The 144,179-nt window shown below is 43.5% G+C and overlaps 2 protein-coding genes across 2 annotated transcripts; both read right to left on the minus strand.

Moving 5' to 3' along the window:
* Positions 1-10,372: 10,372 nt before the first annotated feature.
* Positions 10,373-18,518, minus strand: si:ch211-251b21.1 (uncharacterized protein LOC571720 homolog). Its single transcript, XM_039010402.1, has 10 exons — positions 18,263-18,518; positions 17,173-17,253; positions 15,724-15,755; positions 15,011-15,190; positions 14,556-14,782; positions 14,071-14,168; positions 12,188-12,405; positions 11,732-11,951; positions 11,201-11,448; positions 10,373-10,909 (listed from the first exon to the last, which is right to left on the minus strand). Exons 2-10 carry the CDS (start codon positions 17,234-17,236, stop codon positions 10,811-10,813), a joined length of 1,386 nt encoding a protein of 461 aa, XP_038866330.1. The 5' UTR covers positions 17,237-17,253; positions 18,263-18,518; the 3' UTR covers positions 10,373-10,810.
* A 5,901-nt stretch (positions 18,519-24,419) lies between these two features.
* Positions 24,420-99,943, minus strand: LOC120060878 (1-phosphatidylinositol 4,5-bisphosphate phosphodiesterase eta-2-like). The gene is made up of 22 exons (XM_039010286.1): positions 99,733-99,943; positions 88,956-89,102; positions 85,417-85,660; positions 84,342-84,471; positions 74,401-74,571; positions 66,879-66,972; positions 65,967-66,170; positions 63,683-63,803; positions 62,141-62,312; positions 59,709-59,816; positions 55,304-55,456; positions 54,278-54,376; positions 47,598-47,698; positions 45,305-45,397; positions 44,889-45,067; positions 44,350-44,457; positions 43,981-44,105; positions 43,689-43,773; positions 42,977-43,123; positions 39,424-39,503; positions 34,373-35,615; positions 24,420-26,005 (listed from the first exon to the last, which is right to left on the minus strand). Exons 1-22 carry the CDS (start codon positions 99,941-99,943, stop codon positions 24,420-24,422), a joined length of 5,601 nt encoding a protein of 1,866 aa, XP_038866214.1.
* Between the last annotated feature and the right edge of the window lie 44,236 nt (positions 99,944-144,179).

A 144,179-nucleotide genomic window follows, 5' to 3' on the forward strand; every position in this document is an offset into this window, starting at 1 on the left:
AGAGTGCAGGTTAACTGCAGTTATTCTGTAATTACTGCGCTCAAAATACCAATCGACTGCAGTTACTGCACTTTTACTGCAGTTTCAAAACTGCAATCTTTTATCGAACATTGGCTTGCGAATAACTTTTTATTTTTTGTGTTGACAACAACTGTAAAGTTTAGTCATGGTGTGGTGCTCAGTACCTGGATGTGCAAACTAGAAGCAAACATAGGCTGTGGTAGGGTAACATTTCATCAGTTACCTTACTAAGAAGAAGTCGGGCAGACGTAACATAGCTAAATTAGCTAGCGAACTCCATTTGTTTACCTAAACCAAAATCTAGCCAGCTTTCATAATACACTGGTTAGACATTCCAAAGCAAATCAATATAATTAGCCATCTGCTATCTAGCGACTTGATTTGCAACTTTGCATGCTAACATTAGCTACATTAGATTACGTTAGCTACAGCCTACCAGACCATATCTAACCATTAGCTAGCGAATTTAACTGCAGATGATAACATAGATGGCCTATGTGTTGTATTTACAGAGTCCAATCCCATCAACATCTGCAGCGGCATCAACATCATGCTCAGCACCAGGAACTAGTGTAAGTCACCTTTGCTAAATCTTTCCATGACTCCATGACAAATAAATATATTGGAGCTCGGCATAAACATGGTCTGTGTTTTGTTGTCATAGTTGGTATGTTTATAAGTAGGCTACAAATTCTACTGTAGTTCTTTGTATTATGGAGGCTTAGTTGATTGTTTATGCAAAGCTTGAAGTCTAAATTGGAGAAAAGCAGAGTTATTACACTGAACAAAAATATAAACGCAACATGTAAAGTGTTGGTCCCATGTTTCATGAGCTGAAATAAAAGATCCCAGAAATGTGTTTATATCCCTGTTAGTGAACATTTCTCCTTTGCCAAGATAATCAATCCACATGATAGGTATGGCATATCAATAAGCTAATTAAACATCATCATTACACAGTTGCACCTTGTGCTGGGGGCAATAAAAGGCCACTCTAAAATGTGCCGTTTTGTCACACAACACAATGCCATAGATGTCTCAAATGTAGAGGGAGCGTGCAATAGGCATGCTAACTGCATGAATGTCCACCAGAGCGGTTGCCACAGAATTGAATGTTAATTTATTTCTCTACCATAAGCCAACCGTCTAACTGGCCTCACAACCGCAGACCACTTGTGACCATGCCAGCCCAGGACCTCCACATCTGGCTTCTTCACCTGCGGGATCATCTGAGGCCACCCGGACAGATAATATAACTGTAGGTTTGCACAACCAAAGAATTTGGCAGACAGCATGTATGGTGTCGTGTGGGCGAGCGGTTTGCTGATGTCAACTTTGTGAACAAAGTGCCACATGGTGGCGGTTGGGTTATGGTATGGGCAGGCATAAACTAAGGACAACAAACACAATTTGATTTTATTGATGACAACTTGAATGCACAGAGATACCGTGACGAGATCCTGGGGCTCATCGTCATGTCATTCATCCGCCGTCATCACCTCATGTTTCAGCATGATAATGCCCGGCCCCATGTCACAAGGATCTGTACACAATTCCTGGAAGCTGAAACAACTGTTTTTGTGACAAAACGAGATGGAAACACATTGAACTTGAGATTTTTATTCGGTACAGTACATGAACACTTTATTTTTGTGTGGACTACGTCATTACTCTGATTTTTACCTGCGCCAAGTCCGTTTGGTGGGAAAATGTGCATATTTTCTTTACGCGGATTTTAGAAGAACTTAGCTAATGTAGCAAATAAGTAGACATCGCTTGTATGTCTACTTAAGATTTTAGAAGAATTTAGCTAATGTAGCAAATAAGTAGACATCGCTTGTATGTCTACTCGATTTTAGAAGAACTTAGCTAATGTAGCAAATAAGTAGACATCGCTTGTATTCAAGAAAAAAATTATTTGCTCTGGAGACTGAGGTGAGTTTACACAGCAGTGTGCAGGAACAGTTGACATACAGTGTATACGGAAAGTATTCAGACCCCTTGACTTTTCCCAATTGTTTTTACATTACAGCCTTTTTTTATATATATACTTTGTTTTTATTGAGGAACACAAAGCAAGTACAAATAAAGTAAAGTAAAATAACAAAAAAGATCTGGCAGTTACAGTGCACGTCATACCTTCATCATATTAGTTACATTGACATCTTTGAATTAGACCATTTTCAAGTATGAAACTAATTTTTCCCAGTATTCCTGACCTCTCCTCTTTGTGTTCTTAAAGCAAAGGTCATCCGCTCCATGTGGTGTATTTCTTTAGCAATGTCTATCCATTGTGTCACTGTGGGAGGGTCTTTTTGTAGCCATTTCCTAGTGACAGCCTTTTTACTGGCTGCCAGTAGGACCTTCAAGAGGTACTTTTCTCTATTGTGTACGTTATCAGGTATTTCACCCAAGTACAAAGAAATGAATGTTTGTTTTATGTCAAATCCCATTATTTTTCCAATGTTAGATATTATTTCTCCCCAGTAAGTTTTGATTGCGGGGCAGGTCCAAAAGATATGAGAGTGATCCACCCTCAATAGACAGCATTCTCTCCATCAAGGGTGTAGGGAGCCAGTCTGTTTTGATTTCAGTTGAGGTGTTATGAAGAAACGGATAACATTCTTCCAACAGAATTCTCTCCATGACCTTGAGTTGGTGGAGCTTTGTTGAGTCTCTAATATGTTCAACCATGTTTCATCAGTTATTTCAATGTTACGTTCCTCCTCCCATTTCTTTTTAATATCGTTTGTAGAATGTTTCTTTGGGGATTGAATACCCAAGTAGAGATTTTAAATAGTTTTTTTGTTACTCCCCAAGTTGTATGCGTTAATGAATACTTGGATACATTTTTGAGGTGCTCGAGGGTCAATCACTTTTATCTCCCTTAAGAAATAGTGTCGAACTTGTAGGTATCTGTAAAAATCTTGTTTATCCAAGCCATGTTTTTTTTTACTTAGGTCCTGGAAGTTATCTAGGTCCCCATTTTTTATAATTGTACTGAATGATGTGATGCCTTTCTGCATCCACTGTTTAAATCAGCTGTCCTGAGTTGCAGGGATGAAGCTGGGGTCGTATGCAGGCCAACTCAGCAGTTTGATCTCTCTGTCTAAATGATTTTGCTTAACTACCCTAAACCATGTCTTTAGAGAGAAATTCATCCACTGATTTTGTCTACTGTATATTTCTATTGGCATGTCCTTATTTCCCAAAAACTGACTGTATGGGTATCTATGTCAAAGTAGTCTGTCTGGGTGTCTCTGTATGGGTATCTCTGTCAAAGTAGTCTCCATGTCTTTCCATTTGGATTCGTATTCTGAATTGCACCAACACACCAGAGGTCTCATTGGGCTGACACATAATAATCTTTTAGGTTTGGTAAGGCCATACCCCCACAGTTGTTTGGTAATTGTAATGTTGTATATCTAATTCTTGGTCTCTTACTGTTCCAGATAAACCTTGATATCCATTTATCCCTAAACTGTTTAGGCGGGATTTCTATGGGCAGTGATTGGAACAAATACAGTAACCTCGGCAGGATGTCATTTTGTTTGTTTCAATTCTACGACTAAGATCTAAGGGAAGTGAATTCCACCTGTCTAGGTCATCATATTGTCTTGTTGATGTGATCGTAATTCATGCAATAAAGTTTGGGTGTATCTTTTGGTAGGTACACTCCAAGATATTTAATGGATGAAGAGGTCCAGGTGAAGTTATACCTACTCTTCAGCTCTTCCTGTGGGGTATAATTATATACTAGGGCTTGGGTCTTGTGTACGTTAAGCACATACCCTGAATATGTTCCAAATGTTTGTAAAACATCCATCAATCTAGGTACGCTTGAGCCTGGGTCTTTAAGGAATAACAGAACATCATCAGCATACATGCATATCTTATGTTCACTGCCTCTTATTGTTATTCCCTCTAAGGTTGTGTCCTGTCTTATTGTCATTCCCTCTAAAGTTGGGTCCTGTCTTATTGCCTGCGCTAATGGTTCGAGGTACAAGGAGAAGAGCGTGGGTGAAAGATTACCGCCTTGTCTTGCCCCTCGCTCTAATTTTATCATTCGTGACAAATGTCCATTTATCTTTATTCTAGCAGTCAGATATGTATACAGTGATTTGATGCACTGTATCACTTCTTTGTTGAAACCAAATATTTCCATAACTTGGAATAGGTAATCCCATCCCACTGAATCAAATGCTTTTTCTGCATCTAGACTGATTAATATTGCACTTGTCTAATTCTGAGTAATGTGGTCCATGACATGTAATGTTCTCCTTATATTGTCCTGGGTCTGTTCTATTTCGTATGAAACCAGTTTGATCTCCGTCAATCAATTCTGGGATTATGTTCTCCATTCTTTTGGCTATTATTGATGCATATATAGTTTATAATCCGTGTTAAGAATTGCATTAGATCTATATGAACTGCATTCCTTCTTATCTTTACCCTCTTTTGGGATTACAGATATGATGGCCTCTCTCCATGACGGTGGGAGACCCCCCTCCCGCAGAGTCCAGTTAAAACAGGCCTTAAGTAGAGGTGTTAGTTGTTCTCTGAAGGTCTTGAACCATTCTGAAGGGAAGCCATCAGGGCCTGGAGACTTGTTTACTTTTAGTTGAGATATTGCTTTATTAATTTCTTCGGTGGATATTTCTGAAGTAAGTCTGTCATTTTGCTCTGTCCCAATTGAGGGGAGATCAAGTGAGTTCAAAAAATGCTCTATTGTCTGTGGATCTGCCTTCTCTGGTTGCTTGTACAGATTTGTGTAATATGATTCAAATGCATTCTGTATTTCATCTAATTTGCATGTGATCTTCTTTGTTTTGGGGGTCTTTTATTTTGAAAATGGTATTCTGTGATTGTTGTTTCCTGAGTCTCCATGCTAGTAATTTGGTTGCCTTTGAACCTGCTTCATAATATCGTTGTTTCAGGAACCTGAGCTTTAACTCTACTTCTTCTCTATAAATCTGGTCAATTTCCTGTTTTACCTTTTGAATCTCTCGTAATATAAGAGGGTCTTTGTATTGACTATGAGATCGTTCTAAGTTTCTTAGTGTTTCTGTGCTTTAATCTTTTTCTTGAGAGATGATGTGGCTATGATCTTTCCTCTAATAACCGCCTTAGCTGCATCCCACAATGTAGCAGGAGATACTTCCCCATTATCGTTATTCTCCAGATAGATGTTCAATTCTGTCTTTATTGATTCCATGAATGCTGGATCATTCAGCATGATTGTATTAAGTCTCCATATAGTAATTCTTGGTTTGCTATCAAGGTGTAGAGTAAGGTAAACTCAATTAAGTAGCTCTGCCCGATCCTACAATCCTTAAGCCTGTGTCTATCTGCATTGTACATAAAAAAGTAGTCTAACCTGGAGTATTAGACTACTTTGGATGTCACGCCATACATCAAGCAGTCCTAGATCCTGCAATATCCTATTGATATTTTAAGCAACTAGACTCATTTTCCTATTTTGATTTGTGCTGTCCAATTTTGTGTTTAAAATCGTGTTAAAATCCACCCCACAGATAAGAGTGCCAGAGGTTTCTGTGGCAATTAAATCAAACACCTTCCCGTAGAAGACCATGTCACTCCCTGGGGGTGCGTATACATTAAATAATGTAACTTCCTTGTTATACAGTTTACATTTAACAAGTATAAATATACCCTCATTGTCTTTTATTTCTGACAAACTCAAAATTAACTGAATTTGGGATCAAGATTGCAACTCCCCTTCTACCCATTTTGTAAGAAGAAAAAAACTATTCCTGTATCCCATTTTCTTGAGTTTCTCGTGTTCAGGTGTGGATAAGTGAGTTTCCTGACAGAATAGTATGTCAACTCTCCTGTTTCATCTTTGCTATTACCTTACTTCTCTTGATGGTACTCTCCAGTCCATTTACATTGAGACAACCTTCAAGCTGCATACTGGATCCTATTCCAACTAAACTACTGAAAGAGCTGCTTCATGTGCTTGGCCCTCCTATGTTGAACATAATAAACGGCTCTCTATCCACCGGATGTGTACCAAACTCACTAAAAGTGGCAGTAATAAAGCCTCTCTTGAAAAAGCCAAACCTTGACCCAGAAAATATAAAAAACTAATCGGCCTATATCGAATCTTCCATTCCTCTCAAAAATTTTAGAAAAAGCTGTTGCGCAGCAACTCACTGCCTTCCTGAAGACAAACAATGTATACGAAATGCTTCAGTCTGGTTTTAGACCCCATCATAGCACTGAGACTGCACTTGTGAAGGTGGTAATGACCTTTTAATGGCGTCAGACCGAGGCTCTGCATCTGTCCTCGTGCTACTAGGCCTTAGTGCTGCCTTTGATACCATCGATCACCACATTCTTTTGGAGAGACTGGAAACCCAAATTGGTCTACACGGACAAGTTCTGGCCTGGTTTAGATCTTATCTGTCGGAAAGATATCAGTTTGTCTCTGTGAATGGTTTGTCCTCTGACAAATCAACTGTACATTTCGGTGTTCCTCAAGGTTCCGTTTTAGGACCACTATTGTTTTCACTATATATTTTACCTCTTGGGGATGTCATTCGAAAACATAATGTTAACTTTCACTGCTATGCGGATGACACACAGCTGTACATTTCAATGAAACATGGTGAAGCCCCAAAATTGCCCTCGCTAGAAGCCTGTGTTTCAGACATAAGGAAGTGGATGGCTGAAAACTTTCTACTTTTAAACTCGGACAAAACAGAGATGCTTGTTCTAGGTCCCAAGAAACAAAGAGATCTTCTGTTAAATCTGACAATTAATCTTGATGGTTGTAAAGTCGTCTCAAATAAAACTGTGAAGGACCTCGGCGTTACTCTGGACCCTGATCTCTCTTTTGACGAACATATCAAGACTGTTTCAAGGACAGCTTTTTTCCATCTACGTAACATTGCAAAAATCAGAAATTTTCTGTGCAAAAATGATGCAGAAAAATTAATCCATGCATTTGTTACTTCTAGGTTAGACTACTGCAATGCTCTACTTTCCGGCTACCCGGATAAAGCACTAAATAAACTTCAGTTAGTGCTAAATACGGCTGCTAGAATCCTGACTAGAACCAAGACATTTGATCATATTACTCCAGTGCTAGCTTCCCTACACTGGCTTCCTGTTAAGGCAAGGGCTGATTTCAAGGTTTTACTGTTAACCTATAAAGCGTTACATGGGCTTGCTCCTACCTATCTTTCCGAGTTGGTCCTGCCGTACATACCTACACGTACGCTACGGTCACAAGACGCAGGCCTCCTAATTGTCCCTAGATTTTCTAAGCAAACAGCTGGAGGCAGGGCTCTCCTATAGATCTCCATTTTTATGGAATGGTCTGCCTACCCATGTGAGAGACGCAGACTCGGTCTCAACCTTTAAGTCTTTACTGAAGACTTATCTCTTCAGTAGGTCATATGATTGAGTGTAGTCTGGCCCAGGAGTGTGAAGGTGAACGGAAAGGCTCTGGAGCAACGAACCGCCCTTGCTGTCTCTGCCTGGCCGGTTCCCCTCTCTCCACTGGGATTCTCTGCCTCTAACCCTATTACAGGGGCTGAGTCACTGACTTACTGGTGCTCTTTCATGCCGTCCCTAGGAGGGGTGCGTCACTTGAGTGGGTTGAGTTACTGACGTGATCTTCCTGTCTGGGTTGGCGCCCCCCCTTGGTTTGTGCTGTGGTGGAGTTCTTTGTGGGCTATACTCGGCCTTGTCTCAGGATGGTAAGTTGGTGGTTGAAGATATCCCTCTAGTGGTGCGGGGGCTGTGCTTTGGCAAAGTGGGTGGGGTTATATCCTTCCTGTTAGGCCCTGTCCGGGGGTAACATCGGATGGGGCCACAGTGTCTCCTGACCCCTCCTGTCTCAGCCTCCAGTATTTATGCTGCAGTAGTTTGTGTCGGGGGGCTAGGGTCAGTTGGTTATATCTGGAGTACTTCTCCTGTCCTATCCAGTGTCCTGTGCGAATTTAAGTATGCTCTCTAATTCTCTCCTTCTCTCTTTCTTTCTCTCTCTTGGAGGACCTGAGCCCTAGGACCATGCGTCAGGACGACCGGGCATGATGACTCCTTGTTGTCCCCAGTCCACCTGGCCATGCTGCTGTTCCAGTTTCAACTGTTCTGCCTGCGGTTATGGAACCCTGACCTGTCCACCGGACGTGCTACCTGTCCCAGACCTGCTGTTTTCAACTCTTAATGATCGGCTATGAAAAGCCAACTGACATTTATTCCTGATTATTATTTGACCATGCTGGTCATTTATGAACATTTTGAACATCTTGGCCATGTTCTGTTATAATCTCCACCCGGCACAGCCAGAAGAGGACTGGCCACCCCTCATAGCCTGATTCCTCTCTAGGTTTCTTCTTAGGTTTTGGCCTTTCTAGGGAGTTTTTCCCAGCCACCGTGCTTCTACACCTGCATTGCTTGCTGTTTGGGGTTTTAGGCTGGGTTTCTGTACAGCACTTCGAGATATTAGTTGATGTATGAAGGGCTATATAAAATAAACTTGAAACTTGAGACTTATGACCTTAAATTCCCGATGATGGCATCGATATCAATAGAAATATCTGTGATAGGAGAAAACTGATGGATCAACAACATTATAGTTACTCCACAATACTAACCTAAATGACAGAGTGAAAAGAAGGAAGCTTGTACAGATTAAAAAATATTCCAAAACATGCATCCTGTTTGCAACAAGGCACTAAAGTAATACAGAAAAAAATGTGGCAAAGCAATTCATTTTTGTCCTGAATACGAAGTGTTATGTTTGGGGCAAATCCAACACAAAACACCACTGAGACAGCAGTGGGGTCAAACTGTAGAACCAAGTTCCTACATTTGAATATAAAAATGGATTTTATCAAACAAAACTATGCTACATTTTATCTCTGGGACCCTCAGGAGGACAGATTAGAGCAAGATTACTGAATGTAAGTACATTATTTACCTTCAGAGGTGAATGTATCAAACCAGTTGCTGTAATAAAAGTGTTTTGTTGTGCACTATCCTCAAATAATAGCATGGTATTTTTTTTGCTGTAATAGCTACTGTAAATTGGACACTGCATTAGATAAACAAGAATGTAAGCTTTCTGCCCATATAAGACAATTCTATGTCCCAGATGGTAGGCTGTTTACAACGTCATTCTAGTCACATTATTGAATATTGACCAAGAACTGTCCATAGAGGTTAATTGCATTGTTGGTTAAGGGCTTGTACTTAACATTTCATGGTAAGGTCTACCTGTTGTATTCGCATGTGACAAATACAGTTTGATTTGAAATTCACCTTCCAGCAGGACAGTAACCTAAAACACCAGGCCAAAAGTACACTGGAGAGGCTTACCAAGACGACATTGAATGTTCCTGAGTGGCCTAGTTACAGTTTGGACTTAAATTGGCTTGAGAATCTATGGCAAGACTTGACAATGTCTGACTAGTAATGATCAACAACCGACTTGACAGCTTGAAGAAGTCTTTAAAGAATAATGTGCAAATATTGAACAATCCATGTGTGCAAAGCTCCTAAAGTAATTTTGTAGTCATTACTCAAACCGATAGAGTCACTGTGACAATTTGTTTTCTGAGGTCTTGGCTGATTTCTTTAGATTTTCCCATGATGTCAAGCAAAGGGGCACTGAGTTTGAAGGTAGGCCTTGAAATACATCCACAGGTACACCTCCAATTGACTCAAATGATATCAATGAGCCTATCAGAAGCTTCTAAAGCCATGACATCATTTTCTGGAATTTTCCAAGCTGTTTAAAGGCACAGTCAACTTAGTGTATGTTAACTTCTGACCCACTGGAATTGTGATACAGTGAATTATAAGTGAAATAATCTGTCTGTGAAAAATTACTTGTCATGCACAAAGTAGATGCCAAAACTAATTTGTTGACAAGACATTTGTGGAGTGGTTGAAAAACAAGTTTTTGTTTTTCAAACAAAATGACTCCACCCTAAGTGTATGTAAACTTCCGACTTCAACTGTATTTGCTAGAATCTCCTTTGGCAGCGATTTACAGCTGTGAGTCTTTCTGGGTAAGTCTCTTAAGTAACTGTACTCAGATATATTAAGTACAATGGGTTTCCTGAAAAGTTTTGACTAATGACAGCACATTGGGGTTTACAGTGTATGCATTGCAGCGCCATCTTACTTCCATCTTGCTTCGCGAGACAACACGCCAAGGGGGATGGAGAATGAGCCCATTCGTGGAATTTGGTAGATCTTATTTGACCCCACAATGCAACAAAAAAATTTACTGATCAGTTATCACAATAACTACCTCTAACCCACAGTGCCTGTTCACTCCCCCCACTCCTGGACAGCAACCATTTTACGAATCCATAAAAAATCTATTGTATTTATTTCTATCCATCCATCCAAAACACATGAGAGAGCTTAGGTGTGAAACTTAACAAAACTAACAAAAAATCTATGCATTTGGGACGTCTAGGGATTTAATTTGGTTAAAGTAAAACATATAGAACGGTTAATGAAACAACTCATAAGCCACCAGATTTAGTAGCACATGAGATATTTTGGCAGTACATAACAAAAAAAACAATTGAAAATACAGTTGCCAAAAGAATTTATCTGGAGGTTAGTTGCAAAGCCTGTATCAACTTAATATATATAAAATACAAACTGTTAGTAGTCTATTTCTACTAGGATACGGAAGATACTGCTGCTCCCAAGGACAGGTCCAGGGTCCCTCACACATGGTTAATATGCGTATCAAACTATATGGTGCTTTTCGGAGCCAATCAGTAAAACAGATCCTTTACGCTTTGCTCTTCTCTGACGTCTCTGTGCCTGCATTCGCCCTGCCCGATCTGAAACGTTGACTCAGCTCTGCCGACAATACTGAGCAGCAGGATTTCTTTGAGGAGAGAAAAAGGAGACAGAAGAAAGGATAGGAGAGAAGAAGAAATGTGAGTAGTAGGGGGAATTATAGGAAGATAAATCATTCTCTACTAATATTCTGACATTTCACATTCTTAAAATAAAGTGGTGATCCTAATTGACCTAAGACAGGGAATTTGTACTGGGATTAAATGTCAGCAATTGTGAAAGACTGAGTTTAAATGTATTTGGCTAAGGTGTATTTGGCATCCAACTTCACCTGTATATATTTTTTAAGTCCATTCAATATCCCCTCATGTTCCCTTACCTTCTGGTCCTTGGCTTGGTTGCGGGCCTTGGAGGCAAGCTCCAGGAGGGCAATGAGGAGGCCCAGGCCACACCCCAGGGCCAGCAGCATGAAGAGGCCCCTCAGGAGGTGGGCCTGGAGGGCCTGTGGGGCTTGGCCCCCCTCTGGCATACAGCTATTGGCCCACCACTTACTCTGCAGGTACGCCAATTCCCCAGACTCACTCAGCTGCAGTATGGCCACCGTTATGTTCTTCATCATAGGGGAGCCTGGCAGGGAATGAGAGGGAGGGAGGATACAGAGGGAAGGAGGAGGGAGATGGAGGGACAGCAAGTGAGAAAGGGGAGTTATTTTTTGTCTTGAGAGAGAAGGGTGTCAGTGTGTATGTGTTTGGGTGCATATCAAGTAATGCACTGAATTTTGAATACTTCAGATATTCATCACCACAGCAGACCACCCATAAAAACACATAGACAATGTTCCCAATGTTGCCTATTGATATATCAGGCCCATCTATGTGGTGTACTGTGGATCCAGCTGCTCGGGGCTCACCTAGGGGTGCTGCAATGCTGTACCCTCTCATGGCAATGAGTTCACTGCTGCGGACCAGGTTGCAGTAGCGAGCCACAGCCAGGTCCAGAGACGCTACCTCGCCAATGAAGGCGTAGTTGCCTTCCTGGGCACGTCGATTGCCCTCTTCCACAGAAGGCACACAACTCTTCTTCCTCTCCATGTGCTGGAAGATGCGTCGGTAGGTGGGGTTGTTGGAGTTCTAGAAATGGGAGCGAAAAGGGAATCTTAGAAATGCAAAGTTGGTCAGATGATTTTCGGCCATAGTTGTTGAGACATTAGCGATTCTAGTTGTAGGTGTACGTTTTTATCCGAAACTCACTATGGAAGGAAATGTAAAGAAATATGTGCAGGTACAGACAATTTAGCATTTTTGTACATCGATTGACGTTTACTAATTAATATATTTGTGCGGTTTCTTTTTAAAGCGACACGTACTTTGAAGAAATTGAACGTGGAGCCGCCTTCCACTGTTCCATAGTCAATGACGTCCTGTCTGGCCAGCTCATCGAAGTTCATCACCGAGCCGTGTTTGGTGTCCGAGCGTAGCATGGTGTTGAAGTTGCTGAAGTAGCAGGCCAGGAGCACCACCGCAAACACCCACCAGATGGCGCTGATAATGCGGCCAGACAGGCCTTTAGGGTGTGGGCCAGCACCTGAGAACGCAAACCATAGAGAACGCAAACTTCATACTCCTACCCGTATACGGGTTGGAAATTGCAGATCTGGACACTATGCCACTTTATGTTTATATACCCTACATTACTCATCTCATATGTATATACTGTACTCTATACCATCTACTGCATCTTGCCTATGCCGTTCTGTACCATCACTCATTCATATATCTTTATGTACATATTCTTTATCCCTTTACACTTGTGTGTATTAGGTAGTAGTTGTGGAATTGTTAGGTTAGATTACTCGTTGGTTATTACTGCATTGTCGGTACACTCGCATTAACATCTGCTAACCATGTGTATGTGACAAATATTTTTTTTTTAAAGCGCCTAAATTAGAACACAGTGGCTGTACAGTAACATGCTATGCATGACGTCAGAGCTCAGGGTCTCCGCTTCACAGATCCGAATGTTTTTTTGTATGTTTTAGTATTTTCTCGTTAATACCTGCGTTCTGTTTTGTATGATGTAACAATGTAAATTGTTGATCTGTATTTTGAATAAAAAAAAAATAAAAATAAATTGTTTTAAAAAGTTCTGAATGGGTTTTGTCTGACAGCGGTTCTGAACTTGAGCACCGGGCGCGACAAGAAGTTGCCCCCACCTCTCCAGCTAACTGCTAACTGGGTAACTTATGCAATTTGTTTGTTGTCTGAGTGAGGAAAATGCTGTACATTACGAGGACTCTATGTATTTTGAAAGATGAGAAGTTGAGGATTATTATAAATACCGCTTTGAAGTCATACAAGCAAGCCAAACACCCGAGTCCAAATGTGCACATCACATTCCCATATCATAAAACTCATGTAAAATACGGTTTATTTTTTAAATACTTGTTATATATTGGTTTTTGATCACAACAGAATCACAGCAAAAGATATATACATTTACCCCCCTCCCAAACTGAAAATAAAATAATTAACCTAAACAGGCCAACAATCAGCATTTCATAAAACAATATAATTGGTACTATGGTACAAGTAATTGTTGACCCGAATAAATAATAGTCATACAAAAATAATACTAATAATAAAAAAATTCAACAAACAAAAAAGCAAAAGCAAGGTATTGTAACGACCCTGGGTTTATAAGCGCGGAAATCGACTATACCGCATGAGCATGCTTTTGCGGCACAGTCGGTAGCGCGCCGGACCTCGGGCTAGAAGGTCGAGGGTTCGAGACCTGCCCCCTGCTGTTTCATTACAGTATCGTTTGGTGTTGGCTTGGGCATGTATCTGAAGTGTTATTGTTTTCATGTATTTACTTGTTTTTTGTTAAATCTCATTTGCATGTTGGCATCCCTACCTTGCGTTTTCATCGTCTTTGCGTGTATTACACACACACGCACACTCACATACATGTACCCATTCACACACACACACGTGTCCATCCACACCCGTCCACTTAATACATGTTAATTTTATCTCCTGTTAGCGCCTATAAATATTTCATAATATAATGTTAGTCTTCGTATTTTTTATAATTTAGCTAGTCATGTTGCAATAGAACAAGCTTTCAAATTATGCCCACCTGACCCAGATTGCGATTTATTAAGGACCGTTTTCTATATTTGTGTAAAGGAGGGGATGCAGGGCTATGTTAAAATTTTAGTCCGGGCGATTTGGCTCATAGCTGTGTTACCTTGCAGTGTCAGGGCTCCGGTGATGTACCAGAAGCTGTGCAGGAGGGTGAAACTGTGTTCGTCTGTCTCGGGGTCAGCCCACTCACAGGGGCTTATCCTAAGGGGGTGAAGTGAGCATTGAGATGTCTTTCTTTACAGAACTTCATTCTCTGGACAGTGGCCAAACCAGATTCTTAGAAGGATGAAATAGCAGTGTAGTTTCTACTTCCATTGACGTACTCTATTATCAACCACCCCTATCTCCCACGCTAGAGTTGTACACTGGACATCCTGTAGCCTATATGTTTCACAGCATTACGCATTATTTGTATGTTGACATCTTTGTATGCAAAGATTCTAACTTCTACGTATTTTTACTTAGTCTCGTTGACTTTAATGGATGACTGACAGACTTAAGTGGAAGTTAGGATTCTAGGGTTTATGACTAGGGTTTATAGCTAGGGGCTAGATTAGGAATGGGGGCGAGTGGATGATGATATCTCACCTGGCCACCAGATAAATGCAGAGGCCAGTCACCAGGAAGGCCACGAGGACACCCACCCACATCTCCGTGGAGAAGGGGAAGAGGAAGCTGACGAAGTGGCTCTCCTCGGAGCCCAGGTCCCTGCTCAGGATGAAGCCAACACCGATCTGCATGAAGGGAGTGCTCATCTCCACCGAGAGCTCCCTGGTTGCAGTGAGGGTCAGATCGGCGACCGCCAGGTCGGCCTCCTGATAAATAGGAGCAGACAAGAGCAGACACACACATCACACAGTGACACACACACATGAGCAGGAACACACAGACACAGGGACAAACAAACAGGAATAGGGACCCACGCACACAAGTGTGAGTGAGTATAGCCATGCACGGCCTACTGAACACAAGTCTGAATGACTTAACCAATCTCCCAGCGTAGCGTATACCACCACCTGCTACTTTCTGTCCAGGTCACTCACCCCTCGGACCACCTCCCCGATCATCCCGAGCCAGTTTCCGCTCTCGTCCTGTCGCCCGTATTTGCCGTCCTTCACCAGGTGCACTTCATACTTGAAGCCCAACTTCTTAGCGATCTCCGCAAGCAGGTCAATGCAATACCCCTCCAGCTCAGACCCTTGGGTCATGGTGTATGGCTCTTGCTGGTGGGAGAGAATCCGACAAGTGGATCATAAGTTAAAACATGCATTCCATCATAGAGTTACATTAAAGTGGCACACCGGTCTCCTTTTCACCACATTTAACTTCTGATTGACTTAACAAAAGGCACATCTCAATAGGAGGTCCGTGTATGTCATGACATATCAGAATCATGTGGCCTATGGAATCACAGCCATGGAATCTAATCTGATTGTTCAAAAGAACAATAATTGGGCAAAATATCAGAATTGGGCACTTTATGTTGTTTTTCCTGTTTACACATTTGGTGGAAAATCTGATAGGTATCAGATATTTCATCACATCGGAATTGGGCTGCATGTGTAAAAGAAGCCACAGTGTCATTCGAACAGGTGTGCCCAAATAAATGCATTGGATCAGAAGAGTCATTATGATAAATATGAATTTGAAATATAAAAATGAATGTTAGCCATATGTCTGATGATATGCATAACAAACAATTTACAGTATGATAATATGAATGTGATAAGTATTAGTATGATGTGTAATACCTTACCAATATAGTGGTGATGGATAACGCTGCAGGCCCTGGAACAACAAAAACCAAACACGTCAATGTATACACACTGCTCTTTAGTCTGTCTGTGTAATGAAATATAATGTGAGGGATTAATAGGATTCAACGTTAATCCCTTCCCTTGCATTGGTTCATTTGCTTTGTCTGGTTGAAAACTAGTAGAAGTTGCTTCTTGAGGGCTTCTAATGTAAGCGTATCATCATACCATGTTATGCTCTGTCCTCTCTTCCAACTTCAGGAGTTAAGACCCAAGAGCCAGGATAGAGAAGAATGGCTGTATTGTACTGCAGCTTTCTAACGAGACACTTTTCTCTCCAATGATAAGGAGTCCATTTTGGGGGCAATGTAGGGGGACATTAATGGGGTACAACAGGACTGTTTTGAACCTCCTGTGGTGAGACTAAAGTGGGCTCCTACCCACCCCGCTCTTCCCTAAAGGCATGTTCTGGATCCAACAACCCCTCCATCAAACGTCTCCAGCAGAAGAAGCAAACAGTCCCCCCTTCCAATCCCCCTCCATTATGCATGACACTGAAAATAGTTTTCCTTGCCGTAGACTGACTGTGACCAATGCCATTTCAGCATGTCCGTCTCAAGAACTAACAAGCCCTGCCAGGGTTAGAGGCGGGGAAGCGGAGGTGCTGGGGCGCAATCGCTCCACATACAGTGGTGGGCCCAGTCGAGGGTGCTCCCTCGGTATCGTATGGTGTCAGTGGCATACTGACACACATCAACAGTAATTTGTAAAAGACCTTTGGCATCGACCTACAAGCCCACTGAGATGTCTGTCATTTCACGGGCCTGCCCCGAGCCATTGTCTGCAAGCTCAATTGATTTATCACACTCTTTTGTTGGCCGTGGCAGGCATCCTCTCGGACGGCTCGTGAGAAATGATCTGATGAGGCCCCGGGGTTTGTTAGGGCTCCAGCCGTCCAGCCTCGGTCAATGGGCAGAGTCAGATGTCGAGACACTAACCATTTTAGGGCACCCTCCCATAGGCTAGGGCATGCTGGGATGCTGGAGGAATTTCAAAGGCTGACCTCCAGGCTGGTTTTATTAAGGCAGCACTGGAGAGCCATTGCCTGCCACAGCTTGGTGGCTCAGTATGTTTTCTAAATGTATTTTCAACCCTTATTCCCCAAATTCCTATAGATAACCTAAGATACTTCAGAGGTGTCTTGACCACTTATACATTATACCACAAGGGGTCAGTGTAATAAAAGGTTATGGGTAATGAGTACCCTCGACCATAGCAGGGAAGAAGTAATACTGGGAGATTAAGGTAGAAATTGCCCTCAAACACAGATCTGTGATCAGATTACCCAACCCCAAATCCTAACCGTACCATTAGGAGGATTATGAAATATTTGAACCTGGACCAGTGGCAGCATTCCTTGGAAACCTTATGATATATATGTATGTATTTACCAGCAGTGCAACACCCAGGTAGCAGTGCCACGGCACACACGACCAATCCAATCAACGCTTTCATGTTGTCACCTTCTGAACCTGAGAATTATAAGAGGTGACAACTCATTTTCAATGACCAAGGTGACCTTACATTTGTATTTATTTTTGATGATTAGATGCTCATGGATTTCAGTTTATATTGACCTCAATATGAGTGTTCAACATTGTAAGCTATGGGTCAAATTCAACAAAATTACTACAAACTGATAATTATTGTAGAAATAATAATAATATAAATGCAGAGGTATTTTTCTATAATTTGAGGGCAGTAATTCTGGCTATACTATACCTTATAGTGCTCTTGTTAATGTGAAATGATTCCTGCTACACTGTAACATGTATTATAATGACTCATTATTACATGTTTCTAAAACTGTACTCAAGGTTACTCCAGGTCAGGGTTAGGGCTAATGTTAAAGTACAGTGTACTAATAATAGAGTACTTGTTAACCTAATTACACGAGTACACAGTAATAAGGGCACTGTAGTGTAAAGTGTTATAGTACTTCCCTGCACAAAAAAACGAGAAAAGCATATTAACCTTTCACTTAAAAATACAAATATATATATTGGCTCAGGGGATAACAATGAGATTTTATGTATAATTTTTTAACAAATGTGCTAGCACTATGTGCTAACCAAGGACAATGCTTTCCAAATGGTGGGTTGAGACTGACGGACCATGCCTACAGACTGGGTTATAGCTCAACACATAGTTTAGTCTATTTGGTTAGTCACAAGGTTCAAATTCAACTTTATTTCTTATAAAAACATTGGAAATCCTTAACCAGAATTTCACATTGCAATTCAAATGTGGGGTTTATAATGCAAATGTGGGGGTTATAATGTAAATGTGGGGGTTATAATGCAAAGAAACTATAACAAACCATGCCTCGTGGCACATGCATACGTTCATTAATATATCACAAATGGAAGAGAAAAAAAATTCAAAATGCTATTAGGAACAACATCAATAAGATGCTGCCATCAAAATTCGCTGTAAAAGTGAATAGCACTGTCTGAATGATAACCAATAAGGTTTCCTTACCTTAGATAGTCCGTCTTAGTAAAGAAGCAACTCTGGTGGAGTGGAAGGACGCAAACAAAGTAGTTAATGGAGAGGGAGGGATGGTTGTGTGCAGTGCAAGAGGGTCAGATATCACACCCACACCAACCCGAAATTATAAAGGGGTTGGACAGTAGATGTGGAGGACTCTAAAGCATGTGGGCTGCGTCCCAATAATCTAATCTCCTTTCTCCCGAAGTGTGCACTTGTTCACTTCCCTTGGTGCACAATAGCAGCTATAGAGGGATGGACATTTTTTGTTTTTGTCAAGTTAAGTAAGAGAGCCCCCAACCTCTCATCCCCCCCACCTAAAAAAAGGAGAAGAAAAAATAAGTTCCTAGTAGCCAATGGAGAAAGGGGAGTTGGGTGCAGTAGCACAACCATACAACGCAGGAGATTTTGGTGGTTTGAATTGAAGAGGGCAGTCCATAAGCGTAGACTAAGGATATCAAGGATCTGGGAGGATTCTATATGGAGGAATGGTCTATGATCCCTCCCGATGTGTTCGCTTTCAGCTAGTCAACTTCCTTACAACATAATATGGGGAGTCGCACTCGCGACTTCGGTTGAAGAATATAAAATCACGCCTGACAAGGCCAATGAAATCCACACCTCGCTGGAATCCCTGCCTTCCTCAGGTGATAAGCATGAGGCTCGGATGAATTCCTTCAATTATTCCGCTCTTTACCTCAGTGTGAACAGGAATGATTCCCGCTACTAAAACAAACAAATGGAACATGAGACTGTCTTACGTTGTGCCGACTAAAGTTTCCCCTCTGGACGATGTGGAGTTTGTATGGTTCTCATAGTTTCCTAATCACAAACAATTAGTTATTCTTCAGATTGTTTGGCCTGGCTTTAGTAATGATTAAGATGGCAAAAGATGCGACCTAGATGACGAAGGCTAAGCCGGGTTCGGGTTCGGGCCTGTGCCCAAATGTTGTCTTGTATGTCTCGGTGCATGCTCTGCCGTGCCCTCGTTCAAATCAGTTTGTGTGCAGGACTAGGGGACGGCTGGCACTGAGCCCATACTAGTCCACACGCAGGTTCTCTTGACAATCGTGTAGCATTTTTTAGGTGGCTTGGTGTTTCCTATAGTGACTTCCTCTCCCGGGTGGCCGTACCTCGGCTGTATTGGAGTTGTGGGAAGCGGAGATGGATTGGATCTTTGGTCGAATCAAATGTCTTGTCTGCCTGGGCGTGGTGTGTGCAGTGGCTGCCCAAGCTCAATCCGGCTCCTGTGCACTCTATCGTTGGTTACGGGATGCTACTCGAAGAGAGAGGGCCGACAGGTTCAATAGGTACCCGCCCGCCGCTTGTCTCAGTCAAGCACTGCTTTACTCTCTTCCCAGACTTGTCGATGAAGGGTCTGGTCCCACCTCGTTGATACGGTCCTATATAGACCTTTGAGACCATGCTGGCTAACAAGCGCTGCATAGCGTGCTAGTCAGGTTAGCTAATTCACCAAGGCGAGTTAGCTACTACTAGCTATTCTTGCCTCCCCAAGGTGGAGTTGCTTGGGTAACTCTTGTTTCATATACATAGCGTTAAGTCGCTTGGTTATTCTAAACGGACTGTGCTGCGGTCAGAGTCTAGCTAGCCTAACTTAGACTAAAGAGCCTCCTGACTAATGTCGGCTAGTATGCATAACTTCCGTTCAATGAAGCTTACTAGCGTTCCCCCGGCGTTATGGCAACCCCCTTTCCTATTTTCAATTCCCGGAGTTGGAGGGAGTGGAGAAAGCGGGACTTGCATTCACCTCCGATGAGGAAGCTGCGCCCGTGCACACCCCCGGAGTGAGGGGCCTTAGCACGGGTCTGAGCGAACAGTGCGCCGCTCCACAAACAAATTACTGTGACGACAGTGCCCTCACATTTTATTATGGCAAACAGGGTACTACAGCAACCATTTCCGAAGCCCTCTGTGCCTATTAAGGGGCCGGGCTATACAGTCTCACAGAAGAACAACATGTGTTGGAAGCTTGTGTAACCCGTGTGAAATGGCTAGCTAGTTAGCGGGGTGCGCGCTAATAGCGTTTCAATCGGTGACGTCACTGGCTCTGAGACCTTGAAGTAGTTGTTTCCCTTGCTCTGCAAGGGTCGCGGCTTGGAAGGAACAATACGGATGGAAGTCGTATTGTTGATGCATCGCGCAGCCTAAGCCGGTCGCTTCAGATGTCTGTCAGGCCTACCGGCCATGGCCCAGGGATGGCGTTATGGACAGTGGTGCGGAGCGCACTGCATATCAATTACCCGGAGCTCCTAATGGTGTATCTGGCTCTCAGGCGTTTCCCCCAGTTTTTGTCGGGCTGGCTTGTGCGGGTCAGAACCGACAATATGTCAGTGGTGGCGTGCATCAAAAGACGGGGAGAGGAATTTTGTCAGGGCTGACATAGATCTTTACCCATCGCGAGAAAATGCGTATTGAAAAAAAGGCCCCCGTTTGAACCACTGGAGTCTGTGGATCTGAAGATCCTCCGTTATAAAACCTCCTTGCTAGTGGCTTTGGTCTCGACTAAAGGTGTTGGGGACATCTATGCGTTATCCGTACACCCTTCCTGTTCTCAGTTCGCCCCGGGCGACTCTAAGGTGACGTTGTGTCCAAATGCGGCCTTTGCCCCGAATGTCATGGCTACATCCTAGAAGTCCTCAGCGTTTGAGTCATTTCCCTTTTCGCCTCTCCCTTTTGCTTCTGAAGAGCAACAGAGGTTACATGCCCTGTGTCCGTGGCGAGCTTGGCACACGTACATTGACCGGACCTAGGTTAAGCATTTATCTGACCAGCTTTTGTCTGTTTTGCTATTCTAGCTCGCGACAGGGTGCTCTCTGCAGCGTAATTTGGTATCCATTGGGGTCACCTTGGGTTATGATTCTATTTCCCCATTTTATGTTGTACCGAAGTTGACTGAGTGAAAGGGAATGTAACGTTATGACTAACACACTAGCAGCTTACAGTGATGCACATCAAGATGGCAAGGCTTGTTTTGTCAGGTTACATAAGAGAGCCCCTAACTAATCATCCCCCTTCCCTCTCAAAAAATACAAATAAAATATAAAAAGAAGTTCCTGGCTAACCAAAGGAACAGACACAGTTCCTGGGAGCCAGGGGGATGAGTCATGAAATGAGGAGCAGAATTTTGACCCTGACGAATCCTTTGGGAATCATCAGGAGGAGAGTTGGAACCAGAGGGAAGATAATGTGGTCACTGAAAACAAGCGTCCTATTCTTGAAGCTAACTCTAAAGGAGCTTATTGGCAAAAGAACAGTGCTGGAGAGAGAGAGAGAACTGTTTATAGAACAATCCTTTTGAGGAAGTGGCCAGAGTTAGTGCACAAGGCAGAAAAAACGATTTAAAAACAGGGGACTATGATATTTATAATTAGTTGATTTTGTCCTAGAAGTTCATTGAGCCACATGAAGGTTCAACCTGTTTATTTTTGTATTGGCTGCATTGTTACTTTAAGTTAATCCCCATGATACCATCGAAGAGGGACTTGACTCCACTATTCAATAAATCAGAGAAATACTTATTTGGTACCCAAGCAAAAGACACCCCCTGTTCAAATTAACTAAAGAGACGAACACATTGCAATTAACTCATCTTTTCAATGTTGTATACTTTGGAGGAGTGCCTAGATCTCTGGCAACATAATGTTAATTCATACAGAGTTCAGTCTTAAAAACGTTATTTACTTAATTCCATAAATCTCAATTTCTTCCAGAGAAGTTGTGAGCTTGGAGTCATGTGGGGCTGGAGTTTGATGGGGTAAGAAAAGCATTCAAGCTCCTGTGACAACATCATTCCCTCAGTTCAGTAGTGACTCAATAGAGCTCCAGATTTTGGTTGGAGGGCTGAGCCATGGCCAATCGACTGGATAAATAGGGTTTGAAGAGGGGAGTCGAAATGCTCTCGGAATCCTAATGAAGCTGTCTTTTGTATGTGTGACAGCAGGGCACAGTCTGTGGCGCTAAAAGGAGCATGTCGCGCTTCAGAACCCTCTCCCAGTACAGAATAAGAGGCCTGGCTATAGCCAACAGCTTCACCAGAGGTGGCCGTCATCTTGGCAACCCCAGACTCAAAAACACTGTTGGCAGACCGTTGATTGATAGGTCAGTACAGGGAAAATATAAACAAGGCTTTAACGGTCTTACCGGTTTTAATCATCATTACCCGTTTTTGTCACGATGCAGGCTTTATAGAGCAGTCATAAAGCATTCATAAGCACTACACAAATGCTTGCCAAAATGAGTTATAAGCGATGTCATACATAAAGGGTTATATAAAATACCCTTACATCTGGTGCTTTGCCAAGCATGGCAAGTTCCTGGAAGACTTTTGAAGCCACTATATCTAGGCCTTATGAGGGGTTTATGAGGGCTTTAAGCCTTAAAAGTTGTAGTTTACTAAAAGTGTGACCACAACAAAATCTTGGGTGGCAAATGTAACGGAAAGCATGTTCTTCTGTTTTCTTTTCTTGGCTGAGCATGTATTGTGGCCAGAGACATTGTTCTGCAACATTTCTCCCCATCAGGGAGTCTTGTGAACTACGCCAATGAGGTTGGGAGAGGTGATGGCTGGTCAATACAACCCAGCCAGGCAGTCCATAATTAGGGCAGCTAGGGGAGCCGCCGTGCCAAGACCGAGTGCTTTTACATGTCAACTTCTGTAAAGATCATTTCATCTGGCTGCCCATTTTGTTCCAAGATAAATCTTTGGTCCGAACATTGAGACAAGAGTCCAATGTCTGAACAAGAGTCCAATCCGACTGAATAAAGAAAAAAAGAAATATGCTTGTGTAATATACAGAAGAGATATTTATTCAGTTCATAATGACATCTGGTTTTTACTTCAAAAATGATGGTTCCTAAAAGGTTGCAGGGAACTGGCATGGCAGTACAAACGGTACAGTACAAACGTGCGTGGAAACAGGGTCACTCCTATCTGGTCGAATATCTACAATGAGAGTGTGACCAATCACATCATTCAACAGCCTGAACACAGAAATAAAAGTCAAAATATCAGGTCCCATTTAACTTTTTTTTTGTATAATAAAATAAGAGACATATGATACTGTGCTTAAAATACATGCAGTCAAATAAAAAATAGGATAACATTTTAGGATAACATAGGATAACAAAAACCTTGCTAAATCATGGGCAGCTCACTCAAATCACACTTCACTGTACGCACAGAATAAAAAAAAGTTGGGTTAAAAAGACATGTTTTGGATTTTGTTGTTATTGTCATTTTACTTATTTTGTTGTTTTTAGTAAAGATTCTGCATGGGCCCTTGGCTAAACAACCTTGAAGAAAATCCGTCATCTACATTATCTGCAATATAATACACTAATAGCTGTTTTTAAAATATTGCTTGCACATGGCTGGGCTACTGGTGATATATAATGAGTTAACAGTTTATTATTCAATCTTAAGGTTTAAAAGTACAGTATATATCATTCAATTTCAAGTTTAAAAAAGGTTTTCTAATCAGACTCTTGTAGGCCGTTATTGTAAATAAGAATTTGTTCTTAGCTGACATGCCTAGTTAAATAAAGTTTAAATAAAAAATAAAAAAATAAAATAAAAAACTCCACTAATGGTTGTCTATTGCTACTTTGGGATCAGCTCAACTCACAATGAATACTCAAAACGTGGAAGTCACTGAACAGTCAAGCATATAAAAACTATTGTAGAGATTTGTTTTTCCAATTACATTTCAGTATTCCTAATTTGGTGCAAACAAATGACTGTATTGGTAAAGGACGCTTTCATAAGACAGCTCACCACTGTTTCTATTATTTGTGTGTACGTGTGGTCACTTTGTTGGAAAAATTACTTGCACATCCTTTGTGACCAGCTTGGCGTATAGTTGTTCAAAGTTTATAGGTGAGTTACTGAGCAGTGAAAATAAAACATTGACCAGAGTAAAACTGTGCTTGTGACTGTATCTGGAAGTTTCTGGAAGAAGTAGCATTATTCAGGGCTTGATTAAACCCATTTAAAAATGCATCCTGTCAATATATACAGAATTCCCTTTCTTTATAAATGACAATTTCCCCTTCCTAGAAAGCTGGATGGAATTCTAAATTAGTTTTGCTTCAGTGTCTCTCACGGTCCGGTCCAAAATAAATCTGATTCTCAGAGCTTGAGCATGAAAAAGACCTCATTGTTGTCAGAGTTCGGGGAGGTCTGGGACTGTGTCTGGGACTGTCTGTTGGGGGGCGGCCCCGGGGGGCTGAGCTGGCTTAACAGGTCCAAGCTAGTGCAGGGGCTCTGGGCTACGCAGCACGCCCCCTCCGGGTTACCCCGCTCTTCAATAGGGCTACCGCCTCCGAAAATGCTAATGCTAATGGCGCCGGCAGCTAGGTGGGGCTGGTTGAGACCTTGCAGCCTCTTCCTTTCCTGGGCCTCCTTGGCCCTGTTGGCGATGTAGCGCACCCTGCTCTGACTCCGGGAGGACATTCTCCGTAGTGGGGGTTCCTCCTGAGCCTCCTCCGGGGACTCCTGCTGTGCCTGGGTGGCGAAGTCACGTGCCGTCAGGGGCTCCACATCCGTCAGCCTCCTCAGCTGCTCTGTCAGGTCGCTTGGCGGCCGGGGCCTCTGGAGACCTCGTCGAGGATCGTTCCTGGAGGGCCTGACGATGAAGCTGCGGCTGATGCTGCGGTACTTGCTGTCAAAATTGCAAGCGATGTCATCCGAAGTCAAGTCCCCCAGGCTCTTGGACATAGAGGCTCCGGTATCCAGGGGGCTGGCAGCTGCAGCAGAGGGCTTCTTGGCTGGGGAGGAGGACTGCTTCAGCCCTTCCATATAGAGGCGGCTCCAGGTGTGCCTCCTCTGGGTAATTCTACTGGGTGAGTCCACTGGAGGCTCCCTGGGGGCTCCGAGGGGTCTGGGCTGCAGCTCGTCCTCTGGCTCCCCCGGGTGGCCCTGCCGGAGGTTGGGGTTGGACTTGCTCTTGCTGACCCGCAGCGTGTCAAAAGAGGTGATGGCCGAGCGTGGCCTGGTGACCCAGGAGGGTGGGTCCTGGAAGGTGTTGTCAGATGGGGAGGGCCCGCTGTTCAGGCAGGTGAGGCTCTTCCTGGCCAGGTTGGGCAGGGACAGATCAATGACGGTGTCGTTGGACGAGATACTGGAGGACGAGGACACGCTGTCTCGGTGGTTGCCCGGCTCAGGCTCCAGCTTGCTCCACAGCCGGTCATTCAGGGTGGCGTCTGTGCACACCTCCGGCACGGCAGATGCCTGCTGCTGCCCCCCAGCCGCCGACCGCACGTAGCCCTCGCTTTTGGTCCTTCTGACGGGCGTGCGTGCCGGGTTGCCGCCGAACATCGTTCTCAGGACCTGGACTTTCTGAGGGCTGGAGACAGAGTGGTCGGCGAGAAGAGCAGGAGACTCTGCCCTTGTCTCAGTCTTGCGCTCGGCATCGTCCTTTGTGTGGTCTGTCGGAGTATACAGTGCTTCCGTTCGGCTTGGAGCGTGCTCCATGGGTGACGAGGCGCCGTTGTCGACCCGGGGGTCTCTGCAGGACTGTGAGGGGGTCAGGTCTTTGGGGTCCGGTCTCTTCCCCGGGACGGGTACGACAGGGGCTGAGGTGGTCCTGTGAAGGACAGGGGGTATTTTGCTGACCCCCCTTCCCTTGACGGGACTCTCCTCCCCCCTACCGTTGACGGGACTGTCCGCTTCACTATTAGAAGCAGGGGATGGAGTGGTGGTGGTTATTGCTGTGGCTGGAGGGAGGGGCAGAAGTGGGGAGTGACGTGTTGATGAGTGGTCTGCTGGAGTAGAAGCGGAGCGAGTGAGATGTCTGTCACCCAGTTCTTCAGCGATTGGCCTGAATAGTGAAAGAGGGGGAGCTGGTCTCTGCCCTGTGGAATGGTCTGGAGAGGGAGAAGAGAAGAATCAGATCAGTAACTACAGGACGACATTTGTCAAAATGGTTACTACCAGTAGCATACTTATAGTATCGTTATGTGAGCCTTATGATGCATACAGTATATGGGTGATTCTACAGAAGTGGTGCAAATTGCAGTCCCACCCCAAAATAACTATTTAGAAAAAAAACAGTTAGGTCTCCAAACTTAGGACAGTTACAGTACCAGTCAAAAGTTTAGACACACCCACGCATTACAGGGTTTTTCTTTATTTTCTACATTGTAGAATAATAGTTAGGACATCAACACTATGAAATAACATATATGGAATCATGTGGTAACCAAACAAGTGTTAAACAAATTAAAATATATTTTATATTTGAGATTCTTCAAAGTAGCCACTCTTTGCCACAGCTTTGCACACTCTTGGCATTCTCTCAACAAGCTTCATGAGGTAGTCACCTGGAATGCATTTCAATTAACAGGTGTGCCAATAAACAGGTGTGAATTTCTTTCCTTCTTAATGCATTTGAGCCAATCAGTTGTGTTGTGACAAGGTAGGGGTGGAATACATAAGATATCCCTATTTGGTAAAAGACCAAGTCCATATTATGGCAAGAACAGCTCAAATAAGCAAAGAGAAACGACAGTTCATCATTACTTTAAGACATGAAGATCAGTCAATCTGGAAAATGTCAAGAACTTTTCAAGTTTCTTCAAGTGCAGTCGCAAAAACCATGAAGTGCTATGATGAAACTGGCTCTCATGAGGACCGCCACAGGAAAGGAAGACCCAGAGGATAAGTTCATTAGTTACTAGCCTCAGATTGGAGCCCAAATAAATGCTTCACAGAGCTCAAGTAAGAGACACATCTCAACATCAACTGTTCAGAGGAGACTGCGTGAATCAGGCCTTCATGGTCGAATTCCTGCAAAGAAACCACTACTAAAGGACACCAATAAGAAGAAGAGACTTGCTTGGGCCAAGAAACACGAGCAATGGACATTAGACTGGTGGAAATCTGTCCTTTGGTCTGATGAGTCCAAATTTGAGATTTTTGGTTCCAACCGCAGTGTATTTGTGAGACGCAGAGTAGGTGAACGGATGCTCTCCACATGTGTGGTTCCCACCATGAAGGAGGAGGTGTGATGGTGCTTTGCTGGTGACACTGTCAGTGATTTATTTAGAAATCAAGGCATACTTAACCAACATGGCTACCACAGCATTCTGCAGCGATGCGCCATCTCATCTGGTTTGCGCTTAGTGGGACTTTCGTTTGTTTTTCAACAGGACAATGACCCAACACACCTTCAGGCTGTGTACGGGCTATTTGACCAAGCAGGAGAGTGATGGAGTGCTGCATCAGATGACCTGGCCTCCACAATCACCCAACCTCAACCCAATTGAGATGGTTTGGGATGAGTTGGACCGCAGAGTGAAGGAAAAGCAGCCAACAAGTGCTCCGCATATCTGGGAACTCCTTCAAGACTGTTGAAAAAGCATTCCAGGTGAAGCTGATTGAGAGCATGCCAAGAGTGTGCAAAGCTGTCATCAAGGCAAAGGATGGCTACTTTGAAGAATCTAAAATATATTTTGATTTGTTTAAACCGAAATGTTCACAACAGAAACAATTGACACTATAGAGATATATTAAAGGTCTCATCATTGTATCCGTGCCATTATGGCATCTGTGAAAGCACATGCAGTGCCATTGATGCGATCTCCATTTTAACGTTGCATGCGCCATGCTCTATCAACTGAGTTACAGCCGACCAACATGTGAGTAGTAGATAAGTGCACACTTCAGGAACAAGTGTAGAGTATTGAGATGCATCGCCAGCAGAGGGGCTCCCACCCTCCAAGAGCACAAATACTGAAATCTATTTGGCCAAAACATTGATGTCTACAATGTGCTATACTGTACTGTAATGTGCTCTACTGTACAGTACGCAAGCTTACTCTACTTGAATTCCTTACAATTGAAGGGGCCCATGGACTCTTGATTTAGTGGTATTGGTCTACTGTACTCTACTGTGCTCTACTGTACTGGTAAAAAAAAATCTGTAATAGAAGGTTAATCAAAATGATCACTACTATGTTTTGGTAGTGACACATTTAGTGGGGTGGTAAGGAATTCAGGTAAATATTTAAAATATGCAATACAAATATGCAAGTGTGTGAGTAGTATATATGTCTACCTGACATATGCTGGAAGATAAGTGTGCTGAAAGTTTGTTAAAAATAGGATACAAGTGTATTTTTTTCTTACCCATACACAAGATTATAAACTGGGTGGTTTGGCATCTGGGTGCTGATTGGCTGAAAGCCATGGTATATCAGACAATGTACCACGGGTATGACACAATCTACCTGTTTACCTTTATATTTATGTTGGTAACCGGTTCTAAAAGCAAAAAGGCACCTTGGACGTTTGTGGTATTGCCAATATACCACTGCTAAGGGTAAGAACAGCCGTTAGACGTGGTATATTTGCCATATACCACAAACCCCTAGGTACCTTATTGCTATTAGAAACTGGTTACCAAAGTAATTACAACAGTAAAAAAAATGGTGGTCATAAAGCCAAATCAGCAGTCAGGGCTCAAACCACCCAGTTAATCATTGGCCAATATACCATACCTCCTCAAGCCTTATTGCTTAAATGTAATGCTTCACACTAAACATAACTGCCATTCAACATATGCATACGATTGATGGATAGATGCCTAAATGACCAATATTCAACATGATGAATTGCGTGCATACACTGATGACCAGGATGGTTTTGACTTGAAAAAAGAACAATACGGTGGAATGGGAATCACCAGCAGGGTAGTTGTGATTAGGATGATCATTCATACAGTGAGACTCCATGTGTCCACATCCATATGCACCAAACACAGTTAAATACTCCCAAGTCGTTCTCGTGAAATCTATGTGCATATCTCAAGCTGTTGATGAAATGTAATTCCATTAAAGGAGTAGTTTACTATTTTACAGCTTGATGTTAGATGGTTTCTCACCCTGAAAGTAGTCTATGGGCCAGGAAAAACTGTAATCCATGGTACAGCCATTACAAACTTCAGCTAACTTTAGCCACCGCTAGCTACAAATCAATGGAAATGAAAGGGCATGTGAGCATATACAATTTTTTAAAATAAACTCCATATTTGGTGTAATGTTACTTAAAGGTGATTTGGCCAATAACAAACACAACATGCCCCCATCACTTCCATTGATTTTTAGCTAGCGGTGGCTAAAGTTAGCTGAAGTTTGTAATGGCTGTTTAAAGAAAACTCAACCACGGATTACAATTTCTCCTAGCCCATAGACTACTTTCACAGTATGGAACCATCTAACATCAAATTGTAAAATAGCGAACTAGTCCTTTAAAGCTATCTGTGACTGACTACCCTGCCCTGAGTCATATTCATTAGTGCATAACCCCACCCAGCAGTCTGTTTGGTGCTTAGTGAATACGACCCTGACCTTAAACACGTCACGGTGCTAACGGGGCAGTGTGAGTGAGTGAGTGAAGGGAGTGAAGGGAGTGAAGGAGGATTATGAAGACAGGCAAGGCACAGTGAGTGAGTAGAAAATAGTGGGTGAGCGTGCAGACATTCAAGGGTTCTCTTTACCTGGCTTTGGTCATCCCCTCAATTCTGCACTAGGAACAGAGAGAGCGTGCAAGAAGGAAAAAATAGGTTTAGCACAACTGGAGGAAAATAGGAAATAAGAGGGAGGACAGTACAGAGGAGAGTGCTTAAGGAAGACAACATACAATGCATTCGGAAAGTATTCAGACCTTGACTTTTTCCACATTTTGTGGACTGCCTTATTCTAAAACTAATTAAATAGTTTTTTTCCCTCATCAATCTACACACAATATCCCATAATGACCAAGCAAAAACAGGTTTTTATATTGTTTTGCAAAAAAATGAATAACTGAAATATTGCATTTACATAGGTATTCAGACCCTTTACTCAGTACTTTGTTGAAGCACCTTTGGCAGTTATTACAGCCTCGAGTCTTCTTGGGTATGACGCTACAAGCTTGGCACACCTGTATTTGGGGAGTTTCTCCGATTCTTCTTTGCAGATCTTCTCAAGCTCTGTCAGGTTGGATGGGGAGTGTCGCTGCACAGCTATTTTCAGGTCTCTCCAGAAATGTCAGATTGGGTTCAAGTCCGAGCTCTAGCTGGGCCACTCAGGGATCTTAAGAGACGTGTCCTGAAGCCACTCCTGCATTGTCTTGGCTGTGTGCTTAGGATCGTTGTCCTGTTGGAAGGTGAACCTTAGCCCCAGTCTGAGGTCCTGAGCGCTCTGGAGCAGGTTTTCATCAAGGATCTCTGTACTTTGCTCCTTTCATCTTTCCCTCGATCCTGACTAGTCTCCCAGTCCCTGCCGCTGAAAAACATCCCCACAGCATGATCCTACCACCACCATGCTTCACCGTAGGGATGGTGCCAGGTTTAGTGCTGCAGAGATGGGAGCAGAGATGGGAGAACCTTCCAGAAGGACAACCATCTCCACAGAGGAACTCTGGAGCTATGTCAAAGTGACCATCGGGTTCTTGGTCACCTCTCTGACCATGGCCCTTCTCACCCGATTACTCAGTTTGGCTGGGCGGCCAGCTCTAGGAAGAGTCTTTGTTTGTTCCAAACTTCTTCCATTTAGAATGATGGAGGCCACTGTGTTGTTGGGGACCTTCAATGCTGCAGAGATTTTTTGGTGCCCTTCCCCATATCTGTGCCGACATAATCCTGTCTCGGAGCTCTACAAACAATGCCTTAGACCTCGTGGCTTGGTTTTTGCTCTGACATGCACTGTCAACTGTGGGATCTTATATAGACAGGTGTGTGCCTTTCCAAATCATGTCCAATCAATTGAATTTACCACAGGTAGACTCCAATCAAGCTGTAGAAACATCTCAAGGATGATCAATGGAAACAGGATGCACCTGAGCTCAATTTCAAATCTCATAGCAAAGGGTCTGAATACTTATGTACATAAGGTATCTGTTTTTTATTCATATAAAATTTGCTAAAAAAAACTAAAATCCAGTTTTTGTTTTGTCATTATATGGTATGGTGTGTAGATTGATGAGGAAACACTTTTATTTAATCCATTTTAGAATACCGTAACAAAATGTGGAAAAAGTCAAGGGGTCTAAATACTTTCCGAATGCACAGTACAGTTGTACCAAGTGCACAGATAAGTTGAATACTACTCATTTCTAAGGACAAACTATCAACTTCACAATATCACGTTTCTTAACTATTTAAAACCATGTCTACACTAGATAGTCCACTGATATTATACTGTGTTGTGAACATAGAGCACACCATAACACAACAGAGCCATTGGTAAGTGTGGACCCCAAGAAGAGTAGCGGCTGATTTCGCAACAGCTAATGGGGATCCTGATAAAATATATATATTAAACCCTGCTCAAGCACGGTCGAAGAGGAAAAACATGATATATTCTCTGAGGAGTGATAGGATGTTGTGTTAAATGTTTGGCAAACATCCTTCATTGCAACATAAATCTCAGACCCAAAGGGATAAACATAAACCCTACCCCACCTCTCTTTTCCCCCAAAAGGAACAACTCGTGATTTCCTCTGATGTAATGCAGTGAGTGGGAGATGCTAAGCAGGGGAGAGAGGACAGCTGGTGTTTATCATGTTGTGAACCGGGGGTCAAAGGGTGAAGGGCTCCTCAAGGTCAAATCATATAATGGTTTGGCTCTTTCGTTGATGGGGGAAGTTTTCTGTTCAGTGTTACCAAGGAGGTTTGAGTCCAAGAGTTATATGGGGCCTTTCTGCAGTCCAAAAAAGTGGTCTACATTCCATAGAATAATGGTGAATTGAGCTCAGTTTTTTGCATTTCGATTTCACACCAGTTACAGGTAGGTTTGCAAAGCTACCGGTAATTTCCTAAAGTTGATAGTTGATCATTTGCCATGTAATTTTTGTTAATTATTCGGAACTTTGGTCATTTATACTTAAATATCAAACAAAAAAAATATTCAGATATAGTATTCATTTTTGTATATATTTGTATATATTTTTATACATATTGTCCATGAGTTTCTAGTAGATAGACCATAGTTCAAGAGAAAATAGCCTAATTCCATCCAATCAACAACGACATTATTTTCAATGAACTCTTCCAACTATTCACTTTTTTCACAACTGCCACCAGTTTGGCGCCAAAACATTGGCAACAAATACATATTTACATAGTAAAATAAATAAGTGTGTTGATGGTTTATATTTAGGACAATGTTTTACAGCTTTGTCATCATTTTTAAATAATCAAATGTAATTATTTAATACACTGAAAAAATATATAAATGCAGCAATTTCAAAGATTTTACTGAGTTACAGCTCATATAAGGAAATCAATCAATTCAAATAAATAAATTAGGCCCTAATCTATGGATTTCACATGACTGGGAATACAGATATGCATCTGTTGGTCACAGATACCTTTAAAAAAAAAGGTAGGGGCGTGGATCAGAAAACCGGTCAGTATCCATTTGCCACATGCAACGCGACATATATCCTTTGCATACAGTTGATCAGGCTGTTGATTGTGGTCTGTGAAATGTTGTCCCAGTCTTCTTCAATGGCTGTGCGAAGTTGCTGGATATTGGTGGGAACACACTGTTGTACAGGTTGAACCAGAGCATCCCAAACATGCTCAATGAGTGACATGTCTGTTGAGTATGCAGGCCATGGAACAACTGGGACATTTTCAGCTTCCAGGAATTGTGTACTTGCGACATGTGGCCGTGCATTATCATGCTGAAACATGAGGTGATGGTGGTGGATGAATGGCACAACAATGGGCATCAGGGTATCTCTGTGCATTCAAATTGCAATATATAAAATTAAATTGTGTTCGTTGTCGTAGCTTATGCTTGTCCATACAATAACCCCACCACCACCATGGGACACTCTGTTCGCAATGTCGACATCAGCAAACCGATCACCCACACGACGCCATACTCGCTGTCTGCCATCTGCCCGGTACAGTCAGGTCAAGACGACGAGCACGCAGATGAGCATTCCTGAGACGGTTTCTGACAGTTTGTGCAGAAATTCTTCAGTTGTGCAAACCCACAGTTTCATCAGCTGTCCAGTGGCTGGTCTCAGACGATCCCGCAGGGGAAGAAGCCGGATGTGGAGGTCCTGGGCTGGCAGGGTTACACGTGGTCTGGTGGACATTCCTGCAGTCAGCATGCTAATTGCACACTCCCTCAAAACTTGAGACAGCTGTGGCATTGTGTTGTGTGACAAAACTACACATTTTACAGCCTTTTATTGTCCCCAGCACAAGATGCACCTGTGTAATGATCATGCTGTTTAATCAGCTTGTTGATATGCCACACCTGTCAGGTGGCTGGATTATATTGACAAAGGAGAAATGCTCACTAACAGGGATGTAAACACATTTTTGCACAAAATCTGAGAGAAATAAGCTTGTTGTGCGTATAGAACATTTCTGGGATCTTTTATTTCAGCTCATGAAACATGTCGACCAAAACTTTACATGTTGCGTTTATATATTTGTACTGTATATATTTTACATGGGATAAGGCCAGAGGGTCTGAGATAATAATTACAGTGAAGTACCTTAAAAGGACCACTAGATGTCTTGTGATATATTACATAAAATCCTTCAAAGTGACCAGAATTCTGGTAGTTTACTCTTAAACTTCGAAAGTCTCCAGCAATATACCCTCCCTTTACAACACTAGTTACATGTCCTTCACTTACCAGTTGTTCTTTCATCTGTTGGACACACAGCATGTTTTTGTCAGACAAAGAAATAATTAAAATAACACATTACTAGTTTGCTACACATTAGTACAATTATGCACTGCCTTCGACTATCAATTTAGTCACAATGGATATTTAGTGGGGATTTTGGTGCTAATGAACTAAAGGAGATTTTGATTGGTCAGGGGACCGGAGGTCTAGACTAAAGGGAGATTGTGATTGGTGAGGGAACCTGGGTTCTAGACTGTAGAACACCCAGGGAACTACAAGCCCAATGATGTTGGCTCTCTAAAGTCCTCTGGGGGATCAGGGGATCAGCACTACACAATGGGCTCACTATGGCCACTATGGCAGCTGTAAGGGACTGCTATAGGTGTCTCTATGGGACCTCTATGGGTACTACAGTGGGCACTGCGATGGCTGCTCCACCTTACCGGCGAAGAACATGGGCGATTTACTGCGCAGCTCGTCCATCTTCTGAGCGAAGAGGAGGTTCATCTCACGCTGCAAGGTGCCCACGGCGCGCCTGCGGCTGTCAAGGACCTCTCTTGGGGGCAGCATAGGGGCCAGCTCAAGGCTGCACAGGCTCTCGCAGCTGCTGCAACAACGGTCGCTGATCGACCAGCTGTCGCAGTCGGCGCTTGTGATGGTAGCGCGAGGGGCCTTAGTGGGACCACAAGCACTGCCGTAGTTGGGTGGCGGGACGCACTGCCAGCGCAGGCTGTTCCGGCAGTCAGGGGTGAGCATGGGCACCGGGGTGGGGGCAGGGGTGAGGAAGCGCCTGCGGGGCACGCTGCAGGAGCGGGCGTTCCTCTCAGAGGGGTCAGGACGAGGCTCAGTGTGTTGAGTGCCCAGAGTTTGTCTGGCTTTGGCCCGGGACCTGGGGAAGGGGATAGGCCGGAAGAAAGCCTGGGGCTGAAGTAGGGGCAGTGCCTCAACTTTGGGCTTGGTCTGGGCTTGGGGCTCATCAGGGTGAGCTGTGGCCAGGGTCTGTGGTTTGGGCATTGGCTCGGGTTGAACTTGTCTGGAGAGAGTGGGGCAACAGGCGGCTTTCTCAGGCCTCTCTCCCCATTTCTCCTCATCCTTGAACTTCCTCTCCATCTCGGGGCTTTCTTTGGAGCTAATTACACAGTTGATGCAGTTGGAGGACACCCCCATCCTGCCACTGCTGTTTAGGGCCATGCGGGCAAACACTCCCGGTTTCTCATTCAGGGGGTCGTGACAGCGCAGCCGATTGACCCGCTTGAGGGGCTCACTCATGGGGTATCGGAGGAAGCGAGGCGAGCCCTTACCTTTGCCCTCATCAGGGTTGAAAGCCCCGTTGGTGCTGTGGTGCCCGTTGGTGCCTTGGAGTGGCGTGGCGGGAGCAGCTGCGTCCGTGGCGTCTCCGTTGCGCTGGTGGAGCTGCGGGGGCTGGGATGAGGCGCTGAGATCCCTGTCCTCTGACTCCCGGTCCTCGCTGGCCCCTTCCGAGCTGTAGTCTTTGGTGTCGATGGCGATCTCTGGGAAACCCTTCTTGACCTTGGGCTCGCCCTTAGTGGGCTCGCTGGCCGTGCGGCGCAGCAGGTGGGCTCCGAACGGGTGCTTACGGCTGAGCTGTGCAGCAACATGGCTGTCGAGAGAAGCCTGCTTTGGGTTTCTGTGAAACAGCCCTTTTATGCCGCTGGCCACCTTGCCCTGAGAACAAGAGACGAGACAAAAGGAAACAAACATCATGAACAGGTTCACAGTAAGTGTTCACCAGAACATACAGTACTGAACTTCTGGATCTTTATACCTAGTCTAATGCAAGTCATTACTTTGGTGTCATTGCATTTGCGTTACTAGATGTTGAATGAGGGTAGATTAATAGTTAGACATGCTCCAACATACAATATTGACACTAACACTGGCTATGTCCAAAATGGCACCCTATTCCCTATATAGTGCACAATCTTGTTGGAGCCTCATGGGCTCTGGCCAATACTAATGCACATTATAGGGAACAGGGAGTCATTTCGGATGCAGCCACTGGATCCCCGACCACGCGACAATTAGTTCCCGTCTGTAGAACAAGTTCCACTATGATAACCATATATTATTGGACAGCGTTGGTTTGCCTTGTTCGACTGTATGGATGACCACACATTCTATCAGTGTTTGTTTGATAGAATGTCACACTACTACATCATAACAATGTTTTTTTTTCAATTGAAACCCATGCCAACACCTTGTGTTACAGGCATCTGTATTCATATTGGAAAGCACATCTCTGTTACTATACATGTCTGCTGCCAAAACCACAAGAGTCAGTTTATCCATGCGTATATATTAGCATGTATATTGTTAAACATGCATACAGTGCATACTGTATTTGGACAGTGACACGTGTTTTGTTTTTTTGGCTCTGTACTCCAGCACTTTGAAATGATGCAATGACTATGTGGTTAAAGTGCGGACTAGCTTTATTTTGAGGGTATTTTCATCCATATCGGGTAAAACCGTTTAGATATTTCAACCCTTTTTGTACGTAGTCCCCACATATTCCCGAGCACGCAATGACTACATCAAGCTTGTGACTCTTTATTGATGCATTTGCAGTTTGCTTTGGTTGTGTTTCAGATTACTTTGTACAAATGACTGGTAAATAATGTATTTTGACATTTTGGAGTCACTTGAATTGTAACTAAGAATGTTTCTAAACACTTCTACATTAAATGTGGATGCTACCGTGATTACGGACAATCATGAACGAATGAGTTGTGAGAAAGTTAAATGCATAAATATCATACCATTGGATCATTTCAAATCCAATGTGCTAAAGTATTGAGCCAAAACATAAACAACAACATTCCCTGTATATACTGTATTTTCATGAGGGTTATAAATTCTGGTAAGCTCCCTGAACAAAACGAAACATATGTTGAGCATCACAAACGATATTAGTAAGTTAGAGAAAGCAGATAGGCCTAATACTCAACCCAGACAACAGGTGACAGAAATGAATCAGCGTTCATCTCCAAAGTCCATTCACTTATTACACAAAGACCTATCATTTTGACCCCGCATCGTAAACAACAACATACACTATGGTAACCGCTGTAATGTGACCGTTATGCTCACGTCACAAACACACACAGTAGTGTGCGGACGGACACATGCTGTGTCCACATGTACAGTGTGGGGGGTGAGAGGTTACGATGAAAGTGACAATGGGGGGACAGTGTGATTGATCCATGAACACCCTGACAGGGGGACATGACGGTGAAGACACAATTTGACAGCCACTGATCTAAATGACACTGGGTTATCTGCTGTTACACTCCTGGCACTGTGTGTGGATATGTGTTAATTGAAAAATACTTGCCTTTCAGCACATGATATGCAACAACCCAATGTCATTTCTTAAACCATGAAGTAGATCCAAGTGGAATTACATCAGGACTGACTGAGTGCCCAGGCATTACAGTACACATGATGCAGATCGACTAAAGTAAAAATCACAATACCATGAACACCAAGGGCCTGATACATTCTGTCTACATGTTATGGACAGAAAGGTGATGGCAGACTGAACACACTCCGATGGCACACATTATCCAGAACACATTTGAAAACGGAGACTGGTTCCTCTCAAGGGTTCTTATCTAGGGAATGTTTCCTTGCCACTTTCCTCCAACCGTTTTTACATTTGTTAGCTGGTTGTTTAGCAACAGCTAGAATCTCATGACTAGCAATAAGGTAGCACTTCTAGTGGAAATAGATTGCACCTGTTAGCAGTGCATTCAAACGCATGGGGAAAGTGCAGTGGTGATTGGGTACCCTTTCCTTTCGCCATACATGGGAACTGTTTCCCCACCTCTAGGTAATATGATGACAAGGTCAGGACTAAAACAAGCCGACACAGGGGACAGTGTCCTCAAAAAGCAGGAACTGTATACCCCTGCAGTGCATCAAACTGAGAATGTCCTGAGTAAGGGGAAAATACTGTCCAGAAAATAACATTGTCACTCTCCACTTAGCAGGCCCCTAGTCCCCTGTTTTTGTGGCTCTCTCCCCCCTTTCTGTCTCTCGCTCCCTTTCTGTCTCTGTCTCCCTCCCTCCCTCCCCCCAGCGCAGGTTAGTGACATTGGATCTACTTTGGGTTGATGGAGGATGCTAGCATTTTCACAACTCATGGTCAGCATGAGTTGGCCTCTACGGGTGGACGCAATTGGCTTGCGGGGGCGGAATCACTGGGGTGGCAGGGGAGGGGCATGTGGTGCATGCAGTATGCTGATTGGATCCCACTACACCTGGGTTCTGAGTGGCGCCTTCAGGGCTCCTAACAATTTCCTGCCTCTAAAAGCGGCGTTTGGACAAAGAGGGGTCCACTGAAATCACAAAGAGACAGAGGAGAGAGAGTTCAGAGAGGAGGAGACAAAGGGAGGGAGCGAGAGGGAGGGGGGAGGGAGAGTACAGCAGATGCACATACAGTCACAGTTGACAGAGAAGATCTAGAAACAGGAAGAGAGATGAACACAGTGTGGTAATTTCAAGTATGACTGAAGACAAAATGCAGTATAGAAATAAATAAAGAATGACATTAGGAGATAGCCAAGCTATGGAAAAAAACTGTTCTCCTGTTGATAGTAAATTGTTTCATTTGATCCAACGTGTTTACTGACTCCTGATAACTAACTCTGGGTAACTGCAAACTAAAGTACCATATGCTTACAATTTCCAATACCTATTTAATGAATCCCATCCTTTTTAACGGCTTCTGATAATGTTCTGGTTTAGTGCAAGATGTCACAACATTTCCAAGACCGTTCCAAGCCGTTCAATTTATCAAAAATCAACTCAGTGTCTTGACTGAGTAATGAAAAAAATACAAAATATATAATATAAGAAATACAATTGCATATCTCTGCATGGATACAGGAAGAGTATAATCTGTCTTAAAAACAATAAAAGAAACACAATTGAGACAATTCTACTATACGTGTCTCCATTTCAACATCCCAATTGTCAGAGCGGTGGCGTCCGCAGCAGCTGCCACTCAACTGCAACGCACAGATCACACTGGTAGGCTCTCTTGGCTGCTGCTAATGACACTTTAATGCCTTAATTACTTAATTAGCTATCTCTCAGATTAATTCTTATTGATTGAGCTGAAACCGGGGCAATTAGCGAGAGTTCCTAATTGAATACATTTTTTTATTATTATATTTATTTCCAGCTTTGGCACTCAATCCTTCATCTGCATAATAATGGAGATTTTGAATTGCAACATATTTGTCCCTTCAATAATCACCATCGATTGATGACTAAGGGGGAAAGTAATTTCAATTCTATCTAAAGTATTGTGTTGAAAAGTATTTTGGAGCTAAATAGTGTTTTGACAGGAATCATATTTAGAAGCCCAATGTTAAATTATTAAGAGAAGAACAGTTCATGTTTTCCAATACTAAGGACAAACCCTCATTTCGAAAACAAAAGGTCTAGTACCTCCCTTTGTACCTACCTTACCAGTGATGTCATGTACAGACACATGAACAAAGATGGAAGCCTCCTCCATACCTTCCAAATACACGTGGCGAAAACCTAAAATAAAACAAAGACATTATGACAATGAGCCCGGCGACAAGGAAACAGCGCAATGTTCCGTCTCTCAGTTAGAACACACACAGCCAACGCTGCTGTCCCATGTCACACTGAGTATTTAAATACGGTAACAGTTTACTTGACACCCAGTGTCATTACACAGTATGACGTGGTCATACTTGTCATAACCTGCCATAATATGGTCATAACACTGTCATGACCCATATCTATACCTGTTGTGACATATATTGTGTTATTTTATGGCTGTTATGACAACTAAATAAAAGTGTCAAAACCCACATTTATTCAAATTAAGCATTATGACCATCCTGTGTCACTTTAGTTGGACGAAGAAAATACACTTTATGACACTGTCAAGAAACATTATGACCGGGGCCTCCCGAGCGGTGCAGTGGTCTAAGGCACTGCATCGCAGTGCTAGCTGTGCCACTAGAGATTCTGGGTTCGAGTTCAGGCTCTGTCGAGGCCGGCCGCGAGCGGGAGACCCATGGGGCGGCGCACAATCGGCCGGTAGGGATGTCCTTGTCCCATCGCGCACTAGCGACTCCTCTGGCGGGCCGGGTGCAGTGCACGCCGTTGCCTCCAACACATTGGTGCGGCTGGCGTCCGGGTTAAGTGGGCATTGTGTCAAGAAGCAGCTTGGCTTGGTTGTGTTTTGGAGGACGCACGGTTCTCGACCTTCGCCTCTCCAGAGTCTGCACGGGAGTTGCAGCGATCGGACAAGACTGTAACTGGATACCACAACATCGGGGAGAAAAAGGGGTTAAAAAATAAACATTATGACCACCATAAACATAAGCCCGATAGGCCTATCAAGTACAGGCACTTATACACTATATATACAAAAGTATGTGGACACACCTTCAAATGAGTGGATTTGGCAATTTCAGCCACACCCGATGCTGACAGGTGTATAAAATCGAGCATACAGTCAAGAAATCTAAATAGACAAACATTGGCAGTAGAATGGTCTTACTGGAGAGCTCAGTGATTTTCAACGTGGACCGTCATCACCTTTCCAACAGGTCAGTTTGTCAAATTTCTGCCCTGCAAGTGCTGTCCCAGTCAACTGTAAGTGCTGTTATTGTGAAGTGGCAACGTCTAGGAGTAACAACGGCTCAGCTCAGCCCGTACACCACACAAGCTCACAGAACGGGACCACCGAGTGCTGAAGCGCGTAGCGTGTAAAAACCGTCTGTCCTCGGTTGCAGCACTCACTACCGAGTTCCAAACTGCCTCTGGAAGCAACTTCAGCACAAGAACTGTTCGTCAGGAGCTTCATGAAATGGGTTTCCATGGCCGAGCAGCCGCACACAAGCCTAAGATCACCATGCGCAATGCCAAGCGTTGGCTGGAGTGATGTAAAGCTCACCGCCATTGGACTCTGGAGCAGTGGAAACCTGTTCTCTGGAGTGATGAATCACGCTTCACCATCTGGCAGTCCGATGGACGAATCTGGCACTTTCCTGTTTCAGCATGACAATGCCCCCTGTGCACAAGTCACTCAGCTCCGTCATATCCTCATATGGTCTCTCCCATCACTGCTATGAGGATGGACCTCTCCTCTTCTCTCTATACACCAAGTCACTCAGCTCCGTCATATCCTCATATGGTCTCTCCTATCACTGCTATGAGGATGGACCTCTCCTCTTCTCTCTATACACCAAGTCACTCAGCTCCGTCATATCCTCATATGGTCTCTCCCATCATTGCTATGAGGATGGACCTCTCCTCTTCTCTCTATACACCAAGTCACTCAGCTCCGTCATATCCTCATATGGTCTCTCCCATCACTGCTATGAGGATGGACCTCTCCTCTTCTCTCTATACACCAAGTCACTCAGCTCCGTCATATCCTCATATGGTCTCTCCCATCACTGCTATGAGGATGGACCTCTCCTCTTCTCTCTATACACCAAGTCACTCAGCTCCGTCATATCCTCATATGGTCTCTCCCATCACTGCTATGAGGAAGGACCGCTCCTCTTCTCTCTATACACCAAGTCACTCAGCTCCGTCATATCCTCATATGGTCTCTCCTATCACTGCTATGAGGATGGACCTCTCCTCTTCTCTCTATACACCAAGTCACTCAGCTCCGTCATATCCTCATATGGTCTCTCCCATCACTGCTATGAGGATGGACCTCTCCTCTTCTCTCTATACACCAAGTCACTCAGCTCCGTCATATCCTCATATGGTCTCTCCTATCACTGCTATGACTACTTTTCTCCTTCCCCCTTTCTGACACCAAGGTGGCGACACGCATCTCTGCACGCCTGGCAGATATCTCAGCTTGGATGTCGTCCCACCACCTCATGCTCAATCTCGACAAGACGGAGATGCTCTTCCTCCCGAGGAAGGCCTGCCTGCTTAAAGACCTCTTCATCACAGTTGACAATTCCATAGTGTCACCCTCCCAGAGTGCAAAGAACCTTGGCATGACCCTGGACAACACCCTGTCGTTCTCTGCAAACATCAAGGCAGTGACTTGCTCCTGCAGGTTCATGCTCTACAACAGGACGCGGAACAGGTCCTAATCCAGGCACTTGTCATCTCCCGTCTGGACTGCTGCAACTCTCTGTTGGCTGGTCTCCCCGCTTGTGCCATCAAACCCTTGCAACTTATCCAGAACGCCGCAGCCCACCTGGTTTTCAACCTGCCCAACTACCCTTCATGTCACCCCGCTCCTCCTCACACTCCACTGGCTTCCAGTCGAAGCTCGCATCAACTACAAGACCATGGTGCTTATCTAAGGAGCAGCAAGAGGAACTGCCCCTCCCTAACTTCAGGCTATTCTGAATGCGGAAGACACATTTCTGTTTAATGCATTCAGTTGTACAACTGACTAGGTATCCCCCGTTCCCATTTCTGTATACTTAAGCAATAAGGCTTAAGTATAAAGGATATATGGCCAACATACCATCACTAATGGCTGTTCTTATGCACGAGTGCCTGGATACAGCCATTGGCCGTGGTATATTGGCCATATACCACAAACCCCCGAGGTACCTTGCTGTTATTTTAAACTATTTTGGGTTAGAACAGTAACAAGTATTGTTTTGTCATACCCGTGGTATACGCTCTGACATACCACAGCTTTCAGCCAATCCGCATTCAGGGCTCAATCCACCCAGTTTATAATAACAAACACATAACATACATAGCCTATACTAACACAATAGGCCAGGCAAGTCAGTTAAGAACAAATTCTTATTTACAATGACGGCCTACACCGGCCAAACCCGGACGACGCTGTGGCCAATTGTGCGCCGCCCTATGGGACTCCCAATCCCGGCCGGTTGTGATACAGCCTGGAATCGAACCAGGGTGTCTGTAGTGACTCCTCCAGCACTGAGATGCAGTGCCTTAGACCGCTGCGCCACTCGGGAGCCCTGAGCAGCGGTTGGGGGTTTGGTGGAGTGCAGAAGGAGGAGGACGTAGGTAGGTACCTGGTATCATGCTGTTGAAGGCAATGGTGCGCTGGCCAATGAAGTCCTGGCCGATTGGGTCGTGGTCCCACACCAGGAAACGGACCAGCGCCAGCTCGGGCATGTGCAGCGTGAACACCAGTGTCTCCTCCCACATGGGGTTAAAGCCTGGAGAGGAGAGAGAGAGAGAGAGAGAGGGAGGGAGGGAGAGAGGGGAAGGGAGAGGGGGGAGGAGAGGGATGAAGCAAGAGAAGGTATGGGGAAGAAGTAAAGTGTGAGAGAAAATATAGAAATAGACAGAGAGAGCGAGAAAGAGGTAGAGAAAGAGGGAGAGCGGTGAAGACACAGATTGAGATGGGCAGAGAGTGGGAGAGATATGGACAGTGAAAAAGAGCAGGAGAGAGGGAGTGAGAGAGATAGAGAGAGACGAGTTAGAGCGCTGGCTCAGCAGTCATGAATAATTCAGGGTTGTGTGTGTGTGTGTGTGTGTGTGTGTGTGTGTGTGTGTGTGTGTGTGTGTGTGTGTGTGTGTGTGTGTGTGTGTGTGTGTGTGTGGACCCAGTGGTGCTGTAAAGTGCACTGCTTCGGTGCCAACCTCATCAATTATCCATGACACACACACACGCCGAGACAAGTGCAACCAAAAAAACGAAACGCCTGACTTAACCCAACGTAAAGGACAAGTAGCGGGTGCGATGCACATTTAGCCAACTTTTTATCCAAGCGTACTCACCATTGTCATCCACCACCCTGGTTTGTTCCTTACAGCAGTCCACTGGCAGACCAATGATCTCCACCTCCACAAAGGGGTCGATAATCTGACCCACAGACAGACAGGGACAGACATACAGAAGTTAAGAGGCTTCACCAAAACAGCCAATGTAGTAGCAGTATTAGTAATAGGGACATTCTGTGTAATTTTGGTCCAAATATATGATCTTCCTCAAATTAAATCGATAAAAAGGTCCTTTGGAGGATGGATTTTCGGCATATATTTGAAATCTGTATCTAAAATAAATCATCACCTCTCCTCTGTCCCCCAGCATGGAGTCTTTGGGCTTGGGCAGCTGTTGCCCGCTGATGATCTTCAGGACCAGTTGTTTCTTCATCTGCCCCGGCAACGGGTCCTCCATCATAGGGTTAAAGACACCTACAGGAGGGACGGAGGTACAAAGACCCTCTTACTCTTTCCTCTGTTAGATACCTGGGTTGTACTCACGAGGCACCAAATGAAAGAAAACAGACTGAAACAGGGAGAGAGAACCTAAACTTGTCCAATAAGAAATGCTTATTTTTTTGTTTCTGTTGCGAAACGTTTTGCTACGGTGTGCACTTGTGAATACGGCCCTGTAGTTGTTTTGCTATGAAATCAATGGGAGGATGCTGCTGCTCACCTTCACACATGCAGGCCGGCTTTAGGATGTAACCACAGTTGCCGTTGCTGTTGAACTTGGCTCGGTTCAGCTGGAGCACTCTCCCCTCCGACTGGTAGTTCAACGCCACTGAAAATCACACAAACCAAAACATTTTTAATTAAACTTAGAAACTAAAAAAATCTGGGGGCAAACGGAACCATATTCTGTCCACATGAGCAGCCATTGGAGAATTCAACTAAATCAAATCAAACTTTATTTGCCACATGCACCGAATACAACAAGTGTAGACTTTACCGTAAAATGCTTACTTACAAGCCCTTAACCAACAGTGCAGTTCAAGAAGAAAATATTTACCAAGTAGGCTAAAATAAAAAAGTAATAATAAAAGTAACATAATAAGAATAACAATAACGAGGCTATATACAGGGGGCACCGGTACCGAGTCAGTGTGCAGGGGTACAGTAAGTTGAGGTAATCTGTACATGTAGGTGGGGCGAAGTCCAACTCTACATTATCAAACAAGGTTTTTTATATGGAAATGGACCCCCCCCCCATACCCAGATGGCATCCAGCATTCCAAAAGGGCTGTGGGTTGAAGTTGGAAGAGTCCACACGGTAGGAGGAGGGGTAAATGCGTGAGAGCTGCCGCTGGTTGAAGTGGATGAAGGTGGCGGCTTTCTGTTGCATGATCTGGTGGGCCTTGGTCTCGCTTAGAGACGACACCTGCCAACTGGAGCTCGTGACTGGAAGACACACACACAGTACACAAATATAAGACACACAGACAACTAAATCCTTTATGTTGGCTTGGTGATAAAACAAATCAACACACAAAAAGAAATACTCCTTTGTCTGAAATGGACTGTGAACACTTTAAAAACGGATACATTCCATTCTTCTCTATTCCTACTCCTGTCTCTGGGGTCAGTATCCGTATAGTAAAGCAGTTTCCGGTAGGGTTTGTTATCCCTGCTCACCTTGTGTCTCTATGTCGGAGACGCCCACTGACTTGGTGTATTTGACCAGGTCTGACAGAGCCCTGGACAGCTTCATGGTTTTCTTCTTCCTGTAGGAAAACAACGAGTGAGCCAGTGGGACAGTGCTATGGTACGTCTAGGCTTACAGTATGGTTGTACAGAGCGTTTCAATGGTAACCTGCTATGTAGTACATGCTGCCATGTACCTGCTGTGGTGCAGGTGTAACATGTCACAATGGTAACAGCCCATGTCTCTGTGGTAACAGCCCATGTCTCTGTGGTAACAGCCCATGTCTCTGTGGTAACAGCCCATGTCTCTGTGGTAACAGCCCATGTCTCTGTGGTAACAGCCAATGGCCATGTCCGAAATCTGGCTTACCTGCTAAACTGTTAAACTACATACTGTGTCGTAATCATACTGCATACTACAGTATATAGAACATACTGTTTAGTAAAAAACGCATACAGTAAGCAACAAATATCAACATAGTACTACTCATTCATACTTAGAAGGCATCATTGAATGCCCAATCGTGCTTATTCCCCACAACTTGTTCATTTTTGTAGAGCCCCATTTTTGTAGAGCCCCCCTATTCTGATAATCAGCTGTTAACGAACTCACGTGGGTGTGAAAAAACTATTCTCTTCGTCAATTATGCAGTGAATTCCACTAGATGAAAAGTCTAAATCAGTATGACATCCAGGCATTTAAAGTATACTTGATTTTTGAAATTTCATAAAATATGAAATACTCAAATGGCCTACTATCTAGTTATGGGTATTAGGACATGGCCCATGTCTACATGGGAACATTTCATGTCTCTAAAATTAAATCAAATCCAATCAAATGTTATTTGTCACATGCGCCGAATACAACAGGTGTAAACCTTACAATGAAATGCTGCTTACTTACGACACGCCATTAACCAACAATGCTTTAAGTAAAAAATAGAAAAATAAAAGTAGCAAATAATTACACAGCAGCAGTAAAATAACAATAGTGAGGCTATATACAGAGGGTACTAGTACAGAGTCAATGTGCAGGGGTACCGGTTAGTCGAGGTAATTGAGGTAATATGTACATGTAGGTAGAGTTAAAGTGACTATGCATAGATAATAAACAGAGAGTAGCAGCAGCGTAAAAGAGGGGTCTGGGTAGCCCTTTGATTAGCTGTTCAGGAGTCTTATGGCTTGGGGGTAGAAGCTGTTAAGAAGCCTTTTGGACCTAGACTTGGCGCTCCGGTACCGCTTGCCGTACGGTAGCAGAGAGAACAGTCTATGACTAGGGTGGCTGGAGTCTTTGACAATTTTTAGGGCCTTCCTCTGACACCACCTGGTACAGAGGTTCTGGATGGCAGGACGCTTGGCCCCAGTGATGTACTGGGCCGTACACACTACCCTCTGTACTGCCTTGCGGTCTGAAGCCGAGCAGTTGCCATACCAGGCGGTGATGCAACCAGTCAGGATGCTCTTGATGGTGCAGCTGTAGAACCATTTGAGTGTAGCTGTAGAACCATGCCAAATCTTTTCAGTGTCCTGAGGGGGAATAGGCTCTGTCGTGCCCTCTTCACGACTGTCTTGGTGTGTTTGGGCCATGATAGTTTGTTGGTGATGGGGACACCAAGGAACTTGAAGCTCTCAACCTGCTCCACTGCAGCCCCGTCGACGAGAATGGGGGCGTGCTCAGTGCTCATTTTCCTGTAGTCCACAATCATCTCCTTTGTCTTCATCACGTTGAGGGAGAGGTTGTTGTCCTGGCACCACACGACCAGGTCTCTGACCTCCTCCCTATAAGCTGTCTCATCGTTGTTGGTCATCAGGCCAACCACTGTTGTGTCATCTGCAAACTTGATGATGGTGTTGGAGTCGTACCTGGCCATGCAGTCATGAGTGAACAGGGAGTACAGGAGCACGCACCCCTGAGAGTGCACCCCTCAGTGTTGAGGATCAGCATTGCGGATGTGTTGTTACCTACCCTTACCACCTGGGGGCGGCCCGTCAGGAAGTCCAGGATCCAGTTGCAGAGGGAGGTGTTTAGTCCCAGGGTTCTTAGCTTAGCGATGAGCTTTGAGGGCACTATGGTGTTGAACGCAAGCCCTGCCACACGGTGGCAGAAACATTATGTACAAAATAAGTTACAAATAACGCAAAAAAAACATACACAATAGCACAATTGGTTACGGGATCGTACAACAGCAGCCATCTCCTTCGGCGCCACTCTCTCCTAAGTCTCTATGGTAACAGTTCATGTCTCTATGGAAACAGTCCGTGCCTCTACGGAAACAGTACCTGCTGTGGTGTAAGGGAGCGCGGGAGGCCATGCTGGTGCTCTCCTGGTCCGTGTCAGTGTCCTCAAGGCTGTTGGTCTTCTTCAGCTTGGCCGCCTTTTTCTGGAGGGGAGAAGGTCACAATACAGTCACAACAGCACCAATGCACTAAAGTTACTAGGGATGAGCTTAAGTGGTGGGCCAAAGCAAGCTATCTGCTTTAGTTTTCAAGATGATCGATCTCTGTCGAGGGAGGAGCTGGTTTTTACATATTGTGTATATTTATTTATTCTGAACACATTTCCGTTAGTTGGCAATGTCAATTCTTGATTTTTTTAAAACGTTTACGTTCGCTAGCTGGACAGGCTAATGCCGCCCCAATTCCCCGGAGTACCCGGCTAGGGTAAAGGAGTATGTAGTGGCAAGGGTCAGGGATATAGAGCAGGTCTCCTACACAGATGCACGTGAAATAGTTTAAGGAGCGAGGGGAGCTGAAGATATGGTGGTGGATGCTCAGCAGACTGTGGAGATTCAGAGTGTTGTTCAACAGTTGAGGGAAACTGATATACTGATGTGAAGAAGGTGGATTTTATGGTGTCCAAGAAACTGGACATAATAGTATTTACGGCTGAAAGGTTTTTGAGTTTCTATGACTTCACTGCCGAAACATTGCAAAGAATACTGTCCAAAGATGGTCTTCCCTCTCAGGCCCCAGAGCCTGTAGGGATGGGTGTTGGCATTTGAATCTGAATAAAGGAGTACACTGAGTTTTGTTTAGTTTAGATTTATTTTGTTAATTATTTGGGCTGATATACAGCCAAAACAGTAGGTGCCAGCATGCAGCTATTGCATTTGTTTGTAGACTGCAATACTATCAAAGAAGAACACACTGCACAGTAGGTGGTGGCAATACACCAATAGCTGTAGTCTGCCATAAAACTTTAAAGAAGAAGAAGAAAAAGGCAAACGCCGTCGAGTACTAAACTGTAAACCCATCAAAAATGGTGTATCATCCATGGTACTATCTCTGCTGATCACGTCTGCCAATCACGTAATCCTTACCTAAAGTAGTAGACAGCTGGTGACATCTTGAGAAAGACCTCCTTCCGACAAACTTCTATCAAATCTTTTTTATTTATAATCTGACCATTTAGTTATAGAAACGTGATACCATCAATACGAGCTGTAAAATGACTCAAAATGGAATCAAATCAACTTAGAACAAGTAATGTAGTTAGTTATCTTGCTAGTTGGCTAGCTAGTTACAACAAGTATATATGTTGCTAGCTAGCAGGAGCAGATAGCTTTATCACTAGGTAGCATTTCATTTAGCTATTAGTTTATTCCAAGTAATAATTTAAGACAACATAAATCTGTAGGACAAGTAGTGTAACTCTAAAACAGTCATCAAGGCAGGACCCACTAATTTCATTCATACGGACAAATAAGAAATGCCACATATCCCTGTCAATAGTTGGAGTAGGACGATTGCAGAGCACCCTGCCTCAGACTGTCAGATGTTCATTTTCTAGCTCACAAACTCCATCCCTTTTCTGTGATGATTTATTTGTTTGTCTTTCACTTTTGTCTCACATAATCTATTCAGCTCTCCTGTGTCCAGCTCCCAGAGATCAACCAAGTGCTTTTGACCAAGCATGGGCTGAGTCTGTCACCTGTGAGGAGAACCATACTACTGCAGTTTGAACTAGCCCTGCCGTCACCATTTAGACATTGGGACCACGTATGCATCTGCCCGTTGTCTTTTCATTGGGGGTTTTGTCTTGCACAGTGTAGTGCATTATAGAGTTAAAGATACACATGCTTGTTTGAGCATCTCGAAGACTAATGTAGAATCAGTTTTAAAAACATCTACAGGTTTGGTGTCCCCGTCCCCCACGCGAGACGGTTGAGCTAACGTAGGCTAATGTGATTAGCATGAGGTTGTAAGTAAAATCTAACTGCACTGTCCAATTTACAGTAGGTATTACAATGAAAGAATACCATGCTATTGTTTGAGGAGAGTGCACAGTTATGAACTTGAAAATGTATTCTTAAACCAATTAGGCACATTTGGACAGTCTTGATACAACATTTTGAACAGAAATGCAATGATTCCTTGGATTTAAAAAAAATCAGCAACAATTAAAGCAGGAAGCACCAGTGACTTGGTCAAAAAAAAAGTGGTCAGATGAAGCAGATGCTAAGCTACAGGACTGCTTTGCTAGCACAGACTGAAATATGTTCCGGGATTCTTCTGATGGCATTGAGGAGTACACCACATCAGTCACTAGCTTCATCAAAAAGTGCATCAATGACGTCATCCCCACAGTGACTGTACGCACATACCCCAACCAGAAGACATGGATTAAAGGCAATATTCGCACTGAGCTAAAGGGCAGAGCTGCCGCTTTCAAGGAGCGGGACTCTAACCTGGAAGCTTATAAGAAATCCCGCTATGCCCTCCGACGAACCATCAAACAGGCAAAGTGTCCATACAGGACTAAGATTGAATCGTACTACACCGGCTCTGACGCTTGCAAACTATTACAGACTACAAAGGGAAACACAGCCGAGAGCTGCCCAGTGACACGGGTCTACCAGACGAGCTAAATAACAACTTCTATGCTCAGTAACTCCGAAACATCAGCAACAACATCAGCTGTTCCGGGCGACTGTGTGATCACGCTCTCCGCAGCCGATGCGAGTAAGACCTAAAAACAGGTCAACATTCACAAGGCCGCAGGGCCAGACGGATTACCAGGATGTGTACTCTGAGCATGCGCTGACCAACTGGCAAGTGTCTTCACTGACATTTTCAACCTCTCTCTGTCTGAGTCTGTAATACCAACATGTTTCAAGCAGACCACCATAGTCCCTGTGCCCAAGAACACTAAGGCGACCTGCCTAAATGACTACACTCACATCTGTAGCCATGAAATGCTTTGAAAGGCAGGTCATGGCTCACATCACCACCATTATCCTGGAAACCATAGACCCACTCCAATTTGCATACCACCCCAACAGATCCACAGATGATGCAAACTCTATTGCACTACACATTGCCCTTTCACACCGGGACAAAAGGAACACCTATGTGAGAATACTATTCATTGACTACAGCTCAGCGTTCAACACCATAGTGCCCTCAAAGCTCATCACTAAGCTAAGGACCCTGGGACTAAACACCTCCCTGTGCAACTGGATCCTGGACTTCCTGACGGGCCGCCTCCAGGTGGTAAGGGTAGGTAACAACACATCCGCCACATTGATCCTCAACACGGGGGCCCCTCAGGGGTGCGTGCTCAGTCCCCTCCTGTACTCCCTGTTCACTCATGACTGCATGGCCAGGCACGACTCCAACGCCATCATTAAGTTTGTCGATGACACAACAGTGGTAGGCCAGAGACCTGGAGGTCAGAGACCTGGACCGTGTGGTGCAAGGACCAGAACCTCTCCCTCAACGTGATCAAGACAAAGGAAATGATTGTGGACTACAGGAAAAGGAAGACCGAGCACGCCCCCATTCTCATCGACGGGGCTGTAGTGGAGCAGGTTGAGAGCTTCAAGTTCCTTGGCGTCCACATCACCAACAAACTAACATGGTCCAAGCACACCAAGACAGTCGTGAAGAGGGTACAACAAAACCTATTCCCCCTCAGGAGACTGAAAAGATTTGGCATGGGTCCTCAGATCCTCAAAAGGTTTTACAGCTGCGCCATCGAGAGCATCCTGACGGGTTGCATCACCGCTTGGTATGGCAATTGCTCGGCCTCAGACCGCAAGTACATCACTGGGGCCAAGCTTCCTGCCATCCAGGATCTCTATACCAGGCGGTGTCAGAGGAAGGCCCTAGGTCCAAGAGGCTTCTAAACAGCTTCTACCCCCAATCTATAAGACTCCTGAACATCTAATCAAATGGCTACCCAGACTATTTGCATTGCCCCACCCCCTCTTCTACGCTGCTGCTACTCTCTGTTATTATCTATGCATAGTCACTTTAATAACTCTACCTACATGTATATATTACCTCCATTACCTCAACACCGGTGCCCCCGCACATTGACTCTGTACCGGTACCCCCTGTATATAGCTCCGCTATTGTTATTTTACTGCTGCTCTTTAATTATTTGTTATTATTATCGCTTACTTTTATAGGTATTTTCTAAAAACTGCATTGTTGGTTCATGGCTTGTAAGTAAGCATTTCACTGTAAGGTCTACTACAGGTCTACTTACTACTGTAAGGTTGTATTCGGCGCATGTGACAAATAACATTTGATTTGATCCGTCTAAAACGTTCACATACACTGCTGCCATCTAGTGGCCAAAACCTAAATTGCACTGTATTGCACTGATTCCTAAATCATACATTGACCTTTCTCTTGCATTTCAAAGACTATACAAAAAATAAAAAAATGTTTAAAAATTATTACAAACTCATGGTTTTTTCTTTGTATTATCTTTTGCCAGATTTAATGTGTTATATTCTCCTAAACTAATTTCACATTTCCACAAACTTCAAAGTGTTTCCTTTCAAATGGTATCAAGAATATGCATATTCTTGCTTCAGGACCTGAGCTACAGGCAGTTAGATTTGAGTATGTCATTTTAGGCGAAAATTGGAGGGGAAAAAAGGGTCCGATCCTCAGGTGACAGATTATTTTACTATTGTAACATGCAGTGGGGAGAATTATATTGTCCCCGTCAGGAGCCCAGGATTTTGCCATAGATGGTAGAGTTCTCGTCTTTCGAATACACAAATTTTAGATTGCATTTTGCTAAAGCAGTGTTCCCCATCTCCAAGCCTCGAGTACCCGCAATTGTACACATTTTTGTTGTAGCCCTGGACAAGCACACCTGATTCAACTTATCAACTAATCATCAAGCCCTCAATGAGTTGAATGAGGTGTGTTTGTTATGGGCTACAATGAAACTGTGTGCTGTTGAGGTTATTTGAGGACTGGAGTTGGGAAACACTGAGCTAAAGCACTGGTCTCCATCTACATCGGTCAGCTACATTGGTGACCAGGGTGGGATCCTTTCCATGGGCCTGGGCGGCAAACAAATGCTCCTAGAAAGAAGGGGGAATACTGAAGCATGTGTTGATGACAGTTCTATAGTCTCCATCAGAGGCTCAGACTTTTAGCATAGATGGTAAAGCTCTCATTTCTGGACTGCAACGTTGTAAGATTGTGCCCTCCACGGTGTTTGATATACATTGATTGGTACAGCAGCTTACACTATATTTAGATACTTCAAATACTGCCTGAGACACCTTTCCTATTTGTCTCCGTACTCAATAAATGGTGAAACACTCTTTGTGATGGTGTTCTTTGTTCGAAAGTATATGTATGAAATGTACATTTGGAAAACATGTCTGATACTCAGACTCATAGTTTGTAGAATAATGAATGGATTGGCAAGATTTTGGCACCGTCAACCTTTAGGTTAGTAGAAAAGTTAATAATTTAAACCAACATTTAGTATTTGAAGCTCAAACGTGAATTTCCCAACTGCTTTTTCTATAATCCTAAAGTCTCCATACCTTATTTTCCAATATTATGCATGCCCGCCATGGTATTGGGTAGCTGCTATTTGAGAGCTCATCTGGTTTAGAAATCAAACTCTGGTTATCTTATTGCAGAGCACATTGTACAACTGTTTTAGAGAAGATTGTATTGCAAGGTATGCTATATGTGTAGGCTATGTCCCATGTATTGGCTAATATGCATACGCAGATGTCGTTTTTTAAACCTCTATTCTAGCATACATGACACACATCTTTCTATCTACATGCTTTTATTTGGTTTTCTATGCTAAGTATGTGATGTAATGTTTATTATTTATTTACATGAAATGAGACATACAGTGAGTGTACCAAAAATTAGGAATGCCTTCCTAATATTGAGTTGCACCCTCTTTTGCCCTCAGAACAGCCTCACAGTTTCCTGTGTGTATCAAGAATGGTCCACAACCCAAAGGACATGCAGCCAACTTGACACAACTGTGGGAAGCATTGGAGTCAACATGGGTCAGCATCCCTGTGGAACGCTTTCAACACCTTGTAGAGTCCATGCCCTGACGAATTGAGGCTCTGAGAGCAAAAGTGGGTGCAACTCAATATTAGGAAGCTGTTCCTAATGTTTTGTACACTCAGTGTATATATATTTTTTTACTATAAACGTTGGGGGGCCCCCCAAAAAAATCACTTGTGTTCCGGTTTTGACCTGTCGGCCTGTTGCCGACCCGTGATATAGGGTGTAGGGTGTGATTTCAAACAGCCATGGATCTAAATGGACATGTTTTAAATGGGACATGATCCTGACCTGACATTCCTCAAAAGACTAATGAAATGGAATGGGATGGAATGAGAAGAGTGGTAAATTCAATCATGTTGAGATAACAACAGGAATTAAGGACAGGAGTGGAGACCAGGGTCGTGTTTAGCAGGTACAAAACAGAAACGTTTCAAAATGCTTCTCAACGGAAGAAACAAAAATGAGCATCCTTATAAGACAAGTTCAGTTGGTACGGTAGCACCTCTGCTCCAAAGTGTTATCCATCAGTACTGTAACATTATGTTGAATCAAATCATTTCACTATGTTATGGCCTACTGAACACGACCCAAGAAAGATGACCTGGGAAGGTGGACAGGAGAGGAGAGAGTGAGGAAGAGGAGGTGGGGTGGCGAATGAAGCCCACCTTGCGTTTGGAGAAACTTCCCATGAAGCTCCTGCCTAGACGCTTGTTGGTGCTGGGGTTGGCTTCGTCCCCTGTGTCTGCATCATCATCACCTTTGCCCTGGAAGAGAAGGAGCACACAAACACACACAATTCAGCACCTCCTTTACACATATTTTGTTGCCACAAAGACACCTGTCCAGTTCCAAAGTGATATGTTTTTGGTCCCACTTTCAATGGACAATAACCTGTAGAGGCATTCTAAAACATTTATGAAGACACACACACACCTATTTTCTTCACCATGTTGATTGTCTTCACGTAAGCAATGCCTAGAGGCTAATTTGAATGCTAATGTCCTCCTTATTGAAATTGATTGGCGCTTGGCCTGTGTGTGTGTGTATATGCGTGTGTGGTTGCTTGCATGCGTGCATGTGAGTATATGTGTGTACTGTTGCTTGCATTAGACACCCTGGGTAGGAGGCATTGCCTCCTCAATCAGCCAAAGCCCTCAGCTGCTGCTAGGCCACACTACTTAATGTTTATCATGATCAGGAGAGCGAGAGAGAGAGAGAGAGACAGGGCTCAATTACAATGCTAATGAAACATTCCACTAATAAATGGGCATCTCTGCGATAAGAGAAAGGGGAGGAACAGAACGATTGTCTCAGCGAAAACGTTTTCCCAGAATACTTATAAAAGTGTTATATAAGTGTTGCTTCTCAGGCTTACAGTGGTACTTAACGAAATGTCCCTTTATATTACTTACAGTGGTAGTCCAACCCTGACAGAATAAGTGTGCAGAGGCTCTCTTCTTCACTCCACTCACACCCCCGTTGGGTGTGCGTGCGGTAGCCTACATTTCTTCACTGTCTACAACAGACCTGGGGGTTCAAATACTATTTGAAATAATTTTAAATTCTGGACTTGTGCTTGATTTTGCATGCCTGTTGCAATGGAGCCAATAGAAAAGTCCAGGCAGGTTAAAGCTAACACTCAAAGTATAGAATATGAACCCAGTTCTAGTCTACAGAGCCGTGGTTGTTACCTTGGAGGCTGACTGATCGGTGGGCTTGGTGGGGGACAGGGTGGCGATGGTGAAGCTGTCTGGGTCCTCGCGGTCGCGGATCTTAGACTCCTTCAGCAGGTTGTCCAGCTTCTTCTTAGCCACGTTCTCTACCTGCTTCCTGGTCATGGATGTCTGGGAGGGAGAGGGGGGAGGGATGGGATGGGGGGGAGAGAGAGAGAAAAGGGGAGGGAACAAGGGGAGAGATAAGAAGAGGGGGAGGAAGGTGAAGAAAGGGGGGGCGAGAGAGAATTACAGGGTCTAAGTACAACCATATATTGCAACAAATAAAGATATTTTCATTTTGTTCTGATTGACAAAATAAATGGTTGGTCAATGGTCATGCAATATGTCAGAGAAAAGACAATATGTACACTATTGTAGAAAAACATTTTGTAGATACTTTTATGTGGAAAAAACCCTGATGTTATGCCTAAATGCCCCCTCATAAGACTCAGGACAAAATTAGAGCACTATAGGAAACAGGGTGCCATTTAAAACCACATAACATTTCAGCATATAACATTACTATTCCATTGGTTGAGAAGAAGATTAGTTTTATATGACAATCTGCAATATTGTAATGTACTGATATGTACTATTTGATAAAGAGTAAAGAAACAATTCTATGAGCACTGACGACATGCATATTGGATTCAAACTATTTTGTGTGCAATCCTTAGGCATTGTGTTATTGTTTGTTGTAATTTAATGTACACTGAGTATACAAAACATAAGGAACACCTTCCTAATATTGAGTTTCACCCCCCCTCCCTTTTGCCCTCAGAACAGACTCAATTCGTCAGGGAATAGACTCTACAAGGTGTTGAAAGTGTTCCACAGGGATGCTGGCCCATGTTGACTCCAATGCTTCCCACAATTGTGTCAAGTTGGCTGGATGTCCTTTGGGTGATGGACCGTTCTTGATACACACGGGAAACTGTTGAGTGTGAAAAACCCAGCAGCATTGCAGTTCTTGACACAAACCGGTGCACATGGCATACCCTGTTCAAAGCAACTTAAAACTGTTGTCTTGCCCATTCACCATCTGAACGGCACACATACACAACCCATGTCTCAATTGTCTCAAGGCTTAAAATCCTTCTTTTAACCTGTCTCCTCTCCTTCATCCAGTGGTTCCCAAACTTTTTATAGTCCTGTACCCCTTCAAACATTCAACCTCCAGCTGCGTACCCCCTCTAGCACCAGGGTCAGCGCACTCTCAAATGTTGTTTTTTGCCCTCATTGTAAGCCTGCCACACACACACTATACAATACATTTATTTAACACAAGAATGAGTGTGAGTTTGTCACAACCCGGCTTGAGGGAAGTGACAAAGAGCCCTTATATGACCAGGGCACAAATGTGCTTGAAAGGATGCACATAACTCTGCAATGTTGGGTTGTATTGGAGAGAGTCTCAGTCTTAAATCATTTTCCACACAGTCTGTGACTGTATTTAGTTTTCATGCTGGTGAGGGCCGAGAATCCACTCTCACATAGGTACCTGGTTGCAAAAGTCATCTTAACAGCGCGATTTGCCAAGGCAAGAAACTCTGAGCTCAGCCCTATCCATAAATCTGACAGTGGCTTCTGATTAAATTCAATTTTCACAGAACAGCTTATTGCAATTTCGATGAGGCTCTCTTGTTCAGATATTGGTAAGTGGACTAGAGGCAGGGCATGAAAAGGATAACGAATCCAGTTATTTGTGTTGACCGTTTCGGGAAAGTACCTGCGTAATTGCGCACCCAACTCACTCAGGTGCTTCGCCATATCACATTTGACATTGTCCATAAGCTTGAGTTCATTTGCACACAAAAAATCATACACTGATGGAAAGACCCATGTGTTGTCCTCCAACTTCTTAATCATAGCCTCAATTTTGTCCAGCACATTGAATATAGTTGCGGAGAGTCCCTGTAATCCTAGATTTAGATCATTCAGGCGAGAAAAAACATCACCCAGATAGGCCAGTCGTGTGAGAAACTCGTCATCATGCAAGCGGTCAGACAAGTGAAAATTATGGTCAGTAAAGAAAACTTTAAGCTTGTCTCTCAATTCAAAAAAATGTGTCAATACTTTGCCCCTTGATAACCAGCGCACTTCTGTATGTTGTAAAAGCATTACATGGTTGCTGCCCATATCATTGCATAATGCAGAAAATACACAAGAGTTCAGGGGCCTTGCTTTAACAAAGTTAACCATTTTCACTGTAGTGTCCAAAACGTCTTTCAAGCTGTCAGGCATTCCCTTGGCAGCAAGAGCCTCTCGGTGGATGCTGCAGTGTACCCGTGTGGCGTCGGGAGCAACTGCTTGCACGCGCGTTACCACTCCACTATGTCTCCCTGTCATGGCTTTTGCGCCATCAGTACAGATACAAACACATCTTGACCACCAAAGTCCATATGATGTCCCAAAGCTGTCCAGTACTTTTCCAGTGGTTTACAGAAGAGGATGTCTTTCTTAATTGACCCCCCATAAACGTATCGGACATACACCAGGAGCTATGCCAGGTCCGCCACGTCTGTTGACTCATGCAGCTGTAACGCAGATAATTCACTGGCTTGTATGCGAAGCAGTAATTGTTTCAAAACTTCTCCTGCCATGTCACTGATGCGTCGTGAAACAGTGTTGCTTGATGAAGACATTGTCTGTATAGTTTTTTGGGCCTTTTCCCCCAGCAATATCCGTGGCAGCAGGAATAATTAAGTCCTCCCCAATAGTATGGGGCTTGCCTGTCCTAGCCACTCGGTAGCTCACCATATAAGACACTTCTAGCCCCTTCTTATTAATGGTATCTGTTGCTTTTATACATTTTATACATGTCTTACTACTCGATTGTCGTCTATATTGTCGCTCAAAAAACTCCTGTGGCTTGTTTTTCAAAGTGTCATGTTTCGTTTCTAAATGTCTGCGCAAGAGTGAACCCGCGAGAGAGTAACGATTAATGTGAATGTTAATTAGTTGGCTACCTGTATTTGACATTGTGTTGTTATTTCGCTGAACACTAGATGGTTTAATTTTATTTTTAGCAGTGAAACGAGGTTACTCAGGCGAGAAAAAAAACTCACCCAAATATATAGCCCCGTTGGAAAATATAAATGGACTGTTTGAAAATGTGAGTAAAAAAATAAATGTGAGTCACATTTTTATTTGGCGTACTCCCGACGGCATTATGCATACCCCAGTTTGGGATTACCTGGTCTACACTAATTTAAGTGGATTTAAGTGACATCAATAAGGGATCATAGCTTTCACCTGGTCAGTCTATGTCATGGAAATGTTTTGTATCCTCAGTGTATAGTGTCAAAAGAGAGCACTATGGAAGTTGGACCTGAAACCACTTGCATGCTTCTACCACTAGATGGGAGAGTTACACCACAAACAAACTCCTGTCATCGGTCTCAACATGTATATAGACAACGTCCTGAGATACAAGTAACTAGCAAGTTTCTGCCTTTTTTTTATCAAAAGAGATGTACAAAGCCAATAGCTATATTATCCAAGTAGTCTTAAATTGTTTCCTTCCACATAATATACATTCTATTTAGCACATATTTTCCTTCAGGACTACTGACTGGAATGGGCTTAACGACAACTATCTTGTCATATCAGGGAGGAGGGAAAGGAGACGAGGAGAAGCAACCATTGAGATATATTGGGACGTATCCTAAAAATTACACCATTGGTTATGGTAAAGCTTCTCACTTTGACTAAGGTTTCATACAAAAATAGAATGTCCCTTCTAACAATTCTATTTCTATGGTTTTATAAATACCTCGGCACTGGCATTGGACAGCAGAGTCACAGGTGTAGTGTGCACAAATGTATGTTAAATAGGATATGATTGGGGCGGGGTGATGTTTAAAGAAGTCTGAGAATGACCACGTTTTATAGTACCTTCCACTTCAGAATGCATGGACGACAATGAAAAGATAGAGAGGGAGAGGTAGAGACAGAGATAGGAGAAGAGAGGGAGTAGAAAGAGAAAGAGACAGGTACACAGAGGGAACAACAGAGCTTTACGACAGAGAAGACGAGACATGAGGAGGGGGCCACAACGGACACGGGCTAATGCTTAACTGAGACATCATTCATTAAGTACAAACAGGAACAGAAAACTTATCGCTGACATAAGCATGCATGCCCACAATCACGCACGCACATTTACCAGCACGGATAATGATACAATAATAACAGCGACAAACATACTTGGGTTGTTTCTAGACTCCAATTAGGAACAAACAACATCCTGCACAATATACAATACAGTATATTTCAGTCTGTATTATATATTGTATTATTTTCAATATAGAATAGATCGACCGCAGAGTTGGCGGGATTCAAATGGGTAAATGGAGGGAGGAGGAGGAGGGGCCCTTACATCTCCGTTCATCAATTTGCAGTCGTCCTCCATCTCGTCTGCGCTGTCTTCATCCGTCACGTCGCCCTCCTCGTTGTCTTCGTCGATGTTCGGCGGGAGCTTCTTGCCCTGGTGGACAAAAGTGGCGTTAATATATGGGTCATATTTATTAGGCACCAAACAGAAGAAAAACATTCTGTATGAGGGATGGAATACCTGAATAGGATCAATAAGAATCGCACATTTTCATACTTCGGTGCAAATAGTTTTTCGATTGCATGCTCTAATGAACAGAACCAAGTAGCACCATTTCATGAGTTTCTGGGTAGAAGTTACCCTTATGGCCAGGTCTAGAATCATGTAACCCGCCTCAATACTCTACCTGAACCATTAGGGATGGGTAAACCTAACTGACCTGTACTCATTCTATGGCCTTTTTATCTGTATGCCAGTGTGTGGGTCAGTTCGGCTTTGAAGTCGACATTTTAGGTTGAACTAGATATTAATATCATAATACTGTCTAATTCAGTGTAAACACTAAATGGGTTGTTATTGCTCAGAGGTGCTGAGTGCTATTAACATGGTGCGTATTAAAGGATGTAGCTTTTTGCACTATATTTCCCCAATCGAAACCATTAGGCTTTCCTCCTGAGTGCTAAAGGTGTACCAGCCGTAACAGCTACAGCAGCCACTAGGGACTCTTCCCATACCAGTGTTTCTGGGGTAGTGTTCAGAATGGTGTCATGTTGTAGATAGAAATATCATACATAAAGCTGACACAAATGCCTATTCTCCTTGACAAAGAAGAATGTCTATTCTACATGATACGTTTCTATTTAGAAAATGACACCTTCTAAACATGCTGTTCACCAGTAACAGTTTGATTGAATGACACAAACGGCCCTGCTGAGTAGCAGCCTTATACTCTACGAGAGGGACACTTGAAAAGACAACGCTGATGGATAGAGGGGTAAAAATGTCAGGGATCGATGCAGCAGTAAAGGATCGGTCTCGATCTTGCCGGTCGCCGGCTTTCCAAGGTTCAACGAGGGGATGTTTTTTAGATTTTCTCAGCAGCAATCATCTTCAATAACTAGGCACGGATTCTGTTCTGGCTTCAGGATTGGTCGAAAATCCATAAAGAAGCTACGGCTGCATTTAGTGTCATCGGACAGTTTCGCAAGCAGTGTCCACGTTGTGAGTGGAGTGGAATGAGTTAAAGGCCAATTCCACCCAAAAACTATCTTTTGGTATTTGTTTCTTTAGTCCATTGTTGATATAGTTCCAAAATGTTTTGCATGTCAGCAATCAAGTTTTCCAGACATATACAGAAGTCCAGCCGATATGATAAAAGAATTTGGGGGGAGTATTCCTTTAAGTGCTGTGTTAAACATGGCAGTGTGCTTCTGGTATGCAATGTTTTAGAACCATCATAAGAAGCAATCTCTTTCGGGGCCGCACGTGCGCGTGCGCACACACACTGTTGACAGTTAATTGAAACGCAGACAAAACTATAACGATCCACAATCAAATGAGAAAATCCAGCCAGTTCCAAACGATCATGTAGGAGTGATGCTATAGTACAATCACACGCAGCTCTACTGGACAGCTGCCACATGGCAGTGTGATGTGAATGCCAACCAGGCCTTGGTACTGGGCCTTCTTCCACTAAAGCACCTGGCATCAATAAACCCTCCTTAACTTCAAAACGGGCTGTTCTGTCTCGTCTGCTAATGTGGAGTTGATGGAGGCAACTCAGTTTGTTACAGACATGCATGTGTCTTAGCACTCTTAAAAGGTTTCCTCTCGTTGTCTCCTTTCTTTAGTGATGACGAAAAGAAAAGAGCTGGATAGCTGTCAGCCATATTGATTTGGCCAGTCACGTCCTTTCATGGTCAGAGGGCATGAAGGAGAGGACTACTTCCGAAGACCCACTAGGGCCAAATCAGAGTGATTTTTAAGCTGTCTGTCTGGGGAAGACGTGCGGAGTTGATGCTGTATTTAGAACAGTGTGGTAACGAGCGCTAGGAGTGCCCATTGACCCATAGCTGCCTGATGTGCCTAGAGTCAGCTACAGGTTGAACAATTTCCAACGATTTCCAGCGAGAAGGAAGGAACTCAGGCGCCTCACCTTTTTAGAAATGAATTTGCTTGTTTCTAATATGATGTATTGCTTTTGGCAATATTCCTCCCTTTCTGTAATGTGACAAGGGTTAGTGTCCAAGCCTGCAGGCATTTGTTCCAAACAAGGCTTCTATTTCAATAGTCTGCAGATCCACGATTCGCTGTATCAGGTGTATTACTGCTGGGAAGAAACAAAAGCCTGAACACCCAGTAGATCTCCTTTCTGGGACCGAGGGTGGAAAGACCCCTGGTCTATGACCGACTGCTAAGAACAATACTTATGTGTGTGTGTCTGGGCGTGTGTGAATATGCGCTTGCAAATTGTTTACCTTGACGAGGATCTTCCCTTTGAGGGTGTCTGGGGAGGGCAGGTGGCCCTGTTCATCTGCCTTGACGGCTGAGAGGTCCAGCTTTTCTCCCATCACCTCCACCAGGTACTGGGCCATCTTCTTCTGCTGGGGGACGCTGCAGTGGTTCTCTATGGACAGGATCACTGGGTAGCTGACAGGGACAGACGTGGGTTATCACCACGTCTGAGACTTGAGGACAAAGACTCGGGTACAGCCAGAGATAAAGCCATCAATCTATATAGTGTCAGACATCTATGGCACAGCCTTGGCACTGGGTTATCACTAATGAGACAGTTGATGACAAAGACATGGGTTTTCAATTTGTGACTAGAGTTTCAGTCCAATGTCATCACCTTCAACCCTCTGAAATTTGATTTTGAAGTGCCTCAGAAAATTACAACATTCTTTGAAGTTGAATACGTTCCTTGCTGTTCAAACAATTATCTACAAATAGTCTTGCACTAAAGATCACACATATATGCATGCAGACTCACGTGCATCTCTATTGGATTATCGCCTACAGTAGCACTGTGTGTGTGTGTGTGTGTGTGTGTGTGTGTGTGTGTGTGTGTGTGTGTGTGTGTGTGTGTGTGTGTGTGTGTGTGTGTGTGTGCATGCGTGAGTGAATGAGTGAGTGAGAAAGCAGGTCATGTAGAAACACTTGCTTGTTCCAGTAAGCCTGTAGGAGTGTCAAGCCTGCATTTCTCTGTCTGCATTTCTAAGTACTAAGGCACACAACACAGCCCATCATAACCCAAGACATGATGGTCGCCGACGTTCCCTGTTCTGTCCTCAAAAACATGTGTGTGGGGTAGACTGCAATTGCTATGGGCACTACTCAAAACAATACACTGCCTTTCAACTATGATCCCAGGGACTTGTGGATGATAGATGCTAGTCTATGACAGTTGTGTATGATAAATTTCATTCTAGCGGCGCAACAATTTGTATGCTTGCTTTGTTCAAGAAAAACTATTAAATGAAAGAGACTGAGTCACTGAGAACCATCTATTTGTATTAGGAATATTAAGAGATAATTATCTTTAATAGTTTGTGATTTATAAATGACTATAATAATTCAATAAAAAAAAATGTTTTTACCATGAGCCTTGTTCATTGGTGTATCTAATGCATTACATACCCTACGGTAAAGTAGACTACATCTGAATGCCACAATGCAACCATTAGCATAAACGGACAATGTTGTTAGGCTCGCTATTGCGTGCATGACAAAAAGCTCTCATCAGACCCCTATCTCATGAAACACCATACTGACGGCAATTGAATTCAACGTCTCATTCCCACGCATTCTCCTATATAGGCTCAGGATGAACAACGCGGCATAAAAGAGAGTTGTGAATTGAGATTATGTGCGAGCGAATGTCTCAGAACCTCATTTTCCACGTGCCATAAAAGTCCCACTTTCTGTCAGGGGGTTGAAACCTGGGAAACTAGCTGATGTGTCTATGGACAAAAGGAGATGAGAGAAAGAGGTGAAATTCAAAGCAGCGACACACTTACTCGTTTTTCAAAAAGGCGTACTTGTTGATGGTCTCGATGACGTCTCTGAAGAGGATCTTGGAGGTGAGCGTGTAACCGTGGTGCACGATGGGCTCTCCGTCCTGCCCGTCCCAGCAATCCACTTCAGTGGAGGGGAATAAAAAGAAAGGGGAGAGGAGCGACCATGAGAAGTGAAGGGCACTCAAAGCTAGTTAATAGCCCCGTGTTATTACTTTAACTTCTTTGGGATAGGGGGCGCTATTTTCACTTTGGGATAAAATCGTGCCCAATTTAAACGGCCTCGTACTCTATTTTAGATCGTACAATATGCATATTATTATTACTATTGGATAGAAAACACTCTCAAGTTTCTAAAACCGTTTGAATTATATCTGTGAGTAAAACAGAACTCATTTTGCAGCAAACTTCCTGTCAGGAAGTGAAAAATCTGAAATTGAGGCTCTGTTCCAGGGCCTTTCTATTCATTTGCTTGAAATCTATGGATATACATGCACTTCATACGCCTTCCACTAGATGTCAACAGGCAGTGAGAGGTGAAATGGGGTGTATAGCTTGATCTGAGGTCAAACGAGAGCTCTTGGAATGACATGACCCCAAATTTCCTTTGTTCAGCAAGGCGCGGGAAGGAACCCTGGATTGCGTTCTGAAAAGCTTTCGTTATAGACGGCTAATATCTCCGGCTTTGATTTTATTTGATAAATGTGATAATATCATCGTAAAGTATGTTTTTTCAATATAGTTTTATCAGATTATTGAAAGTTTAAATCGGGAGTTTTGGCTTTTTCCGTTCTCTGCGTTTGGTGATGATGGACAGCTTCACGCCACTTGGCTAGCTTTGGTTGCTAATTTGACAGGAGAAAAGGACATTCTAAAACCAAACAACGATTGTTCTGGACAAAGGACCCCTTGTACAAGATTCTGATGGAAGCTCAGCAAAAGTAGGAACCATTTATGATGTTATTTCGTATTTCTGTGGAAAATGTTTAGTACTATTTTCCGCCCTCATTGCAGGCGCTGTCTCGCTATAACGTAAGCTGTATGTCGTACTAAAGTTATTTTTAGAATTCTAACACGGCGATTGCATTAAGAACTAGTGTATCTTTCATTTGCTATCCAACATGTATTTTTTAGTAAAGTTTATGATGAGTTATTTGGTCAGATTAGGTGAGTGTCAGAAATATATCCGGAGATTCTGGGAAAAAGTTGCTACGTTTTCACAATGTATAACCACGGATTTCAGCTCTAAATATGCACATTTTCGAACAAAGCATAAGTGTATTTATCTATTTTGTATAACCTGGTGTTATAGGACTGTCATCTGATGAAGGTTGTCAAGGTTAGTGAAAAATTATATATCTTTTGCTGTTTTTTTTTGCGGTCGCTAACTTTTGCTGCTGATAAATGGGTTGTGTTTTTGGCTATTGTGGTAAGCTAATATAATGCTATATTGTGTTTTCGCTGTAAAACACTTAAAAAATCTGAAATATTGGCTGGATTCACAAGATGTTTATCTTTCATTTGCTGTACACCATGTATTTTTCATAAATGTTTTATGATGAGTATTTAGCTATTTCACGTTGGTCTCTGTAATTGTTCTAGCTGCTTCGGTGCTATTTGTGATTGTAGCTGCAATGTAAAACTATGATTTATACCTGAAATATGCACATTTTTCAAACAAAACATAGATTTATTGTATAACATGTTATAAGACTGTCATCTGATGAAGTTGTTTCTTGGTTAGTGACTAATTCTATCTCTATTTGGTCGGTTTTGTGCAAGCTACCTGTGCTGTGAAAGAAATGTCTGTGCTTTTTTGTATTTGGTGGTGAGCTAACATAAATATACGTGGTGTTTTCGCTGTAAAACATTTTAAAAAATCGGACATGTTGGCTGGATTCACAAGATGTTTATCTTTCATTTGCTGTATTGGACTTGTTAATGTGTGAAAGTTAAATATTTCAAAAAAATATTTTTTGAATTTCGCGCGCTGCCTTTTCAGTGGAATGTGGGGGGGGGGTTCCGCTAGCGGACCCCAGGGGCTAGACAGGTTAACCATGCTCGTTTACTTACTAGGGACCCATTAACAGTCACTGACTGTGATGATAGACATAGCAAATATTTGTAACACTGTATGTAACCTGTGTGTGTATATGTGCACGGGTACATGCTTTCTTGCAAACATGTATTTGGGTGCATGTGTTTGCTTGCATGTGCTTCTTTACACACAAATGTTTGCATGTCTGTGTGTGCGCTCATGAGGGAGAGAACGGCATCTTTCACCGACCTTCCACGCAGCGGCAGCCGGCCTGCAGCACCCAGGCGTACATGTCGACGCGGGACTGGGACATGAGCTGGTCGCCCATCAGGTAGGTGTTGTGGGACGAGGCGACGAAGTAGTTGCAGAGCGGCTGCGACATGTCCTGGGTCACCTCGTAGTGCTCCGGGTTGAAGATGTCCCCCGCCGGGCTGCGCATGTAGCTGGTGAAACCTGGGTCACACACAAACAGAATTTTTTTTACAACTGAAAATGAAAATGAACGTTCCTTATTGGACAAGTCCAGGTAGTCCCCTCCCTGTTTCAGTCAATTTTCGTTCCTTTGGTGCCTAGTGAATGCAACCCCGAAGAGGACCACATGGGAGCAATCAATCATGATGTGTGGGAGACATCTTGTAGACAGGGGTGGGATTGAGGGGAATGGGGCAGATGTGTTGAACATGAAAGTGGATCTCGGGGTGATATGACCATGGTGAGTTCCTAGAGGGATTTCCTTTGGGCATATAAAGTATCAATATTGTAGATGTATTCTGAATAGAGAGAGACGATGACATGTTCATATGATAGAGATACAGGCACGTGAATGTGGTCTGACAGTAAACTGACAGTACACAAATGTTAAGTATTCGCTCACTAAAATGACAAGTTCAGACAATGCTCAGAGTATGTCTGTGGGTTTAGGGACAGATCAACAACAACAACAAAAATTATTACAAGCCAACATTTCATGCATCCATTTGGATTTTAGATTTTTTGGGAGATGAACAATAAACACATGTTTTTGTATAATCACTGGGGGGGGTTTCAGGGAGTCTATATGAATAGCCTGTTAGACAAGATCAATTTCAGAGCAAGGTGAGACATTCAACATTTGACTGATAAAAGGACAATCGAAAAGGGGACCAATAAGAGAGCTCTTACCATCAATACCCAGAACTCCCTGCTTCTGGTTCTCGGAGCAGGGCTCAAATTTGTTCACAATCTCAAGGCAATGGTCTTTGGTCACCTTGGTCATCTACAAAATGGAAAAATACAAAGACAAAAACACATAAGCAAACAGTAAGAAACGCAGATTGACTACAGTACCCATAATAAAATATGTCTCCTCAAATCCCCCCTCCATAACAGTAAACATTGGGAGGGCTGGGGGAAGTCCTGTTAATCCAATTTGGCGATGTCCTCACATGCGGCTTTTGCCCTCATCCCTGTGCTGGAATCCGATTGTCCGCCCAACAGCTGGCCCTTTTAAACCGGCTGACTGGTCGATCAGATTCCCATCCATGTTGATCATCGTCAGGCCGTTCCAAAATGGGTTGTTGAAGAAACAGACTGTCTCAGTGCCAGGTTTTTTTCCCAGTACAGGGCTGCACACTACTAGGCCAATATGTTTGTGGTTAGCGCTTAGCACTGGGAGAGAGAGGCTTTGGCTAAGTGGCTTGGTCTACTTGTTGAAGGGGTACACAGGATTTCGACCACAGAATGAGAAGCTAGCCAGCAAAAAAGCTAATTCTCCCTTCTGTTGTGACACTTTCAACTGCTCACTCTCAAACATGAGGGATTTGACATCAAACTGCTTACTGACTGTGGTTTTGCGCCAATACCCAATGCCTCATCATGAGAGGTTCAGGGGATTTTTAATAAGTGGGTAAATGTGGATAAATGGGTTTGGCTTACGAGTGTGTAGAGTGGACACATTTTGGGCAATGGTATTGAGGCAGAGATGGGAGAGTTAATATACACCACACACACAAAATGGTGCCTGATGAAGGCCCGCAGCATCATCAACGAACCCATACAATCCAGCGACAAGCTGTTCACTCCCTTACCGTCGGGCAGACCGTAGAGCATGAGCATGAGGTCTGATACCAACAGTCTCAGAGACAGTTTCTATCTACAAGCCATCAGACTGCTGAAAACTTGAACTGGACTGACCACCTGCACTGACTCGCTGCACATTAGCACACATGCACATTAGCACACATGCACATTAGCACACATGCACACACACACACACACACACACACACACACACACACACACACACACACACACACACACACACACACAGACTCTTATTATGATTGCTAAATCCTGCACAATTTAAACTTTCCCCCAATCCCCCCCTTCCTCAAAACACATATTGGACTATAAATTGTGCCTTCCTGTATTATACTTATGCAAAAAAAAATCTATTTTATTAAGCCATGTACTTTATATTCGTATTATTTTCTTATTTCTTATTGTTGTTGCAATGTAGAGAAGGACAAACAAAAAAGTGTAACGGTTCGCATTAAAAAAATATATGTGGCATAAGGCTTACTTCATTTTTTTTCTCACTGCATCAAGGATAGCGTACAAAGATGGTTCGGCTTTACAGCCTTCTTCAGTGTGTAGGTACACATGTAGTAGTCTTTTATTCATAGGCTAGGTTGTAGCAACCTCATGATGGTTATAGGGAAAATGAGAGATCATGTAGTAGCCTAAACCTATCGATGTTACATTGAACTGGGTGAAACGAATGACAGTCATCAAATTAAAATATCCATGCTCCAGTAATCCAATATCCATGCAAAAAGAACAAAATGGCCTCCCTCATCTTAAACGGCACTGACCACCACTGATACCATGTGTATCCAGTACATACGACTAATAAAACTTGAAACACACACACACACACACACACACACACACACACACACACACACACACACACACACACACACACACACACACACACACACACACACACACACACACACACACACACACACCAAGAGAGAGCTAGTAAACACAGTTAAAATGAGAAACCGAGGGGAGGCTGTAGCTAATGATGCCAGCAGAGAGAGGAGAGAAGAGCTAGAGACAGCCCAGCTGCATCCTGGCCCCATTTCAAATAAATCACCTCGCAAAACCGCCTCAATGCTTCCCAACGAAGTAGCGAGTAGTGGAACATCCAATTCCGTGCCCCAAAAATACGACAGATTGGATACAATTTCCTAATTACAGCTCCTTTTCTGTCTCTTTTTCACAGCAGAACCATATTACATGTTATCCCCTGAAGCCTTTAGAAGTTCATTTGAAGTGATACTGCTAATTCTAATAGCCTTGTAGGGGCCTGCGTCTGCACTTAAGCACTATTAAGCATTTGCTTCAGAACCCAATGGAAGATCCATTAAACGACTGTCTGTCACCTAGCGCGGTCTCTACGGGGCGACTCACGGGGGAAGACACAGCACATCCCCATTTAGTTAGCTAGTGGGCTAAGTGTAATGTCAGCATAAACACTCCTCCAACTTGCTGTAGCAGGAGCTTTCCCCATTGGTTAGCTGAGCATTCTATACTGTAGATAAGGATATATTGGCTCGGTTACAATATTGCCACGAAACACAACACTTAGGATGAGAATTTTGATAAGCATTCCAAATGGTATGCATGTATACGATAGTGATTGTGGTGTTTTTCCATCAATTGTCTCTTCTATCCAGCTAGGGACAGATACAAATTTACTGGGGGGGGGGGGGGGGTCCATAATATGGGAGGGTTGTCAAACTTTTTATTTTGCTTTGGGGAGGGTTTTGCGGTTTTTTACTGGGCACAGGGGAGGGTAGTGTGTTTTTTCCCTGGTTTACATTTGCTCTTCTGCTCGTATTTTCCCTATAAACAATGGCTTGACTTACTTTAGATATTACCCTAATAAAGTTTAGAAACTTTTGTGAAGGTTTGGTATGGTGTGGCTATTATTAAGCTTTAGCTACTGCAGGCCTATGATATGAAGGCAGCGCGCCCTGGCGCTCCAACTGACTCCGACAGTTGAACTTGAGTTGAGGAAGACTGTTTCAGGCCTACCATAGTTACTGCTATAATCTAACAATATAATGCTCATCTTTATGCAAAATATTCTGATAGAAAATGCACAAATTAGCCTTCTTTTGTACGGCTATATCTGTACAGTAGCAGACGCAGTAGCCATCTGACATTAAGAAACGCATGTCTGTGTCGTAGCATGTCACCGGAATATCTCTCTAACTCACTGGGGTTATGCCTAATCTTCCCTTCCTTTAAATAGGCTCTGTATATTTATACAAATGTTTATATCATACAGTGGACACCTAAGCCTATAGGCCTATGCATGGAATATCCTGATACATGTTCAAATCTCTGACAGCTGAACCGCGAGGTGGAAAATTGTTGTTTTAGGAAAGTAGCCTAAAAACGAATAAAATATACAGTTTTGCATAGGCTACACTTCGAAACATAAGGAATAGTGTTTTTGTAATTTGTTATAGGCTGTTTTTAAGGAGACGTAAATGTGGCTCATTTAGCCAATATCCCTCGTTTATTGATGGCGCTGGCTGCGCCAGGTTGGACCTGAATGCATATGGATGTCCGATAAATTTCTCAAAATGTCCGGTACATTAAAATCTTCCTTGTCAAATTTCCTAAAGAAAACTCTGAAATTACATATTGTTTTTATGAAAATTTTAGAATATTCGCATGAAAATCTGTCACCAATTGGATGGAAACCTAGCTAGTTCGCTAATCCAGTGTCACTTTGATTATGCCTGCACATCATGGTTCACCAGCAGCCCCAAACATCGAAAGAATAAGCTCCCAGCTAAACAAGCTTGTAAGAATTGTACTTAAACACCCCCCTCATACTCATCTCTGTAATGTGTCTGTATCTATGTAATTGTATATGTATGTAAAAAATAAAAACCACAATGGAAATAAGTCCCTGACTTTATTGTGCAATCTCGGTCACTTTTAAAAATCTTTGTGTATATACAGTTGAAGTCAGAAGTTTACATACACTTAGGTTGGAGTCATTAAAACTCGTTTTTCAACCACTCCACACATTTCTTGTTAACAAACTAAAGTTTTGGTAAGTCGGATAGGACATCTACTTTCTGCATGACACAAGTAATTTTTCCAACAATTGTTTACAGACAGATTATTTCACTGTATCACAATTCCAGTGGGTCAGAAGTTTACATACATTAAGTTGACTGTGCCTTTAAACAGCTTGGAAAATTCCAGAAAATTATGTCATGGCTTTAGAAGCTTCTGATAGGCTAATTGACATCCTTTGAGTCAATTGGAGGTGTACATGTGGATGTATTTCAAGGCCTACCTTCAAACTCAGTGCCTCTTTGCTTGACATCATGGGAAAATCAAAAGAAATCAGCCAAGACCTCAGAAATTGTAGACCTCCACAAGTCTGGTTCATCCTTGGGAGCAATTTCTAAACGCCTTAAGGTACCACGTTCATCTGTACAAACAATAGTAAGCAAGTATAAACACCATGGGACTGGTGGGACACCAACTGTCTCCTAAAGATTTCAATCCCAGAACAACAGCAAAGGACCTTGTGAAGATGCTGGAGGAAACAGGTACAAAAGTATCTATATTCACAGTAAAACGAGTCCTATATCGACATAACCTGAAAGGCCGCTCAGCAAGGAAGAAGCCACTGCTCCAATACCACCATAAAAAAGCCAGACTACGGTTTCCAACTGCACATGGGAACAAAGATCGTACTATTTGGAGAAATGTCCTCTGGTCTGATGATACAGAAATAGAACTGTTTGGCCATAATGACCATCGTTATGTTTGGAGGAAAAAGGGGGAGGCTTGCAAGCCGAAGAACAGCATCCCAACCGTGAAGCACAGGGGTGGCAGCATCATGTTGTGGGGGTCCTTTGCTGCAGGAGGGACTACAAACCTGACTCAGTTACACCAGCTCTGACAGGTGGAATGGGCCAAAATTCAGCCAACTTATTGTGGGAAGCTTGTGGAAGGCTACCCGAAACGTTTGACCCAAGTTAAACAATTTAAAAGGCAATGCTACCAAATACTAATTCAGTGTATATCAACTTCTGACCCACTGGGAATGTGATGAAAGAAATAAAAGCTGAAATAAATCATTCTCCGTACTATTATTCTGACATTTCACATTCTTAGAATAAAGTGGTGATCCTAACTGACCTAAGACAGATAATTCTTACTGGGATTAAATGTCAGGAATTGTGAAAAACTGAGTTTAAATGTATTTGGCTAAGGTGTATGTAAACTTCCGACTTCAACTGTATGTATTTTTTTTACTGACAAATAAAATCAATCAATCAATCAAACATATTTTACAAAACAACAAAAAGTTTAATGACATTGTCACGCCATCCCTTCTATACTGGGTAAGCCTACAAGGTAGGGAGGGATGCATTTTATTTTTGTCAACACAAAACCATGATATTGAATTGCTCGAAGTCGTTATGCTTTGTTGATTGGTTGTGTGGTGCATTGGCACAGAAACCTGTGGGTGAAAATTAATTGCATATATTTTATGTAATTATAAATATGGCATCAAAATGTTGAAAATCAGGGCCTCCCGGGTGGCGCAGTGGTCCATGGCACTGCATCGCAGCGCTAGCTGTGCCACCAGAGTCTCTGGGTTCGCACCCAGGCTCTGTCGCAGCCGGCCGCGACCGGGAGGTCCGTGGGGCGACGCACAATTGGCCTAGCGTCGTCCGGGTTAGGGAGGGTTTGGCCGGTAGGGATATCCTTGTCTCATCGCGCTCCAGCGACTCCTGTGCGCGCTAACTAAGGGGGCCAGGGTGCTCGGTGTTTCCTCCGACACATTGGTGCGGCTGGCTCCCGGGTTGGAGGCGCGCTGTGTTAAGAAGCAGTGCGGCTTGGTTGGGTTGTGCTTCGGAGGACGCATGGCTTTCGACCTTCGTCTTTCCCGAGCCCGTACGGGAGTTGTAGCGATGAGACAAGATAGTAATTACTAGCGATTGGATACCACAAAAATTGGGGAGAAAAGGGGGTAAAAATAAATAAAAAATATAAAAAATGTTGAAAATCTGATTTCACCCTAGCTGATCATTGTCTGCAGCCAGCTCTGATCATAGTGTAATGAACCAGGCAGAGAGAGTGAGCTCATCTGTGTTGGTCGGCGAACCCACAACCTTCTAGCCTATAGCTCTGGGTGGCACCCGATTGTGCCACAAAAGCATGCTGAAGTCAATATCCACGTTTATAAACACAGAGTCGCTATAGTTATTGTTATTTGTGGTCGTAAACATTATTTTGAGTTAATTCTATGAGGGGGGAAGGTGTTCCATTTATTTTACTGTACAAGGGGAGGGTCATGTGAAAATATTTGTAACATTGGGGTTGCTTTTCTTTTTTATAACACCTTGAGTTGAATAAGCCCCTCCCCCCCAGTACATTTCGATCTGTCCCTTAATAATAACACGGAACCCAAACCGGCTGCGCGCGTGCGCTATCGTGCATAAATGTATTTTGTCACCCTACACCAAACGCGATCACGACACGCAGGTTAAAATATCAAAACAAACTCTGAACCTATGACATTAATTTGGGGACAGGTCGAAAAGCATTAAACATGTATGGCAATTTAGCTAGTTAGCTTGCACTTGCTAGCTAACGTTAATTTGTCCTATTTAGCTAGCTTGCTGTTGCTAGCTAATTTGTCCTGGGATATAAACATTGAGTTGTTATTTTACCTGAAATGCACAAGGACTTCTACTCCGACAATTAATCCACACACAAAACGACCAACCGAATCGTTTCTAGTCATCTCTCCTCCTTCCAGGATTTTTCATCTTTGAACTTATATGGTGATCGCATTTAAACTTTCATTGTATTACCACGACAACCGGCAACAAAGTTCGTCTTTCAATCACCCACGTGGGTATAACCAATGAGGAGATGGCACGTGGGTAGCTGCTTCTATAAACCAATGAGGAGATGACTTTCAGCGTGATCTGCGTCAGAAATAGGAACGACTTCTATTTTAGCCCTTGGCGTCGCAGACGCTCGTTGGCGCGCGCGAGCAGTGTGGGTGCAATAATTGAATAACATGGATTTCTAAATTTATTTTGCGAAGCTCGCGCACACGACGTGTCCAGTCTGGTCAGCATGTTAACGGTTGAAACCTCTTTGTCAAAGCTTGAAGCGTCAGAATGTCAAACACATTTTCACTGCAATTAAACAGTAATATCCTGTGCTTTCCCCCCCCTAATCTGTTGACCAACATATTTTTGACACATGGAAACAGGCAGGAGGGGGGGAAAAAACTATACAATTGTCCAACAAGTGGATCATGTTCCTAACCATTGTTGAGACTCAAATCTTCAGATGTTTGCCTCAGTCAAGCCATTACAAAAAAAGGCTGTCACAGAAATGCCTTAAAGGAGTACCTCCGTGTGAGTACCTCCGTGTGAGTACCTCCGTGTGAGTACCTCCGTGTGAGTACCTCCGTGTGTATATGCCAGCGTGCCTGCATGCTTGCACCTGTGTGTGCATCCGTGTACGGATGTGTGTGCCAGCACGGATGTGTGTGCCAGCACGCATGTCTGCGTCTATGTGCCTATCTGCCTACCAGCCTGCCTGCATACGCTTCAACTCTGCTCCTGCATACCTTCTGCTCCACCTCCAGGAAGCGGGTCAGGTCGATGCTGTCCAGGTGGTCCTTGTGGTTGCTGTAGGTGAGCATGAGCAAGTAGAGATCGCGGCGTGTCGACATCATCTTGTAGAAGGAGCAGAACTCCTCGAAGTCCAGGGTGCCCTGGTTGTCATCTGTGTCTGCCTCCTGGGGAGAAGAGAAGTCACAATGCCATGTCAGTTCATTTAGACATAAAGAGTGGAATCCTAACTTCCACTGTAACGCAGTAGTTATTCAGTTCAGGGATGATTGTTATTGCATTCATCATGTGGCTAGCCTATAGATCCTAGACCAAATGATGTGTTGTTGTGAATGGAGCTGTGTTGTGTATAGGATCACATTATTAAAAGTTCGCCCGAATAATATGCACAGCAATTAACAGCCACTCTAACACTCAGTTAGATAACTAGTCAGATGGAATATTGAGTTGTGTTTTGGTGATGTAGTGTGAATATGAGCATGCATATTGTAGTTTGGTATCTGCATGCCTGCCAACACTCATGGTTGAAATGGTTTTCTTGTGTATGGCCAGCTCCATATGTCTCGCATTGCTAGAGATGGACCTGCAGAGTGATGACGTGGGTGCTGGTGGGAGGTTGGCCTCCATGCACAACACACACACTTCAACCTGCCAGTTCTGATACCCGGCCAGCTCCCAGCTCTTGAAAACACACACACAAACTTTCAAACTTCCAGTTCTCATAACTTTCAACCAGCGAGATCCCTGCTCTACACTGACGCACACACACACGCACACAAAACACACACAGGTCACAGAGTGAATATGGGTTTTGGCACAAGTGAGGAACTGACACTTATTTCTCAGTATGACTAGGCAGAGACAACTGAAACACACACACTCGCTTCTTAAACATTGAGATTACACATAGAGTGTGTGTGTGTGGGGGGGAGAGTTCACCAGCCACCAGGAGAGCTCCTGTTCTTCTAAACCAACAGAAAATATCAATCTAGTCTCATTCCCACCCATTCATTATGTAAAAGGGGGCCTGGGCACTAAAGCCGTTACTACGAGGTGGCACATTAGCCATGTGGCTAATATGAACTAATTCATTAGTGTGTGGTGATTCTCGCTTCTCTTCCTCATCTCCGGCGCGTTCAGCTGCGATAAATCATTGAGCAGCTTGCCTGAGTGGTGTTGCCTCCGGCCCGGGATAAAGAGTGCCTCACTGAAACAACGTACCTCTGTGTCTCAACACCAAACGGGCTCTCTGAAGTCAATCTTTCCAGGGTGAGAGGAGGAGAGAGACTCTTGATGCACTAGGCTAAGCTAGGCTACAGTACATCACCTCACCCCAGGTGGTGCTGGAAGGAGTCCTTTTGTAATAAAACGGCAACCCCATTTCCTCAGCTTACTGCTTCCTGGGCAGGCAGGGGGTCAGACTGAGTGTGTGTCACAAATGCCACCCTGTTTTCTATAAAGTGCATTACTTTGACCAGAACCCCTATTCCCTATATAGTGCCCTAATTTTGACCAGGGCCCATGGGGGTTCCATTTGGGACTCAACCTAAGGATTGTTCTCAAAAGCTACAGAGCGGCCTCTGCTCATAGGCCCAGTGAATCGGAACCAATGAATGAGGAGAATGAGACGATAGTGAGTCAGAATGGAGGAGATGCTATCGGTGTGTGGAGCTCAAGGGACTTAGAGGGGAGTGTGGAAGTAAGATAAGCCAGTGCTCCGATCAGATTGACTCAATCAATAGGATCTACATTTACTGGAAAATTGTAAACATGGTCAGGCAAGGTGTTTTTTCTTTTCTCTTTTTAACCGTTTCATTTAACGTTGCCAGTGATGGTGAACTCAGAATATAAGTAACGATTTGCACCCAAACGGGAGCTGAGACATGAGAGCTAGTCTATGAGAGTTTAAAAGCTAACTGGAAAATTACAGCAATGCGGCATTTATCCTGAGTGGCGCAGCGGTCTAAGGCACTGCATCGCAGCGCTAGAGGCGTCATCACAGACGCGGGTTCGATCCCGGGCTGTATCAACACCAGCCGTGATCGGGAGTCCCATTGGGCGGCGCACAATTGATCCAGCGTTGTACCCGGGTTAAGGGAGGGTTTGGCCGGGCTAGGCCGTCATTGTAAATAAGAATTTGTTCTTAACCGACTTGCCGAGTTAAATAAAGGTTACATTTAAAAAAACATATAACACAGACTGACATGACCATCTATGACTTTGCACACAATGTTGTGATTAGACAAATGTACCAAAAATCATATGCTAACAAGCCAAGAACTCTGTATACTGTAATATATATTGAAAGAGGGTCACTAATGCTTAATGCAATTGATGCACGTGCGCTGGTTATTATCCTCCTACTGGGTCAAGTCAACAGGGGAAATACACACAGGTTCCTCCCAGGAGTAAGTAGGTTAAGCCAGCAGACCAGTCCACTGTCCCGTAAACACACTCCTGTCTGACACACACACACACGTCCAGATTGGTCCCTGGTGTGTTTACCGTGTGTTACCATGTATTACACCAGAAGCCATCTGCGTCCCTGAGCACCATATGGGTGACCCCTCGGCGGGGCGCGAGGCTTAGCGCGCTTAGCTACGCCACAGGCTGGGGTAAAAGAACAGCCGCGGCCACCAGCGCTAACAACACATTAACACGATAACACAACGCTAACTTGCTAATCCTCGCAGGGTCATGCTGTCAAAGCACCCTCTGGCTTTACTAGGCTATGTCATGGCTGGGAGTTTGTAGCTACTAGCCGAACCCTAAGTAAAAAGTCATGTAGCAAGGGTTATATCTCCATTCGTCTTTCCTTGATCTTCTCACCGCCACTTTTTAGGATTTACGATTTTTATTAGGATCCCCATTAGCCAACGTCAATGGAGACATCTAGTCTTCCTGCGATCTGACACATACCGGAAAATACGTTACAGACAAAAATACTTTACAATTTGCATACATTTAAAAGATCATAATAGACATTACAAGCTAGGTTTCCATCCAATTGGCCACATATTCTCATGATAATATCTCAAATCAGCATTAAAAAAATATGCATATTTTCCAACAAATTGTTTTGTTGCAGATACACTATATATACAAAAGTATGTGGACACCTCCTCAAATTAGTGGATTCAGCTATTTCAGCCACACCCGTAGATGACAGGTGTATAAAATCGAGGACACATTGGTAGTAGAATGGCCTTACTGAAGTGCTCAGTGACTTTCAACGTGGCACCGTCATAGGATGCCACCTTTCCAACAAGTCAGTTCGTCAAATTTCTGCCCTGCTAGAACTGCCCCGGTCCACTGTAAGTGCTGTGATTGTGAATTGTATAACGGTTGGGTCTAATCCTGAATGCTGATGGGTTAAAACCGCATTCCAGCTGGTGTCTATTCCACAAGCTACCATCTGCTAAATATATGACATTAAAATGGCTATTTACTCTGTTCCATCTGACTGCGCAATCCACTGTCTCATTAGCCCAGCCAGGCAATTTATAAACTTGATCTCCACTATAAAAAGCACGTAGACATTATCTCACATTTCTTTTAGACTAACATTTAGTTGTTTTCAACAGCGGAGATTTGTATAAACCTTGCCGTCTGTCTCTCTGACATTTGCAACATTGTTACAATATTCAAATTCAATCTCCAGCTGTCGCATAGTAATGAACGTGTCGGGACTCGGGATGAGAGACAGGCAGGCAGCTTTTCTCAGCCATTCGAAATCATGAATCAGCATCATTTTTATACAAAGAATATACAAAGAAATATCAATAGCAAACAGGTCAAATGAAATGCATCTAGTTTGCAGTCTTTCCAGCTTCAGTTTGAAGGGAGCTCCTCTGAACAACAGTGTCCTGACGGGAGAGCACATTTTTTATGCCAGCTGAAATCGAGCATTATTGTGCATCATTAGATTATTGTTGTGGATGTTAGAAATACATTTCACTAGAAAACAGCTTAAACAAATGCAAATGCAGCTACTTTGTTGTTATTCTGGCTGCACTGTTTGACGTGACTGCAAGTCTGATGTAGTTGGCTAGCTAGCATGCAAGGGATAAGAACGTTGACAGCCAGTATGGCAATAGAACACTTAGAATAAACAACTCGGTCGCGTCCATAGATACAGAACAAAAATACTTAACAACTGGGTTGCGTCTCTGGCAACCGAACCGATAGAACGAACGACCAGCCGGCTTGGGTAGCAACCCTAGATTTGTGTCGGGACTATATCTTGTGGAAGGATGAAATAGTATGAATAAATTCATCAAAATAAAGTTGAATGAAAATATGTAAATCATTATTTTAATATGTTGGTAACCCCGTTGTATAAAAGTGATAATACCCTCGAAGCCGGTGTTTGGAGGATATATTGGCCAATATATCCTCCAAACACCAGCTTCTCTGGCATTATCACTTAAGTGGAAAAGTCTAGGAGCAACAACTGTTAAGCCGCAAAGTGGTAGGCCACACAAGCTCACAGAACGGGACCGCCGAGTGCTGAAGCGTGTAGCCCGTAAAAATCATCAGTCCTCGGTTGCAACACTCAGTACCTAGTGCCAAACTGCTTCTGAATGCAACGTCAGCACAATAACTGTTAGTTGGGAGATTCATGAAATGGGTTTCCATGGCTGAGCAGCCGCACTGAAGCCTGAGTTCACCATGCGCAATGCCAAGCGTCAGCTAGAGTGGTGTAAAGCTCGCCACCATTGGACTCTGGAGCAGTGGAAATGCATTCTCTGGAGTGATGAATCACGCTTCACCATCTGGCAGTCCGAAGGACAAAACGCAACAAAGCTCCTATGCAAAGCCCTCACTCTGTCACTCAGAAACTTCCAGTGTCTGCCTGCAAGCTGAAAATCTTTGCCTGTGTGTGTTTAGGCTACCTGCCCCTCCCCCTCCATAGCACAGGCTACTGTACTGATGTTACAAGCTTGATTCAGATGATAGGGAGAGAGTTTTTAATTAGCTAGAGAAGAATGGATTAACTTTTTCAATGCTACACCGAACAAAAATATAAACACAACATGTAAAGTGTTGGTCCAATGTTACATGAGATTAAAAAAAACTTAAAAAATACATACACACAAAAAGCCTATTTCTCTAAAATGTTTTGTACAAATATGTTTACATCCCTGTTAGTGAGAATTTATCCTTTGCCAAGATAATCTATCCACCTGACAGGTGTGGCATATCAAGAAGCTAATTAAACAGCATGATCATTACACAGGTGCACACTGTGCTGGGGACAATAAAAGGCCACTCCAAAATTAGCAGTTTTGACACACAACAAAATGCCACAGATGTCTCAAGTTTTGAGGGAGCGTGCAATTGGCATGTTGACTGAACGAATGTCAACCAGAGCTGTTGCCAGACAATTTAATGCTAATTTCTCTACCATAAGCTGACCCCAACATCGTTTTAGAGAATATGGCAGTACGTCCAACCGGCCTCGCAACCGGAGACCACGTGTATGGCGTTGTGTGGGCGAGCAGTTCGCTGATGTCAATGTTGTGAACAGAGTGCCCCATGGTGGCGGTGGGGTTATGGTATGGGCAGGCATAAGCTACAGACATAGAACACAATTGCATTTTATCGATGGCTATTTGAATGCACAGAGATACCATGATGAGATCCTGAGGCCCATTAACGTGCCATTCATATGCCGCCATCACCTCATGTTTCAGCATGATAATACACATCCCCATGTCACAAGGATCTGTACACAATTCCTGGAAGCTGAAAATGTCCCAGTTCTTCCATGGCCTGCATACTCACCAGACATGTCACCAATTGAGCATGTTTGGGATGCTCTGGGCCAACGTGTATGACAAAGTGTTCCAGTTCCTGCCAATATCCAGCAACTTCGCACAGCCATTGAATGGAACAACATTCCACAGGCCACAATCAACAGCCTGATTAACTCTATGCGAAGGAGATGTGTTGGGCTGCATGAGGCAAATTGTGGTCACACCAGATACTGACTGGTGTTCTGATCCACGCTCCTAGTAACGAACAAAGAAGCCCGCACATTGTTAAAGCTCCCAAGCTGATCCACACCCCTACCTTTTTTTAAAGATATCTGTGACCAACAGATGCATATCTGTTTTACAAGTCATGTGGAATCCATAGATTATGGCCTAATTAATTAATTTAAATTGACTGATTTCCTTATGTACTGTAACTCAGTAAAATCTTTGAAATTGTTGCATGTTGTGTTTATAATACTATAAGCATAGTTATCATGTTTCACGTTGGATTTAGTAACTACAAAAAGGTAAGACGTGTTTTTAATTCTGGTGCCACTCTGCACACACAAGCTTGTTAGCTAGCTAGCTCAAAGGACATTCAACGTTTCTCCATAGAAGCCACTCCTCCTAGGTATAATTCTGTGGAACTAATTCATATAATGCTCCTCAACCCTCTCTCACTCTTTCCCTACCTGCACATTTTCACTCATCTTGTGCCATAGGCTACACTTGTCTGTCCACCACGCATGTAAACAAATAGCTTGCCTGCTCTATCCGCACTGATTGGTGAAGTAATTGAATTAGCTAAATCTAAAAAACTGTTGACTTCACTGGTTAAAAAAAGGAACAGAAAGGAACGATATATACCAGTACTTTTTGGGGGTTGGAACCGGTTCAGGGCTTATTTAGACTTGCCATAACAGAGGGGTTGAAATCTTGACTCAAGACATGTCGGCCTTTCATTTTTTGTTTAAAAAAATTATACAAACATAATTCCACTTTGATATTATAGAGTAGGCCAGTGACAACATCTCAATTTTAAATTCAGGCAGTAACACGGCAAAATGTGGAAAAAGTCAAGGGGTGTGAATACTTTCTGATAGCATTGTACAGTATATGTAAACTGTTCATACAGACTTTTTGACAACACAAATGACACCCACCCTGTATTCAAAGGCATGCTGTGTCTCAACCGATGGCGGGCACAACACAAACACCTCAGATGATGTAGAATAGGTTTGAAGCTACAACATACGCACACATGTAAAACATCAGAGTTTACGCATTTTAAGATCATTGACGTTAAAAAGGTATGCAAAATGGGTCAACTTTGTTTTGGCGCGCCTCCCGAGTGGCGCAGCAGTCTAAGGCACTGCATCATGGCCGGGAGTCCCATAGGATGGAGGACAATTGACCCAGCGTCGTCCAGGTTAGGGGAGGGTTTGGCCGGGGGGGGGGGGGGGGGGGGAGGAGGGGCTTTACTTTACTTGGGTCATCGAGCTCTAGCAACTCTTTGTGGAACTACTTCTGCAGGCTGACCCCGGTCGCCAGTTTAACTGTGTCCTCCAACACATGCGGTGCTGCTGGCTTCCGGGTTAATCTGGCGGGTGTTAAGGAGAGCAGTTAGGCGGGTCATGTTCCGGAGGACTCATGACTCCACCTTCGCTTCTCCCGTGCCCGTTGGAGAATGGCAGCGATGAGACAAGATCGAAATTGGGGAGAAAAGGGCGGTAAAATACAAAAACATTTGGGGCATTCAGGACCACTTCTACCATAGCAAATATGTATGGTAAGTTTTGCTCAAAACAAAAGGGGTGTGGTTAAAAAGTGATTGAAAGGCCTCCCGAGTGGAGCAGTGGTCTAAGGTACTGCATCGCAGTGCTAGATGTGCCACTAGAGATCCGCAGCCGGTCGCGACCGGGAAACCCACGGGGCGGAGCACAATTGGCACAGCGTCGTCCGGGTTAGGGGAGGGTTTGGCCGGCCAGGATGTCCTTGTCCCATCGTGCTCTAGCGACTCCTGTGGTGGGCCGGGCGCATGCACGCTGACACGGCCGCCAGGTGTACGGTGTTTCCTCCAACACCTGGTGGAGGAAACGGCTGGCTTCCGGGTTGGCATTGTGTCAAGAAGCAGTGCGGCTTGGCTGGATCGTGTCTCGGAGGACCTACAGCTCTCGACCTTAGCCTCTCCCAAGTCCATACGGGGGTTGCAGAAATGGGACAAGACTGTAACTACCAATTGAATAACACGAAATTGGGGAGAAAAGGGGTACAATTTTTTAAAATAATAAATGTAAAAAGTGATTGAAATCAAATGGAACGACACAATTGCCTTTCCTGTAACACTGTTTCCTGTGACAAATCTGTCCGAAATGTCACAACCATCATGATGACACATCCCCATTACCACTGAGTGAGTCATTCGAAATGGGTTTGGAAAAGGTCAAGTGTGAATGCGTACTTTTGCGACATTCTTGAATGAAGTTGTTGAATGAACTCAATTTAAAGTTGTGAAATAATCAAGACGTGAAAGCCCCAGCCCTTTCTATTTACCATGACTGGGTCATTTAGAAAAAGCTGCCTCGTCATTTCTAAACCATACAGGGAGAATGGGATGTGCATTCACACACAAACTGAGTCGAGATATCTAAGAAATCAAAGGTAATTGTCGTTTGCTTAGGCTTTATGGTTTCAATTAAGCATATTGGAAACAAAGAGGCCGTCATCTCTTTCATAAGATAAAGACTCACAAAATATCATCTCAGAAATTAAAGTGCATCTCTGGTTTTGTACTTACTGTTTCAAAATATCCAGAAAATCAAGTCAAATTGTATTTGTCACATGCGCCGAATACAACAGCTGTAGACCTTACAGTGAAATGCTTACTTACAAGCCCTTAACCAACAATGCAGTTTTCAGAAAAAAAAGTGTTAAGAAACTAAAATAAATACACGTAGTATCAATTGCTTTGATTGATACTAAGTGTGTAGTATCAATTGCTTTGATCGGGGCGGCGCACAATTGGCCCCGTCATTGTAAATAAGAATTTGTTCTTAACTGACTTGCCTCGTTAAATAGGTTAAAGGTTAAATAAATAAAAAATAAAATCCGTTGACAATGTTCGCATCCTGATTGGCACCCTATTCCCTATGTAGCGCTTAGGGCTCTGGCCAAATGTAGTGCACTATATAAAATGTTTTTTTTTTAAAATAATTTCACCTTTATTTAACCAGGTAGGCCAGTTGAGAACAAGTTCTCATTTACAACTGCGACCTGGCCAAGATAAAGCAAAGCAGTGCGGCAAAAACAACACCACAGAGTTACACATAAACAAACGTACAGACAATAACACAAAAGAAAATAAAAATTGAAAAATCTATGTACAGTGTGTGCAAATGTAGAAGAGTAGGGAGGTAGGCAATAAATAGGCCGTAGAGGCGAAAATAATTACAATTTAGCATTAATACTGGAGTGATAGATGGGCAGATGATGTGGAAGTAGAGATACTGGGGTGCAAAAGAGCAAGAGGGTAAGTAATAATATGGGGATGAGGTAGTTGGGTGTGCTATTTACAGATTTGGGGTGCAAAAGAGCAAGAGGGTAAGTAATAATATGGGGATGAGGTAGTTGGGTGTGCTATTTACAGATTGGCTGTGTACAGGTACAGTGATCGGTAAGCTGCTCAATCAGCTGATGCTTAAAGTTAAAGAGGGAGATATAAGACTCCAGCTTCAGAGATTTTTGCAATTCGTTCCAGTCATTGGCAGCAGAGAACTGGAAGGAAAGGAGGCCAAAGGAAGTGTTGGCTTTGGGTATGACCAGTGCAATATACCCGCTGGAGCGCGTGCTACGGGTGGGTGTTGCTATGGTGACCAGTGAGCTGAGATAAGGCGGGGCTTTACCTAGCAAAGACTTATAGATTAAATAGGGTGCCATTTGGGACCAACTCCATTGACAGACTTGTCTGTAAGATTCTTTGACTGCTCATTATTGAGAGAGTAGTGCGTCCCTACCACAACAAACCAATGAGACACACACATTGGTAAAAAAGGCCACTAAGCAGCCTTGCTGTCACTTACAACACTCCTTCTCTCCCTCTCATTTTGAGATTATCTTTGTAATTCAAAGTGCTATTAAAGCTACATTACTATTAACATAAAAATATGACTGTGGTGTACCTTGAACATCTGCTTGACTTTCTGGCGGGGTAGGTTGACGTTGAGTTTATGGAGGAGCTGCAGGACCTCGCTGATGCTCAGGCTGCCATCGCCGTTCTTATCCGCCTCCGCAAATGTCTGCTTCAGCCACGTACCAGTCAACCAGGTGTTGAGGATGGATAACACACATGTAAGCACAGACACGGACACGGGCACAAACACGGGCACAGACACGGGCACAGACACGAGCACAGACACGGGCACAGACACGGGCACAGACACGAGCACAGACACGGGCACAGACACGGGCACAGACACGGGCACAGACACGGGCACAGACACGGGCACAGACACGGGCACAGACACGGGTACTTGCCTGTTTAAATGCAGTCTAGGTGTTCTATTAACTATCCACAGGTGTTCACATCGATTGATTGATTGATTTATTGATTGATTAATCAAGTATCATCTGCAACAAAAAGTTTACAGCTACGGTGGTTCAGAATATTTAGAGAAGGTGAATTGTGGTTCAGAGCCCAAACCGTTCTGAAACGAGCAAAACCTTTTGATCTCTCACACAGCTCTCACTCTCCGCAGCCGAGTCTAATTTTAGCGCAAACAGTCTGTGTGCGTCTCTGATCGAGACGATGTGATAGGTGCCTCCGGCAGCCTTCACCTGCCCTTCTTTTATCAGCACATCAGCCTTGCTGACATGCCAGCACGGAAGACTGTGTGTGTCAGTCTGCGTGTGGGGAGAGAGAAGGAACTTTAGTGTGTGTGCATGCGTGCTAGCATCATTATTCCTTATCCACACTCCAATTCAAATATTGAAAAGTCCTCACCAAAAATGGTATTTCAATTCTTCTCCTGACCTGCACTGACTGAATAGAAATGTCATTGACCTGTGGGTCCTATTTATTAGGCAACGGAAGAAAACAGATTGAAACCGGGAGGGACAAGCTAAACCTGTCCAATTACAAATGCTAATTTTCCGCGGCAAAACATTTTGCTAGTGTGCACTAATGAATAAGACCCGGCTGTCCAGTTACCCATGCCCAGAGACAGCCTAACATGCCCATTTCCCCGGTAAGGATATTGATCACGGGTGCGCTGCCTCTTGGCCAGGCTGTCCTCGTCGCTGATGCCCGCCACCAGGTACTTGAGGCCAGTGATCCAGGTGCGCGCTTCCTCGCCCGTACTGGACACTAGATCCAGGGACTCCAAGCGCTCGCCATAATACAGGCTGAAACAGCGGTTGGGGTCGAAGCTGCCCTCAGAGTAGCGCTGGAAGATCTCAGATTGCTTGCCCTCGCACACCTCTCGGATGGAGTCGATGGAGACTGGATAGAGCGAGGGAGAGAGAGAAATAGGGAGAGAGATAGGAAATAAAGGTTAGTTCACCATCACGCTGGAAAAGTCAGGTGAAACAATGAAAAGCTGACTGTTGACGTTGAATTTGGGCCTTACATGACCCTTTTCACACCATCATGCCAATCCGAACCATACTGTTTTGGCTTAGTTACTTCCCTTTCAAATTGTCCATTTCAGCGCCTAAAAAAAAATGCATAACCAGGCCCATTTCATTTAGCCCAGCTCAGTAGTGTGAAAAATCCACATGTTAAAAGAGGAACTATTCAATGGAAACCTGAGGCACTTCCGATGTAGACCATTAAAACTTAATAGAGAATCAGGAAAAGTCACTCGATGAAGCAAATCCATTTATAACCCTCATATTCATATTATATTGAGTTTATTCCATTGGGCGGGATTGGATTTATTTCCCCCCCCCCGTCTGACGTATAACGAGGCTGAAACAGCAGCGGGCGGCTAAATTGTTGAGGTACAGGGAGGGATCGAAACTTAACTTAGAAGTCTGAATTACTAGGCTTAGGCAATATGGAATTGGAATTGTGATACAGTGAATTATAAGTGACATAATCAGTCTGTAAACAATTGTTAGAAAAATGACTTGTGTCATGCACAAAATAGATGTCCTAACCGACTTACCAAAACTATAGTTTGTTAACAAGACATTTGTGGAGTGGTTGAAAAACGAGTTTTAATGACTCCAACCTAAGTGTATGTAAACTTCTGACTTCAACTGTATGTGGTGGCCATTTTGAGTTTACGTCAAGACCACTCAATGTTCTGAGACAGAAAAGGTGAGAAGTGTATGCTATCACGTTGGCCTGTTTTCGGGAAGATTGACTCAGTAACCTTTTGTGATGATCACCTAATTTGGGAGCTAATAAAATATATTCTGTCTGGTTTTCAGGTTGAGCTCTCTCCATGTCATTATTTCATATGCCAGCCCCTTGGGTCGCGGAGCTGTTGAACATGCATAATTCCCTTGAAAATACTAACTTGCTGACCTAGAGGCCATCCAACCTGAGAAAAACAATCCATTCCCATACAGTTAGTTCAAAAGCCTTTGTGCCTTTGATTAATGCTTGGAGGAGGTCCAGCCAATATGCCTTGATGGTTTATTTATTTGGATTTATTTAGCTTTTGCAGCCTATTCACCCTGGTTACTACATGATTCCATGTGTGTTATTCCATAGTTTTGATGTCTCCACTATTATTCTACAATGTAGAAAATAGTAAAAATAAAGAAAAACCCTTGAATGAGTAGGTGTGTCCAAACTTTTGACTGGTACTGTATATCGCAACACTTCAATCATAAGCATTTCTGTCTTTTCTGTAGATGTTATATCCTTGTATTGCTACTGCTGTATCAAAGGAATTATCTAAGAAAGTTTCTCGATGAAACTCACTTAGATAATGGTAATTGATGAATCTATTAATATACTAATACAATTATGCGTGTGGATTGATTTCTGTTAAACACAGACAGTGTTAATTTAGGAATAGACACAGAGCATCGTTATAGGAGAGGAGTGATCTATGCAATCTAAAAAAAAACTACAGTACTCCACATTTTCAAAGTGAAAGAAAAACTACAGAAGAATTCTATACACATGCATGCACACAGGTACAGTATGTGTCTCAGGTCGCACAGAAGCCTCCCAGTTGAATGGAAACCTGACACCAGTTTGATTGGACATTGTCAACACACACAAGACTACATGTCAAAGGTGAAGCCGACACGCTGAATAACAACAGCGCATGGGGCTTGTGTGCTCCCGGGTGGAGAGGGGGGGGAAAGCATGAAGGGGTCCCTGAATAAGGCCTGTTCATAAATAATGCAGAAGTGTACCGTTATCTGGGGCCGGGAATGTGATGGTGGCCCTCTCAAGAACAGTCTTTCAAAAAAGATATATATGCTTCTGTAGGGTCAGTGTGCTGTCATGTGGCCTGCTGTCTTTTAGTTTTGTGTTGACATGATTGGTGTTGCTGCATGACAACAACCTCTACATTTCTCACCCAGCTGTCTCAACTCTCCACCACTAAAACTGCCCCGGCAAGGCAGGGTCGTGTTCTTTACAATAGACTTGTCCAATAAGAAATGCTGATTTTTGTTTTCCATCGCATAGCCTGAGACTGTGTTCATTAGGGTATCTCCCAATCCGATCCCATGTGACAGAATGGAAGATTCCGGGGTTCTTATTCTAATTTCCTTTCCTGCTCCATTCGTCTCTCTGGAGGTCCCTGCGTTCCGCCTTTCCTGGTTCAATGTGTTGACTCAAGCGACGCTGGTCTGGCAGATTAAAGCCGATGAATAATTGAGGCTACTTAAGAAGCTTATTAACTCCCATGGCGGTGGTGGAGCTGGGCTAGAGGCTACGAAGCGAGCAGTAGGAAACTGAGCCTGGTGCCTCCTGTGAGACGGGGCCATTTTGTTTCTACACAAACAACTTTGAGGTGAATCCTCAATGATTCCTCTGCTGTTTGGGACTATGGTAATAAGCTTAGTGGGAGAGATGGAAGTGCTGATTGTTGATGTAAGACAGACTAAAGGGACATTCACGCAAACATGTTATATGTACTAATATGTACTATGAAACTAATCGTGGAGCTATAAATACTAGTCTAGATTCAATCTGTTCTGCCTTAACCTGCGATAACCGACAACCGCATATCAGTTTCATCATTTTTATTTAGGCGATGTCGGAGGTGTGTCAGAGTTGTAACTGCATTTGAGCTTCCGACGTTATACCCATCACGGACATTTCCATTGGACGTGCCGAGTCGCATTAGTAATAATCCCATGCAGCCCTGTTAATTTAGGCCGGTATAAATCCTTATTATTTTGTTTATTGATTTGAACGCGAGTGTCATTATTTTTTATATAGCCTTTCTCATTCTGAACTTCTAAAGCGAGTGGGATGGGTGTGGCTTCCTGACAATGACCACACGAGCAGCCGCTCACCGATTTGACAGCTCTAACGCAGTTACCCCTCCGGCTTAAACGCTGGATCTGATTGAATCTGGGCCGTAATTCCTGTTACATCCAGGTTCATTACAGAAGTAGGGAATCAAAACGTGAGACACTGGATGAGGGCCAGTCAGTCAGTCGTAAAGTCAAAGAGACTCCCTCTTGGCTTCGTCATTCTACTATTAAACAGACTGTGTGGCTACAGAGACTTAACTCCTGTTAATTCCAGGTCTAAGCAGGTCAGTCAATCATTCAGTCATGAAGAAAAAAAAAAGAAGAAAAATAGTAAAACTACTCACTCTTGGCCTTCTCGTTCTTGCGAGAAGGCCGCCAGCGGATGCAGGACTTGTGTTGGTCCAGGTAGAAGTAGCGCACCAGTCCCTTGGAGCCGCCGCGGAGCTTCACCATCTGGGTCCCTGTCTGCATGGAGCTCATGCATTTCTCCACTGGAGAGAAAAACACAGAAAGCGTGAAGTTAGTGTGAGAGTAAGAGTGTGAGTGTAAGAGTGAGAGAGTGTGTGTATTTAAGTGATTATGTCTGGGATAACGAGGGAGGCTGTGTGTATTGCATTGGAGTGCGAGTAGGTTTCGTTGTCAAGCACCAATTCATTCATTCATTTCAGTCTGGAGCTCAAGGCAGATAAACATTTATTTACCATTTACTCACACAAGGTCGCGCTCACACATACTGCATTGGATATGGCTTTCACAGCAGCCTGTGTTTTACTTGGAGGGAGAGGGAGGAAGAGGGGGAGAGAGAGGGGGGAGAGAGAAGGGGAGAGTGAGAGGAGAGGGGGTAGAGAGTGAGAGGGGGAGAGAGTGAGAAGGGGATAATGGGGAGAGAGGGGGAGACGGCTGGAGAGAGAGAGAAAGAGGGGAGAGAGGGTAGAGGGAGAGCGAAATGGGGGAGAGGGGGAGAGGGAGAGAAGGGGACATGGAGAGAGGGAGGGGGCAAGAGAGAGGGGTAGGGAGAGGGAGAGTGACAGAGAGAGGGGGAGGCAGAGAGAGGGAGGGAAGGGGAGAGGGCAGAGCCAAGCAATTTCTTTTTAAATAATCCCCTGAACCAGACACCTATTTTACACCGTGTTAGGGCGGAAGAAAAAAAATGGTTAGCTACATTTATTAAACATAAGAATGAGTGTGAGTTTGTCACAACCCGGCTTGAGGGAAGTGACAAAGAGCTCTTATAGGACCAGGGCACAAATAATAATATTATAATAATCAATCATTTTGCTCTTTATTTAACCATCTTACATATAAAACCTTATTTGTTCATTGAAAATTGTGAATAACTCACCACAGGTTGATGAGAAAGGTGTGCTTGAAAGGATGAACATAGAGTCTCAGGCTTAAATCATTTAGATTGTATGTGGAAAGGCAGGAGCTTTGCCAAGGCAGGAGCTTGTGATTAAATTACATTTTCACAGAACCGCTTGTTGCAATTTCGAAAAGGCTGGAGGCAGGGCATGAAAGGGATAACTAATCCAGTGGTTTGTGTTATCCGTTTCGGGAAAGTACATGCGTAATTGCGCACCAAACTCACTCAGGTGCTTCACTATATCACATTTGACATCGTCCGTAAGCTTGAGTTCATTTGCACACAAAAAAACATACACTGATGGAAAGACCTGCGTGTTCCAACTTCTTAATCATAGCCTCAATTTTGTCCCGCACATTGAATATAGTTGCGGAGAGTCCCTGTAATCCTAGATTCAGATCATTCAGGCGAGAAAAAACATCACCCAGATAGGCCAGTCGTGTGAGAAACTCGTCATCATGCAAGCGGTCAGACAAGTGAAAATTATGGTCAGTAAAGAAAACTTTAAGCTCGTCTTGCAATTCAAAAAAATGCGTCAATACTTTGCCCCTTGATAACCAGCGCACTTCTGTATGTTGTAAAAGGGTTACATGGTCGCTGCCCATATCATTGCATAGTGCGGAAAATACACAAGTGTTCAGGGGCCTTGCTTTAACAAAGTTAACCATTTTCACTGTAGTGTCCAAAACGTCTTTCAAGCTGTCAGGCATTCCCTTGGCAGCAAGAGCCTCTCGGTGGATGTTGCAGTGTACCCAAGTGGCATCGGGAGCAACTGCTTGCGCGTGCGTTACCACTCCACTATGGTCTCCCTGTCATGGCTTTTGCGCCATCAGTACAGATACCAACATGAGCAGCAGCTACGTTTAGCTACTTACGGACTGTTAGTGGAATTTCCGTGAGAGAGTAATGGTTAATGTGATTGGATGTTAATTATTTGACGAGACTACCTGTATTTAACATTGTGTTGTTATTCCGCTGAACAATAGATGGTTGAATTTTGGGGGGGGCAGTGGCTACTCAGGTGAGAAAAAAAACTCACCCAAATATATAGCCCCGTTGGAAAATATAAATGGACTGTTTGAAAATGTGAAGGAAAGAAATAGAAAAAAACATTATATATATATATTTTTAAAATGTGAATTACATTTTTATTTGCCGTACCCTCGACGGCATTGCCCCAATATGGGAATACCTGCTCCAGGGGATAATGCAGAATGTCAGTCCAATCCGGACCACTACTTACTTAAATTGCAATTCTACCAGCTACTGCTACGACGATGCTAATATTATAGGCTACAGTATGTGGCAATATAATGTTAGCCTCACGCGCCAGCAATAGGCTGAACGAGAGAATAGACTACTATTCTGACTAGACTACTAGTCATATGCCCAATTATTTCTCTTCTGTCGTAGGCGGAGGCAATTGGGATCAATAGATTGGACTGTAAAGTAGGCTTGGGAAAAATACCGTTTATACAGTATACCGGGGTATTTCGAAATACCGACGGTATGATTTTCAACTGTTTAAAAAAAAAAATATACATGTATTTGTCATTTTTGGGTTGGGGGCACCCCCGCCTCAAAGAGGCTGCGTGCCATGCCATTTCTAATAAGTATAAGTTAAGTATAACTATAAGAAATCAAAGATGTGTCAAATAAATGATATCCAGCTATGCATTTGGTTAGCTAACTTGCTAGCTAAGTGGCAAGATCAAGCTTCTTGGTTACAGCAGAGACATTCAATCCACTCCTAGATCAAGATCCCTGTTGCCTAAATTGTTTTGTGCATGTATTTATATTTTTTGAAATAGCGCTCCTTGTGTGCACTTCTGGTAATACCGTATACCCCGTTATGGTACACAAACGGTATGACGGTATGAAAATCTGGATACCACCCAACCCTACTGTAAAGTGTTTTGAGATATCATATGACAACATTGAGAAGCATTTCTATCAGGCACAAAAAATCAAAATCACAATAAATGTACTTAATTATCACGATAACGATAAATTGAACAATGTGTTTATACTATGACATTAATGTGCACCAGTTACTGTTTTATATTACCCTTAATAACCTGCTATAACCCCAGCCAGTTGGACAATTCATCTTAGTGTAATACTCACCCTTTTTAACTGCTAATAAATCAAGAAATGTACATAGCACACTCATGGTTCTTATATAATTTGAAAGAGCATAAATGCAAGATTAAATATATGCCTTCACAACTTTCCTAGGTCCATCCTACACACAAAATAATGTACAATTTAAACTTAAAAATAACAGAAATATACAAGTGAATGTTTCCTCCAAAGACAACCAAATTCATTTTAAACTCTATTAAACACTATTCTTTGTCTTTAGCCACTAGATCAATAAAGTGTCATGCATAGCCCCGCCCAATGTTTTCATGATTGGATGAATTATTCAGATTTTACAGCAATTTAGGTGGATGATAGTGTGCATGTCGCAATTCTGGGTGTTGTTGGCTAGCTTTCTTTTTAGTAGCGAAGCTAGCTAACATTGAAATTCAAGACAACATGTGTATATGATAACAGGGATGTTTTAAACTGTTAAATAGCTTGAATCAGTGTGATTTCAATGATGTAAAGATGATATGGCTACGATTGAAATAAATTGTGGAAGTTCATTTTACTTTCAGTTTCATTTTTTATTAGAGCCTTGAATGTGTACAGTGTAACTGGCTACACATGGAGTCTGACTGTAGTGCCAACAACAAGCTACTGTACATGCGTGAAACCTGTCTAGGCAATACAGTATGTCTTTTTCTGTCATAAAATCTACATTTAAAAGTTTGTTTTATTTCAGTAAGAATGCCAAATGTAATGGTATATCATTGTGTGTAGCGTAATGTGTGCATGCTTTTCCCCTCCGACAAAACAGGGGGAGTGACAGATATCAAAACTCAAATACACATGACTATCCTCGATGAAAGGTGGGTATTGAGGAGGGACGGACACTCTTCCATTCGCCTAATAACGACTTGACACTTTCCTCGATCACTCTTCCACTTATCGGTTTCCAGGTCACGGAGGAGGACAGAGAGAGGACAGAAAATGAGAATCTCCATAGGTGTTCTGACACATGCTGGTGTGTCTGTATTGTCCCAGTCTGTCTGCTGCCAGTAAAAAAACCAGTCTCTCCCTCAAGGGATCAATAATGTTTATTCATTTCATTCCCTTGAAAATAGGTGTTGAGTGAGTCGCTATGCATGGAATACACATTGTGAATATTGTTCACCAGAGACAACAGAGCTGATGCATACTGTAACAGTACTCTAGCTCATTCCAAATAGGCCTGGACATACTGTAACTGTACTCTAGCTCATTCCAAATAGGCCTGGGCATACTGTAACTGTACTCTAGCTCATTCCAAATAGGCCTGGACATACTGTAACTGTACTCTAGCTCATTCCAAATAGGCCTGGACATACTGTAACTGTACTCTAGCTCATTGCAAATAGGCCTGGACATACTGTAACTGTACTCTAGCTCATTCCAAATAGGCCTGGACATACTGTAACTGTACTCTAGCTCATTGCAAATAGGCCTGGACATACTGTAACTGTACTCTAGCTCATTGCAAATAGGCCTGGACATACTGTAACTGTACTCTAGCTCATTGCAAATAGGCCTGGACATACTGTAACTGTACTCTAGCTCATTGCAAATAGGCCTGGACATACTGTAACTGTACTCTAGCTCATTGCAAATAGGCCTGGACATACTGTAACTGTACTCTAGCTCATTCCAAATAGGCCTGGACATACTGTAACTGTACTCTAGCTCATTCCAAATAGGCCTGGACATACTGTAACTGTACTCTAGCTCATTCCAAATAGGCCTGGACATACTGTAACTGTACTCTAGCTCATTCCAAATAGGCCTGGACATACTGTAACTGTACTCTAGCTCATTGCAAATAGGCCTGGACATACTGTAACTGTACTCTAGCTCATTCCAAATAGGCCTGGACATACTGTAACTGTACTCTAGCTCATTGCAAATAGGCCTGGACATACTGTAACTGTACTCTAGCTCATTCCAAATAGGCCTGGACATACTGTAACTGTACTCTAGCTCATTCCAAATAGGCCTGGGCATACTGTAACTGTACTCTAGCTCATTGCAAATAGGCCTGGACATACTGTAACTGTACTCTAGCTCATTCCAAATAGGCCTGGACATACTGTAACTGTACTCTAGCTCATTCCAAATAGGCCTGGGCATACTGTAACTGTACTCTAGCTCATTGCAAATAGGCCTGGACATACTGTAACTGTACTCTAGCTCATTCCAAATAGGCCTGGACATACTGTAACTGTACTCTAGCTCATTCCAAATAGGCCTGGGCATACTGTAACTGTACTCTAGCTCATTCCAAATAGGCCTGGACATACTGTAACTGTACTCAGCCCAACAACAACATCAGTAAAACCCGCCGGGCTTTGCAAACAATCCAGCTCATTTGTGTTCATTTTATCCTCAGGCTGTTTAAGCAATGCAAATAGACCACCCATCACCCACTCATTGACTTGAATGCCTATTCAAGTAATTATATTTCTATGGCTTTGGGCATAGATGTTGAAGTCTTACATTATTGCGGCATAGAGACAGTACTTTATTTAGATATTTACAGTGGGGTCCGAAAATATCGACAGCTTTTATAAAGATGAGCAAAAATGACTGTATCAAATAAATAATTCAAATACTGAGCTATATTGTATGCAAAAAAAGGGAAATTATATTATTTTATACAATTGCTCAGAGAAATACATTTTGTTTAACAAGTAATACTTTTTTTCCCTCAAAAAATGTACTCTTAGAAAAAATGGTGCAATCTAGAACCTAAAGGGTTCTTCGTCTGTGCCCATAGGAGAACCCTTTGAAGAATCCTTTTTGGTTCCAGGTAGAACCCTTTTGGGTTCAATGTAGTACCCTTTCCACAGAACCAAAAAGGGTTCTCCTATGGCGACAGCCGAATAACCATTTTGAAACCCTTTTTTCTAAGAAACACATATCAAAATCTACAAAGAAATTGACCACAAAATCAACATATCGCAATGGCCATCTCAGTATCCGGACTTGAACCCCATTGAAAACCTTTGCTTTGAATTGAAGAGGGTAGTCCATAAGTGCATATGAAGGGTATCAAGGATCTGGAAGTATTCTGTATGGAGGAATGGTCTAAGATCCCACCCAATCTCATGAATCATTTAAGAAAAAGGCTCAGTGTCCTTATCCTCGCAGGAGGAGGGTGCTGGAGTATTGAAAACGGGGGATCATTTTGATACCTATTTTTTTGAATTACTTGTGAAACAAAATCGATTTCTAGGAGCAATTGTATTAGTATAAAATAATATATTCCCCCAAAATGTTTTGGCATACAATGTAGCTGAGTATTTGTATTATATATTTTGTATTCCCCCGTCCCTGAACTGTGCCAACAACTAAACTGTCCGCCTGCCTCTTCAGCTCTGAATCTGTGAAGAGCCATCCCAGATGTAATAAGGTAGGTGGTCCCCGGTGAAGAGCCATCCCAGATGTAATAAGGTAGGTGGTCCCCGGTGAAGAGCCATCCCAGATGTAATAAGGTAGGTGGTCCCCGGTGAAGAGCCATCCCAGATGTAATAAGGTAGGTGGTCCCCGGTGAAGAGCCATCCCAGATGTAATAAGGTAGGTGGTCCCCGGTGAAGAGCCATCCCAGATGTAATAAGGTAGGTGGTCCCCGGTGAAGAGCCATCCCAGATGTAATAAGGTAGGTGGTCCCCGGTGAAGAGCCATCCCAGATGTAATAAGGTAGGTGGTCCCCGGTGAAGAGCCATCCCAGATGTAATAAGGTAGGTGGTCCCCGGTGAAGAGCCATCCCAGATGTAATAAGGTAGGTGGTCCCCGGTGAAGAGCCATCCCAGATGTAATAAGGTAGGTGGTCCCCGGTGAAGAGCCATCCCAGATGTAATAAGGTAGGTGGTCCCCGGTGAAGAGCCATCCCAGATGTAATAAGGTAGGTGGTCCCCGGTGAAGAGCCATCCCAGATGTAATAAGGTAGGTGGTCCCCGGTGAAGACCCATCCCAGATGTAATAAGGTAGGTGGTCCCCGGTGAAGACCCATCCCAGATGTAATAAGGTAGGTGGTCCCCGGTGAAGAGCCATCCCAGATGTAATAAGGTAGGTGGTCCCCGGTGAAGAGCCATCCCAGATGTAATAAGGTAGGTGGTCCCCGGTGAAGAGCCATCCCAGATGTAATAAGGTAGGTGGTCCCCGGTGAAGAGCCATCCCAGATGTAATAAGGTAGGTGGTCCCCGGTGAAGAGCCATCCCAGATGTAATAAGGTAGGTGGTCCCCGGTGAAGAGCCATCCCAGATGTAATAAGGTAGGTGGTCCCCGGTGAAGAGCCATCCCAGATGTAATAAGGTAGGTGGTCCCCGGTGAAGAGCCATCCCAGATGTAATAAGGTAGGTGGTCCCCGGTGAAGAGCCATCCCAGATGTAATAAGGTAGGTGGTCCCCGGTGAAGAGCCATCCCAGATGTAATAAGGTAGGTGGTCCCCGGTGAAGAGCCATCCCAGATGTAATAAGGTAGGTGGTCCCCGGTGAAGAGCCATCCCAGATGTAATAAGGTAGGTGGTCCCCGGTGAAGAGCCATCCCAGATGTAATAAGGTAGGTGGTCCCCGGTGAAGAGCCATCCCAGATGTAATAAGGTAGGTGGTCCCCGGTGAAGAGCCATCCCAGATGTAATAAGGTAGGTGGTCCCCGGTGAAGAGCCATCCCAGATGTAATAAGGTAGGTGGTCCCCGGTGAAGAGCCATCCCAGATGTAATAAGGTAGGTGGTCCCCGGTGAAGAGCCATCCCAGATGTAATAAGGTAGGTGGTCCCCGGTGAAGAGCCATCCCAGATGTAATAAGGTAGGTGGTCCCCGGTGAAGAGCCATCCCAGATGTAATAAGGTAGGTGGTCCCCGGTGAAGAGCCATCCCAGATGTAATAAGGTAGGTGGTCCCCGGTGAAGACCAACATCTGCTACAGAACCATCACAACCCCCTAGAAACACTGTATCACTGACTGCATCTATCCCTTATCTCATCTTAGCTCTTCATAGTCCATGATACGGACAGACAGCTCCTCCAGGAATCTACTCAACTGTGAGTGAGTGTGTGTTGGGTGGGTGGGAGTAGACTAATTGATTTCACTACAGCGACAAGAGGCAAAATCGAATCAAATCTAGTCTAACGAAACTCTGTTTAAAGTGGGCCAAGTGCTGATTGCAGCCAAAAAGAGAGGAGGGGGAAAAGGAGAGGAAAGAAAGGGGAGACAAAGGAAGGTAGATGGGAGAGATGATTGCTTCAAAGAGTTATGATATGAAAGGATGGATATCTGCAGTTTAAACTGGGGGAGATGGAATGTGAACTAATGGGTTGTTGGGTCATCTACAGTCTACTGTGAAGTGTACAGAACACCACATCATTCTACAGGGTTGGGGTCACTTCAGTTAAATTCCTGTTTGTTAGCTTGGACATGGAGTTTCTCCATAGGAATGCAACTCAATTGTATTCAACGCCTTTCACTGGAATTTAGATGACCCCAACCCTGATATTCTGGAATGGGAAAAGAAATACTGCATATTTTCCAAACGTATTTTGTCAATACGTTGGAAACGTCAAGGCTATTCACAGCCCATGGAAGCCCGATCAATCAAAGGACAATCAATTAGGCACCAGTCTAGTGCATGTTGGACTTTCCCCTCTCTCGGAGATATGCTGCCGCTCTCGGAAGTTGCAGCTGTTTGAATTGCTGCTAATGGAGCAATTAGGGACCAAGTCGTCAAACTGGGGTAGATACACATTGTAAAGAAGACTCCACTTCAAGGAATCTGTAGGAAACTCTTCATAATATAAACCACACTGCACAGAAGAACTGGTGTGTGTTCTAGGAAGAAATTAGAGATGGAAAATAAAAAAGTGTTCCAGCTGTGTGTGTAGTGCAGTGTTTCTCGATCAATTCCCCTTGGGATCACACAAGCGGGTCTACGTTTTTGTTTTAGCCCAGCAGCACCAACAAACCTGATTCCACTGATCAAGGGCTCAATGATTCAGGTGGGTAGAGAATAAATGTGCACCCCCTTAAAAAAATGGTCCCTCAGGAAAGGACTGAGAATTGTATAATGAGCAAATGGTTTGGCATGACGTGAGAAACTCATTTTTAGTGATAACAAGCCGACACAGCATGGCAAAGAAATACTGCAGGGGTACTGTAGCAAAGACTTAAACTAACAGCCGGAGGGAAATCTCAATGTTTGCCCAGAGACTGGCCACTTCAAACTAACTCTTTATTATTGGGTCCATAGCCGTTGCCATGGAAACATGCTCAGGGTTACACAGTATGGGGAGATGTAAAAACATATATAGACAATAAGACAGTCCAGCAGGATAAAATTGTCATAAAAAATACAGTATTGTATGTCATTACTGTGCTTGACTAGCTTACTGTATACAGATGCCAGTCATGGGAGATATGACCAACAACAAAATTACATTTGGGAGCTACTGAAAATAAATACATCAATTATAATGGTATTATCCTCGGCATGTCAACAAAGTCACCCTAAATTAACAGTCATTTTACTTTTCCTGTAGTGATTGTAATTACGAGAGAACGTCAGAATCACTTGTGTGTAACAATGTGTCGGCTAATAAGGGAAACAATTACATCTCTGAATGGGAGAAATCACTTCGCCCCAAAAGGTCTGATTGAAACACACTAAAGTGGCTTGCTTGTTTGTTTGAGTACAAGCTACTGGAATTCAACAAACGCAATTAATGATAAGAATCAGACCGAAAAAAAATGCTTGCTTGAAAACGAATCAAAAGTAATTACACTGACCGTCAACAACAATACAACAATCACCCAGACAAAATTCCCAACTTAGTCCATCTCCTAACTTTGTGTTGACTCTCAACATGATTTGAGTAAAACACATTACCCCATGATCTTGATTCATAACTACACTCTTCAGACGTCTACCCATCGTGTGAGGGCTTTACGACTATTTACATGGTTAAAATAGAAGCCAGACGACAGGTGATGGACACACAATCTGCCAGGAGGCAGCTGAGGATGAGGTAAGTTGGTGTCAACCTTAATGCTGTTAAATAAGCAGCGGCAGAAGTGCCGGGTGTAACCGCAGTGATGGCATGACCTGGTCATCCGGCGCTTCAGTGGGAGTGCAGTCTGGGTAGAAGAAGTGGGCCAGGAGAGCCAAAGGGGCGGAGTCACGTTGTCCTTCGCGCACTCGGTCAGAGCACTAGGCTAAGCTTTAGGGGATTGTCTGGAGTCCATATGTCACACACCCACACACACAAGCGTGCGCACACATACAGCACACACACATACACACCTATAGACCGATGTTTCTGTAGTGAAGGTGTCTGTGTCACTGATGTAAAAAGCAGCAGAACAATAATGAGGTCATAGGACAAGTTGTTCCACCACAGTCCCACTGACACACTCCAGTCATCTGGTAGAACAGTACCTAGTACCACGTCTCACCAGAGCTACATAACAAATGTACTGTTCCTACAACACATCCACAATCCAGACACACACGCACACACACACACATACAGATATGCATGACCAAGTTCCCATTCCGTTTCAACAACAAATGTACTCCAGAACACTAGTTATTGTAGTGGTCAATCTTTAACCTAGTCCAAATGCCATCCATCCATCCATCCTTACCCATGTCTCCCAGCCTCCACATGGAGAAGGACACAATTCTGCTGCCAATACAGAAGAACTCTTCCACCAGGCAGGATAGGGAGGCCTGCTGCTGGCTCTTACACACAACACTCTCCCCCTCTTTCTTCTTCTCGTTCACCGTCTCGCCGCTGTGGATGGGGGCCTGGTCCGTGGTAGGGCATGGCTCCTGGGCAGCCTCCGCGTACCGCATCAGCGCAGAGGACACGGGAAAGGACATGGGAAAAAGGCCACTTGTCATCACGGAGGCGCTCATGTCTGAAGGATTGTGGGTGCACGCCGCCGGGTCCCCGTTTGCTTCTCTCAATTGCGAAACGGCGATTGAATGCCCCGGCTACGTTTGCTCAGGTAGAGTTAGGTCTGTTTTCCCTCTGGCTGGCAAAGCCAATGCAAATGCGACATGGACATCTTAACGTATGACTGAGGTCAAAAGGGGGATTTTTGGGGGGGTTTCGATTTGGAAGGCTGCTTCTTCTGCCTTTGTTAGAGCTGATTAGTGTACAGCTTCCTTGGTAGACTGCTGAGAGTTAGTCATCACAATATCTGCTGCTGGCTCCTTTCCAAAGCATTCTTTCAGAGCCTTTTCAGTAGGCAGTTCTCTCGGTGGGAGAGCGAGAAGAAAATCCTCCTCTCCAAATGCTGTCAACAGTTAGTCAATAATCTGGCGCTGCTCACCACAGCAAACAACCTTCTCTTCTCTCAGCTCGCCTTCTCTTCAATATCCCTCCATCTCAGTTGACAACAAGGTGCACCTGTATTATATATCCTTTCTCTTCTTTCTTCAGCTAGAATTCAAAAGGCTGCCTCTCAGTGTCAGTCGGGAGCGTAAATCCTTCGGAATCTCTAATCCAGGTTGAGGGGATTTACTTAACGTGTGGCGAGAAAGAGAGAGAGAGAGAATGGGAGAGAGACACAGAGAGAGAGAGAAACGCACTGAGAATGAGCCAGGCACCCTAATAGAGATGTAACAAGTCTTGTTTTTCCCTTCTCACCAATTAAAAATTAGTTTTTTCATGCCTGAAAGTGTCTCCTGTGGGGCTACCAGAGGGTATCAAAATGACGACACACACAAGTCCGTGCACACAGACTCGCTTTCCCCGGGCCTAGGGGAACGTTTTTTTGAGAGACCTCAATCTCCAGTTACGTTCCATGGAGGGGAAAAATGATCTCCCTCTCTATTGACCACCTGTATAATCTGGGTCTGGTTTGAACACATACAAACACTCAATTTTGGCTAATTGAATGGCCTGCTGATATAGGTGCACGAAGATATGATTAGCTACTAGTGTGTCTTTGGCAGAGGTGCATATAAAACGACTTAAGCGCTGCAAAATCAAGTGGGAGGGTGAAAGAGGGGGTGCAAAGCCTTAAATCTGACAAAGCAAACACTGCAATAATGTCACACCTTCCACTGTAAAAATAGAGACAGAGTTGGAATCCTCTTCCATTGTTATATAAGAAATCCCACAGTCCTTATTAGTTAGAATTAAGAAACAGAAGACAAGTTGAATATTGAAGTGTTGTTTTGTAATCAAAATGCCTCGATGGTCATTTTGTAATCAAAATGCCTCGATGGTCACTCTGATAGAGCTCCAGAGTTCCTCTGTGGAGATGTGAGAACTTTCCAGATGGACAACCATCTATGCAGCACTCCACCAATCAGGCCTTTATGGAGTGGCCAGACGGAAGCCACTCCTCAGTAAAAGGCACATGACAGCTGTTTGGAGCTTGCCAAAAGGCACCTAAAGACTCTCAGACCATGAGAAACAAGATTATGTGGTCTGTTGAAACCAAGATTGAACTCTTTGGCCTGAATGCCAAGCGTCATGTCTGGAGGAAACCTGCCACCATCCCTACGGTGAAGCATGTTGGTGGCAGCATCATGCTCTGGAGATGTTTTTCAGCAGCAGGGACTGGGAGACTAGTTAGGATCGAGGAAAAGATGAACGGAGCAAAGTACAGAGAGAGATCCTTGATGAAAACCTGCTCCAGAGCGCTCAGGACCTCAGACTGGGGCGAAGGTTCACCTTTCAACAGGACAATCACCCTAAGCACAGCCAAGAGAATGCTGTGGTGGCTTTGGGACAAGTCTCTGAAAGTCCTGGAGTGGCCCAGCCAGAGCCCAGACTTGAACCCAATCGAACATCTCTGGAGAGACCTGAAAATAGCTGTGCAGCGACGCTCCCCATTCAACCTGACAGAGCTTTAGAGGATCTGCAGAGAAGAATGGGAGAAACTCCCCAAATATACAGGTGTGCCAAGCTTGTAGCGTCATACCCAAGAAGAATCGAGGCTGTAATTGCTGCCAAAGGTGCTTCAACAAAGTACTGAGTAAAGGCTCTGAAAACTTATGTAAATGTGATATTTCCCGGTTTTTATATATTTATACATTTGCAAAAATGTATACAAACCTGTTTTTGCCTTGTCATTATGGGGTATTGTGTGTAAATTGATTAGGGAAAAAAGCTATTTAATCAATTTTAGAATAAAGCTGTAACGTAACAAAATGTGGGAAAAGACAAGGGGTCTGAATACTTTCTGAATGCAATGTAGGCCAAGGACTAGATATGTGTATTTTTGCTACTACTTTCACCACTTTTACTCTTGAAAGCTTTGGTTGTTTGCTACACAACCTTACTCACTCTTAAGAACATGGCCTTACATGTGAATCCTTAAAGAGATGGATGGGGCTAAGGCTTAAGAGGGTGTAAAATATACAATTTTCTATACTTTTATCCAATGTAAATAACACAAGTTACAATTGATCCCCACAAAAAAAGGCAGCTCATTCAATATTCACCAGACAACTTGAAACTAGCTTTTTTGGCTTGAGAACGAGATTTGAAGGGAAATTCTGTTTGACCTTTTTATTAGCTTCGACCGCAAACTGGATTCTGGCGGTAATTTGGGCTGATATAGAGATCCAATCTCTGCTGTAGTATTGTATAGGCACACTCACAGCCTGGATGGACTATAGTAGGCCTGACCTAACGGGGCATTTCAGCACCAAGGCTAGCACAACAGCAGTATCCAGCTTGTGCACACAGTACTAGCTTCAGCTTGTGTTCCAAGAGCCTCAGAATAGCTTCCTTTCCATGCTTCCTTTCCTAAAGACAGATCGTCATCTGTTACCAGATCTTAACATGACTTGATGGGATACAGCACTACCAGATCTGATTCAACGTGTCAGACCACCATCAACCTCGATTCATTGGATCAGGCGTGCTATTGCTGGGCTACATCAACACGTGCATTCCCAGGAGGGCCTCTCTGATTGAGAAACACTGACATCAGCTGTTCCAGAAGAGGCTCATGATGCTCCAACTACAGACTCTCTTTGTGACCTCAACACACGCTCGCCGTTATACTGTATCTGTGGAGAATGACAGTGAGATATCAGTGAGTTGTATAGAACCCAGCCTGTCAATAGAATTAGTGTGATGTTGCATTGTTTAAATTAAAACCGTGGCATTACAGCTGTGGGCTGCATTCTTACATTTGTGGGGATGGAGTACTGGGGTGTATTTATTATTGCAAAGCACATAGCAAAACATAGTGATTTGGAAGGGAAAACAAAAATGTGAGTTTCTTATTGGACAAGTTCAGGTAGTCCCTCCCTGTTTCAGTCCGTTTTATTCCGTTTAGTGCCTAATGAATATGACCCTGGTTAGGATGCAACATGTCTATAAAAACAGACAGTGGTTTACTGTACTTGAATAGGCTACACTATGCAAAAAATACATGTTACTCAGTGGGATCATACATTTAATGTGTTAAACTATGTGGACAGATTGATAGGCTGAGTTGTGAATGGATCTCTCTCTCTCTCTCTCTCTCTCTCTCTCTCTCTCCCTCTCCCTCTCCCTCTCCCTCTCTCTCTCCCTCTCCCTCTCTCTCGCCCTCTCCCTCTCTCTCGCCCTCTCTCTCTCTCGCCCTCTCTCTCTCTCGCCCTCTCTCTCTCTCGCCCTCTCTCTCTCTCTCGCCCTCTCTCTCTCTCTCGCCCTCTCTCTCTCTCGCCCTCTCTCTCTCGCCCTCTCTCTCTCGCCCTCTCTCTCTCGCCCTCTCTCTCTCGCCCTCTCTCTCTCGCCCTCTCTCTCTCGCCCTCTCTCTCTCGCCCTCTCTCTCTCTCGCCCTCTCTCTCTCTCGCCCTCTCTCTCTCTCGCTCGCCCTCTCTCTCTCTCTATACTATAGTGTAATCTAAAGCATGATGTTGCAATGCATCTGCCTGTTGACGATTCAATCTATCAATGTTTTAATTGTATCTGTCCCGCCTCACAAATAAATATGGTACATTATTACTATATTTATACCGCCTCCCTCTGTCTCTGTCAGGAGATAGGATGTCATTTTATATAGAATTTTCCCACAAATTTCCCACAAGTTTGTCAGCTTCGGTTCAGCTAATGCCGTGGGTTCACCCTACAATTCATAATAGCAATGCAGGATTTGAAACAGTTTTGGTGGGAGCTGGATAGGAACCACCCCGTCCTCTCCCTCCATCCACACTCCCGGCTGCAGATTAGAACTTGGGCACTGGCGGAGAAATCCACTGGGCCAAATTGCATTATGTAAAGACTTGTAAAAAACGAGAAGGGACGCTCTTACCCACAGAGTGGAAGAAAATACATATCAGAATCTTGTCTGATTATTGTATGAATGAATCATTATCAGACTTTATTGTCCTGACACACACGTAAAGAAATGCCTGCCAGGCGGTTTTTAACACCATGGGAGATCACTGAGCCCCCCCTTCTCCTCCTCCTTTCCATTATCCCTCCTCCCTCTAAGCCACCCTCCTCCTGAAGATACCAGGGAGAAGCATATTGCCACTCAGCCTGGGAGAGCCGAGGTCAATCTCATATCATGCAGCGTAACAAGAAGTGGTGCAGTTATGGAACGCAACACTACCTTAAAACACTTTAAAAAGCTCTGAACGAACAGGGAAAACATGTGAAGTGAAATCACATTATTTTAACTCCAGTCGTGTTGACTCCGCACATGTCAAATGAAAATGACTAGGTGTAATAGATTGCCATCTGAGAGTGCAAAAACAGCACAGATCGTTTCTCAGCCTCTATGTCGAGATATGTTGGGATATTTTAATGGCAGCGCTCGGCCAACTGTGTCGGTTTTAGCGGCTGTTCAAGGAAGAGAACCGTTACATATGCTGTTCAACAGTACAAAGAAGGTTGAGAGAAACTGTATTAATTATCCTCTCTTTAAAAATAAAAAAAATCTCCATCCTGTATTGGGAGTATCCTATTGGTCATGGTTTGTAAGTGAGAATGATGTGTCAATTAACTTGCTAACCAGGGGTGTATTCATTCGGCACCAAACGGAAGAAAACAGACAAACAGGGAGGAACTACAACTTGTCCAATTAGAAATGGTTGTTTTTGTTTCACGTTGCAAAATATTTGAGTGCGTCTTGCTGAATTGTGCTCGAATGAATATGGTAAATTGGTCATTTAAGTGTAAAAAAGTACATGTATTCCCACCGGATGGATCAAAGATCAGAGGCTCAGAGCAGCAAGGGCACCGTGAACCCTTACGTAGGGTTGCCATGCCAACGGAGAGCAGAGTTTTTGTCTGCCAGATGGCATGGTGGCATGGAGGATATGGAACCCTGCTGCTTAGCTTTCCGGGGGGATGAGCTTGGTGTGTGTGTGTGTGTGTTTGGGGAATCAGGGGTCCAGAGGATTCTGTCTTGGCTAATCTGAGGTGTTGACTGCCCAAACACCACACCACACAATTTCACCTCAAAATCTGGCTCCAATCCTGTGGCCCCTGTCAATCTAGTTAAACTGGACCTGGTTGAACTGTGGTTAAACCTATGCAGAGGATATAGAACAGCTCAGTACCATGAACAGTTTCTGAAGTACCTAAACCACAAAGTCTTTAAACACTAACAAAAAGCCATGTCGGGACTCTTCTGTAGTGGATTTGAATTCAAACGTGGTGTGCATGCACTTGCACTTTTTGGAAACTGGTGTATGGGAGATTTTAGTAGCTGTACATTGTTCACTTAATGCACATTCTCAGCTTCCATGCCACGGTCTTGAAGGCGTACCAGCTTGTAAAAGGTTAACTAGACTGTCATCAGCGAAGGGAGGGCGGGCAGCGAGGATGAGAGAACACTGGGTACACTATGAGAGGTAAGTTGACCAGTCCCTCAAGTCATCCACTGGGGTAGCAATCATTAGAATAGGGTCTGTTGCTGGGGGAAATACAGGACCGGAATTATGATGTGCCAATCTTGCGATGTGGTACTGCTGGGCATCAAAACACAGACCAATCACAAAGCATGTTTGAAATGATAAAGCTTACATTTGGAGATAACACCTTGCCTGCTGTCTGGCTGCGACAATTAGCATGGAAAATGTGATGGCGATAATGATTTCTTTCTGCAGTGCAGACCCCGTCATTCAAAAGGAGGTCAATACCCTCGTTAGTGAGACTGAATGACTAAGGAGAAATATCAATTCAAGAAAGGATCTTTGCTGACTGAGTTTTTATAGCCGATAGTGTAAACCAGACTTTCCAAAGCAAACAAATGCTGAATAACTTAGATATCTGTGTCTTGGACTGAGATCCAATGGTTTACTCAACTTTGATCTAGAGGAGGGACATGAACCCACAGACACCTGTGCTGGTCACTGGGCGCGAACTTGCAACATTCTGCTCCCAACAACACTTCCCCCTCACAAAGCAGTGTATTCATCGCTGAGCCATGGCTGTTGTAGGGCAAGGGAACCAACTACTTCTAGGTCTCAGAGCGGGTGACGTCACTTGCAATATGGACGCTACTAGCGCGTACATAGCTAACTAGTTAGTGAATACGCATGGGCTATATTTACCCTCTTTTCACCTCCTCCTCTCTGCAGAGCCCAACTGTGTTATCTGAGTCAAGTAGCACCACTGTAACAGAGTAGGTCCCTTACTGGGCGTGAATAGGGACCTTCTGTTCCCAACAACAACAAAAAAGCTCCAGTATTCCCCAGTCCCGTGTCCATTTTCCCGTCCATTTCCTCTTACATGTCCTCACGGCAGCCTCTCTCTATTTTCTCAGTCTTTCTCTCACTCTCCGTCTTTGACTCTGTCTGTGTTGTCTTTCTATTTCTCTCTGTCTTAGTTCCCAGAGTTCTCAGCTCACGGGGGGGGGGGGGGGGGGCATTTATCATGCTCACACGCCATAAAAGCAGCGGGCGGCCCAATGATAAACAGCTTCCATCACTCGATGCGACACGGCACAATAACAGGCCCCGCGTCAGAGACAAACATAAAGCCGTCCACATCAGCCATGTTAGCGTCAAACTTAATCTCTCTGCAACTATAACTCACTCTGAAAGCTTGTCAGAAGAAGACAAATGTGAAAGTGTATATTATTGTTGCCATCCTATAGAAGCTCCTGAGAGAGCATTATGCCGAAGCAGTTCAGCGAAAGCTGACTAGCTCCTGTTACTGTACACCGTGGTGTGCTAGAGGTTGGGAATGAAGAGTCAATTGTCTGTGATCTGTTTACGCGCCGTACGTTCTCATTCAGCCAGGAGCTACAGTAATGGTTTGCTCTGTCAATTCCAATTTGCTGTTCTTTATGAGCAGGAGTTGCCATGGAAAATGCAGTTCCCTAATGGAGAAATAACTGTTTCCATATAACTGGCTCAAAGTGATTCATGACTTAATCTCTAGAGGAAATAAATGGTATATTCAGTGCAGTCAGGGAGGTGGTTAAATTGGGAAGTAAAGATGTGCATCCTCCATGATCTTCATTCTTTATCAGGCACAGACAAGTGACTATAGGCTGTCTGATGCATCTTTGGCTCAGCCAACAGAAAGTCGGTGCTCTGTCAGTGGCTTTCTGAAACAGACATAAACACATGGCATTCTGGGATAACACTGTGCTGGAATATACCGTGTCCAACGAAATACTTATTTTTCAAATAATCTGCTTATTGAAATATTCTGCTCTCTGAAATGATTAGACTAAATACTCTGCTTTCTGATGCTTCAGAGCACAGTGTTTCCAAACCGGGAAACATTAGCTTTGCTTGGCGTCCCACCAGAGGTTTAGCAAGGTGGACTGAACAGGGCGCTCAACACTACAAGAAATCCATGCAGGCGATTTAAGAAAGCCCACAGTCCCGTTCAAACATCCATTCAAGACTGCACAAATACACTCTCCTGTGGTTTCCTATAACCTCTATTGAGTTCACTCAAACAAACACACGCACACCTACACACACACACACCACTTGTACCTGTGCGGGTATTGACCACAGACAAGTGTTCATCCCTGTGCGCTAGTGGCTAGAACCAGAGGTCCTGATTGAGCGTGCGTGGGCGGCCTGTAAGAACCCCTGGTTATTAGCGAGATAAGGTGCGCTGCAAGTACTCCTACACATCACCAGCGGTACCATTAAATCTATTAGTATAAAAATCTATAGCCAGCTGTGAATCCCCAGCACGGCGCCCCGAATAGTCTCAATGAACGTTGCTGAAGGACTGTACTGTATGAGGCTGGTAAAGGGCAATTCCACAATAACAGAGTGATGCGGAGACTCAGATTTGTCACTTTAATGACGGCAAAAGCTAAACAAACCAGACAAATCTCTGCCCAAAAACTACTTTTAACAATTTCCACAGAAACGTTTAGAAAACATTTTTACTTGCAGCTCACACACACATACACTTACATCCCCAGCACGGCGCCCAGAATAGTGTCATCGTACATTGCTGAAGTACTGAATGAGGTTGGTAAACAACAGCACTAGGACCAATCAAAACTGTTCCTGTCATGGTCATTGTCATTGGATATTAACACAAAACCACACGTGTTGGTAGTTTACAATACAGTGTAAACATTCTGAGGGAACCCGTACTGTAGTTTTCCTGTATACCTAATGATTGAATTGGGGCCTAGGTCTTGGGGTTCACGTTTCGAGATACACTACATTACCAAATGTATGTGGACACCTCCTCGTCGAACATCTCATTCCAAAATCATGGCTATTAATATGGAGTTGGTCTCCCCTTTGCTGCAATAACAGCCTCCACTCTTCTGGGAAGGCTATCCACTAGATGGTGGGCAATTAGGCCTGGCTCACAGTCGACGTTCCAATTCATGCCAAAGGTGTTCAATGGGGTTGAGGTCAGAGCTCTGTGCAGGCCAGTCAGGTTCTTCCACACCAATCTCGACAAACCATTTCTGTAAGGATCTCGTTTTTTGTACGAGGGCATTGTCATGCTGAAACAGGAAAGGGCCTTCCCCAAACTGTTGCCACAAAGTTGGAAGAACAGAATGGTCTAGAATGTCATTGTATGCTGTAGCGTTAAGATTTCCCTTCACTGGAACTAAGGGGCCTAGCCTGAACCATGAAAAACAGCCCCAGACCATTATTCCTCTTCCACCAAACTTTACAGTGGGCACTATGCATTCGGGCAAATAGCGTTCTCCATCCTGTCCGTCGGACTGCCAGATGGTGAAGCATGATTCATCACTCCAGAGAACGCAGCTGCACTGCTCCAGAGTGGCGACGAGCTTTACACGACTCCAGCCAATTTCACATGACGATCTTAGGCTTGTGTTTCCATGCTCGGGCATGGAAACCCATTTCATGAAGCTCTCGACGAACAGTTATTGTGCTGACGTGGCTTCCAAAGGTAGTTTGGAACTCAGTGGCGAGTGTTGCAACCGAGGACAGACGATTTACACGCTACACGCTTCAGCACTCGGCGGTCCCATTCTGTGAGCTTGTGTGGCCCACCACTTTGCAGCTGAGCTGTTGTTGCTCCTAGATGTTTCCACTTCACAATAACACCACTTACAGTTGACCGGGGCAGCTCTAGCATGGCAGGAATTTGACAAACTGACTTGTTGGAAAGGTGGCATCCTGTGACAGTGCCACGTTGAAATTCACTGAGCTCTTCAGTCATGTCATTCTACTGCCAATGTTTTTATACACCTGTCAGCAACAGGTGTGGCTGAAATAGCCAAATGCACTCATTTGAAGGGGTGTCCACATGCGTTTGTATATCTATAGTGTGTATGTTGATCATTTGGATAAGCTCCGACAGAGCTCTCTACTAGGGTTAAGTTAAGGGTTCAACAAGCATCATCCTGCCTCTGAAAATGATCAAAGAACATTCCCGGAGAGAATTCTCTCAGGCCACTCTGTCGGACAGCTGGACTGAAAATACCAATTAAAATGTCCTACCTGAGAGAGATGTCTCCGCCATCTTGGTTTGCTCCTGACAAGGACACTTCAGACACGATTAGAGCCCTTCGGTGGGTTCATATCAGTGGACGGATGGACAGTCAGACACATAGTCTTTCTTAATTTTTCACCAGCACCTTGAAGGCAGAAGCCCTCCCTCGCACCTTTGTTACCTCTGTTCGCTCCTCTCTCCTTGGGGTCTCGGCTAAGAAAGGTTCAATAATAGCTTGTTGCTTTTCTGTCATCCCTCTCACATTATCCATCTCCGTCTCACATCATCCAGCCCGCAGTGCTCTTGTGACCTATCCAAAGTGTTACGTAAAGCTGCCCGAGATGCCTGGTACTCCGCTGTGACATTCTTCTCACATAGCCTCTAATGAAACGCCGGGGTGAGGGCTTAGTGAGTTATTTTACCCAGGAATCAACTTACAATCCAGGCTGCTTGCCGATGCGCAGCAGAAGTGTTGCTAGTACCATAGAATAGCATCTTATTACTCTAATTTTTCTACAGGAATTTAGAAATGTTCTGTGAAATGGATATTGTGTTTTTCCCCACACAATGCTGTAAAATATTTGTGTGTGTGTGCGCGCGCAAGTCTTCCAAGCACAAATCAATTGACCTCGTTCATTGACACATAAGGCTCCCTTGAGCAAGTGGGAATAGCTAACAAGAGACGAAACAAATGTCCTTAGAAACCACTCTATTCCTGGCAACAACCGACCACAAAACGCACCGCCTCGGACACACTATACCTCTATCAGTTGTCTGCTTGGTCCATCTTTTTTCTTTTACTCACTTGCTGACAATCCATTCACCAATCTTGATCTGAAATGGTTTTGCTTTTCACTAGACATTATCCAATGAAATTATTCATTTTCATAGGCCAGGCTTATCTTATTGCCGTCTTAAAACTATCTACCTCAGTGTCTGTACCTTGTATTCAATTTATATTCCATCACAGTCAAATTCACAACGGGTTCCTTTCGATAATTTGGAGCTTGCGTTAGGATGGGTCTCTCTGTGGTGATCCAGGATAAAAGTCTGCCTCACCTCAAAGTCTGCTGCAAAGAGAGGACTGTGGAGGAAGAGAGAGTGAGAAAGAATGAACATAGAAAGCCTTCTTTATTGCTGTTGCTGCTTTGATTTTAAGGGAGGGTAAATGAGTAGCTCAGGCAAGAATTTCAGACAACCAGATGGTTGTCTAGTTAATTAACTAACACTTATTGAGACACAATATGCCACGAATGACAATCAGACACACCAATTTTCTGTACCATGCCTGCAGCCTCTATGTGCATCTAATATTAGGTATCAAACCTAGAGTTGCTTAGAGACACATGCAGGTGTTTTGTGACTAACTTAAACCAAAAAGGCTTGGAACTGTTCTAAAACTCAGAACTGTCAAAAATCCCATCTATTGCCCTTCAGAATCGTTCTGACTGATAGCAATGGAAGTATGCTTGTCAAACTCCATGATGTCACCGTTGGCAACGCCAGCAGCATGTTACATGGATGATTCCCAGTGTGAAACGTGGAGCTTGTGTTGCAACACGTCTTGTAAAAGCCCAATAGCCAGCCAATAAGTCTAGAGGAATCGAGGTCGATAGGTGATGTCAGAGTAAGTGGTCATAAAACGATCAATCGGTAAGAGGCTATGTTCACAAGCAAGAGGTGACTAGCATAATTACTTTTCATTGACATTTAAAACACTCTCCAATAGACTTTCTTAATCTTTCAAATTGTCACACAAGCATTCCTTGGTGTTCTTTTAGATTTAAGATAAGCGCTTACAATCACACTCTTTTTTTTAAAATCAAAGCCTACTGTTTGTAGCACTTAGGCTAGCACGTTCACTCTGTTAGCACATTCCCGCTAGCTATTAACTCCATTGTGTGAGCGCTGTACAGCTTTGTCTTGCTGCGTGCAACTTCAAAATACTACTTCCCTAGCGTAGCATGAGCGCCACAGTTTCAAAGTCAGCTTAGGGAAAAATAAGCACTTGCATCCCATTTTGACACTTCTTACATGTGGAGCGGGGAGCGTTAGCATTAGCGCACCATTTTGCTGTAGTTTTGGAACGCTGACTAGCGCTCGATTGTGTTAGCGCCATGTGCCTCTGTTGGCCTGCAATGCTGCTGCTGTTGTCGCCATACTGGATCCTCTGTGCCAGGGTGAGCTGGCGCTAATTATGCGATGGTTACCTGGGCTTGGGGGAGTAGGGAAGAGAGGGGTGGGGGAGGGTTGAGGGAAGAGCAAACCCCTGTTGGAGACAGAGTTGTCAAAAATAGAGTTGACCTCATTGCCCCTCCCTCTTTTTTCATTTTCCCTTTCATAATTCTCCTCCTACCATTGTGTATCCCTCGTTCTTTCGATGCGGGTGAAAAAGTGACTTACGCGTACTCAAGTAGTGCCTTAACACACTTCCTCCCAGGTGATCACCTTTAAAAAGGGGATATAGTGTCTTAACAAACGGAGCAGAAAGATCTTCAAAACCGCATACGATCAATAATGAACGACTTGAGCCCCACAACAGGACAACCAAAGGACACTCATCTCAAAGAGCCATTGATCTGGGTCTGGAGACGAGGAGGGAAACAACGCTCTTAAATCTGTCCCGAATCCCCAGTCCTCATCTCTCATTCCATCTCCATTCCTTCGGTACAGCAGCCCACCAGAACACACCGCAAAGAAACTGTGCTGTAGCCGAGAGAGATTACGGTACGGTCCTCTGAGGCATTCAAACCTGCTATTTTCAGCGTGGAACCCTTTAAAAGATTTATTCGGTGGCTTCCCAAATGGAGGGCATGCACACAGATATTCATAGGAGGGCAGCCGTGCAAAAAAAAAAAAAAAAAAAGAGTGGCTTGTTTTCTGCCAAAAAGGAGAGCAAGTGGGCATAAGCACATTATCAAATAATAACAGGAAAGTGGAATAACAACATAAAATCTATGGATTCTTTCTGAATTGTCTTGAGGAGAGAAAGAGAGAGCATTCAACACACAATTGAGCTCCTCTCTGCCTCGTCCGCCCACCCCTCCTCCGAACCACAAGGAACTTCTTGCCGCATGTTGGCCTACTTTAGCCCGTGCGGAAGTATGAAATCGGAAAGGCTCCTCTTACCTTTCTCCGGGCTGAGGCTTCGGATATTGCCGGAATTATCCATGCTGTATTATCCCCTAAAGAACAGGCTCCAGGTGCTGCTAAAACCGAGATGGAAGGGCTGGGTTCTCCTGGCAGGAGGGCTGCTGATCTCAGGTAGGAGGAGGACAGGGGGAAGCCATGTCCCACGGGTGTCATCGCAGAGGTGTAAAAGCTTATATCCCTTGATCTCTCTCTTTCACTCTCTCTTTCACTTCCCAGTATAGTTTCCCCTCTTGTTCTCACAAGCTGTCTCCGTATCCCATCACTCACTCCCTCTCTCCCTCCCTTTATCTCCCTCTCTCGACCCTCAGAAGACTCGTGCAGGCAGTCAAGTAGGCAGGCAGGCTGCGGCTGAGATGCTGTGGTGTATTGTGTGCTATGGTGTAGTTCTGTACTGTACTGGCCGGGGGAGCGAGGAACGCCCGGAGAGCCTGGGGAGCGTGCTCAGTGCAGTCAGCCTCTCACAGCTCTTGTGTGCCAGAGAGCCCTCGCTCGGCTCACAGATCACCTGGGAGAAGAGGCGCTTTTAGAGAGAGAGGGGAGGGGGGCGAGAGAGAGAACAATAGCAAGAAAGAGAAACGGCAAGATAGGCGGGAACACGCGGGAAGAAGAGATAGAGGGAGACAGATTGAGAGAGAGCGAAAGACACAAAGCGTCTGTGATTTGCGGAGCGAGTTCTCTTCTACACATGTATAATTCAGGGAAGAGCTGCTGAAAGAGAGAGAGAGAGAGAGAGAGAGAGAGAGAGAGAGAGAGAGAGAGAGAGAGAGAGAGAGAGCGCGAGAGATAATGACATTTGAAATGTATTTATTCTTTTGGAACTTGTGTGAGTGTAATATTTACTGTTCACTTTTGCTTATTTCACTTGCTTTGGCAATGTAAACATATGTTTCCCATGCCAATAAAGCCCCTTGAATTGAGAGACAGAGAGAGAAAGAGTGTGGATGGATGCCTCCCAGGGCTGTGGCGTGGGGTGGGCAGGGGGAGAGAAAGGGAGAGAGGGGGCTGTCATGTAGGGAGGTGCGTTATCACTTAGTGACAACAAACTACAGCACATTAGCTAACTAATGAGAGGGAGTTGAAATGTGGCAGGACGTGGGCTGTATGTTTTGTCTCCAGATGTACTGTAATAGGAGTAGATTAAACTAGGTAAATTCTGATTATATCTGTCTCAGCCTGATCTGTTTCACCTGTCTTTGTGCTCGTCTCCACCCCCTTCCAGGTGTGGCCAATCTTCCGCATTATCTCTAGTGTATTTACACCTGTGTTGTCTGTTGCGAATTTGTTTTTCTTCGTGAAACCTACCAGCGTTTCCCCCTTGCTCCCGTCTGTTCTAGTTCCTGTTTTCTAGTTTTTCCTGGCTTTGACCTTTCTGCCTGCCCTGACCCTGAGCCTGCCTGCCGTTCTGTACCTTGCCATACCACACTGGATTATTGACCCCTGCCTGCTCAGACCCTGAGACCGCCTGCCGTTCTGGACCTTTTGAATCCTATCTGGATTACTGACCTCTGCCTGCCCTTGACCTGTTGTTTTGCCTGCCCCTGTTCTAGTAATAAACTTGTGTTACTTCGACACTGTCTGCATCTGGGTCTTACCTGAAACCTGATAACATCATGGGAAAACGGGCATTATTTTGTGAAAAGGCCTAGGAGAAGAAAACGTATTGTAAATGTAATGTGCAACCATTAATTATGTTTACTGTATAGCTAGCTACTGTAGCTATATGATTCAAGTTCATTGTACATTACCCTGAAAAGTGAGACCAAGTGTCTGGGCCATTTCCAGCCTTGTTAAAAGCAATTCAGTAACACTTGCGAGATGACTGACACTTGTCAGAATTCAAATTTGCCTCAAATTGCTGGCATGGCATATGAACGAGCTAAAGGATAGAGAGCGGACACATTTCTGCAGTGAAATATACACAGAGAGACAGAAACCGCATCCCATAATAATAATAATAATAAAACACTTTCCGCTATGAATAGTGAATAATACACGGCCTGACTAGCCTTGATCCATCCATGTTTCACAACTGCAGAAACACGAAACAATCTGAAGATGTATTATATTGGACAAATGTCCATTTGCGTTAAAAAAGGCATGCTTTCAAATACAGCATGTATTAAAAATGATCTATGTGCATAATGTATAATGAAATATATGATGTCTTTATACGTAAGGATTTCAAACACACATCACATACATAATCTAGATCTGTAAATGCAAACACACACTCCCTGGTCCCAATACACTGTCATTCCCTGAGTTGTGATCTAAACCAAATGGTTTAGATTATTTCCCTCAAAGGTTGGACCGGCTCAACACAGACCAGACGCTGATCACAGCTGTTAACTGACAATGGCCTCGGCTTGATAGGCCTATCCCTGCTGGCACCCTGCAAGGCTCAGCTCAGGCAGCCACAGCCACATTTCTAACATTTGTATTCCACATCAAGAGAGCTATCACACCCCTTTGAGGTCTCTGTTATTGATTAATCATTCATGGCTTTCGGCTCTGTTCTGGTCGGGTGTGGAGATGGAGAGTGATGGTCAGAAGAAGTGTGTTGCCATGATCTGACCTCTCCCACTCAGCCGACTTCAAAGTAAATCCGGGTCAAGCTCAGCTCAGCCCCTTTGTTAAAGTCTTTAAGGAAGTACATTTGTCTTTATCTCTAGAGTGTTGTTCACATCGCCGAAGTTTGATGTTATCTGGACATAACGACAAGGTCGTTGGACACAGAGTGATCGATACCTCCCGAGCACAGATACCAGCGATGTGATGTGACAAAAGCCACAGTACCGGCCTATAGCTGATAAGAAACTATGGACGGAGTGGCTCGGAAAGCGCAGATAACATGGCAGATCGACAAAAACATCACAGTGCTTTATACGCTCGATAGGCGCAGGCGGGTCTAAAAGTCGCAGTGTGGGCGATGTGTCGAAACATCACAATGATTGAAGTCAGGTTTGCCTTTTGTGTGATGTGAAAACACTGGAAAAACTCATTGGCAACCTGAAAAACATCTTAGTCTTTGGTTTACAAGAAAATGGCTGGAAATGGCTGCTTGTGAACTGTGAGGTGTTATCTGTTCTCAGAGTAGATGGGAGCCGGTGTCTCGTTGGAAGCTTGTAGAAGAGGTTAATAACCTTTCTCTGTGGAGAGGAAGATCCAGCTGTGGCCATTGACTTTCTCATCATCAGACCTGTGTGTGTGTGTGTGTGTGTGTGTGTGTGTGTGTGTGTGTGTTTCTCATCAGACCCGTGGCCTTGTAGCACTGGGGCAATGGAATAAGGAAGAGGCCCTTCCCTCACCATGGTGAGAGAGGTTAGGTTAGATAATGGGCTGGACAAAGCATGGACCTCTAATGTAAAGATAAGGCTTGATTTCACCCAGTGGTGGACACACGCATACACAGATGCATGCACGCACGGACACACACACACACACACACACACACACACACACACACACACACACACACACACACACACACACACACACACACACACACACACACACACACACACACACACACACACACACACACACACACACACACACACACACACACACACACCGAAGCCATGAAAAAAGCCTTTAAGGTGCATACCACTGGATTGATGTGGCTTTATCATTATGCTAGGCATTTCACAGTAAAGGTTTTCCAGGGTGGGTCAAAAATAGGGTTGCACATTTTGGGGAATATTCAGAGGTGGAAACTTTCCGTGGCAATTGACGGGAATAAATGGGAATATATGGGAATGAACGGAAATATATGCAATTAATATTAATACCATTTAAATGTAGATGTTTTTTGCATTGGATATATTTACCATATCATATGTAGACAGAAACAGAAACCTTTTACCTTATCATAAGTAGACATAATTGCAAATTATTAAATCCTTCCAATTGAAAAACAAAAATTGTTGTTACGAATTTAACTTTAAATGAGTTGACTCTTCACATGGGATAATTTCACTGAACAACAAAATAAAGGGAATATTGAATGATCCCAAATGATCCATTACATCTCCCAAAAATGTTTTGAACATACATCTGTAAAATGATAGTATAGAAACTAAAGCTTCTATGTCTTCCATGTCTTTGACCTCCCCGATGTCCACCTCTTAAACATCAGACTCTGAGACCTCATCATCACTGTCACTTTCCAACCTTGTTGAGGATGGCTCGTTGTCAGGCTCAAAAAGCTTCAAATATGCCCAGATGGCAACCAACTTGTATTGCTCAGCCTGTAGCGTGCTTTGGTGTATGTGTTCCCAAAGAAGGACTAGTTGCACTGAGGCGGCTGATGTTGGTGGGATTTGGAGGATGATGGAGGCAACAGGGGAAAGAGCTTCAGATCCACAAAGTCCCTTCTACCAGGTGGCTGATGAGATATGTTGGCACGACTGCCATATTGCATCTCCATCCCAAAACCCTTGCTTGGAAGTGTACATCGCCAGACTGCCAAGACTGCCCTCATCCAGGCCAAGGTGGCGAGACACGATAGTGATGACACCATAGGCCTTGTTGATCTCTGCACCAGACAGGATGCTCTTGCTAGCATACTTGGGGTCCAACATGTACGCTGTGGCGTGTATGGTCTTCAAGCAGAAGTCTTCACGCTTTTTGATGTATTTCAGAACTGCAGTTTCCTCTGCTTGGAGCAACAGTGAAGTGGGCAGGGTAGTACAAATTTCTTCTCTTACATCTGCAAGCAGAGTCTGAACATCAGACAGGATGGCATTGTCTCCCTCAATCCGCGCAATGGCTACTGCTATAGGTTTCAGGAGTTTCAGGCTGCTTACCACTCTTTCCCAAAATACATCATCCAGAAGGATCTTCTTGATGGGGCATTCCATATCGGCAGACTGTGATATGGCCATTTCTTGGAGAGATTCCTTTCCCTCCAGGAGACTGTCAAACATGATGACAATACCACCCCAACGGGTGTTGCTGGGCAGCTTCAATGTGGTGCTCTTATTCTTCTCACTTTGCTTGGTGAGGTAGATTGCTGCTATAACTTGATGACACTTCACATACCTAACCATTTCCTTGGCTCTCTTGTAGTGTATCCATTGTTTTCAGTGCCATGATGTCCTTGAGGAGCAGATTCAATGTATGAGCAGCACAGCCAATGGTTGTGATGTGAGGGTAGGACACCTCCACTTTAGACCAAGCAGCCTTCATGTTCGCAGCATTGTCTATCACCAGTGCAAATACTTTCTGTGGTCCAAGGTCATTGATGACTGCCTTCAGCTCATCTGCAATGTAGATACCGGTGTGTCTGTTGTCCCTTGTGTCTGTGCTCTTGTAGAATACTGGTTGAGGGGTGGAGATGATGTAGTTACAGTGGGGCAAACAAGTATTTAGTCAGCCACCAATTGTGCAAGTTCTCCCACTTAAAAAGATGAGAGAGGCCTGTAATTTTCATCATAGGTACACTTCAACTATGACAGACAAAATGAGAAAAAAAATCCAGAAAATCACATTGTAGGATTTTTAATGAATTTATTTGCAAATTATGGTGGAAAATAAGTATTTGGTCACCTACAAACAAGCAAGATTTCTGGCTCTCACAGACCTGTCACTTCTTCTTTAAGAGGCTCCTCTGTCCTCCACTCGTTACCTGTATTAATGGCACCTGTTTGAACTTGTTATCAGTATAAAAGACACCTGTCCACAACCTCAAACAGTCACACTCCAAACTCCACTATGGCCAAGACCAAAGAGCTGTCAAAGGACACCAGAAACAAAATTGTAGACCTGCACCAGGCTGGGAAGACTGAATCTGCAATAGGTAAGCAGCTTGGTTTGAAGAAATCAACTGTGGGAGCAATTATTAGGAAATGGAAGACATACAAGACCACTGATAATCTCCCTTGATCTGGGGCTCCACGCAAGATCTCACCCCGCGGGGTCAAAATGATCACAAGAACGGTGAGCAAAAATCCCAGAACCACACGGGGGGACCTAGTGAATGACCTGCAGAGAGCTGGGACCAAAGTAACAAAGCCTACCATCAGTAACACACTACGCCGCCAGGGACTCAAATCCTGCAGTGCCAGACGTGTCCCCCTGCTTAAGCCAGTACATGTCCAGGCCCGTCTGAAGTTTGCTAGAGAGCATTTGGATGATCCAGAAGAAAATTGGGAGAATGTCATATGGTCAGATGAAACCAAAATAGAACTTTTTGGTAAAAACTCAATTCGTCGTGTTTGGAGGACAAAGAATGCTGAGTTGCATCCAAAGAACACCATACCTACTGTGAAGCATGGGGGTGGAAACATCATGATTTGGGGCTGTTTTTCTGCAAAGGGACCAGGACGACTGATCTGTGTAAAGGACAGAATGAATGGGGCCATGTATCGTGAGATTTTGAGTGAAAACCTCCTTCCATCAGCAAGGGCATTGAAGATGAAACGTGGCTGGGTCTTTCAGCATGACAATGATCACAAACACACCGCCCGGGCAACGAAGGAGTGGCTTCGTAAGAAGCATTTCAAGGTCCTGGAATGGCCTAGCCAGTCTCCAGATCTCAACCCCATAGAAAATCTTTGGAGGGAGTTGAAAGTCCGTGTTGCCCAGCAACAGCCCCAAAACATCACTGCTCTAGAGGAGATCTGCATGGAGGAATGGGCCAAAATACCAGCAACAGTGTGTGAAAACCTTGTGAAGACTTACAGAAAACGTTTGACTTACAGAAAACGTTTGACCTCTGTCATTGCCAACAAAGGGTATATAACAAAGTATTGAGATAAACTTTTGTTATTGACCAAATACTTATTTTCCACCATAATTTGCAAATAAATTCATTAAAAATCCTACAATGTGATTTTCTGGATTTTTTTTTCTCATTTTGTCTGTCATAGTTGAAGTGTACCTATGATGAAAATTACAGGCCTCTCTCATCTTTTTAAGTGGGAGAACTTGCACAATTGGTGGCTGACTAAATACTTTTTTGCCCCACTGTAATTATTCCTAGCTGACGAACATTTGACCACTCATCAGAGATGATTGCAATACAGTCTGCTTTCTCTATGATTTGCTTGACCTTCACTTGAACTCTGCATCTAGCAAATGAATAGATAAAGCATATCTGGTTGGAGGGGTGTATGCTGGGAGAAGAACATTCAGAAATCTCTTCCAATACACATTGCCTGTGAGCATCAGAGGTGAACCAGGTGCATGCACAGCTCGAGCAAGACATTCATCAGCATTTCTCTGACTACATTCCTTCATTGAGTCAAAAAACCTGATTCCAGGAGGACCAGAAGCTGTTGCTATCGATAAGGTGTCTGATTCATCATTTTCACCTTGACTAGAAGTAGAGGGACTTTTGTCAGCGGTTGCTTGTTGTGAGCGCGGAGGGAACTTTATGCACTTGGTCAGATGATTCTGCATCTTTGTTGCATTCTTCACATATGATTTGGCACAGTATTTGCAAATGTACACAGCTTTTCCTTCTACATTAGCTGCAGTGAAATGTCTCCACACATCAGATAGTGCCCGTGGCATTTTCCTGTAAAGATTAGAAAAAACTGACTAAAAAAACAAAACAATAACAATTCCATGTACTGATAAATAGTTAAGCAGTTAAATTAAACAACTCCTTCGTAAGATAAATGTTTTCAAATGAAACATGTATAGAAACAGGTGAATTAACACTCCTCAGTTAGCAGGCTCAAGCAAGCTAAAACCTACATGGTAGCAAAAACTAACTAGCAGAAATTGTTAACAAGTTAGAAATGATTTAAACACTTTGCTGTAGGCTACTATTTACTAGTTAACAAAAAATCATGTATGTCAAATAAAATATATTCACCCCACCCAGTATTGTAATCAAAACTTACCAGAAAGCATGTAGTCCTTGGCTCAGACAGTGCAGTACCGTGGGCTCAATAGCATCTCATTAGTGTGCTGGTTCTTGAGAATCAGCTGTACATGTGATGGAAGAATGCACTGTGCATGCAGAGGGTTGCAATTCCATTGAGTTGGGGATAGTTTAACCAAAATAAGCCACAATACCTAGAATTGCCTTGTGTATCCCACAATAAAAAAAAAATCACTGTTATAAGCTAACTTTTTTTATGAATTTAAGCAAAATTCCCAAAATTCCCGGGCTTAACTTCCCATGGAAAATTTCAGGAAAAATTCCGGAAAGTTACCAGAAAGTTTCCGACCCTTTGAAACCCTAGTCAAAAACAACATTGACGTTCTCAGCAAGAAAATTCATGGAGTGAAACTCAACAGCATACCTTAACAAATATGCTTTCTCATTGCGTCGGAGGAGGAATGTTGTTTTGGTAACTTAGTTAGAGTAGGTTAGCAGACTGGATTGAACAAGGCCCCAAGTCTTTCTCTGCTGCAATAGGACTGCGTCTCTTACTACTGTACCACTGTGGGTTATAGAATAAAGATAACTGCTCATAAGTCGAGCTGCCAGAAATATTTCATGCCTGACGTAACTTTGACAGTCCATTTTTTTAACAGACAATACGTTATGACAGAAGACAGCAACTTACAGGTAGCATGCACAACCATCTGCTCTGCCGTGTAAGACAGACATAGCTATTTGGGAAATGTTTTACTTGGAAACGCATATAATATGCACAACCATGCTAATAGCATATGGTGGCTCAGCTATAGTTATGAGTCATTTTTAAATACAGTGTTTGGTAAATGTGTTGTTGCTTGTATACAGTTTAAGCATAATATACATCATTAATTATATAAAACAGATTCACCAATATTACTCAGTCAAAGTTATCACAATCAAGCAAAGTCTTCTCAGTTGATAAAAATGGTAGTAGTAAAATACACTGCTATTTCACCAGTGACTTTATATTCTGCAACCCCAAACAAAATGTCATACGCTTTGGCGTTTTCCCCCAAAAATATATTGTTTCCGAAGATTATTCACCAGCCCTGTATAACGCAATGATTTCTACCTGACTCTTGAATGCAATTTGCATTTCCATTCACATCAATGGAGGGAGTATTAATATCAGAGACGAGTGGAGATGAGGATTCTCAGTCCTATTACCATAGTCTATGCGCCCTTCTGTCGTTCTGTCTGTACAATGCCAAATGTTGTGAACCTCTAGTGAACTAACACTCCTCTAACAAATTGTTTTGATAGAGAGGACCGTTCGTCAGTGGAGGCTGCTGAGGGGAGGACGGCTCATAATAATGGCTGGCAATGAGCAAATAGAATGGCATCAAACACCTGGAAACCATGTGTTTGATATCATATTCCCCTCCAGCTATTCCTATAAGCCCGTCCTCCCCACCAACCTCCTGTGTGTTTCATATGTCACTTAATGTTTTGTAACTAAATTATGAGTAGTGTTGCCTTTATTGGCGTGCGTGCGCGTGTGTGTGTGTGTGTGTGTGTGTGTGTGTGTGTGTGTGTGTGTGTGTGTGCGTGCGTGCGTGCGTGCGCGCATTATGCCTGTATATGTAGCGGGTGTGTCAGCATCCACCTGGCAGAGACCGTAAAAGGAGAGGATTCTAGTCATGACTATTGATGGACAGGAACTCACTCAGATAACTCTACTGGGATCTCTCTATTCACCTTGTTGTTATCCCAACCCTGAGCCACACACTGACGCACAGCGGTACCCACCCAGAAATATCTCCTTACAGCTGCTAAAATGAGGGAGAGAAAAATGGAGAAGGCAGGAATGATGGGGGGGGACGTAAAATAATGATAAGCCACATATATAAAAGTGCTTTCGCTACATCTTTCCTTTCGAGTGAGGTAATGTACGGTAAGCCATGCCTCGGGTCTTTCTTTCTTTCTCCCTGTGTCTCTCGCTCTTTCACTCTCTCTCGCTTTCCTTTGTCTCGCTCTCTCTCCCCTCGCTTTGTCTTCCTCTCTCCCGTGAGTGAAGCAAGGGCAGCCAACCCCAGACCTCCAGGAGACCTCGATCACATCAAGCTTGACCTTGGCTCACCACCAAGTGCATATAGTCATCCGTCCCCATACCATTCCTCAAGAGGGTTACGCCACTAAACATCCATGAGTTAATCCAATATACAGTTTCACCACGTGGAAGAGATTCTGCCGTATGTCTAATGGACCACATACACACACACGGTATATCAGCAAATGTAAAGGTAACGTCGAAGCAACAAACGCTCTCACATCGCCAGCTCTAAGTCCAATTGCACAGATGTGTTACATGGTTGTTGTTATGTAACGCTGGGGAAACGTTGAGTGAACTCACTCAAAATAACCCCTGCTTCCAGACCGGCTGGCTGCTCACGGACCGCAAATCCGATCATCCATGTGATTTAATCCAAATGTAATTCTAGGGGAAATAATGAATCTATTCTCTTTAGGGAAACGCTTATGTAACGTTCAAACACGGCTAAAGGTAGTTCTGTAGTTTCCTCTGTGTGGGATTGGTGGCCTTTGGTTGAAATTCTCTCTGGTACTGGACGTCAGGAAGGAAGAACGACTTTGGGCATCCAGGTTTATGGTTCGGTGTGTGTGTGTGTGTGTGTGTGTATTTCTACACTGGGACTTACCTCTGCAGTCTTCCATAGACACTCTGTAATAGCTTCAGTTTGGATAGACTTTTTGTTCGGAAACTACTCAAACACTAATAACCAATGCCTTTGACCGTTAGTCACGCCCAGTTGTCCATATCCGTTCGGATTATAAGTAAAACAATATTATACTGTGCATTTCTCAGTTTGACAAACAAGTCAGGAATGACTAACAACCCAACAGCAAAAGGGTTTTCATATACACGGAGTATACTAAACATTTGGAACACCTCCCCCCTTAAGCCCTCACAACAGCCTCAATTCGTCGGGGCATGCACTCTACAAGGTGTCGAAAGCGTTCCACAGGGATGCTGACCCGTGTTGACTCCAGTGCTTCCCACAGTTGCGTCAAGTTGGCTGGATGCCCTTTGGGTGGTGGACCATTCTTGACACACAAAAAAATGTTGCTAAGCTATTTCTTCAGATTATAAGCGCAGCTACGCGCACACGGCAAAGTGCGAATGTTTCATTAGCGGGAAAAAACAGTATCAAAAGAGACCGCAAATGTGATTATGCATGTAATGATTTTATTATAAAGGGGCATTTTAATGGTGAAAATGATCTTCCCCAAACTTGAATCTCAGGCGCTGCTTATATATATATATATATATATATATATATATATATATATATATATATATATATATACACCAGTTAGGCTCTACACCTCTTGTAAAGCTGATTAATGTGCTTACTTTTAACAAGTTATTTGGCCACTTTAGTTGCGATACAAACCTTATCAAAACAGAAAGGCCTATGGGCATGAGTCAGACTATTCTTGATTTAATCTCGTCTTTACATACACTAAATAATATGTGTGAAATTTAGAATGGATCATTATCATCCACCCGTCTCGAAAATAGGGGCAGCGGGAAAAATACATGTAATCTATGCACTTAAATAGCGAATGGAGGACGCTTTTCCTGTGGTTCATTTTCATGCCAGACAGGCAGGCTAAACTCCTGTTGTAAAGTGCTTAATACTGTGTGGCGGTAATACGGTCACCGTAACAGCCCTTCACCTGGCGCCTACTACACGGCACTTCAATCTTTTATCATGCCCATTCACCCTCTGAATGGCACACCACACACAATCCATGTCTCAATTGTCACAGGGCTTAAAAAAACCTCTTTAACCTGTCTCCTCCCCTTCATCTACACTGATTGAAGTGACATCAATAAGGTATCATAGCAATCACCTGGAATCACGTTTTAGTTGTGGGCCAAAAGGAAATTACAGCCAGGCATGAAACAAAGCTGTAACTCTTTCCAATAAAGTACAGCATGGCACACATGCCGTTATAAGCTACGCCTGTACACGAAATCAACCAAATGGTAGCATTTACAAGAGCACCTGCAGTCCACAATGAAACCAAACCAGAGAGGAAGCATGTTCAAAAGCATGTTCAAACATACACGCAATCAACTTGTTTCTGTTTCTCACATCACAAGCCTCATTAGGGACATCAATCTGAAATGTGGAAAAGGGCCCACTGTCCAACCTCACACGGCGGGGTAGACAGAGAGCTCATCCTGATCTTCCTTCAAGTGGAGGAAAATGAAAGAGGAAAAGTCATCCCTTCTTTCCCACTCCCCACAGAGAGAGAGACGTCATCTGGATGAGGAATCCGACAGGCTCTTACCGGGCATCACCTCATCAGTGAATACAAACGGATGGAAGGAACGGAGCAAAGCCTCCCAGAGTCCCAAACAAACTGGATTGTGTCCCAAACGACAACCTATTCCCTTTATAGTGCTCTACTTTTGACCAGGACCCATAGGGAATAGGGTGCTATTTGGGACGCATCACTGGTCTCACTGGCCTCATGTGGTCACTCAAGGAGACCATTAGGGCTGTAGCTGATCCTATGTCTCCCAGACACTAACCTAGCTTAGCAGTCATGGTCATGATGAGAGAAAAAAAGACTGTCGGGGGGAGGTTCTCTTCTGCACTGGTGAACCAATCCAGACAATGTGGAGGAGGAGTTAAGATGGAGTGTCGCCTTCTTAACATCCAAAAGCGGAAGTCGCGTCACAGGCTCCCTTTCCATTTCCCCTGAAAACTGGATGCATTTGTGCTTTGAGGTGGTGCAGTGGGAAACTGGGTGACTCCTTGGGGAGACCAGGGGAAGTAGGATTGGGGTCAACAACACAGCCAGAGACCCTAATGAAATATATTGTAATTTGTAACCCAATGGGCCAATCAGAAGGGTGCTGGATGGGACATACTCCCATAAACGTTATGTTCAAGGTGAACCACAATTCGAGAATCGTGAATTAAAAATGTACCCTATGATTCAACTTACTTCCTGGATTGACTGGATTGAAAACTGAATTGACCCTATCCCTGGCTGATATGGAATAGAGTTAGGAGTGGGGCTTGCGTCCTTCCACAGGATGCATTGTAAGTTATACCCATCACCAAATGGCCGTTCCGTCGAGTCTTACTTCAGCAGAAAGATAGCAGACAGATAGTCCTCTTGAAGAGTACTCTAATGTACTTACTAATGCAAAAGGTTAGCACAGCAGTCAACCCACATTTACATATCCGCAACTACTGCATACAGTGAAATGGAGATTTGACATGGTAATGATTGTTGATTGTTGAATGCATCTCCTAACCTAACAAGACCCCCAGATCACATTTCAGACCTACTCACTCTGTACTGTATCATTATGACATTAGTCCAAATGGCCATTCAGTATCTATGTGGTGTGCATGTGTGCGTGCGTGTCTGTGCGTGTGTATATATATATATATATATGTGTGTATTTGTTACTGTAAATGCCCCCTCCCTCCACTCAGTACCTGGACTTGGTTTTGAGGTGTGGCCAAATTGGGACCCAAGGGAAGAACATTAATAATTAGGGACGGATCGAAATGTACCTGGAGGAAAATGGGGGAGGGTCATGCTTTTTCAATTTCAGTCAAGGGGAGAGTTTAGTATTTTTTTTTAATCTAGTCCAGGGGAGGGTCATGTAATTTGGATATTTCTTAGTGTTTTAGAACTAGTTGCTTATTAGACTATATATCAATGTGTGCCTGATGCCGCCCCTCATCTCTGATTCTCCGCTGGGCGCGCAATATCAATTGAGCCTATAGGCTATTTAGCGTGGTCTCAATCAAATGATCCATAGCCTATATGATATTAGGCTACGAAGTGCATGCTCGGAGAAGCACAGAGCAAAGTTATATTTCCAAGATAGCTGCCGTGATGGAGTGAATAAAACTAGGCTGCGTTAGACACTGCAGTGGATATTCTAACCCTGAACCTAGGCCTGCAGTGAGTCTGCTCTGCTCTTGCTGATCAAACATTTTTTGGTGCTGAACCAACGGCTGTGCTGTGAAGGGCTACGGTGGCAGGTCAGGAGGAGAGTCAAAGGTTTTGGTGTGCTGCTGAACCAACGGCTGTGCTGTGAAGGGCTACGGTGGCAGGTCAGGAGGAGAGTCAAAGGTTTTGGTGTGCTGCTGAACCAACGGCTGTGCTGTGAAGGGCTACGGTGGCAGGTCAGGAGGAAAGTAAAAAGGTTTTGGTGTGCTGCTGAACCAACGGCTGTGCTGTGAAGGGCTACGGTGACAGGTCAGGAGAAGAGTCAAAGGTTTTTTTGAAAATCATTTTTGATTCGGCCTAGTACAATATATATATATATAGCGCACGGACTAGCCTATAGCCTATCCGCTACTCAGTTTGAGAAGGAGAGTGTGAAGATGAGAAAGAGGACCAGATAGCTTGCTACTACTATAATTGATTTGAATAAAAACAATGTTTCTTGCTTATGATGTATTCGTCAGAGTTACTGACCTCACAATAAGCCAGATTCGAGTAACTTACATTGTGGTGCTGAAACTTGAAGCAGCAGCTGCGGCACAATTAATCAGAAATGGACAGCTCATGATGCTGAAAGTAGGCAAATTCCAGTAGGCATTATTCATTTCAACATTTACATTTTTATTAGACGAACAACAAGAGGGCTTTTGTGTCGGAGCCTATTTCTTCCTATTTAAGAAATAATAGGTAGGCCTACCTGTTTGACAGATTAAATTAGGTTATAGGCTGCTATAGACATAGATTTGTCAGTCCATTCCTCCACCCATCATGCACTCTTTAAATAGCCTACCTCCGTGTCAGTGAAGGGCTGTTAAGTTAAAACCAAGACTCAAATTGTGGTGGAATGCGATAGGCCTACCTTTTATTAAAGAAAATTACTAAATGCACAGGCCTACCCCTTGTTAGTTTAAGATTTTGAAGAACATAAAACGGATCAGATTATATAAAGCGATCTATAAACAGGGATTTGGTCCGCGATGCTTTATGCTAGAAACAACCTGTAAAATACCCAGGAAAGATGCGACTCTGATGCATATGTGGATATCATTGTTTTGTTTATTTGACATTCAGAGGCTGACTTTGCTTGGGTCGTAATCTAATTCTGTCACTGTCAATTGATTAAGCTATTCACTTTCTGTACAATAGAAGATGTTTAAACCCAGACAGCCTTTAGGGAAACACTTGTGACCTTCTCTCGTTGAATTAAGCCACGGAAGAAGAGTAGCTAACAGTGTGTGTGTGTGTGAGAGAGAGAGGGGGGGGGGGGGGGGTAAGTTCGTACCACGACCATAACCACACCTGTGGGTGCCAGTACGGAGTTATGCTTTACAAACCTCAGTGCTGGCCGCGTTCTATTTTATGAATGAAACCCTTACTGTGCAGTGGCACATTGATCTCAAGCATATTGTACCTCAATCTCCGTCAGCTCATGGAAAATCAATAGCGCCACAGCCTCAGGGTATAGCTCCACATTTCAGGCCATCCTTTCCAGGGGAACCTGGAGGTCAAGGTCTCCCCATCTGCACTTCTCATTACTTTTAAAGAGATCGAGTCAATCCACCAGCCAGAGTCTAACAATGAAGCCTAATCTGTATCGAGTTGGTTCAACTTGTGTCATCGGGTGTCTTCAGTGCATTCGTATGTCTTCATAAAGTACTTGGGTAGTTGTGCATTGGTTTGTACACATGAGAACCATTTGCTCGTAAGGGATCTGGTCAGGGACCTCCTGAGCTGTTGTGGCCAGGGTGGGTGAAGATTGAATCTCACCGTTGTGCATCAGGCCAAAATAACAGTGTGTAGACTTATGTGGACACTTGAGAATAATACACTCTTAGAAAAAAGGGTTCTTCGGCTGTCCCCATAAGAGAACCCTTTTTGATTCCAGGTAGAACGCTTTTTTTGTTCCATGTAGAACCCAAAAGGGTTTTACCTGGAACCAAAAGGTTTCTATCTGGAACCATAAAGGTTTCTTCAAAGGGTTCTCCTATGGGGATAGGCGAAGAACCCTTTAAGGTTCTAGATAGGACCTTTTTTTTCATATATATGCTATTCTGCAGATACTGAATGATATCGTCTAACATTGGACCACACAGAATTACATTAAGGGACACTAGTTTAGATGTATTTTAAAGGCAAAATGACTTAAAGGCAAAACGTGTCAAATTAATATTATTGGAAAGGCCAAATAAAAAAGCTATTAAAATGCTACTCACGTCTTTTATGGAAAGTAGTTAACTTTAGTGACATTGGCATTTATATTGATGGCCACACATTCACAGTGCCTCTGGTCAAGTCAGATACATGGACTGATGATGGCATGGGGTGCTGGAAATTATTCAGACTTTTAAATCTGAAACTAATGAGTTTCAGATTTGAGAAACTAATGCTGAAAAACAAAAACAGTGGCTTGAGGGACTCCAACCTGACCAGGTGAACGTGTCGGCATCGAAGAGCTGGCGAAAAGTGATTGATTAGTGTCAATACACAGTGTAGACAACGTTCGTGTCATTTTGATTTTGGCCACTGTTGGTTTCTTTTTTTTCTTTTCTTTTTTACAGCGGTATGGATTGGCCTAGTCTTCTAGATCTTCCCACTCGTAGAGGGGTTGCCTGCAATGAAGTGTCATTCGTTAAATACCGGACACGGTTATAGAGTAATGAATTGGATTGACTCAGCTGTCTCAACTTAAATGAATGGGCTATCAATCAAAGCCATTGTGGAAGACAGAATTCCTTCTGTGCCACTGACTTCTGAAAGCTTGACTGCTTCACTTTAAATCGTGTTAAGATGAATAAATACTAATTTTGTAGAATTTAATGGCAATTTCAATGTGAGAACTAGAGAATTAGAGCGTAACAGCTGTACCACAGAAACTGCCGCTTCAGTTCACATTGGATTCTTCCAAAGCTTTCTCTCTTAATGATTTTCTCTCAGTGGCTATCTGTAGCAGCCTTTAGCTGTTGTGCTGCAGGCCGTGTCCCAGTGTCACTCTTCAAAAGAAGAGAACACCACTACAGCAGCTGCCACTGAACCACTTCATTATTGATGTCGGCTTCCAAACAGCGGTTGGCGTCTAATCTGAGGAATGTCAAACATCTGACATTGGCGTTGTATGGTCGATCCCCCGAGAAGATAAAACATTGCCTTGGCATTTATTTCACAGACCGTAGTTCCTTTTTAACGTATCATAGCAGCGTGCGCTGGTTAATTCTAACTTTCAAAAGGTGCGAAGCGACATCATGTGGCGCTATACCCACTTCATCTCCCAAACTCTGCAGGCTATTACACCATGTTAATGACTTCATAGCTGACGCTACAAATCACTTATTTTTGTCATTGCCAGTATGTGGGAGCTGCCGACAGCCTCGGCAGAGTAGCTAGCTTTAGCATTGTGTATGTGTTTCTGAATAGAGTTCAAAGATAATGTAAATGCAATTTTCAAATTATTAATCAAGGTGGCAAATGAGGAGGTGTATAATGGACATTATTGTATTTTGCCAGTATCACCCTGCATTACTTTATAATGGACATTATTTTTCATATAAAATACACTAAGGAAGCAGAAAAGTCTTATCATGTCACTCTGTTGCAATGGCCCTTTGAGTAATTTGAATGGTTTTTCATAAGACTCTGCATCACTGAGGAAGGAAACGGATGATGTATGAATTAAACAAGAGTAGTTCCTCAACGGGCTTCAAAGACCTGTGTCAAGGTCAAATAGTGACGAGTTCCTAGAGGCTGACAACATCCAGGGTTGGTTGGTGTGCCCAAGAAAGCGAAAGCATGCGCAGACCAGCTGGCTGGTGTGTTTACGGACATATTCAATCAATGCCTATCCCAGTCTGCTGTTCCCACATGCTTCAAGAGGGCCACCATTGTTCCTGTTCCCAAGAAAGCTAAGGTAACTGAGCTAAACGACTATCGACCCGTAGCACTTACTTTCGTCATCATGAAGTGCTTTGAGAGACTAGTCAAGGATCATATCAACTCCACCCTATCTGTCGCCCTAGACCCACTCCAATTTGCTTACCGCCCCAATAGGTCCACAGACAATGCAATCGCAATCACACTGCCCTAACCCATCTGGACAAGAGGAATACCTATGTGAGAATGCTGTTCATCGACTACAGCTCAGCATTTAACACCATAGTACCCTCCAAACTCATCATTAAGCTCGAGACCCTGGGTCTCGACCCCACCCTGTGCAACTCGATCCCGGACTTCCTGACGGGCCGCCACAAGGTGGTGAGGGTAGGAAACCACATCTCCACCCCGCTGATCCTCAACACTGGGGCCCCACAAGGGTGCGTTCTCAGCCCCCTCCTGTACTCCCTGTTCACCCATGACTGCGTGGCCATGCACGCCTCCAACTCAATCATCAAGTTTGCAGACGAAACTACAGTGGTAGGCTTGATTACCAACAACGACGAGACAGCCTATAGGGAGGAGGTCAGAGACCTGGCAGTCCCGTGCAAGGACAACAACCTCTCCCTCAATGTGAGCAAGACAAAGGAGCTGATCGTGGAACTTTTTTACTCCTCAAAAAGTTCTACAACTCCACCAGAGAGCATCCTGACCGGTTGCATCACTGCCTGGTACGGCAACTGCTCGGCATCTGACCGTAAGGCGCTACAGAGGGAGGTGCGTATGGCCCAGTACATCACTGGGGCCCAGCTTCCTGCCATTCAGGACCTATATACTAGTGTCAGAGTTAGGCCCAAAAAATTGTCAAAGACTCCAGTCAGATGGCAAGCGGTACCGGAGCGCCAAGTCTAGGTCCAAAAGGCTCCTTCACAGCTTCTACCCCCAAACCATAAGGAGTGAACAATTAATCAAATGGCCACCCAGACTATTTGCATTGACCCCCCCCCCCCCCCCCCCCCACTTGTTTGTTTTTAAACTTCTGCTACACGCTGTTTATTATCTATGCATGGTCACTTTACCCCTACCGACATGTACAAATTACCTCGACTAACCTGTACCTGTATATAGCCACGATATTATTTTATCGTATTACTTTTTTATAAAATAAACTTCACTTAAGTTTATTTTGTCAATATTTTAACTATTTTCTTAAAACTGCATTGTTGGTTAAGGGCTTCTTCTCAATAGGGGGTGCTATTTGCACTTTGTAATAATTTCGTTCCCAAATTAAACTGCCTCGTACTCAATTCTTGCTCGTACAATATGCATATTAGTATTACTATTGGATAGAAAACACTCTCTAGTTTCTAAAACCGTTTGAATTATATCTGTGAGTGAAACAGAACTGGAGTTGGAGGAATTTTCCTAACAGGATGTGAGAATGCTGAATTCTGCAAGCTGTTCCCAGGTCAGTTTATTAATTTGCCTGTCTTCTATTGGTTGAGATGCACTGCATACGTCTTCCCCTGGGTGTCAGCGAATAGTGAGAATTGAAATGGAGTTGCTAGGCAGAACTGAGAGGTTATAAATGGCCTGGGAACGTAGGGTCCGGTCTTTGTTCACTTCGCTCTGATGCAGGAAGGACCTCTGGCTGTGGCTCTAGAACGCTCCGGTTATAGGCCTTAGATATATCCGGCTGTGTTTTTATTCGTTATAGGTGTTAAAGACATCATAATGTTGTTATATTAAACCGAGTTATATCAGTTTATATCGGTATATTGCGATTTTCGGATATTCATTTGTCCTGCGTTTTAGTGAGTCGGACACGTCTTTGCCACATGGCTAATGTTTACTGCTAATTCCAACGTTGAAGGCGACAATCTACAACCGAGCAACGATTCTTTTGGACTAAGGACACCTTGCCCAAGATTCTGATGGGAGTTCATCAAAAAGTAAGAACTATATATGATGTTAATTCGTTGTTCTGTTGAAAAATGTAGAACTCATATTCTGCCATTAATCTAGGTGCGGTCTCGCTTTAACGCACGCTGTATGTTGTAGTAACGTTAATTTTAAAAATCTAACAGCGATTGCATTAAGAACTAATGTATCTTTCATTTGCTGTCCAACCTGTATTTTTTAGTCAAGTTTATGATTAGTTATCGATTAGAATAGGTGCCTCTCCCAAGATTTCTCCCGACATTTTGTTTGCATTTTGGCTGCTATTCATATTGTATAACCACGATTTGTGCCGCTAAATATGCACATTTTCGAACAAACTCTATATGTATTGTGTAATATGATGTTATAGGACTGTCATCTGAAGAAGTTTGAGAAGGTTAGTGAAAAAATGTATACAGTAATCCCTCGTTTATCGCGGGGGTTACGTTCCGAAAATGACCCGCGATAAGTGAAATCCGCGAAATAGAAAACTTTTTTTTTTTTTACAATTAGCAACTATTACATGTATACAAATACAGTGACTCACGTGTAGGCCGTTTCACTGCTCTTCAGACTGGGCCGCTGCATCCTGACTGCGCTCTGCAGTGTTCTCTTCTTCTGAAGCCCGCGGTTCTTTATGTAACGAACGGAAGATTCATTGATTCCGTAATGGCGAGCAACGGCTGCATAGCTTTTACCTTCCCTTAGCATGTCCAGAAGTTTAACTTTATCTGAGATAGGTAGCATCTTCCGCCGTTTGGGCCCATCCGCAGGTGCTTTTGTCGGTCCAGGCCGTTTCGTCGACATTATGGGTTTAGGAGATGTTCGAAATTACAAGATAATTTGGCCAACTTAATGTAAATTTGCCAAGCTGTTTTATGTACGTACACATAACTGCACGAGACGACAAAATGATAGCACAATTCGTAGCATGTTTTGATACAAGAAGCGGGAGTGAGTTTTTAGCGAATCAGAATGCAGAGCACAATGCACCAAAAAAAAAAAAAAAATGCATTATGAAAATCCGCGAAATAGCGAATCCGCGATAAGTGAACCGCGAAGTGGCGAGGGATCACTGTATATCTTTTGCTGGTTTATACGTTATCGCTATTTTTGGCTTGAATCAATGCTGTTGTGTGGTTGGCTATTGTAGTAAGCTAATATAATGCTATATTGTGTTTTCGCTGTAAAACATTTAAAAAATCTGAAATATTGTCTGGATTCACAAGATCTTTGTCTTTCATTTGCTGTACGCTGTGTATTTTTCAGAAATGTTTTATGATGAGTATTTAGGTAATTCACGTTGCTCTCTGTAGTTATTCTAGTCGCTTTGGTGAGAGTTGTGATGGTGGCTGCAATGGTAAACTATGATTTATACCTGAAATATGCACATTTTTCTAACAAAACATATGCTATACAATAAATATGTTATCAGACTGTCATCTGATGAAGTTGTTTCTTGGTTAGTGGCTATTTATATCTTTATTTGGTCGAATTTGTGATAGCTACCTATGCAGGAAAAAAATGGTGTGTGTCTTTTGCTAACGTGGTTAGCTAATAGATTTACATATTGTGTCTTCCCTGTAAAACATTTTAAAAATCAGAAATGATGGCTGGATTCACAAGATGTGTATCTTTCATCTGGTGTCTTGGACTTGTGATTTAATGATATTTAGATGCTAGTATTTACTTGTGACGCTATGCTAGGCTATGCTAGTCAGCTTTTTTACTGATGGGGGTGCTCCCGGATCCGGGATTGTGTGGAAGTAGAGGTTAACTAGTTAAAGGTTACATAAATCAAATAAAAAATACAAGTCCCCCAAGTCCCCAACGTTATTAATGCACTCGAGTCGCAGCGCCGCCAAAGTGGTGCTTATGGGAAGGGAACTCACTTATCCAATCAGAGTGGATAGAGTCCTTCCACACGTAATCTCCTGTTCACAAACTACAAGATGAGAGAAGGGGAAACTTGAGGATACAGGCACTCCTTTTGCATTATTCACAATGGACTTTGAGTCACTTAGTAAAAAAGCCCTTGATGGGAAGTCCCAGGAGTGAATCCTTTAAAAGTAACACAGGGTGACACTGGCAAAATAAAAGTTCCTCATCTAGTTGGGGAAAGAGGATAGGGGAAACGTACGGAGGAACTTAAGTCTAACATGCTGACCAAAACGCTCACGCGCATGTAGATTTTGTACCCCCACACCAGACACGATCAGGACACGCAGGTTGAAATATCAAAACGAACTCTGAACCAACTATATTAATTCGGGGACAAGTCGAAAAGCATGAAACATTTATGACAATTTAGCTAGATAGCTTGCTGTTGCTAGCTAATTTGTCCTGGAATATAAACATTGGGTTGGTAAGAGTTCAAGAGGAGTTCAAAATAACTTTGTTCGGTCTGGCCAGTGATTGTTTATGTGCCTGTGATCAATTTATTTACATCTGTGTTTAAAGTTGCTTCAGTCAATGCACAAATTGTGGTATACTCAAATCAAATTGTATTTGTCACATGCGCTGAATACAACATGTGAAGACCTTTTCCGTGAAATGCTTACTTACAAGCCCTTAAGAACAAATTCTTATTTACAATGACAGCCTACCAAAAGGCAAAAGGCCTCCTGCGGGGGAGGCTGGAATTAAAATAAAAAATAAAATACAAATATAGGACAACACACAGCACGACAAGAGAGACACCACAACACTACATAAACAGAGACCTAAGACGACAACATAGTATGGCAGCAACACAACAACAACATGGCAGCAGCACAACATAGTAGCAGCACAAAACATGGTACAATCATTATTTGGCACAGACAAAAGCACCAAGGGCAAGAAGGTAGAGACAACAATACATCACGCAAAGCAGCCACAACTGTCTTCTCTGTGCCTCTTCTCTCACTGTTCCCCTGGCTCACATGGTTTACGTCGCTCACTTTGATTGATCTTCATTTGGGCTGCTTTGTTCTTTGTCTCTTTTTTTATGCTGAGTAATGCTGTGCTCGTTACCAAACCGATTGGCCACGCAGGAGTCAGCGGTTCTGCTAATGAATGGAGCGGGTTGCGCTGAGGTAATTGCGGCCCCAGTGTGGTCGTTGCTGTCACAGGGATATTGAAAGTAGGGATGTGAGGAAGAGTGAAATTGGTTGCCAATGTGGAAAGTTTCACTTTTGACCTTGGTGTATTTAGATTTGTGTGATTTCCAAGAAGTTCTGGAGCACCACAGGCTTTTGTTCCAATCCAGCACTATTCCGAATAATCCATTTTAATGACGGTCTTCAATGTGGCCCACTGTTAGCTGAATCAGATGTGTTAGTGCTGGGCTTAAACACCCTGTAGGTCTTAGAAGACCCAGGAGTCAGAAACAAATCAAGATTTCCTTCTTTTAATGTTAAGTTGACTTTTTGATATTTCCCCTTGAACATAAGTAAGAGTAATGATGTTTGTGCAGAGCGTGGATGGATAACTCTGGTCCACAGTTGGTACAGTGTCTACTGGTTGTTTTTTCACTCTAGAAGTGAATTAATTCATGTCACTGATTATGCACAAGCCTGGAAGAAACTACGAAAGATACACAAACCAGCACAGCATCCACATGTTTAGTAAACTGTAGAAGGCAGTTCATGGAGTCAAACAGCACCAAAAGAAAATGATTTAATAGTATTGATGCTGATAAGTTTTTGAAAGAGCAGATCTTGGCAAAGTGTCAGATAGCTTACTTAAAGTAATTGAGAAACAGTTTGTTGGCGCTAATCTGTATTCTATCACATTATGTTGATAAGCCATTAATTAAATGTCACCTAGATAACCTTAGACGTGTTTCAATTAAAAGTTTCTTTGTCACAGCACAAACCTCTCTGGTCCTTTCGCTCACATTTTCTTGGCGAGTGTACAGTATATTAAATCAGTAATCTGTTTATGCCATGATAAACAAGAACATTTAGTTCACTGACAGAGTGTTTCTGATGAAGGAAATGAAAAATGACAGCAGGAGAGGAATACAAAAAGACTCACTCTTTCTCCCTTGATACGGTGTATAGCTCACATCACATCTCTCCATTTTGTTTTGGAATCAATCTTTTTTGCAGAACTCTTTAAAAAAGTAACATCTTTCTTCAAAATCATAGTTTTTATGTGTGACTGTGAATCTTTTGCATCAGTGAAAACTGAACCTTTTAGTTGAACCGCTCACTTTGTACATAACATACAATTTGTCCTCTATTGTTCTCTAACCTTTATCTAACTAGGCAAGTCAGTTAAGAACAAATTCTTATTTACAATGACGGCCTACGCTGGCCAAACCCGGGCGACGCTGGGCCAATTGTGTGCCGCCCTATGGGACTCTCAATCACGGCCAGTTGTGATACAGCCTGGAATCGAACCAGTGTCTGTAGTGACACCTCTAGCACTGAGAAACAGTGCATTAGACCGCTGCGCCACTCGGGAGCCACTTAACATAGCCCCCATAAACTGAAATGTGTTTGGCAAAATGACAATATCTTGGGAAAAACACACTAAGATTCTTAAACACTGAAGACATGTCACACAAACAACATCTGTTCCCCACACACATTAAACAGTGGAATCTTACAGCACCAGAAATGGCATTTACTGTGCATTCGGAAAGTATTCAGACCCCTTGACTTTTCCCAAATGTTGTTACGTTACAGCTGTATTCTAAAATTCATTCTCCTCAATCTACAAACAATACCCTATGATGACAAAGCAAACAGTTTTTTGGACATTTTTGCAAATGTATATAAAAAAATAATAATATCACATTTACGTAAGTATTCAGACCCTTTACTCAGTATTTTGTTGAAGCACCATTGGCAACAAATTACAGCCTCGAGTCTTCTTTTGTAAGAAGCTACAAGCTTGTCAATCCTGTATTTGGGGAGTTTCTCCCAAAATCTTGTCAGCTCTGACAAGCTCTGTGAGGTTGGATGGGTAGTGTCGCTGCACAGCTGTTTTCAGGTCTCTCCAGAGATGTTCGATTTGGTTCAAGTCCAGGCTCTGGCTGGGCCACTCAAGGACATTCAGAGACTTGTCCCGAAGCAACTCCTGCGTTGTCTTGGCTGTGTGCTTAGGGTTGTTGTCCTATTGGAAGGTGAACCTTCATCCCAGTCTGAAGTCCTGAGCGCTCTGGAGCAGGTTTTCATCAAGGATCTCTGTACTTTGCTCTGTTCATCTTTCCCTCAATCCTGACCAGTCTCCCAGTCCCTGCTGCTGAAAAACATCCCCACAGAATGACGCTGTCACTGTAACGGATGTGAAATGGCTAGCTAGTTAGCGGTGGTGCGCGCTAATAGCGTTTCAATCGGTTACGTCACTCGCTTTGAGACCTTGAGTTGAAGTAGTGGTTCCCCTTGCTCTGCAAGGGCCGCGGCTTTAGTGGAGCTATGGGTAACGATGCTTCGTGGGTGTCAGTTGTTGATGTATGCAGAGGGTCCCTGGATCGCGCCCGGGTCGGGGCGAGGGGACGCCATAAAGTTATACTGTTAAACCACCACCATGCTTCACCGTAGGGATGGTGCCAGGTTTCCTCCAGACGTGACACTTGGCATTCAGGCCAAAGAGTTCAATCTTGGTGTCATCAGACCAACGAATCTTGTTTCTCATTGTCTAAGAGTCGTTTAGGTGCCTCTTGTCAAATTCCAAGTGAGCTGTCATGCGCCTTTTACTGAGGAGTGGCTACCGTCTGGCCACTTTACCATAAAGGCCTGATTGGCGGAGCGCTGAAGAGATGGTCGTCCTTCTGGAAGGTTCTCCCATCTCTGCAGAGGAACTCTGGAGCTTTGTCAGAGTGACCATCGGGTTCTTGGTCACCTCCCTGACCAAGGCACTTCTTGCTCAGTTTGGTCGGGCGGCCAGCTCTAGGAAGAGTCTTGGTGGTTCCAAACTTCTTCCATTTAAGAATGATGGAGACCACTGTGTTCTTAGGGACCTTCCATGCTGCAGACATTTTTTGGTACCCTTCCCCGGATCTGTGCCTCGACACAATCCTGTCTCAGAGCTCTACTGACAATTCCTTCAACCTCATGGCTTGGTTTTGCACTGACATGCACTGTCAACTGTGGGACCTTATATAGACAGGTGTGTGCCTTTCCAAACCATGTCCAATCAATTGAATTTACCACAAGTGGACTCCAATCAAGTTGTAGAAATATCTAAATGATGATCAATTGAAACTGGATGCACCTGAGCTCAATTTTGAGGTATTTCTGTTGAATTTCTTTATAAATTTGCAAACATTTCTTAAAAACTGTTTTGGTTTTGTCATTATTGGTTATTGTTTGTAGATTGATGATGGGAAAAAAACAATTTAATCAATTTTAGAATAAGGCGGTAATGTAACAAAATGTGGAAAAAGTAAAGGGGTCTGAATACTTTCTGAATGCACTGTATACCTTCAATATTCTCTGGGAAAACATTCCAAACAAATATAGTAAGTACATTGGTACCAAATGTCCCTTTTTCAGCAAATATACATAAATAAAGAAACCAAAAATAGGGTGATAAACTTACCTAAATACATAAATACTTGAAACAAGGCTAATAGTGTAAAAATAAGTATTTTTACTCTTCCAACAATTGTATGCTGTTCTCTCCAGTCCCTTGATGAACTGAGCCAGTGACGTAATCGCTCAGTGAGTCAATAGCCTGAACGTTTAACAGTCTAGGTCGTATTAACCCTCATGACTCATAGAACACCATAGCCCTTTACACTCGTATCTGTATACGAGTTGAAAATGGCAGATCTGGACACTGATAAGTTCCTAAATTGGAATGCAGTGACTGTACAGTAACATGCTATACATCACATCAGAGTTCGAATTAGGGTTGAAGTCAAGTTCAGAAAGGCTGTTTTGACTGACAGACATTCTGAACTTGAGAACCGCTCGCGACAAATAGTTGCCCTCCGCCCTCCTGCTAATTGTGCAACTTTTGAAAAATTTTGTTGTCTGAGTGAGGGTAATGCTTTAAATTAAGAGGACTCAATGTATTTTGGAAGATGAGACGTTGAGGATGATAATAAATACCACTTTGTACAAGTAAGCCAAACACCCGTGAGTCCAAATGTGCACTTCAAATTTCCATATCGTAAAATGCATTTAATACACAGCGTGAACATTTACAATCACTAAATTTGATGTACAGTTACAAGATTACATGGCGTTTTACCCCGTGTTGTCCTGAACAGAATGAGCCTTTGTTTTCTGTAATGTGAAGAAAATTTGCAGCGGACCATGCATCTGAATGCACACATGACTCCATTCTATGCGCACCAAAATGATTATCTGCTTCTCTGAATTGCCTTGTGAAAGCCTAACACTGTAAAATCTATTTTATAATTTAGCTAGTCATGTTGGCAATAGAACAAGCTTTGAAATGCTGCCCACCTGATACAGATTGTGATTTATAATGGACGATTTCTGTATTTCAAAAACAACAACAGTAATTGTGTGATGGCGGGGATTCAGGGCTGTGTTCCAACCAAAACAACTATAAATGTGCTTGCTCTAGTTCCTCATGTCACGCCCTGACCGTAGAGAGCTTTTTATGTCTCTATTTTGGTTTGGTCAGGGTGTGATTTGGGTGGGCATTCTATGTTCTTTTTTCTATGATTTGTATTTCTGTGTGTTAGGCCGGGTGGTGGTTCTCAGAGGCAGCTGTCTATCGTTGTCTCTGATTGAGAACCATACTTAGGTTGCCTTTTCCCACCTGTCTGTGTGGGTAGTTGTCTATGTGTAGTTGCATGTCAGCACTCTGTTATTATAGCTTCACGTTCGTTTTGTTGTTTTTGTTAGTTTGTTTAAGTGTTCTTCCTTTTATTAAAGAAGAATGTATTCACATCACGCTGCGCCTTGGTCTCCTCACTACGACGAATGTGACACCTCAACAGCACAGCTAGGAGAGCTTTTAAAAAATAAAAATAAATCACCTTACAGTTGAAGACTGAGTCATAAAAGTGTATTGAAATTACTTAGGAACTGTGCACATTTGGAGACACCTCTCACTCAAACCTTGGTCATTTTTTTGTCTTATATTTTCCAAAATTTTTATTATCATGCATGCAGAGTATTTTCAGATTTCGTTATCAACAAATGCAGCGGAAAGTTCAGTAAATGTGAAATGCACATAATGTCAACAGTGTAATGTCAGTTCAGTCTGGTCAGCTGAACTGATGTGTCGAAAAATGTTCCCTTCATCTTCAAACTGTTCCCTTTTATTTGCTATCACGGTTATGCATAATGCTTCCCATATTTGTTATGTAAGAAACATTTCAATGTAGTCCTATCCATATATGCATATTCCCACAAGCGTAAAGAGTTAGCCTGTTCAGGTAAGATGGAGTTTTTGGCCCAGATCATGACATGACAATCCGATCAGATTATTTTGACCAATGTCCAGTCATCTTTTATTTGCATATGTATCCTCCTACTTTGAAGGTAAGCGGGGTAGGCCCTACAGTCTATTTACATACAGAGCCCTAATTTGGTAGATAAAATTAGGGCTCTCAATTTTTGGGGACCTGTTTTGGCTGGTGATCGCTACTTGCAAAACTACTGGCTGAAATGATACAGAAACCTTTATAACACATCTTTAATAGCCTGGATGCACAGGCCACTGGGCGAGTGGGGCCTGATGACTTAGTCAGTTGGAACATGGTGCCAGTAACACCATGGATGTTCAAACCCAGCAGTTAAACACCGCATATGCCACATATGTAGTCTCCCAATTTGACTGTAGTTCAATATCTACAGCACAGTAGTTCAGGGTAGGGCGGTTTCGAGATACACAGAGGTAACTTAGCGACACACCATTGTTCTCTATTGTCTTGACATTGACCTGTCGGTGTCCCTACTGAGTACCTCTTTTTGGGAACCACTTCAATCAATCAAATTTTATTTGACAATGTTTGATGTCTGACATTTAAAATCTCAGACTCAGACTTTGAAAACCAGACTAAGTGAAATATGATTAGGCCTACAATGTGTAGATGGGCTATATTGGTTATTCAGCTGAAGTGGATACATGATTGAGTTTATATTACATGTATGCTATGTTAAAAAAGGCTTTTATTGGATGAAAAGAATAAGAACAAGAATTTGTTAAAAGATAAATAGAGGAGCTTCTTGTTTCCAACCACCCCTCGCAATGACTAATAATTACTGGGGCACTCTCGAAACCATTGTGAAGTCTGCTGCTAATCTGTTCCCATTGACTGGACCTGAGAGAGCAAATTAAGTATCTAATGAGCGCCGTGACATATTTCATAACAGTAGTTAGCAACCAGCCAAGCCCTTTTTTACCCTCCGCTTCCCTCCCTCCCCCCATCCACACACATACAAACAAACATACCAGGCACGCACGCATATCAGACCATGCACGGACACACTGTCTCTTTTCATGCTTTCTCTCACACACACACACACACACCGCCCCCCCACCCACCCCTCCACACACACACCACCCCCCCACCCACCCCTCCACACACACACAACAATACCATTACTGCTCACTGTGCTCATCTATGTGACCAAGCTCTCTCTCTCCTTCCCTTCCTCCTTGTCATACAGATTCATTGAATTAGGGCCGGGGCTCAGTAGCATTAGCGCTCCAGGATCAGTCTCAACTGGGAGGAGTGTGGATGTCTGCACTCAGCATAGTGCTGACAGGCTCGAAGATAACAGCCCCTCATATTTTACTACCAGGCTCTGGCTCTCACAGACTGAGCAATTACCATGAGTGGATATAACCCTCGCTTGGAGTGTAGAACTCTGACGGCTTTATCTCAATGTGATGACTGCACTGAATCGGTTATACCTCAGGGTAAATGGCTAATGCGTAATATATGGTAACAGTGATGTATCATAGCAATTCAATGCATGTAAAGCATCTGTTATTGCTTTTAGTGAGTCTATGAGCTCTCGGTGATGTGGCGCGACATAACAGCTGTTTTGAATGCGGTTAATAATTATAAATTCATGCTTGATGTGAAATTTAGCTGTGGTGTTACGACTACGCATGCCTTGACAGATATGTACAGGATATTACATAGGTATATGAAGTATGTCACAAGCTGTGTCACGTGTTTATGAAGTATACTTTAGCACTAGATTGGAGGGCATTGAGGCTGGTTTCTTGAGGGATTGTGAGATATTGCTTGCATTGGAATGAGTTACGCAATGAATATACAGACTCAGTCCCTGCAGAATGCCTCATTGCCATTCAAATGCCATTAATCACCCTTCATAGCTTTCAAAGTTAGGCTTATTTTCCATGCTGGATGCGAGTGTGCTAAGACAAGTGGAAAATGTTTGCCATAGTGTTTGAAGAAAGGTCTGTATCATGGTACTGCCGTGACAACTGAAAAATAGGGCTGTAGCTACGCATGCCTCTCTGTCAGTCCTATACATACAACATTCATACCACGTTGATATAGCGTTCCACCCGGTCTGTTGCTTACACTATGTTAGGACATGACAGAGTGCAATATTAACCCCCCAAAAACTTCTCAGTCGAAGATGATAATAATAATAATAATAATTCAGGTTGGGTGGTATCCAGATTTTTATATCGTCATACCGTCCTTCTCTCATCCCGGGATTTAAGGTATTACAGCTTATATTACAGGTATTACAGCTATTACAACAGTACACAAGCCCCCCCCCCCCCCCCAAAAAAGCCCAATGGCTCTGTAGCAGCATGTGTATACTGTACATTGTGTCAGTGTGGATTCTGGAGTCACTAGGGCAATGGGCCTGCCTGCTCTGCTCAAAGGGGGGGGGGCAGATGGCCGAGAATGGAGAGGAGAAAAAACGGAAAGCGGAATGAAATCAAAATAGCAGTGGTAGCTGTACAGATTTCTCAAACATGGCAGACAGCTAGCACTATATGATTCCCCCGTCATTTTATTATTTCAGCCACTTACTCAAATAATGAGCATTAATGAGCGTTAATGCAGAATTCTGCTTTTTTTAAATTTTAATCACAGAAAAAAAAATAGGTAAACCCAAAATCTCGCTGCGTTTTGTAAACGCTGATGTAAAATGCTTCTTATTGTCATTTCTGCTCGGCATCAGACAAATCTTGTGCTTCAGTCGCACTTCTTTACTCGGATGAGAATTCACGAACAGGCATTCTATCAGCAGACTGCGCTCTGACTAATGTGTAGCTACTTTTCGATGTAGCATACCTTTCTCCTGTAAAACGCAAGATTAACTTTAACCAAAACATTAGGAAATGTGGCTGGCTTCGGTCTTACTATGATAAACATTTGAAATAGGATGGCCATGCATCATTTTTGCAACAACAAAAAAACGCTCTCCCGGGTGGCGGAGTGGTCTAAGGCACTGCATTGCAGTGTG

This window comes from Salvelinus namaycush, chromosome 16 (genome assembly GCF_016432855.1).
Source record: "Salvelinus namaycush isolate Seneca chromosome 16, SaNama_1.0, whole genome shotgun sequence".
Lineage (NCBI taxonomy): Eukaryota > Metazoa > Chordata > Actinopteri > Salmoniformes > Salmonidae > Salvelinus > Salvelinus namaycush.

Excerpts from the sequence above, each read along its gene's own strand:
- si:ch211-251b21.1 (XM_039010402.1), bottom strand. The coding sequence starts at position 17,236 with ATGAAAGCGTTGATTGGATTGGTCGTGTGTGCCGTGGCACTGCTACCT. Across the intron at positions 14,169-14,555 it reads TGCATTTATCTGGTGGCCAG|GATAAGCCCCTGTGAGTGGG; the intron begins GTGAGATATCAT and ends TCACCCCCTTAG. Across the intron at positions 11,449-11,731 it reads CAGCATTGCAGCACCCCTAG|GCTCCCCTATGATGAAGAAC; the intron begins GTGAGCCCCGAG and ends ATTCCCTGCCAG.
- LOC120060878 (XM_039010286.1), bottom strand. The coding sequence starts at position 99,943 with ATGCGGTACGCGGAGGCTGCCCAGGAGCCATGCCCTACCACGGACCAG. Across the intron at positions 63,804-65,966 it reads CGGCTGCCGCTGCGTGGAAG|TGGATTGCTGGGACGGGCAG; the intron begins GTCGGTGAAAGA and ends CCTCCACTGAAG. Across the intron at positions 62,313-63,682 it reads TACGCCTTTTTGAAAAACGA|CTACCCAGTGATCCTGTCCA; the intron begins GTAAGTGTGTCG and ends TGTCCCTGTCAG.